General features: G+C 39.4%; 3 protein-coding genes across 4 annotated transcripts; 2 read left to right on the top strand and 1 right to left on the bottom strand.

Moving 5' to 3' along the window:
• Nucleotides 1-1,536: 1,536 nt before the first annotated feature.
• On the bottom strand, nucleotides 1,537-79,784 carry NCKAP1L (NCK associated protein 1 like). Its single transcript, XM_053455956.1, has 31 exons — nucleotides 79,541-79,784; nucleotides 71,811-71,921; nucleotides 71,139-71,231; nucleotides 70,165-70,221; nucleotides 69,906-70,048; nucleotides 68,895-68,985; nucleotides 68,443-68,580; nucleotides 67,457-67,505; nucleotides 66,507-66,663; nucleotides 65,728-65,784; nucleotides 65,394-65,490; nucleotides 64,794-64,903; nucleotides 64,502-64,634; nucleotides 64,304-64,385; nucleotides 63,958-64,016; nucleotides 57,443-57,588; nucleotides 56,382-56,514; nucleotides 54,711-54,830; nucleotides 49,746-49,885; nucleotides 48,791-48,922; nucleotides 44,723-44,941; nucleotides 44,117-44,253; nucleotides 37,920-38,017; nucleotides 35,783-35,876; nucleotides 35,357-35,439; nucleotides 33,396-33,476; nucleotides 25,105-25,198; nucleotides 22,744-22,860; nucleotides 21,941-22,050; nucleotides 13,608-13,697; nucleotides 1,537-1,759 (listed from the first exon to the last, which is right to left on the bottom strand). The coding sequence occupies exons 1-31, from the start codon at nucleotides 79,640-79,642 to the stop codon at nucleotides 1,640-1,642; spliced, it is 3,393 nt and encodes a 1,130-aa protein (XP_053311931.1). The 5' UTR covers nucleotides 79,643-79,784; the 3' UTR covers nucleotides 1,537-1,639.
• A 4,507-nt stretch (nucleotides 79,785-84,291) lies between these two features.
• On the top strand, nucleotides 84,292-89,791 carry LOC128475260 (protein D7-like). Of its 2 annotated transcripts, none has more exons than XM_053457732.1 (7): nucleotides 84,292-84,391; nucleotides 86,113-86,210; nucleotides 86,767-86,893; nucleotides 88,750-88,818; nucleotides 88,939-89,020; nucleotides 89,407-89,462; nucleotides 89,685-89,791. In XM_053457732.1, exons 2-6 carry the CDS (start codon nucleotides 86,118-86,120, stop codon nucleotides 89,453-89,455), a joined length of 420 nt encoding a protein of 139 aa, XP_053313707.1. In that variant the 5' UTR covers nucleotides 84,292-84,391; nucleotides 86,113-86,117; the 3' UTR covers nucleotides 89,456-89,462; nucleotides 89,685-89,791. The 2 variants fall into 2 exon arrangements, with proteins under 2 accessions (XP_053313707.1, XP_053313708.1); XM_053457733.1 differs by having other exon boundaries at nucleotides 89,410-89,462.
• A 4,256-nt stretch (nucleotides 89,792-94,047) lies between these two features.
• On the top strand, nucleotides 94,048-106,086 carry LOC128473816 (gametocyte-specific factor 1-like). Its single transcript, XM_053456045.1, has 9 exons — nucleotides 94,048-94,094; nucleotides 95,045-95,133; nucleotides 95,513-95,627; nucleotides 95,971-96,068; nucleotides 96,534-96,660; nucleotides 98,145-98,225; nucleotides 98,687-98,744; nucleotides 105,022-105,110; nucleotides 105,953-106,086. The coding sequence occupies exons 2-9, from the start codon at nucleotides 95,053-95,055 to the stop codon at nucleotides 105,967-105,969; spliced, it is 666 nt and encodes a 221-aa protein (XP_053312020.1). The 5' UTR covers nucleotides 94,048-94,094; nucleotides 95,045-95,052; the 3' UTR covers nucleotides 105,970-106,086.
• Nucleotides 106,087-144,179: the final 38,093 nt, after the last annotated feature.

A 144,179-nucleotide genomic window follows, 5' to 3' on the forward strand; every position in this document is an offset into this window, starting at 1 on the left:
GGACGCAGCCAGGACTGCCCACTGACATCAGCTTCCATATACTCATTTACAGATACCCAATCATTCTCAGATACTCATTCCCTCATTCAAAAATATTAATTCCCTCAATCATGCATACTTGTTCATACATTTTTTACATCTCAAACAAGGTGGATGCTGGCGTTTTGATCCTGGATTCTACAAACTCTCAAACTGAGACTGGTTGGGCTAGTAGTCACACGCAACAAAAACCCTTTTATAGAGCTTGCCTGACAGCAGATGGTACACTTAATTCTAAAGAGCCAGAAAAAACATAGTAACAGAGATTTGCTACAAAAATGTGGGAATGTATACCTCCTCAGCTATTAAATGTAACATGCAGCATTCTTCATATTTTATTAAAAGGTTATCTTGTATGTAAGGTAAGAAGCGTTGCGTAAATTGTTGGCGCTTTGGAGCATACACTTACATTTATATCAAGATTTCCTGTATGTTCTGTATGTGAATTCTTCATTTTCCTATGACACCTTACAGTGGTTTACTGTAAGAGCTGATAGAATAAACCTTCTGCTAATCTAGTGTATAAATGATACTTAATATACTATTTGGAATATGAAGAAAGCAGGAATATATTGTAAATTATCGTACCGTAACATGTGGAATTTTAAATAATGCACTGTAATCTATGCACAATCGAGGTATTAGAAGCTTGGATATCTTTAACAATTGAAAACCAAGTGTAGACATCCAGTACATGATGATGATTTTTTCAGTCACATTTTAAAGTATATTAACTGTTCAAACACAAAAACAAACACAGTAAAGTATGCTTTTTTTTATTTACGGGGTTTTGTAAACAAAAAAGATTGAAGGCAGGGTACTTTATGACGGTAGCATAATGGATTCTATCGTACAAGAAGTTTATGGTTGGAAGGGGAAAAAAACACACAAGACCGATGGCAGCAGGTGAAGCTTTACTGAACAAAACTTGGATACAGTTCCTTTTTTTTTGCAAAGGTGTAGTTTTAACATGTTAATATTAATAAAAACTGCTCAGGCTTACAGTATTGGTAAAATCACAAATGATTATAACGGAAATATAGTTTAATCCAAAAAAATTCAAATATATGTCAATATGCTGGACACCAGAGGTATAGAAAAAAACAGCTGGGTTTTGGGGCTTTTGTAAGCAGCGCAATATGTGACTTATTTTGGCTTCTGGCAGCAAATTCCTCTGTGTTCACACTGCATAGAGTACCTTGCTAATAAAAACGATAGCTACGAAAAGCATCCAGATTTTGACACTCTGAGAGTACAAAGAAATATCATAACGTTATTCTATATTGTTCAATGTGAATTCTGTCAAGTCTGTCTTGGTTTTGGAGAGTTCTGAAAAACAAAAACACCCATTTGTGTGCTGCAGAGAATGTAAAATATTGCCTCAAGGCAGAAACGGTCGCATTGACCCGAACTGAAACATCTGTGTGGATGGGCCGTGTTGGCTAAAGCTCCATGGCCACTGTTCCACTGGGTTTACATATTTTTTTTCTATCATTGTGAGTATATGATATTTTACAATATAACACAGAAAAGCAAAATGCCCAGTCCTCTAATGAGAATTACAGTACCTCTGTAACAGGAAAAGCACTGGGAGTTGGAATCAGGCTGTTGTCATGATTCCACGTGTACGGTGGACTTCGTGGTACGCGTTTCGCAGTAGTACATAAGGGAAGCAGGACTCAAGCATATCTATAGTGAGAAACGAAGACTCTTCCACAATCTGCAAAAATGGCACACAAAAAATTACTTAGATAATGCATGGTCAACTTAAAGCTTAAATAGGATTAATGAACACTGGGGTTGTGATTACAATAGCGATATTTGGTGGGTCTCTGTTATGATCTTTACCTTTTAAGATTTTTTATTCAGCAGTGATGGGATTATGAAAACACACTCAATTTAAATTCCAAAATAAGAGTAACCATTGGGTTGGAACCATTAGTAAGCCACTATAGTTAAATATTTGTGGTAGCCAATTAATTGATTAATATTTTATAATTAGAAAGCTATCTGGCTGCCAATTGATACCATGAGCCCATCCAACTTATTCCATGGCTACTCCTGCGCATCTTATATGTAATGCCTATTGAATTTAATATTACATTTATGTATATAGCTCCAGAAGATTCTGTAGCAATGTTACAATAGGGCATAATACAATATTTAACAAAGACAATAATACATTTAAAGCTCTCTATTTTGCTAACTCTTGGATTCAGAGCTGATTACCAGACCTCTGAGACAGGATATGATCTCTGTATGGGTGAGAAGAGTCTACCTCTGCCTGATCCCAGTCTCTCCTGAACTTGCCTGGTCAACCTCAACCTAGTCTCACTCTCAATTTTCATAAACCTGCCTCCTCCTAAAGTCCTATGTGGACCAAGGGAGGGAGGACTCCATCTGCCTAGTGGAAGTTCTCAGGTATACTGATATCTTGACATTCCTTAAAACATTTTAGTGTATGCTCTGTTTACAATTTACCTTTGTACCTTTGGTACGGGTGACAATGCCTTGATACATAAGTCATGCTGTGAGTTGATGAGAACTCGCTATATTTCCCTACAGACCACATTTATTCCTCAGTTAAGTAATAGGAATTATTATAGGCCTATGCAGATAGACAAATGAAGCACAGTTTGGTAAACATGTTTATTGATTCAGACAGCTCGGGTCATTTTCATCCCCACTGTGATAAAGTAGAACATCTCACAGAGAGACCCAAACTTCATTACCTCTGTCACAGACAGTGCACAGCAGAAGAAAAAAAATCCTCATGGAATTAACAGTCTAATTGACTTTCATCAACAAATCTAGCCACTCTAATAAAAAATATTTAATTTAGTTATATTTAATGAACATGAGTAAACATTCTCAACTTGTAATGGTGTGTGACATGCAAGTAAAGAGTTATGGCTTGGCAGACATGGTGTAATAATATACAGTATGAAATCTTAAGAATTATTACTTTACCCCCAACTGTCATCATTTATTTACTTCCCTCACAGATATAACTGTACCGTTGGACATTTTTCTAAACACTAATCTCACCATGCCTATGAGTGATACACTCATAGCATCCAAAAGTCCTGAGCTTTCGGGGATTGTTGGCACAGTGCCAGAATCGGCAGAGGTGCAAGGGGGTAGGGGATAATATTAAAATGGACAGAAGCTGCCCCGGACCCTTGTCTTTTTACATTCACTAATGAAAAAAATGTACCAAGCCTCCATGACAAACATTTTTATTTTTTAATATTGTTTTTAAAAAAATGAAAACATGAATAATATATTATTATTTTAAATGATGTTTGCTGTAAGCATAATCACCCTACAGGCAGTTCTTGGCCAAAGAACTGAATTGGTTTTCTTTTCAGTATTCTTGCAGGATTAATAGGTCTGTTTTGTGAACATACTCCCTAATTTGAGTGTGTAAAGAAATCCAAGTAAAGGAAATTAGTACACTGTTCCTATGGCTCTACCAGTCTAATTATAAACTGGACCTGGAGATCCCCACTCCCTTATTAAGTTAAATTAAACAAAATAGCAAGCATTGAAAATACATTTTCCAGTCCCTCGTATTTTTAAGTAGCCCGGGTAAGTGGGACAAGACTAATTCTGTTCACCATTGGTGCTGGGGTGCCATAGTAGAACACTCAGAAGGACAAGCTGAGCGCAGGGGCAGAGATAGCCCCAGTTAGTCTTTAGTTGGCGGGCAGTGGGAAGGAGTTCGCTGGGAGTACCCAAGGTCAAACACCTCTCTCTCCCCTAACTGACCCAGAGTACTGGGGAGGCAGGGCTTCACAAAGATATATAGGGTGGTAAACGGTGAAAATCATTGTCCACCACTCTGGCAACTAAAAGATGCTTCCTGTTAAGATAGTGGAGTAATACTGGCCATGGGTATGCAGTGGTCACTTTTCAATCCATTATGATTTGTTGTGGTTCATTATTTTACCCTTCTCTGTCATATTTATTTTCCCTTTCACGGGATAAAGATAAGAATTTATGAGCTTCAACTGATGTTGTAAAGGGAGAGTCGAGTTGAGTTGATACTGTGTATGTAGTCATTAGCATTAGTGTATATACCTTCTGGAACGTTTGGTCCTTGAATGTCCTGTGCATTAAATGTGTGGTATAGCGACCTCTGTAATCTACAAAGTGTTTTTAGCCCTTAATGCAATAAAATTATTCCCTAAATATATAGCCTAAGTTTTCAAGAACTGAATGAGCCGAGATGCATGAGTGTTCTGTGAATTATTATATTTGCTTTCCTAATTATAGTATATAATACTTTGCTTTTTATGAAATGTGCATTTTTTTTCTCCGTCGTCTGTACAGTACGTTTTTATTGCCGTCTCCTAGCAGCATCTCGGATACACAGAAAAATGTCAGAGTATTTCCATATATCCGATTAATTTGTGAAAATGATTAATTTTCTTTTTAACCTTCTCACAACTAGACGCGAAATCCTACTGTGATTATTAAACTTTTGATTTCTTCCTTCACAAACATTCTTGTTTGGAAAGGACCAACCAAAGGTTTAGTAAAGTTAATTTAGGGTCAATTTAAATCAAAATCCTTATTCCTGGGCCAACGGGCATGCTTTTATTTAAGGGTTCTGGATCACTACCTGAAACGTATATATATGTTTTACTTGCAATTCTAGATAAATCCACCATGTCTGCCAAATGTATCTAGGGCTGTTTTATTACAGGGCGACATCACCAGAACTCTCCTATTCTTCCCCTGATAATCCTGAATGACAAGGCAAACTATGTCTCTTTAAAGTGTGTTATTGATCTTTTTTCCATGTTGTGGAGGAGGCCTGTTACTAAGAGAAAGCTAGGCTGCTTTTTGCCATTCTGTACCTGTGAAATTCCAGAATACTCCAACCCCAGTTTAATTCGAGATTCCAGCTCAATCAAATTCAATTTAAAGATCTCAGTGAATAGATGCCATTCAATGCTTATAAGTTGCACTGAGATGTGTCACTCAGATTCCTTTCAAGTCTCAAGTATCAACTCAAGCTTCACCAAATCAGCTCCAACGTCTGAGCGCCTGACATTGAATTCAGATGTTAAACTGCTCTTCAATGACGGAAAAAAATGCAGTAAAATAATGGCAAAATAATCAAATTGTCAGGACTCGGGTGATCAGGTCGGGTAGGAGCCCATGCGCAGGGGATACTTGGGGTTCAGTATGTAACCCAGGGTGCATGATTATGCAAAGACACCACCAACAGAAATCCAGGTAATGCAGTGTATTTTATGTATATAACAGAACCAGCAAATATGGGTAATATAGTCTAAGCAAGTAACCGGACGTATGGCAAAATAAAATACAGGTAATAAGTCTTTTGGCAGGGAGCACGCTTGGAAGGGCACGACAGACTGAGAGCCCGCTTGGAAGGGCACAAAAGGCACACAGCCCGCTTGGAAGGGCACGAAAGGCACACAGCCCGCTTGGAAGGGTACGAAAGGCACACAGCCCGCTTGGAAGGGTACGAAAGGCACACAGCCCGCTTGGAAGGGTACGAAAGGCACACAGCCCGCTTGGAAGGGTACGAAAGGCACACAGCCCGCTTGGAAGGACACAATAGCAGGGAGTCCACTTGGAAGGACACAATAGCAGGGAGTCCACTTGGAAGGACACAAAAGCAGGGAGTCCACTTGGAAGGACACAAAAGCAGGAAACCAGGAACAGTACAGGTGCAGAGCCACAGCAGGAAGGTCCATAGACTTCAATACAAAGGCCCTGCCTGAAGGGCAGGGCAGGTTCATAAAGGCAGGGCAATCCAGGTAACAAGGCCCAGCTGGATGTATTCACTAGGGCTCAACCCAGGTAACAAGGCACACCTGAGTTCTGAGTCCTCCAGAGGGCAGAGGGTGGCCACTTGTGGTAGCAGATGTAAATGGCCCAGGTATGAAAAAGCCATGGTTCAGGCAGCGAAAAAGTGGTTCCTGACACAAATATTTAATTTCAAATAATGAGGAAATATTCAAGTAATTATGAAATATATTGTTTATGTGGTGACTGCAGGTTGCCTTCTACAGATATACCTGAATTGTTACCCTCTCCTAAAACGAATATTTATTTCTATCTTAAAAAATCAATACACCAGCTTTGGGAAAACCTTTCAAGACCATACATCTGAAATGGCAGTATTGAAAATGGGCTGGCATTACACCACGTACCTCTACCAACACCCTTGAATACAAAAGGGCAGATTTTGACACCTGAATGTTGAGGGATATGTTTAAGGCACAGGATCCATCATTTGCATTATGTAATGCATCATCATACCTGGGAGCTTTTAGGTTCTGGCTACCCGGAGCCCCCCTTGCGGGATGTGGCCAGGACTGCCCGCTAATGACCCGGAGAGTTCCCAAGCATATTCATCACTCATTGTTAGCACATTTGTTTTTCCTACATTCTAACCAGGAATAGGCAACTCTAGTTGTTATACACTATAAAACCCATTAATCCAATTGGCACAATTTACATTCAGTATAACGGTATCTGTGGTGCTCAAGGTTTGCTATACCTAGGGATAAGTTTCTGTTTTTTGCTTGCTTGCTTTGTTGAAATATCCATACCTTTAAAAATAATAACTCAAGCTAGCCATTTCAAACACTGCAGATGGTTTAGAGAAGACAAGCAGGTGGGGCTGTCATCTAATTAATAGGGATAATAATGTAACACAAATTACAAAAATAAATTCCAGTTGTCGATTATATTGCCAATGGGATGGTTTTCTATATTACAGAAATGGTTGAAATATGCATAGATATAAAGGGACCTGATAAGTCTTTACTCAGAAATCACATAATCGCCAAATGTATCTCTCAATTACCATCACAACTTGCTCTATGGCTCACTGATCAACATATCAAAGAACAACAGGTTTTATAGCTTTGGGATCAATGGCAGTTATTGACAAATCCATTCCTCTGACGGCAGGATAATACTGTAGTATTGAATGGAAATAGGTAGATGAATGACCTAAATGTTATTATCACTCCGTTTGAGTATGTATTATTCATGATGTAACCTCACAGGATGGAGTGGAAATCTACTTGAGAGAATGCCTTAAGGTTTGATACATGTTGTTTTTCAATGGTGCCAGCCAAGAAGACTGTAGTTTGGCACCCACCCTTTAGATGTATTTGTCTAAGTTGCAGTACTGATCCAATTGCTTACTATCTGAGGGACACAGACAGGAAAAAAAACAAGTTTTGAAGAGACATTTCACTACATACCTGATACGAACGAGGGGACTTTGATGTGCACTGTCACAAACTTTGTATTAGAGGTATAGAACAAATGATAAACTTACTGATAAACAGAAATGTCTCATATTTTTTTATTAAATACCCTAACAAGATCTAAAATTGTAATAATAAAAAAATGTATATATGCATAAGTGTATAGTGTTTAGAGAGGGTGCGTACGTGTGCATGTAAACATGTGTATGAAAGAATGGCTGTGTGTGTGTGTATGTGCAAGTAAATGGCATTGAAATGGCCATTTGTGTGTATATGTATAAGGTGTTGTATGGATGTATGTATATGTATGTATATGTAAGTGTAGAGCGGTACCTGACCATCATCACACATCATAATTTATATTATTATTATTTACAAGTCATACCCCCAAACCACCATATTCATATCTCCCATCATCATATTCCTCCCCAAAATCTTTTTCACTGCATATTCCATCAAATCCATCACCCTCCATCTATATACTCAATCATTTCTCCTTCATACCCTCCTCCATGCCCCGATTTATATTTTTGTATGCAAGTGTACCTCCTTGTGCCAGGCCTCAGAGTCTGTCAGTCTGCATGCAGGTCTGCAGTGTGGTCTTGCTCTGTGTGTCTGTCTATCAGCGGCATATGGACAGGCATGTGTGTGTGTGTAAGGGCAGTGTATATGTGTTTTTGGGCAGATGTGTGTAAAAGCAGTGTATAAAAGAGATCTGTGCCTCATTGACTGATGGAAAGACAAATATACATGTATAAAATGCATAACATTCTAGCAAAGGTTAAAATGCATAAAACACATAGCATTAGATCACCAGATCAACGTTGAACTTAGTAGAATTTGTGTATAATTGTGTTAAAAGCTCTACTGCTGCTGCTGGCAAAACAAATTGCACTTATCCTGGGCAATGCACTGCTTTCCCCTTAGGCAGTAACCAAGTGAATATTTTCCATTAAGTTGTATCTGATCAGCAATTGTTAATCCACTTCGTGTTGTAATAGCTATTTGGCAAACTATGTATCAGCCTCTGACTTTAATAACAGACTATATTGGCGGCCTCTTTTCCCACACTATTTGTAAACACCCTGGCAGGCAAGATTAAGGGCATTTCTGCCTCTTCCAAACCTCCTAAGCATGGCTGCAGGGCCTAACATATTAGCTCCTAACATGTATACCCTGCCACAGCGTAAGTGCTGTCCACTCTCATTAGTAGCCTCGGCCCTCTTGAGGTATTTGCATTTAAATTGCTTTTGCCTGTAAATCTGGGTACACCTCTCGAATATAAATCTGGTAAAAGAGGAGGTGTTAATGCAATAGGGCAAGAGGATAGATGGTGAGGAGAGCACAGAGAGAGAATATTTAAAAACCGAGAGTTTAAGAGAAAGGTAGACCAACAGTAACAGAATACACATGGAAATACAAACAGAAGGAACAAATACGTAGTCTGATTCGAGAGTTTACAAAGTAAAGAATGAAACAGGAGGAAAATAAACATTTAAAAAAGGACTTATCTCCTCATCTCCCTGGGCTGGAGCAAAATAGGACGTTAGGATCCACAAACAAAGCCCAACATGATTTTTATTTATAAAAAATCTACTTAATCTGAGGAACCATGCGCTACGAGAATAAAAAGTGCTGATGTGGTTAAAAAAGGAAAATCCAAATTGATGGCACAAGGTGACTTCAAGAGAGCCCTCGGGCAAGACTTAAGTTCTTTGACTCTTTGAGATGATTTTCAACAAGATGAAAAGATGAAGATGTATTGGAAAATATGACTCAGTCTGGCCACAAATACAATAACTTGTGCAAAGGCACTGGCAGATTTTAATAAAATTCCCACAATCCGTGACAAGCCATCAGTTACATTTAGTTATATTTAGAAGAAAATGTTCTACCTGTCATGAGTTTGCAATATTGCCCCCCCCCCCCATAAAACAGGACGTTTAGCTTTATCTATTAGGAGACTGCACCTAACTTGCAGAATGGGAACCTGCCACATTTTTGGAAAACAGTGCCACATAATTTAAAAAAATTACATAAGAGGTATAGCTATCTTAAAGGCTATACCCCAATAAATGAAGCCTTATAAGAAAGGAATGCCTTGTTTGATATCGGAGTAATCTGATTTCAGGATCTGTAATCAGACTTCAATACTGGTAACCATGGTGCATTGATTTTAGAATTTGATTAGGGCTTGGACATTCAGATTACAAAATTACGTCAGATACACTGCAAGAACGTTTTAATGAGGCTGTGCCGTTTGATTAAATAGTGATCAGTGAGAACAGCAGGCTTGTTATTCATGTTCACCCAACTGTTACAGGGAAATAAAAGGGTTTAGGTGAGAAAAACGTGTCCAGGGTACCTCGAAGTACCTTGAAGACCAAAGGCCAATGCAACTACATAGTCTGATGTTTTATATCTGAAAGACTTCATATAAGGGGCGTTACAGCAAGAACTCATTGGCATTAATTAAAACTGAAAATTAAAAGAGTTCTGTGCTTTAATGTGATTACGATGAAGGAATTGACAGATTGACTATGGATTATTAACATATTAGAAAACTCAATGTTTTATCTAAGTGAAACAGCATTTTTAAGTTGGAAGCTTTTATTCTTTGTCAAAAGTGTAATTATTTGGTAGATCCAGATATAGTTGGTGGATGTTTAGGCTTGTCCGTGTATACCAGCAAAGGTAACCAGAGAGGGCTCCAGCTGGGAGCTAAGATCTTCTTTAATGATTTTGTTTTAGGGATAGTTTGTGTTTTGTGGACCAGCAAATAAATCATGGTTTGTTGCAAATTGCATGTATATATATATATATATATATATATATATATATATATATAATTTTTTTATAACAAATAAATCACTTCTTATTTAAATATGTACACACAATGTGCTAGTGTGCTAGCTGGCAAAGAAAGTGTTAACGTAACACAGTGTCATTAATGCAATAGCTGTCATAGTGATAATCTGGCTCCCAGAAGGTGGTATCTCAGGCTTAAATAATAAATGCTGCTTTGGTCATTATCTGTATTAATCATCATTTAGCAGAATTAAGTTTGTCTGAATTATTTACATAATCACCATTAGAAGTGAGTTAAGAAACCGTCTTTACTCTTGGTCCACGGGGGTGGACTATATGGTATGTGCTGGTTGAGTCCACTTCATCCTATCACACACATTTAAAGAAAAGAGAGGGGAACACTAGAAAATTGAAATGTACTTCAAGACGTCTGTGCACATTTCTGTCCAGTGTATGCAATGAATTTTGACATTTTCACTATCCAGGTGCCTCAGGAGGCAGCGTTTAGCTGAACAGAGTAAAGAGTTCTGTATCTAGGAGATTCCCTCCATTCTTACACTTCATCCTTTCCCAATCTAAATATTTCTGATAGCCCTGTATAAAATTATTTAGTTACGGGGGTAAAGGAACGGTAGAGTTGGGATGGTCCTCTTGGTCATTAAAATACCAATAGTCTTTCTTCATTTAGCTATGGATGAGTTAAGGTACGTAAGCTTTATGAATGTCTTGTCCCAGGGAAGATGTTATTTCAGAAGCAGCCAACACGTTGCCTTGATGTGTATTGGGGAGAGGACATTACAAGTACCATTTTTGCATAAGTTTCCGCTGGGTTACGTCCATGAACATGCGGACAAAGATAGAAGATTGAGGATGGTGTATTGAAGATAGAAGAGAGAAGGGAAGGGAGAAGATGAAAAATGAAGATGCGGAAGAGAAAATGGAAGGCGGAAGTGATCGGCAGAGAAGGTAGGGAAGGAGTGTGAAAGTGAGCGTGAATGAGCGTGTGAGTGAATTTGAGCCCACATATTCCTGATGAAAATTCTTAGCTTTTTGCTTTGTTTTCGTGGCTTCGTATAAATTGCCGAATTTACCAAAATTCTGTAAATTTGCAATTCGTATAAATCCGAATGCACGTGTCTACTATGTAGTGTGATTTCTTATTTTATAACTGGTAGGAAAATTAGGGGCCACAAAGTCTTTGTGTGTGCTGCATTCCACAAATCCAGCAAGAATGATGAGTTCAGTGGAGGGTAAGTTGAAACATAATATTAAAAATATGTCAAACAGCTAAAAAAATTACACAACCTACTTGTGACAGTGTTCATGCTCTATTGATTATTATTTTTTCTTTTTTTGCTTGACAGATTCATTTTAAATTAAAAGAGTTTTTAAAGGCTTTGAAGATGTCAGACACACTATTTTTGATTTAACTATAAGCACCATGTATATCTGCAGCCACTAAAAGAGCAATTCTGTAATCAGCAAACACATTTGTAATAATAAAATCTACTGAATTTAAAATAAAAACCCTGATTTACTAAAATATTGCTGGTTTTACTTTTTCAGAATCCTCTGAATCCGGGTTATTATGCCAAGATTAAATATTATGCAATAGGAACTTATTTATAGTATTAACATTTACCTGTCCATGAAAAAGCTTTAACTGCAACTTTAGAACATTAAAACCATATTTTCTGTTAAAAACTCTTTTAAATTGTTCAGCAGTTTTTAATATGCAATAACGGTTCAGTTCTTATCTGGTAATACCGTATTTGCTCGATTATAAGACGACCCTGATTATAAGACGACCCCCCAAAATCTGAATATTAACTTAGGAAAAAAAGAAAAAGCCTGAATATAAGACGACCCTAAAGGAAAAAAGTTTTACCAGTAAATGTTAATTCATGTAAACTATTTTTTTTAATAAAAGCTATGATTGAGAAAAATATTTTTTTTTTGTTTTTATTTCTTGTATTTTCCAACCTGTCCCCCAGTTACGCACATCTGCCCCCAGGCTTGCCACACCAATATGGCACTGTGGCCCATGATATGCCTTTTAACCCTCTATATGCCACTGTGCCCCATGGTATGCCTTTTGACCCCCTATGTGCCACTCTGCCTCCAGAAATGCCTTATACCCCTATATCCCATTCTGGCATTTAGGGGGTTAAAATGCATATTATGGGGCAGAGTGGCATATAGGGAGGTATAAGGCATTCCAGGAGGCAGAGTGGCATTAAGGGAGTTAAAAGGCATTGTATAGAGCACTCTGCCTCCAGAAATGCCTTATACCCCTATATGCCACTCTGGCATTTAGGGGGTTAAAAGGCATATTATGGGGCACTATTAAATGCCCCCTTAACGCCACTCTGCCTCCTGAAATGCCTTATACCTCCCTATATGCCACTCTGACCCATAATATGCCTTTTAACCCCCTAAGTGCCAGAGTGGCATATAGGGGTATAAGGCATTCCAGAAATGCCCTACACACACACACACACACACACACACACACTTACCGGTGCTTCCAATTTCCTGCTGTATTGCCGGGGCAGCGGGTTGACGTCTCATTCCGCGGCAGCCGGAAGGAGGTGGAGTTGGCAGCGGGGGTTTGTATGCGTCCGTCGCAAATACCTTCCCCGGCTGTCAGAGATCAAAGTTCCCCGCACCGGTGCGGGGAACTCTGATCTCTGACAGTCGGGGAAGGTATTTGCGACGGACGCATACAAACCCCCGCTGCTAACTTCACCTCCGGAAGCACCGGTAAGTGTGTGTGGGGGGGGGGCGACGACAGGAGGATCCAGGTCCCCTGCAGCGGTGCGGGGGATCTGGATCTTAGTCTCATAATCAGACCTCTATTTGAGGTCTGATTAGAAGACGACCCCGATTATAAGACGAGGGGTATTTTTCAGAGCATTTGCTCTGAAAAAAACCTCGTCTTATAATCGAGCAAATACGGTACTTCCATTTTATGTAGTTGTTCCAATCTCGTTTCATTCATCAGGATTGGAACATCTCTAACCCATGTAGGTAAATCACAGAAGATCACTAAGCTATAATACATTTACAGAAAAGTCAGTTATTTTAAAAGTTTACTAGCTCTTTCATCCATAGGTGTTTCGGTAGCCAAGAAGATGGTGAATTTGAAAACAATACATCACTATAGTTAGTATTCCAAACCAAATATTACATTTTTTTGCGTAATTTCCCTGTAACTTGCAAGATAATTCTACTGGTGCTCTGAAAGCTCTGATTCTCAGCAAATCTGCTTAATTTTGTTGTATTGCCCTAAAGGTACAGTGTTCTCCTTTGGGAATGTTATCTTGTGAATGTGTATAACATAGTGTAATCTCTTCTTCAGTGGCTAAAAGATGGTAAACAAGCTCCCGGAGTGTCTTACTGCAGAGGCAGTTGCTCGGAGAGCCTTTGAGCAGGATGACAGCGCAGACTAAAAACACTTTCTACCATCAAGGTTAGGGTGAACCCTATGCTACTTACAAGCTGCAGCAGAAGCAAGACGGACTCTCTGTTCCTGGCTTTTACTTTTTCTGACTCTTCCCCAAGATGCAGAAGACTCCCCGATGAGATCTGTGAAAACAACAACATTCAGGGAAATCTAGACATACACTCCAATAACCTAGCGTTCCTCTACACGTACCTTTTGGTGTTTTTCTTAACCCCTTAAGACAAAGCCCGTACATGTACGGGCTCAAAATGCATTGTTTTCAATGGGTTTAGGGACCGCCCATTGTCCTTAAGGGGTTAAATATCTTCATTGTAGTATATAATGAAACAAATGTAAATGTATTCCTTTCCTTCACATTTAATTTATTCCGTCTATTTTGTTACAATGAATCTTAATAAATCTCTAAGCTTAGATCATGAGTATCAAGCCGGATTATATGTGTGCATTTATACATTCACAAACGGATAGACAGATAAAGAGATAGACGTTATATGAACTAAAAGGCAGAATACATAAATAGTCCACCAAGAACAAAATATACATTATACAAAAATCTTCTATTCAAATCTATTTAATCCATCAATAAGGGGAGCATACTGTTGAGCAATAGGACTTTATGAAACAGGACAAAAAATGTATCTGAGCTGCAATGTATTATCTGGAAATTTAATATAACTATTATGGTTCTGCCATTGTAATCATTTCTAGCAGGAGATTAGAAAAAGATAAAATTGAATCTTAGCTGAGAGTATATTATCTTCATCCTGAATTACTGTGACAACACTTTTTTATGAACTATAAACGGTGTATTTGGCTTGATATATTAACTGGGATTGATGGTGCATCACCCTTCTTCCTGTGATTCAGAGAATCCGCTACAGACAAACTTCAGTGTCAAATGCTGAACTTTAAAGAGACAGCCTTTCTAAAAGAAGAGCGCATATTAATGTATTCTGTAAGTACTTTAATAAGCATCCTTCAACGACAAAAAAAAACACAAAAAACCCTACTTACGGTACCTTATGTAGCAACTGCAGCCCTACAGCTGCAGTCACCGCCCTCCTTCATGATCTGACGCCTGAAGCAGCCAATCAGGAAAGCCCTCCGTTTGAAATCAATGGGAGCACTTTCCACGCATGCGCACAGTGGTCTGGAGTTAATTATAATCATGTGCACTGAGATTTGTCTTCTGCATAGAAAATAGCTGGGGAATGTGTCTGTGGGGGGGGGCAAACGCATATGGGGTTTTATGAAGTACCCCCTGATGCTTTTCCAAGGGGAACTCCATGAAAATTGAAAGGAACCTTGTAGCTATTATATGCATTAAAGTGCATATGGTGGCAGGAGTGTCCGTTTAAAGAGCTAGCAGCCCAAAATAGCACTTGGATTTTGTAATGGGTCCTTATTTATATTTTTCTTGCAAATTCTTGTGTATTGCATAAGGGTGTTATAGGTGTCTGTTAAAGGTACAGTATCATGTCCCATATATCCAAACTAATGAGGATTGCATATGAAGGTACTTACCTCTCAGTGGTACCGTTTTCATGCCAAATTTGGCTTAAAATCAATGAGAGCATTTTGTGCCCACACACGTGGGGACCGCTAGGCAGAGAGTATAGTGCACATGGCACGCCTAGGAGCTGGAGGAATGGAGGCTCCTAACCCTTATAGCTAAAACTCAGTAAATTGGGACTTACATTGCTCACAAGTTTAATAATTAGTCTACTTACTGAACAGCAGCCATAAATCGTCAACATTAACTTTAATGGGTACTCAACTATAAATGTAGGAAAAGAGCCCGTATTCAGACACCGATATCTATAATAATAATCATGGAGATTTTTAATGTCTATGAAGTGCTTACCATATTTCTGTCTACCCTGAAACTCATTGGTGGTATTTAATGGCACGTTATGAATTATTCGGCAACTTCAGCAGATGTCAACATATTTCTCTCTGGTCCTCGCAGATCAACTTCTAATTAAGGCATTAACTAAAGGTTTGAATGATGTAGCACTGAAAGCCCAGGGAGACCTGATCAACACTGTGTTTTAGTCCCAATATATGTCATTCTAAGTCTGTTGATAGAGTTTGACCTTGGATGTGATATTTGTATATACCGCAAAATGCATGCAATTTGTGAAATTTTAAATGATATTGGTAGGGTACTTATGATGCTTTGTTGCCTGGCTCAATTCAATCTGCCTTCAACACATTTGTTTAGGTAAAATTACATAAATCAGTATTTTTGCTTATGCCAAACTCCCTGTAGCATAGGACACATGATCACAGCTAGAATGACGCTAGCGCATCCTAGTGGTGGAAAGAGATGACTGAAAAAGGACAAGGTTAGGTCAGATAACATCTGTATCCCAGACAGGGCTGTAAAACACATTAGCACACATACCCATGACGAGTAGTATATTTTATGAGTCCCTACTAAAACTCTGCTAGAATTATTTGCAACTCTGCTTCGGCAAACGTTATATGAGTTTTGTCTTCTGCATTGCTACGCAAACTGCAAGCCTAATTAACACGACCAGTGCGGTTTGACTAAAATGAGTCTACAGCTGTATTCAGAAACCTTGTGGCCATTACATAAAGAAAAAAAACAACATTTCAATATATTTAAATACATCTGTTAAATTGTGCATTCAATCAGGAACATTTTATTAGCTTAACAATTAGACCGTGGCCCAAGTTAATTTTCCATTCGTGGAGACAAGTGGAGTTTGAATGATACCTTTATTGGCTAACTGAGTAAATATAGATTGCAAGCTTTGAAGACCTCTCAGGTCTCTTCATCAGGCATGTTATACGACAATGTGAAAGAACTCTCTTTAAGTATCAGTCAAATAACATGGTAAAGAATGAGAAGCAGATAACATCAAAACATCTAAGGCAAGGTTCTTTGATCAGTCAATAGTGTTAAAATCAGAGGTGGATTGGAGTCATAAAACGAGGTGTCAGGAGGTATTCACAACTCTAATAGGGTCAGGTTGTGTGCCTGTCTGGTTTGTTAATCTACAAAGTGATAATGAGATACAATTCCCTATCCCGGTTGAGGCCAGCATTTAAAAGAGTTAAATTTAAGTATTAATTTAACCTCCCATATTTTTCTCTCCCTCTGAGTTTTGAACAGTCCCATTAATACTGATGCTATGTCCATTTTGGCAAAAATGTTCTCCCACTGGTGTCTCTGCTCTCTTGTTGTTGATGTTGAATCTGTGTGAATTAAACCTTTTATGCAATGGCTGGCCTGTTTCACCCGCAGAGGGCTGTTGGACACTTTGCACACATAATAAGGTAAACCACATTAGAAGATTTGCAGGAGAAGGCACCATTGGTCTCATGGAGTGTATTTGAATTTGGTATAGGCACCATGTCCACAGTGTGGATGTGTGTGCATGTTTTACACCTTCCTTGTAGGCAGGGGAAAGTGCCATTTTTTGTGGACTTGTTCAGGGCAGTCCTGGTTATCAGTTGTTTAAGATTGGGGGGCTGTCTGAAGGAAAGTAGGGGAGGCTGTGGAAACATTTCCCTGAGTCAGTCATCGGTGTGTAGTGTTGCTTGAAGTTCTTTAGATACTTTGCACAGAGCTTCTACTTGGGGGTGGTAAGGGACAACCAGAGGCACACGGGTTCCAGTACGATGTTCTTTGTACTTTAGTAATTTTTGTCTGGGAATGTTGGTGGCTTTCTGTATCTGGTTGTCAGTTATCCTGGCATTGTAGCCCTGGTTCATAAAGTCTCCCCTTAGTTTCTGGAGCTGTTTGTCACGATCTGCTGTATCAGAACAGATGCGGCTGTATCTTATGGCCTGGCTGTATATGATAGATTTTTTTGTATGTTTATTTCTGTAAGTCTTAATTGTTATGTGTGTTTGTCATGTCATGTGTACCCATTGCGGAATATGATGGAGCGATATAAATCAATAAATAATAATAATAGTTGGGTAGGGATTTTGGAAGCCAACAATGCAAGGAAGAAAAAACAATGGGACTACTTCTCAAACAAGCTAACAATCGATGAAGAGAATGGGAGCATGTCCACTCCCCACTAACTTCTCCTCTTACTATAGTCTGCAGATAATTAAGCAGGGCCCTCCTCACCTGTTGTCTCTTAGTTAATTTCTTATGTTACATGCTACTTGTTATGTCCTGTCTACCCATTGTACAGCACTATGGAATTTGATGGCGCTATATAAAACAATATATAATAATAATAATAATTCTGCCCCACAGAGGGCTAGCCACACAAACACTCCAATCCCTAGAAGGAGAGCTCTTGGTAGCCAGCCCTGGGATGTTTCCAGGTATGCAGATAAGCGTTTAAAGTAGCATTTGATCTTCTTTAAAAAACAATCGTCAGACAATCAGAAACAGTCTGAAGCCATCTGACATGTTTCATATGTGAGTACTATGTCAAAGTAACGAAGGCTGTACAGGCAGCAGGACAGACACAGTGAGAAGCCACAATTCACCTGAAGTTGCATGTGACTGCCCCTTTAAATATTAAATAACATCCGTGAATGTATAACAAACTATGGATGATCCGTGGTAAATACGGAGTGCATGGAAAAGAGATGTTAAATCTATAAATGTAAAAATATTGCAGTTTACAATTTGTTATACAAATAATGCCAACGTATTTGCTCTTAAGAATGAAATGTGGGAGCCTGCAGCAGAGAATGCATTTCATTTTATTCCTCTGCCTTCCTTTGTACCTGTTTAGTCTAGTTCTCTTCCACCAGCATCTTAAATGTTTATAGCTTATGCCATGTAATATATTGGGTATGGGTAATTATACAGCTCGGAGATTTTTTGACAGATGTATTCAAATAGGGCATGAGCTTTAGCACAGTCGTTAGGACCATTCTTGCTCCCGAAGGCCTGAAAACTGTAATTTTTCATAAAAAGCCTGAAATGTACCTTATCATCTGTCTATATTCATTTTTACCAATCATGTCAACACCAGCCACTTCTTATCTTAATTCCATATTCCGTGTATATCCTCTCAGTGTTAATGCGTACTGCCGTATCTGGAATGAAGGCTATTGTTAGCTTTTTCCACGATAATTTATTTTCTTTAATAAAATGATTACGCTTTGATGTATGTGATGTGAGCTGTGTAATAGTGTCTTCATTTGCAGGTCTATGTTATTCCAGCTCATTTAGTCTGCCTGTTTGTGCAATAATGTCTTAGTAAATTGTGTCGACACAGGCTTGAAACTCGTTGAGCTTTTTAATTTAACATCCCTCACGTAATCTCATCTATACTTTTCCCATCCATTGTTTGAGAAGATTGGCTTGAAGCATTGATGTCTTATCTAGATGAGACCACGGGTTGCCATTTTAAATCCTGCTTACCAGACTAGATACGACATGAAGAAAAACTGTTTTTGTAACTCCATTTGTTTTACTGTTGTGATGTTTGCGTTGTTACAAATAAAAAATATTCTGGTGTTAATTTTGGAATGTTGTCTTATCACCATAGCAAAAAAAGAAACAGGAATATTCTGTTGGTGTCATCGATGACCTTTTTTGCACCAGGATTCCTTTTATACATAAGCTCTATCCAGGGCCGGCCTTAGGGGTGTGCGACCTGTGCGGCCGCACAGGGCACCATGGCAGCAGGGGCACCTGCCCGGGACTTAAATTAAAACATCGGGTTTTTTTTATTTAAAACTTTATTTAACATCAATCATGTTAAATAAAGTTGTTTTTTTTTAAAAACCCCGATGCTTTCATTTAAGTCCCGGGCAGGGGCGCCGTGCGGTTGCTCGTGAAGTTTTCAGCAACCGATCGGCGCCCCTCACTCTCCGTGACTCCGTCGCGGTGCCAGCATCTCATGTTGAGTGCCGGACTATTCTGGCGCTCAACATGAAATGCAGGCACCACGGCAGAGCGAGAAGACGGATGCCTCCCGCTCCCACCGCAGGACTCCGGCAACAAGGTAAGTGAGGCCCCTGAAGGGGCAGGGGGGTAGTTTGAAGGGGCAGAGGGGGGGTAGTTTGAAGGGGCAGAGGGGGGGTAGTTTGAAGGGGCAGGGGGGGTAGTGAGAAGGGGGCGCCAGAGGAGTAGTCCGCACAGGGCGCCAGAACACTTAAGGCCGGCTCTGGCTTTATCATATTAATTGCTCATAACAGGGAACTCTCAAGGTACTGGTAGTTTACTGGCTGCTGCTATGTAGGCTGTCACCGCCGATGTGATATGACGTCACATCCCAGCACCCCACCTTTGGAGACCATGCCAACTCGGTTAGTGGGTTGGTTGGGGAGATAAATGACCTCCCTTGAACTCATTGAACAGTGGTGCTACAGGGAGCCTGAGCACTCAAGTCCCTCTACGTCTGTTTTGGTAGGGGCTGCTTCCGCTCTGGACCTGCCCTGGACCTTTTGCCTATGGCCAGAATATGCCACTGCCTATGTAGCTGTCACGCGACCAACACACTCCATTTATCAGAAAGGAGATGGGATATTCATTTTATCTAGCACTACTAATCCTGAGAAAGAAAATGCAATTCAAATATCAACTCACACCAAAATAACATAAGAATCTTCAGAACATCAAATCTCTAATGCCTAACAATTTAATTTATTCCAATGCATTTTCACAGTGGCGCTTAAAATGGTTCATTAAAAGGTATACATTTACCAGAACACTTTTAGCACCATGCCATTAGTTCCAGAACATTATTTTTTTCTAAAATATTTTTTTATGTTAGTATTTATTTTGTCCAAAGAGTTATGTTGTTGTAGTTTTTAATATAAGAGGGCCCATCTACATCCATGGAGTCACTACACACAAAACGGACAATGAGCATCATTTGTGATGCTGGAAACATAATGTGTTGAAGGTTTGTAGAGTGGTATACATAATAGTTACAAAAAGAATGGTTATTATTACTCATCTTAAGTATGAATTAGCTATAGGTATTGGCAAACCTGGGAGCTTTCCATTTTCTGACTCCATGGATGTAGATGGGCCCTCTTATATTAAAAACTACAACAACATAACGCTTTGGACAAAATAAGTACTAACATAAAAAAAAATATTTTAGAAACAAATAATGTTCTGGAACTAATGGCATGGCGCTAAAAGTGTTCTGGTAAATGTATATCTTTTAATGAACCATTTTGTGGGATGTGGGTAGGAGGTCCCACTGACATTGGTGGGCGGTCCAACTGATGCCAATGGGCGGGCCCACTGACGTTGCATGACACACACTATTGTTAATGGGGAATTGGGCGGGGAGAGGGGCGTGCTGCACTGCCGCCAGCCCCCCCCGACTTGAACCTTCTCTGAACTGACACAGAGATATGTCCAAGTTTATGGACGTTCTGTCCTACCAGAAAAGTATCTCCCAGATACCTTTACAGTTATGGTGAAGGGGGATTCCTTTTTTTACAAGCATCAGTCAACAGTCTAAATTAAACTGGAGAATTAAATACATCCAGCATCTACTAATGTATTAATTATAGAACCAAACTTCATTAAAGGGACACTCTAGTCATCTTATGCACTTTAATGTATATGATAGCCAAGTGTCTTCTTTGACTTAACATGCTTTTTTCCATGCAAATGCATGGAGGGACTTAATTGAATTTCCAATACGCATTTGATCTCTTTCATTTGATAACACGGTACTTTAATATGCGTTCTTTGTTGGTGGAGCTGAATGAGACATTTAACTGTCCCTTTAAAACACATATAGACACAGCCAACACCTGTAAATTCAAAGTAGAAATATACCATGTGGACAAAAGTATTGGGACACCTGACCATTACACCAACAGGGACCTTCATGATATTGCATTCTAAATACATAGACATTAATGTATAGTTGGTCCCTCCTTTGCAGCTATAACAGCTTCCACTCTTATTGGAATGCTTTCCACAGGATTTTGCACTGTTTCTGTGGAAATTGTTGCCCATTCATCCAGTAGAGCATTTGTGAGGTCAGGCACTGATGTTGGACGGGAAGTCCTGGCTCACAATCTCCATTCCAGTTCATCCCAAAGGTGTTCATTGGGGTTGAGGTCTGGGCTATGTGCATCCAGTCAGGTTTTACCACACCAAACTCATCCAACTATGTTTTTATGGACCTTGCTTTGTGCACTGGGGCACAGTTATATTGGAACAGAGAAGCAACCGAGAACGGTTCCCACGAAGTCCCCTTCAAAATACCAAGACATTTTGGACAATGCTATGTAAGGGTGTATAGAATACAATGTCATAAAAGTCCACGTTGGAGTAATGGTCATTTAGTGTATGTTATTAGACATGGTGGTCTGTTCAGTCTACTTAGGTTTAGACACTTTATAGCTTAAGTGGTAGTAATTCATTAATTGATTAATATCATACCAGCAAAAATTCCTTGAGGTGTGTCTCTATGTTCTTACTGTAAATAGTGAACAAGGCAGCCGATACTTGAATTATGGCTTTTGCTAGGCAGTGGATATTGTTATTATAACCTGTAAAAAAAGAAAGAAAAATCAATTAGGCACAAAAAACTGTATAGCTTAGTGGCTCAGTTAGACTCACTGACTCAATTAAAACAAAACACTAAACTATCACAACTGTTTAAGGGGATGTGCTACATGTGAGGTAAAGTATTAAGTGTGTATATTTAAAATATATATCATTTTGTGTGTGTGTAAATCAGCTGTTCTGACCTTTCTTTTGTTTATGACATTACCATGGTAGCTGTCAGCTACACTAGGATGCCATATTTTTTCTTGTACTTACAACCTAGAGACCAGCAGTATTGTACTGTGCACTGTGAATACGTAGTATTTTTATGAGGGGAGAGACTCAATTGGACAGAACACAATAAATTAGACTGTCCTGGTACATTCGGGACTGTTGGTAGGTATAATGCCATTTTTTTATTAATACTGAAATGTAAGGGGAAAACATTATTGCTACAGAATATGTTGCATAAAGCTGTATGATTTATAATCTAGGTTAATCTGCCTGACATTCCTATTAACAACTAGTACCGAAAGGAGGACACCAAAGATAATGTTGCAGGAAAGTAACATTACATCTTTGTAAAGTTTCTTTGGTCAGGCCCCCTAAAGCCCCACAGCCATCTTTGTTTGTTTTATTAAATGCATAGCATACCACTCAGATACTTCAGAGACTAATTTCAGCATCTTGCTTACCATCATTTTCAATGTTGTAAAAGGACAAGGGATCAGATGCCAACAATGGAAAGGAAACAGCCAGAAACACCTGAAGCAGACAGGCTACCTTGTACTCTTCCTCTAGAGATGAGCAGTCTGTCAAAGAATGAGAGATGATTAAAGACCGGGGCAAGGTATGTCACTGATCTTGTGTGCTGGGACCAGAGAGAATTGGATAAAGAGGTCTTTCATTTGAGTTTGTAGGGACCTGGAACATATTGCAGAGCCAATAAACTAAGTGGTGACCAATTTAACCTGAGCTGGGTTCATCGATATCCCATCCTACATTAAGGTGCACCTACCATTTCAAATTGAAATACACAGTGTACACATTTTAACAATTGTATGAATATTTAGAACAAACAAGTATGTTTTTGCTTCTCTATTGTTAAAAGTGGGAGCTCGTTATCTATATTTAGAATGTTATAATGTAATGTTAAAATATGGTTATGAGAAGTCATAAAAATTATATGATTCATATTATTTGGCTGTTTTACGACAAACTAATTTAAGATATAGCATATTAATAACACTGGTTTACCAAGCACTGATTTACAATACTGCTTCAGGGAGTTTGTATGCATTCCTTCATACTTAGGTATTATATAGAATATAATAGATTAACCACAGCTACAGTACGCTTCGGAGTTTGAAGACCTATAAGCGTAATCCATTTTAGTTAGCAGCAACAGCATCCAGTTCTTGTGTACGTATGTATGTTGCTTTTCTTCTTTCTTTATCAGCCCTACCTATCTCTCACTCTCTTGGCAACCTTCAACCTTTCATTCATCAGTCCACTCACAGCTAGCCCAATAGTTGTAGCAACCCCTGAGAGTATGTGAGTGCCACTCACATAAGTTATATATCCAACAGCACAGGCTGACAGCCTTCACTCTGTGTCATATGGTGTATCGCACCATAACCCGAAGTATATGACTTCACAGATGTAAGTGCTTTTTTGAATACATCAACTCCGCTGACCAAAACTACGACAAACCCTTCCACCTTAACCATATGCTTTACATCCAACGCTATAACACTGTTAGCATTATCACTGGGTGTCCATCTCTCCATGAGAATTGTCACACTGACTATAGTCTGTGTAAATAATGTACAGTGATTATATATTTCTTAAGTTGAGACACCTAATGATGAAGGTGCTTACTAAACCTGTCTCTTTCCCTATTCTACTTGGACCTACCACAATCCAAAACTTTGGTGCCGACAAACCTTTGATGGGAACATAATATCCACTCAATTACTCTCACTCTTTTTATCCGACTAACTACAACTAGTAACCAGTTCTACCAAACAAGAACGCCAGTAATAACCCTAATAACAGTAATAATAAAAACTGAAATAAAGAATATGCTCGAATAACCCCAGAACCTTTCAGAAGTACTGAAAAGGGTTACATGTACCTTAGGTTTAAAAACTAGAAGGAATGTAGTTTAGTTTAGTTCATGTTACCTAAACAAATCATGTTCCTCATGTCCATTCCATAATCTCTGCAATTCCTGTCTTCACACAGAAGAGCTGAAAGTTATACCTAAGCTTTGCTTTCAGTGAATCACTGATGTTAGATTTACATCTTTTGTGATTTATTTGTATACGCTGTATTATTTCTCGAATTTGGATTATACCATTTTGGCTAACTCAAGTATAATTGCAAGCTTTCAAGGCTATGTTTATCTATTCTTCACCCATATTATACGGAGTTGAGCTGACCTGATATTGTTCATACATTCATATAGTGACACAAAGACAGTCACAGCTTGTGATACAGAAATTGTTGACAATAATCCTAAACCTCTAGCTGGCTTGTGGGCCTTGAGAACAGACTTGGAGCTGGGCAACCAATATTTAAAGGGAAATATGGAACAGCCAAGACATGTTTCATAAGGAATCACTACAATGTGTGTTTAAGATGATTCCTAGGGCTTCTTAAAAAGTGGCTGATCATCAGCATTAGGGCTGGACTGGGAAATAAAAATCAGCTGCAGGAGCAGCACTAAAGGTAAGTTACCGGTGCCATATGGTACTGGACCACTGGGCATTTACTCAGTTTGCAAGATGGCAAGCCCAGGCATGATAATGAGCATCTGTAAACAGGTTGGTTGTCATGCAGTATATGTCACTCTCAATGTTGGAAAATCCAGTAGTGAACTTAAAGTTGGGAAGCAGCAAGAAAGAAGTTTTGAAAACAGGATGGGGAAACGTTGTACAAGATGAATGGAATATGTAAATTACGGAATGGGGGGGACTCAAAGGGGTGGTTGTTCCTAACCCCATGTAAGTGTTGGATGGATCTGAATACAATGAAAAAGTGTTCCCAGTTACCTGTTTTCATGTTTGATAGAGCAGCCACCAGGCTGGGGTCAACATCACATGGCATGCCTGCTGAGGCTGCCAACTCAAAGATACTAAGAGTCACCTAGAAAATGGAAAACAAGATTATTAACTCAACTGTGATACTTCTTTCTGGCATCATCAATTCTTCTTGACCTTTTTTTTTTATAAAGTTAAAAGCACTAAAATAAAACATCTAATAAACACAATAAACAAATGGCAAACTATGTGTGTTCCCATGTGGTCTCAAGAAAAATCTAATTGCTTATACAGGCTGCAAAGGATGGAAAATTCAAACTGCGCTGCTGTTCTTGCTCTAATATGCAATGGGCTGGAATGACATCACATTCACTGAAACAGGTGAAATTTAATACGCGGCACTGGGCAATTTCAATTTTCCTCTTGCCTAGTGGAAAATGAGTTTATTGCTATTAACAGCCAGTACATGTCCAATTACCTGTTCATTTGTTTACACTGCATATTCATGTTTCAGCTGTTACCACCAACAGAAAAATGTTGCTGTGGATCTTGTGTTAAACAGGAGCGAAAATAGAACGTTTGATGCATAAACCAGGACTGTATAGCCTTTTGTCTGGCAGTATGTGTCGGATTTATAGCAAAGGGAGCTGTAGTAAAACGACTGGGGAGAAAAGGGGACAGCAGATACTTAACCCTGTTTAAAGCTGTAGCCTGAAAAGAAAATATGGTGATCTGAAAATAGTTGTGTTAGAAAAAGACCCAATGTCAAGGCTGTCACACAGCTTCACAACAGTATTTACACAATCATGCAGAAGGAATGTGGATTTATGTTCATTCAGTCCAATAATCTGTAAGCAAAATTCCTCTGGCCGAAAATGGAAAGCTTCCTGTATAAATGTCAGACGTGGTTTGTGCTTTGTTTGCATGGTCGTCTGTTTCAATCAGTCTGGTATATAAATGAGATATATAATGTTTTTAGAGGTAAAACAACAGTACTAGTCATGACGGCGTACATTCGAATAATTTGGTGGAATATCCCACCGTATAAAGTAAGGCTAAATGTTTCCTATTTAGAAAACACAAACTTTAAATTTGATTTTTCTTATCCTCTAAGGACAGCAAGGTCGCCATATTCTTTCCATCACAAATTACTGTTTTTTTACTGGATATACTGTATCCACAACCCTCTTAAAAAGGTGCTGTTCCACTTATACAAAGCTTTAATTGCACCATCTAATACGCTAAACAAACAAACCATAGAACATTTATAATTCTATTCTATCATCTAAAGGTTTAAACACACAGAAACATTTTCAGTTTCTATGGCAACAATCTATCAGTGACATGCCTTTTTGTATTAACCATTCATCATTCAGTGAAAAATATTTCTTATATTTTGACATTAGAATTAGAATGTATGGATAAGTGTGTTAACATGAATGTGCAAGTGTATGTGACCATAAATGTGTATGTGTAAGGTTTGTGTGTGTGCATTGATATGTAAGTGTTTGTGTGTTAGCATGGATGTGTCTGTGCAAGTGTTTGTGTGTTAGCATGGATGTGTATGTGCAAGTGGTATGAGTGTGTACATATGCGTATGTTGGGGACCCAGTGCGTATGTTGGGGGCGAGGGGCTGATGGGGCCACTTGTCTTTACAGAACTGTATGTCAGGTCTGATGAGTATGCATTTATAGTTTTCTAGGTAAGCCACTCAAACAACCTTTACTCCAGGAGGGAATTTGGATTTTCTTCATATATTTAGGCTTTTTTAAGCATTATGTTAAGATACAATTTATTTTATGCTATTATTCAAACAAATCTGTTTTTCATTGACTCGGGCCCAAACTGAGTTTATTCCTTTTTATGCTTGGTCCATCTGTTCTGTTTATTTTTATCAGGCAAACTCTTTATGCTGCCTGGGGGACTAGAGATGGTCCACATATATTTCCATTAATGTATTTAAAGTCTTGTGATGCGGTGCTCTCAAGAAGCATGTACAATAAAACATCTAACCCTACTGGGTGCCAGAAGGATAAGTAGCAGATTGCTTCAGGCTTTCTAAGGTTTAATAGCATTGTTAGCACCTTAGGGATATACTTATATGTATTTTTATGTGTGCTAGGGACAGCTTCCATGTGACATGGATTATTCACCTTTCACTAATTGTTTACATGCAGTCGCGCTTGTACTGCAACTTCACCAAGCAGACCTCTTATTTGGCCCCATTCCTTTTTCTTGTTGTGATTTTGTCTGCATATGACTGCTCTAAATTCCCATCAGATGCATCAAAGATATAGTTGTAGAATATGATGCAAGTAACAAAAGGCTTGTACATGCACTTACTCTTTATAAAACAGGCATTGCTGTCAATGAATTAACCACATAGGGTGTGTAGTACACTATACACCACTGTGTCATTTTAGGGGTTAAAGTTTAGCTCACCTCTGACAAGGGAAGTCTCTTCTAAGAAACTAAGCATAAGGCAAAGCAAGCTATTTGGTATTCCCACAAACGCTAGTGCTTGACAAGCCATCTCTGATCTCTCATAGTCACGTCAAATTCTTTTTTTTTTTTAAATGGAACGCATCACCAGGCAGCTCACACCATGATTGCATTGCCACAGATGGCAAGCACCACAGACACAATGATTTTACTGTCAAAGGGGTGAGGAACTGGGCAGAGGGATTTGGTGCTTTGTTGAGTGTAACCTTGAACAAGACCATCATTTGTCACACGTACCGATGATAATTAGGGAATGACACATATTTTGCACTTATAATAATGGCATGTAATGTCCTAATTATGCATCACATATGATGTGGTATATGCAGGTCCATAATGTCCATGGGCAAACATGACAAGCTGCCTGGCAGGAAGGCCCCTGCACCTCCCTCAGCTTCCCTAAGTTGATAGAGTGTCAGAGCAGGGACCACAGTCTTCCCCAGGTGGCAAAAGCCCGTGTTATGACTCTGGGTATATCACACATATACTCCATATATATTATTTTTCCGCAAAGGTATTTGGTCTGGAAAAATTGATAACAATTCAAAAAAGATCGGGTTCTATGATCAGGTGAAACCAAAATAGAGCTTTCGTCACACACAGAGAAGTAGCCATATGGAAAAGTACCTCATGCCCACAGTTAAATATGGCGGTGGCTCTTTAATGTTTTGGGGCTGTTTTTCTGCCAGACGACCGGCACATTTTGTTAGGATACATAGTATTATGAGTTCTATCAAATATCAACAGATATTAAATGAACATCTGACTGCCTCTGTCAGAAAGCTTAAAATGGGCTGTGAATGTTGAATCTTTCAGCAGGACAACGATCCAAGACATACATAAAAATCAACACAAAAATGGGTTACTAACCATAAAATCAAGGTCCTACCATGGCCAGAAAACATGTGGGGAGAACTGAAAAGGAGAGTCCACCAGCGTCAACCTCATAATTTGAAAGATCTGGAGAGATTCTTTATGGAGGAATCCCTCAGATTCCTTGCCACGTATTCTCCAACCTCATCAGGCATTATAAGAGAAGACTCAGAGCTGTTATCTTGCGAAAGGAGGTAGCACAAAGACACACATAAATAAATGCCACACATTTAACATTTTTTCTTATTTTGGATAAACCGGTGTTGTGTGTGGAATTGTTTGATATCCATGAGAGCAGAGTATTTTTGTGTATTTTTTTTTAAGAAACAATAAAGACAGAATTTTTCACAGCTTGCTTTGCTCATATTTACTAAGGGTACCAATATTAAGTCGAAACCTTATAGAAAGTGCATTTAACTGTATAATTTAATGGAGCAGTCTTTATCTGATGTTACATATTCACACATTCTACAGAACAGCTGGCAGGACATGTAAGGCACTACCAGCCGCTCATTAAATCACCAATGGATGGAGAAGAAACTGATATTTGAAACCAGATACGTGAAGGCAGATGTCATAGAGAAAGGGAACAAGAGATGGAAATAACTGAGACTGCAACTTGCATGGGAAGGAATATCGACACAGAAAAGTTAAATGAGGATTATAAGGATTATGTTGAAAAACTATATTTTTTAAATATCCTCCTTTACGGCTTGGACTACTTATGTTTTGATAAGCCTCCTCATGAGCCTAGCTACCATCCATACAAGGAACGTGCATATGATGACATTGTCAGAAATAATTCTTGAAATCAGTGCAGAAAATCTTCCTACTCAATACAGTGATCTTCCCCCACAGCTTAGCTACCATCCATTCAAGGATGTGAAATGACAACCCTGCCTGAAATTAGTGTGGAAATGAGCTCCCACTCTAACAAGCGTCCCACTAAAATGACAAGAAAGGAAAAAATAGCCAACTTATTAGAAGACCCTGCAAGCAGAGGAAATGCAGGGCTGAAGTTGCATTTCCTCAAAATGTGTCATTGCCGCATTGAAAATAATTCTCATGAACAGAGAAGCTGAACCTGGGAGAAGCTGAACCTCCTAGTTCCCTTGATTCTCCCCTGTGTTTTCCCATCGGCTTCTCGTCTGTTCCCCTGCCCTGTTTTCTCTCTCTCTCTATATATATATATATATATATACTGTATAGAAAGATCACTTATGTGTGTTATTAGAGAACTTCATAAAAGGAAATAGTCAGTTCTTAGCTATTGTCAATACATGGAGCAAAAAGAAAAGCCATCATTTAACGCTTTGGGGGAGAGGGTCTGTAAGTGATAGATCCAGAAACACTCTCTTTGGTGTAACTTCCTGGGGTATTGCTTTACTTTTCCAATGGCGACAAAGCTTAGACACAAGGCTCTGCTATTATGTTCAAACTGCTCATGGAGAGATGGTGTGCTTCTTGTTAAATATGGGATTGAATTGACACGTTCGACAACTCCTTCCTGGAATTCTCTATAGGTCTTTCCCACATATATATTGCCACAAAAGCACTCAATCAGATAAAAAAACACCTGTGCTACGGCAATTCATAAAAGTGCGTAAATGTAATGTATTCAGACCTGAGGCATCTCTAAGTTTGTGAGTTGGCGTTTTGTATCGGGGTGATTTACATCTTCCACATTGATCCCTACCTTCTGGTCCATTACCTAGACACATCAATGATACCCTGCCAGGAGTTGGTTTACAACAATGCACAAGCATGTCCTTCAGATTCTTGGACCCCCTGGTAGTAATAGCAAGGTATGGTATTAGTACCTTGGATATGTATGGATCAAGCTAAAGTATGGGTCGGTAGGTTTTAAAATATCAGACCATGCAGAATCGTGGGTCCCGATGCATCTGATAATATTAGGAGCAACCCGATCAAACTTGTTGGACAAAAGTACTGTGCGATCAGTCTGTAGTGCTCTCATGTACACCCTCTTTAGGGGTATATGTGGATAACCTCTTTCCTGGAAACAAATGCGTAGCTAATTAGATTGTTTATTCCATTGTCTTACAGTTTTGTCTTATTCTGAAACCCACAGGACTATCCCAAGGACGTAAACAGTTGGTTGCAGCGCGTTTCCTAAACGTTGTTGTAGACAGGGTGCAGGCACTGGTTCTACTACCTCTAATGTCCTCTAATTGATAGTGTCTGATTGGAAATTAAATGTAAATCTCAAATTCTAAGATCTACATGTGAAAGGAGTGGGACTTCTAAAGATTTATATGCTATGTTATTTCAAGTCAAGTATCTGGAAAAACAAAACAATTAGTTTCAAATGGTCATCTGGTTTTGATTTCATGGAGGTATAGTGGCGCCAGCAATAGAGACTTATACATCACCATTTTATTCCTCACTCATGCCATCCATACAAGAAAAAAATATATATTGAATTAAAAAGCACGTTTTTAGAATGCCGACATGTAAATCACTGATTTATTATTCGATAACGTCTCGGTAACAATAACATAGTATTATTAAAAGCATAAATATTTATTCACACCCTGACCAGCTAAATAGGCTGACTCTCAGACATACTTAGCATGTTAATTTGCAGCTTGCCCTAATTCTCAAACACTTGGTCTAGCATGTGATTGGATGTAATTATGCAACATCAGATGTGATCAGAGGAAAATCCAGCCATCATTTATATCGACATAATAAAATGTTATTTGAAAATAATGCAGTATTCTTCCGAAGTAACATGATGTTAAGCATATAAAATAGGCTCAATTATAGCTGTTATTTTACCGTATAATTACATAAGTGAATACGGAAACCACATAATGATGGTTCTTGTTTTACATTACATTAATGATCTTAATTGGGCTTGATGAATAAGGACCTAAGTGGGCTGAAGTTCCAGCATACTTAGACTAACAGTGTATGAAAAAAAGTCTATGAGTGCGGCTCCCTCTAGTGGCCAAAGTGTGTTAGTTGCAATAAATGGATTGCGTCTGACCAAGTCATTTATACCGATTTTGTTTTTAACAGCATTACCTAAAATAACTTGACGCGTTTGTCAAATGGCACTTCTCAGTCAGCATGAAAAAAGTAATGCGATATTAATTAGTAATTTAAATTTACTATTACAACATAGGAAAAAAAGATCTGAGCCAATTACTGAATACAACTCAGAACAAGTAGACATAGTACACAGATCTTGACATCTTGAGATGCTATATAGTTATCCAGTCGACATCTTATAAAATGTAAAATAGAAGCTGACCTTATATGAATGTGAATCTGTTTAGACACAGATCAAAGGCCAATCCTCAACAGACAAGACACAAGTCTTCCATACCAGTATTTCAAGACATATAATCATGCAAACATGTAGTTCTAAATTGCCCTTCAGGTTATGAACATTTTATTACATCAGAGGATTCATTTTGGTAGTAAAAATGATGTTTTGTTTTTTTTTTATAGGAGAAGTGAGGCAAACCACTTTGACATCAACTAGACCTCCATTCCACAGCCATGGGGACATGGCCAATGTACATAAGGTTGATGAAGAGGGGGAGTACTCGCCCTACGCTGGTTAATTACTTCACCAACACATGTGAAGTAGGGAGGAAAGGGGTTTATATGCCAGCTGCCTTCTGGTTAAGAGGGGTTTTGGTAAAGTTGTGTGTATTGTCATGGTGAGTGCAAATAGCAATGTTTAAAAGCAGTGAGCTATTAAACTCTTGCAACTCAGTGGCATTTTATCAGGTAAGCACAAGTTGCATTCTGAGTATAACTTGCCTTTTGAGCATTGCATGATGATTTAAAGAGTAGTCACCCAACCACTAGGTGCCACACAAGCTGTAAAAATAACTGAATATCAGGTCGTCAAGACCTTTTATGAAATTATGAACCTCGGGGGTTAACTTTGGTCAACTAAGGTTATGGTGAAACCATTCATTATTAGAATCCTCCATGTAGCTGTGTTAATCAGGCTGCTTCCAGGGACCCTTGGAAGTTCCTTAAAATATCCTTGCTAGTCTACAAACACAGATTACACACAACAGATACAACTATATAACAAATAATTTAAATGTTCAATGAGGCTATATCTACAATGCCACAACTGCCACTCCATGGGGTAATATGTTTGTGCATAAACTGTAGTATTTCAGGTAACCCCACACACATAATCTTATCAGCCCAGGGGCATGCATTTCTAAATTGTAGCAAAATAACACAACCGTTTTGTAACCCATATTTTAAGAACCTGTTCATATTTTCACATTGATAATTCTACAGGCATTTATCATCTATGACTTCAAACAGTGGATACAATTTTAGAACGAGAGATGCAATACTGAAATGATTTAGCTATATGGGTCTGTTTCATTACGAATGAGCAACGTTCCACATTACGACTATATTACTTAACCTACTGACATTCCAAAAAAATAAACAGAAACTGATGCATGGCACATGCCGTCTCCTTCGGTTCCCAATTATTCGTTACCCACCAGATATCATTTTGAACGTCATTATTCATTGGCTAATTTCTCTTCATATAAAGAGTGCCGTCTCAAAAACCGCAGGGATTTCTAGATAAGCTTCCTGAATCTAGGGCATCCAAAAAAGTGTCTTCTATGAGTGTATCTATATATATAAAAAATTTAAAAAAGGTCTCATCCATAAAACCATGCCTTTCGTCTTAATGAGACAGGACTGGAAGACAGTAAATGATGGGACAATTACCAAAACGACAGGAAATCAGGAATAGGAGTAGCACTATTACCATATTTTTTCCCATTTTTTCTTCTATTTTTGTGCCTACCAATGTTTTAGGTGCATTGCTTTTCCAACAGGCATTTAAATATAGGCTTTAGCAAGAAAAAAATGTATAATATTACACATTATATAAGTGTACACATACCTGGATATCGATGTCAGGAGTAACCAAATCCTTCAGGAATTCGATGGATCCCATCATATAAGGGCAATGATTACTGAATACCTGATATAACAGAATACATTAAAAAAACAGAAATTAACAGTAAACCACATGAGAGCAATTAAATGTGAGCTAAATACTACAATCAGGTACACTGGTAAGGTAAACATCTCAGGCTTGACTTGGCTACAAGCATCAACAATGCTTTTATCAATTCTCACCATATAAATGCTTGCTGTACACATTCATGCACAACAACTGCATTTAAATATTGGTTGATTCCACTCCATTTTTTGCTGAAGCAAGTACAATATATGTATCACTAGAGCAGAAGCTGATATTATTATTGATTGTTTTATATAGCGCCATCATACGCTGTAGCGCTGCACAGTGGGTAGGCAGGACATAACAAGTAGTATATAGCATAACAATTTGATTTACAGAAACAACAGGTGAGGAGGGCCTTGTTCAAAGGAGCTTACAATCTAGAGATATCTGAGGAAAAAAAGCAAAAAATACTTTCTTTTGAGTTTTTTGTAAAAAAAAACAACAAAAAAAAAACATTACACTGGGAAGTTTGGCATATCATTTGGGATCCAGATGTCACTCCTGAAGAGCACTTTTGTTTTCATGTAGGTTCGTGCAAGCTACGAATGAAATCAGCAGCAATGTTTCTGTCTTTAATGTACTGGAAGTATAATACACTGGGGGTTCGCTGTAGCATTTGTGATTGAAGAATCACCCCGAACAGCAGTTTCTGCTTGAATGTTTAGTTTCAGAAAGAAGATTCAACTTCTTTGTAATAAAAACTTGTCACAAGGATATGAAACCAGCAATTACGTATTGTTATTAAAAATGTAAATGTGTGTTCTGTTTGTTCTGCATGGGCCACTGTAGAAAGTGTGGTGTCGCTAAGGGGTCTATCTTGCGTATTTGCTAGCTTGTTCCGGAGCAATACCAGGACCAGTTTTATATTTCCAGGAATTTAGCCAGCAGACGCAAGACTAACTTCTATTATTAGCTATTATCTATTATTATTGTAAAGTATCGACGGTAAATCTTACAATACAGTAACATGATGAGATGCATCTTTGATCCACGTAAAACATGCATAACATTTCCACAGAAAGCCATGTAGATCCGAGATAAATAAAACACAGTAAAAGTTTCACGAAACAGAGAATTTCTAGGAAACTAAATAAAAAGACTACAGCAGAATCCTAGATATTCAAAGAAGACTCCTCATCTAGCAAAATATTTCCAGTATTCAATGACGCTTTACAAAAAAAAACTGCCCAAATATTTAGAGTCCTCCAGAAAGTTATTTATGATAATACAATTCTGCTATCCTATATGTTATGTTTTTATGTATTCTTGTGATATTTATGACTCCGTAAAGTAAAGGATAACCTTTCGCTTTATTCTGCCCCAATTCAACAATAAGCACAACCAACCTGGAAGAGGATTTTAAGGTGCATGCAGGAAACATAAAACTAATGGCATCATCTGGTACCTTATATTTTAGGAATTAAGGGTGATGTTCCACTTGGACAGCACTTAACTACATGCTTTAGCAAAGCAAATAAACCATAGTTGACTCTGCCAAATATTATTCTTTCTGCTGCAGGTTTTATCGCATGAAAATAACACAAACGCTTTAAGAAACATTTCCTGTTTCTATGGTAACTGCATTTGTGAAATATGAGAGGCATTCCCCTTAAAAATATTTATGAGGGAAATTAAAGATGTATTTCTGAGAGGAGTATGGGCATTATGCAGTAAAAAAATATATATTTCTAATGCATTAGTTACACACATTGAATTCAGCATAGTAGGTGGGACAGCAGCTTTAACAGAACCTTTTTCTTTGTTGATCAGGTGTATTGTGTTTAAGAAGCTTCCCGCAATGACTAGTTACAAACATATATATGCTTTGTTCTCACCTCTCTGAGACCTTCCTGGACCAAAGAACGGAAAGATAAGATTACCCCAATAATAGTCATCCTCTTCAACAGATTATCTGCAGCTAAATAAAGAAGTATTGTGAATGCCAACATGGGACAAAACATTAAGCAAATGTACTTTATCCAGACCAGTAATATGACAAAACTTAACACAGATCCCCCCCTTTATATCTGCTCTTATATCTCCAAGTACTTTCTGCCTGCCTCACTCTTCTCATTTGATATCAAACTGGCAAGAGTGAAGCAGGCAGTTAGGAAATTATTTGGAGATAAGAGCAGAGATGTAAGGGGTCTGTGTTAAGGTCTCTGTTGATGAGGATCAAAAGCTAAAACCCTTTAACATTCTGAAGCCCATATAGTTCTGTAACGTATGATGATTGTTGAATGAGCCTCTCTTATGCTTACATGTCAGCTTGGCGAGGAGAGATGGCATGAGATCCATGTTATTGAAGTTGGATCGGATTTGAACCAAAACATCCATATTTTCCATCACCAGTTTCTAGGACAAGAATAAAACATCAGTCACAATCCTAAGTAAACTGGGCAGATAATAACAAATATTATATCAAATACAGTAATTGTTTAAAAGTCTTATATATATATATATATATATATATATATATATATATATATATATATTTTTATTTACTATTTTCACACCAAACCAATATATCAGATGTTTATGAAGATGAGCAACTGAAAGAACAAAACACTTCTATTCGCTGAATATTTCAGTATAACAAATAAACATTTGTAATTGTAAAACAAAAAATTGGGATGTCATCCATTTTAAATATTGGACCAGTAATAAGTATGAGAACTTCTCATGGCATACAGAATGCATGGATTTTTGATACACATACATTGTCTATTTTAATTTGTAAACATCATTCTACAGGTTTCATAAAGTTTGGAATCATAAAGATGTCAGATCCACTATAATGTTGTATATATATATACAGTGTATGGAATTAGGTAGAGTTATTATAGCACATGAGCTTGTTCTCAGTTCCCTCAGCTCCCTCACACAGCTCTCCTGATACAGCGCACCCGGACTCCTGTCACTCAGTACAGCGAGGGCCCTGCTGCGACTCCAAACTAATATATGTGGTCTTAGCTGCAAACCCATAATTTGGTGGTTAAACCCCTTAGTGCAGGTCATACAAACAGAAGTAAACTCTAAATTCAAAAGAAAGACACTGACTGTGTCAGTGTACAGTGTTAGCCTGTGTGTGTCAGCATATAGTGTGTGTGAGGGGAGAGTCAGTGCTACATTGAGTGCATGTGTGTTATTGTATAATGCTAGACTGTGTGGAGTGTTAGAATGAGTGTGTGTGTGGGGAATCAGTGTTCATACGTCTTGCTTCCTTCTTCGGGTATTCAAGAGGTCAATCTCAGTAGAAGTTTATTGGCACTAAATGCATCATGTCCAAAGCAACAATGCTAATTGCAATTTGTGGGCCTTAATAATTGTTCATTTTACTTTTATATATATATATTATATAAATATAAATTTTTTGTGAGCTAATGTCTTTTCTATGGTGTAGACACAGCTCTCTGACTTTCTATCTACACAAGAACTTACTATATTTGTACTTATACTGATTCCCTGACCCACCTAAAGGCCATAAAATTCACCTGCCTGGGCTCTGTATGTGATCTCTATGCTACTGTATCCGCCCACTGCGCTGGGATTTTTGTCTGCCTGTACTTTGTGGCGTGATATGCATTGTACCCCCCTCCCCTGTTCCCTTCCCCTGTCGCTCTTTGTTTTCTTGTTTGCCAAAAAAGAAAAAAATCAATAAAACATATTTACAAAAAAATTCACCTGTGGATGTATCTACAGCAAACCAAGGATATACAGTAGTGTTTGTGGGAACTTTGTGGTGGAGCTAATGTATGCCAATGATGGGGGTTGAGCAGAATGGGTACAGTATGTACAGTAATTAATAGCTGTGCTGCAAAGTGTACCTGGAAATGCTTTTCAAATGTTACATAATTCATAAGGTTGAAAAAAGACCTAAGTCCATCAAGTTCAACCCTTCTACCTAACCTTCCTATTCTTGATTCAAAAGAAGGCAAAAAAAACCCTAATTAAGCTACTTCAAATTCTGCCATCAGGGGAAAAAATCCTTCTTGACTCCAAGAGGCAATCAGACTTCTCCTTGGATCGAGAAGCTCTAAAATATTAATTCTAATTATATCCCTGTATATCGTGCCTTTCTAAGAAAATATCGAGGCCCCTTTTGAAAGCATCTAGTGTATTTGATAACACCACCTCCCTTGGAAGGTAATTCCATACCTTTATTGTCCTCACGTCCCTTCCTTTGTCGTCTCTTTATAGCTCTTTATATTGGCCCTGCTTATATTTATATAATGTTATCATATCCCCTCTGAGACGCCGTTTTTCCAGTGTATATAATTTTAACTTTTTTAGTCTCTCTTCATGTTGGCTACTCTGGTGTAGCAATGATTCAGAGCACCCCAAAAATGTATTTTCATTTCACAGAAAGCTTAAGTAATGCAATGGTGCGTACATTACCTTCACCTCGACGACTTGTGAGGTTACGTGCCACATGAGGTTCTCACTCAGAAACTTTATCCCATACGGCCCAATCAACTCTGCCAAAGCTTTCATCTCTACAAAGATAAAACGTGAAGTCAAAAAGCAGAAGATTGCTGATCACACAGTTATATTGTTTACTTTTTTCTTGATTTCTTTATCCATTATAATTTACCATTTCAATATCACCCTTACCACTAAGATGCCAATGCCCTGGGAGGCCTCTGGTAACGAAATGTATCATTTTGGTAAAAAGGGTGAACACCATAATGCCCAGGTACAGAAATGTTTTTGAACAAAGTGAACCAGAATATTGAAATATGTGTAAGCAAAACTAATCTACATGGCTCAGGTAAAAAAAATGTGGCTGTTCAAATTAAGTTCTTAGAAATGTCTAAATGATGCACTGGTACTAGGATTGTTTTTCTTAACAAACATCATCAATTAGCCTGATAGATAACAAGGCTATTTGTCCTTTCTGTGACATGAACATCATCACACCAGCAATGGATTAAAAGTCTTCAGCTAGTACTAGTAGGGATGCTGCAGGGAGTGAGTCGATAATAGCAAGAGTTTGCAAGAATAAAGTATTCAAGGAAGTGAAAGTATCATCCCCTTTTTTAAAGAGCTTGTCTTTATAATTGCTGGTGGAGCTTAAAGATTAAAGCCAAGCCTCTGGAAAGTAAAAGCAGCAACAAACATTTGTTTAGCAAATTATCCTATTCTCTCAGAATGCACACATTTATTGCAGGATAATTATACATGGAAAACCCAAATGCATTATTTTAGCTTGAGTGAAAAAAATATATCTTATTAAGTATAGAAACAACCATATGAACACACTCGTGGGCCTGCATATAAGGTCATACTTTCATGCCACTTTTGGTACAGTTTTATCATGTAAGCAAAATAGAGCCTAGTGTCCAGAACAAATGGAAGCATGCAATGTTGTTTGTCATCAAAATGGGAAAAAGAGAGGTAACCATACACTCACAATTACAATGGATAGTTTATATCCAATTTGAAGTATTGCTGAAGTATTTATTCTTATGTCAGTACCATGCAATTAAAAGTTTGTGCTAAAATTTGCATAATATTACAATTATGAAGCATTTGGCTATGATTTAAGACTCTGAATTGACCTCATGGTCAACCAATGTGTCAGTTGTTCCCTGACTGAAACGGATGCCTGAGGCTGTGTTCCAGTATGTTACTGCAGCTTCGAACAGGTCTGGGGCTAAGAGTCTTCAGTTATGTTCATGTCCAAGACTACAAAGTCTAAACCACTGTGTTTTGAAGAGAAACAATTGCAGCCATAGGGTCTACATCCAAAAGGGTACAGTGAGAACTCTCACTTAAACCTGAGATCTGCCTATAAAAAATATTGAAGACTCTTATCAGATATGGATGTATACCTACATGTACATTAACTTACACTTACATATACATTCTTGCTAACACACAAACACTTACACACTCATGCTAACACATACTCCCTCTCACAAAAACTTAAAAAACACACTTATATAAGGGTGTTCGAGCACTATATGACTCCCCGATGGTGACAATAGCACTTATGGGACACGAATCACCACCTTTTCAGGTGTTAAATGGTACCAGGCAGGGGTCACCCGATCTCACCCAGATGTGAGGGGAGTGGAGGTGCATGACAAGCAATACAAACTTAGTCTGTTCGCGGATGATATCTTACTTACTGTGACGAACCCTCTCATTTCGCTCCCGAATTTGTATTCGACCCTACAAATATTCTCCAGTATCTCAGGCTATAAAGTCAATGACTCCAAATGCGAAGCCTTGAACATCAACTTGGGAGACCCAGAGCTACAATCTATAGCGGCTACCTTTAAATTTTCCTGGAAATCCTCTTCTCTCACCTATTTAGGTATCAATATCACCAACTCACCTGCGACGATGTTTCAGGCAAACTACACGCCGCTACTGAGCTCCTTACGTGCGGAAATTATGGTCAAACTACTCCATCTCTTGGTTTGGGCACATTGCCGCAATCAAAATGAACACTCTACCCAAGCTGCTATATCTATTTCGAGCTTTACCTACTCACATTCGTGAACCCGACCTGGAGGCCTTTCAATCATTTATATTCCTGTTTATATGGAATTTAAAAAGGGCCAGGATCAATAGAGACACGTTATACATGCCAACACGCAAAGGCGGTCTTAATGTGCCAAACCTCTACCTCTACTATCTGACGGCTAGAGTGTCGCAGTTGGAATCTTGGTCCCTCCCGGAAGGTACCCTTCCATGGGTAGACATTGAATGGTCCTTTGTACCACACCGTCAACTTCACCACCTTGTTTGGACGGACGTCTCAGTGCTACCTCTCGTCACTCCTTTATCGTCGATGAAGGCCTCCATCTCCATTTGGAAGTCATGCCGTTCTGCTCTGAACCTAGCCGGGGCTACATCCCCCTTGACTCCCGTGTTCTATAACCCGGCGTTCCCAGTGGGATTGGCACCGAGGTGCTTCCAGTGGTGGCTGGAGAGAGATCTCGTGTACTTGGGCCAGATGATTAATCGGAATACAGTCATTTCATTCCGGTCACTACGGGAGACGCGGAATATCCCTTCTACGGAAATGTTTCAGTACCTCCAGATGAGGCACTTTTTGCTTTCATTGCTGTCGAGACACCCAATAGACGAAGCGACTCTGTTCGAGAAACGCTTTCTCACGCAGAAGCGCCTGAAACATGCTATCTCTACCTACTACGATCACTTTCTAGCGCGTCAATACAACGTCCCACCTCCGTACAGACGTCGTTGGCATTCGGACCTGAATAGTGAATTTCCAACTGAGGTATGGGAGAAGGCGGCACTCTACACACATAAACTTACCGTATGCACAGTTGTGAAAGAACGGCTTTACAAAGTCATAGCACGCTGGTACCTCTCTCCGACTCGTTTATCCCATATTTTTCAATCGACCCATTCGTCATGCTTAAGGGGGTGTGAGCTGCCCGGTATTTACCTACATGCATGGTGGAGTTGCACCCTAATCCAGCCGGTTTGGAAGAACTCCTTCCACAAGCTCTCCCAAGCTCTGGGCCTTACAATTCGCGGAGGTGGCTCTGTTAGTGATGGACGCCGCAGCCAAGGCTCTCTGCCCATAACCACAAACTCGTTCACCCCATCTGTGCGGAGATGGAAGGGGTCTCCGCCTTTCGAAGCCGAAATTCAGACCGCTATATGGAACCTCATAGTCTCCAAGCTGTACTTTCATCGACGGTCGCCATCTCCTACCCCCCTCCTCTTCTCTCCCTGCTTTCAGATTCTTCTTCTTTACTTCTTTCTTTGATTTATCTTTCCTACCTAACACAAAAACCCTCCTGTGCAGCTTGATACTCAGCACTACCTGTACAAATTGCTATGTTCTTTGCAACAGTCATGTCATTCGTTGCCTCTGTATTCGCTACATTGTACTGATTTATCATTTACATGGCTGTATTTTTGTACAATGTGTTGCTCTGCTTAAATGATGCGATTTTCATTTGACTCTTGATAGTGTTTATGTGCATGCTCTGTTCTTGCTCCACAGAGGACAATAAAAATTGATTTAAAAAAAAAAAAAGACACACTTATGCTAACACTCACACACACTCATGCTCCCTCTCACAGACTTACACAAACGCATTCAGGTTAACAAACACCTTACACATATACACCCACGATAACACACTTACACATACACACTTACACATACAGTCTAACTCTGAAGTATATACTCCCTCCTTCCCATACCCTCTATTTCTATTTTCAGCCTTGCTTTTAACAAAAGATCATATAACATCATGCTACATGACCTTGCTCATGAGCCACCTCTACATGCTGCATTGTCCACATTGGAAGGGAACAATTTTGGACCACCCTTGTTTGTCACTAAGTCAAAATGCAGCATTGCAAGTGGAGGTGAATAGATGGAGGTTTACTTTTGTTTTTAAGGTGCCTGCTTAGATATTGCAGCTGTATTTAGGAAATAAAAGGAGTTCTCCCAAACCAATTAACAGTGTTGCTACAAAGCACTAATCCTACACTGTTTTGCATTTTTGGCTGTAGGTTTTCAAATTACAAGACCGATACATTGCCATTGTCAGTAGGTAGTAGTTATCTATATTAAATGATCCTCGAAATATAACTGAACTACAGTAGATCAGCAAAAATGCTGCTCTCCTAGCATCGTATGTAAGAGTATAATAAGAAGAATTAAAACTCAGTGAAGATGGAAGTGATTGCTATGGCAACATGCTCAGAGGGGATGTTACACATATTCACATACTGCAGCATCCTGCCTAGGAGCTCAATGCTGTCTCTGTCATGAGAGGGGGTGGGTAAGTGACTCATGATATTTTGTTATCATCAAGAATAATGTGTTCCATTTCTCTATAGATGCACGAGAGTTAGCAATGCAGATGGTCCAAAATACCTACTACTCATTTCTCTTAACCTCATATACATATTTATTTAGCTACCAGCCACATAAACAAAACGATGAGACAACTAAGGATCTAAAGCATTAGGTAAATATATATGTATACAGTGTAGGGTTGCCAACTTTTCCTCAAAAAAATACCGGCCATAGTTGTAGGTCGGTGAGGGTGGGGTTGCAAATGGGCGGGGTCACAAAGGGTGGAGCCTTAATGCAATTTGCTAGAAATAGTGAAGGTTTACGTGGAAGACCGGAGCACTGTCTGACTGCCTGTGACACTGACACTTCTGGGGATGGAGGCAGAACACAGTGCACAGTGCGCCATCCAAATATGCATATTCGGCCAGTTTGCTGCTCCCCGGTGCTCAGATGACTCCCCCACACTCAGTGCCAGCAGCCATATTCATCTCTTTTTTGGTGGCAAAGATGGCTCAGACAAGCCCTTTCAATGCAAATATGGAGCAGACAAGCTGTTTGGGGGCACAGACATCATAGAGGCATTGCGGGAGACTAGCAACGCCTCTACCAGTGATGGTTAAGTAACCACATTTTATTTCTGCCATTCAGAAACAGTATGGAACTGATAAGATTACAAACCCAGGCGTATATTAGACTTGTGCACAGGGCTCAAAGTCATTTTGACCTAAGTTTTGGTTGGTTTTATGCTCATTTGTTTTCATGCAAAAATCTGTTTCCTAAGCTCTGGGAAATGGGATTTTTTTATTTTTTTTTAAATGAAAATCATTGTCCAAAATATGCTTCTCTCTGTGCCCCCTGTCTTGTATCTGACTCCCACCTGCTCGCTTAACTTCTCCAGCCATTTTCTCGTCTCCTCTGATCTCTCTTTGCAGAAGCAGAGACCATGCTGACATGAGAAGTGGGAGAAGGGAGTAAGGAGAGGGGTGCAGGGGTCAGTATGTAAGATAGTGTCCTGCTGCAAAGAAAAACAACCAATGGAAGGGAAGGGAGTGTAGTGTACTCAGTGCCTGCAATATAAGCTGCCCTAAATTATAATATGGCACTTGCTTGTCTGTAGAGGTAAATTCTTACAGGCACGGAAATCGTAAGTTGTCATTTGCATATTAATTATGCTTCCTGAGATTTTTACATTCTACTTAATGTAAGGATGACTTACTTTACTGAGGGGAGATGGATATGTAAAACCACCTCCCAGCAGACGAAGTTTTAGGTCCACAAAACCCCAGAGATTTGTACTTTTATTTAATGTAAAAAAGTATTTGAATTTGTTAATATTTAATAAGCAGCACCTGTTACATTTATTGGACCCACTTTGACCCACGTTAACCACATTTTCTGGGAATGTTGCCAAAAATGCTTATCACAGCTTGTTTAAGCCTTCCAGACTATCTTGGCAACCATCCCAGAAAATGTGTGAGAGTCCACACTGCACAAAAAAGTACCAGCTTTTGCATTGCCAGTATTTCACTGATGCCAGCACTGACTTCAGTAGCATTGATTTCCGGCGTTGCCGTTAAAATACAGGCCATGCCAACCCTAAGTATGTCTATATGTACAGGCTAAGAGTCAAGAGTCAATGCAAAGGAAAAAAAACATAACCTGTCAACATTAAGGACCTGATGGTCCTTGCTGCCTATTTTATTTAAGTTCACCTCATAACTTGTAAAGGGTATATCAGGTCCCTGAGACAGCCTAAAAGAAAAAGATGCCTCTTTCATTAAGATCTCAACCACACCTGAAAAATCTGAATATTCCTCAGCATTGAGTCCTTGTTCTCCCGTCATTTCTCTAGGCAGGTCCACAAAGGATTTCATTGTTGGTGAATACACAATTAACCCAGTGCTTGCTTGGCGAAGGAGACATTCCAAGTACCTAAACATTAATACCATTCAGAATTTATAATTTACTTAATAAAAAATCAACTATAGTAAGTGGTTTGCAGATGTTAAAGTGTGTTAAGACTGGAGGATCGGGAGAGGACATTACCGAAAGTCTCGCTGTATTGCCCTCAGTCAGCACTTTCGGGAACATCCTTTTAAATTGGGGAGGACGTCACCTCGGTGCTGCCATTTTGGTGGAAGCTGACAGGTTATGTCCACAGAGATGTGGATGAAGAAATAAGATACCAGATTACGGATTGAAGATACAATAGCAAACAGAAACGAGAAGATGAAGAAGTGGTCGGCAGAAGCAGAAGCAGAAGCAGAAGTCGTTGGCAAAGAAAGTAGGGAAACATTTAGAGAGTGTGAGAGAGTGAATGAGAGTGTGAGTGACAGTGTGAGAGAGTGAGTGAAAGTGAATGTGGGCACCAAATTCAAAATACCCCCCCAATATTCCTTACCAGTTGGTGTATAGTGATGTCATGGTTTGTTCCCCACCAGCATCATTTGGTTGTGTTTGCTGCAATAAAGTACTACGTATTGTCCGGGTCACATCTATGTTTATCAAGTGTCCAATGGACTGCAGACATGAGAGGTAAGAACGCATTCCCTGCAGAACTTCAGATGGGCGATGAATCTCTTTTGTAGTTGGATTCCAGTTCACCATCCAGACCAAGGCCCTGAAATAGATTTTTATATGTTTCTTTTGAATAAAAGATGACCTGCTTCTGGGTAAAATTGACAGTAATGGCGAACACTTTAAAGTAATTTAAGGCCATCAAAACTTTGCCTTTCACATGAGTGTCTTACTTATTCCTGTTTTACCACTTGACATGCAAGCTAGCACTCTTAACATTTACGCTTAGGAAACTACTTTAGTGTTATTAATCCCCAAGTAATGCACACTTTGGTCCTTGTGCATTAGGGAGAGAGAACCCTCTTCTGTTCATTGAGTTCTTCTCAGAACTATATTAGTCTAAATGTTCTAACTTGAAAAAAAAGATTTCAAGGAAACCTCTGTATCATCAACGTGCACTGTATATTTTTAATGAATGTACTTAAATATCTATATAAATGTTTTCATATTAATTGCATTAAATTGTATTTTTATCAATTTATCAATTTATTTGTAGGTATGCAGTGAGGTCTCATGGTATTAAAGGGTTTTGGCGTGCATAAAACAAGGTATTGATTCACGGGAGGAGGATATCATCTTGCCTCTTTATAGGTCAATGGTAAGACCTCACCTTGAATATGCGGTACAATTCTGGGCATCGGTCCTAAAAAAGGAGATCATCCAACCGAATGATCTCTACACGCTCCATGCCACTAGCTGTGGGCATTACCTTCACCTAGCGGCTTAAAAGGGCGGGCAATTTGTCAAAGGTCGCTCAGGCTCCTTAGAGCAGCAGGCCTGGTTGCAGTTGAGACCCCTGTTACCATGATTGTTACGCCCCCGTGTGAGATGTGAGAAATGTATTCAACACCTACTTTAGTAAATTAACCCCATAGTTGCCTTATATATTTTAATATTCCCCCGTTTTCTGCCACCTAAAACTTTAGAATGTGATGAACATTCTGAAACGTTGTCTCCCTTGAACACCTGACTCAAGTATTATCATACCTCTCACCTGTATATACTTGCACCTTTATAGAATGATACTCAACTATACAGTATGTCTACACTGATTTCAGGATACCCACATTAATTACCAATTATTGTGAAATCAGCTGAATTCATATTATTTACATTGATTTTGCAAGTTTGTTCATGGCACACCAAATACCTGGTACGACCATTACAATATCACAAAACACTGGAGGATCTGTTTGATCCCATATACACTTCATCTAGTTGTTATCTATGATATATATTTTTTTCAGTTTAACTATAATAATAATAATTTATTTTACGAATAAAATAAATGCAGTTCTCATATTAATTTATTCCCAAGAATTGCATCAAATGAATTTGTACCAGAAGGGATGAGAAAACAAGCTGAAAAATACTGGTGTTGCAAAAAGGATTATATACAGCTAAATGTAAGAAGCTCAGGTTAATTTTCACATGACAGCATGCTTTTATTGATGTGGTTTAGAAGGCAAATTAGATATCTTAACACAAGGTTTTTAGGAGCATGCTCAATTAATTAATATGCTCATTATCTTCTTCTTCTGCCTACGCTTAGCCCTTTGCCAACTAAACTACTGTGATTTGCATTGTACCTGACACCTCTACAGAGAAAAAAACCATGCAGCTTAGCTCATCTAAGGTTCTTAAAGCTGCTTGGAGTGCTGAACTGCTAGGAGGACCACTGAGAGGTTCTTTCATATGTTGGCAACTAAATCTATTGTAGGGGTGGTCACTGTATATTACCTAGGACTGGCTAATCCATTGTTAGGGTTTGAATGACTGTGTTCTATCTCCATGTTGTTTATTATACTCTAAGATCTCAAGAGGGAGGGAATTATAAAGGAACAAAAATAGCCACAATCCTCAAGGGGTTCATGATGGCCCTTCTCCCATGGAACCCTTAACATCTTGAAGGTCTAGAGACGCTCCTAGTCTGCCTAATGAAGAGTCCAGCCCTGTATCCAGGGGTTGTTTGTGAGACGTGAAGTGAAGTCACATCCCATGTACAAGGATTGTAAGTATTCTTCCTACAAACACAGCTAAACAGAGCAACTGCTAACTGCACAGCATTAAAGTTACTAGTAAGCATTACTGACAGTAAACTGTTGGTTAACAAAACAGAGACAGTAACCTAAATTAAACATAACAAGGTGTGTGTAATATTAAAATTATAGTATTTTGTACATGTATTTTCATTTGTGAAATCAATTTGTATTAGGAGAGGAAGTTGAGTTTGGGACAGAATAGTAACTTTTTCCTACAAGGCAAAAAAACTAGGGGGATAGGAAAGAGAAACAATGTACCGTATTGGCTCGAATATAGGCCGCACTTTTTTCCCCCACTTTAAGTTTTTAAAGTGGGGGTGCGGCCTATATTCGGGCTCTAGCGCCCGACGCCCGGGACATGCAGTCCCGGGCGCCGGGCAGGCAGCGGGGTTAAGATACAGATCCCCCGCAGCGGTGCAGGGGACCTGCATCCTTCTCCCCGATACGCTCAGACAGCCTCCCCTGCCAGCACTTCCCACGGGGGGGGGTGCCGGCACGGGAGGTTATCTAAGCGTTTTACCTCTGCCCACCCCCGACTTACCGGAGCAGACTCCCGGGTGTCTTGCGGGGCCGGCGGGAGACATTTACGCAATACGCGCATGCAACTTCCGGTACCGGAAGTTGCATACGCGTATTGCGTAGATGTCCCTCGCCGGCCCCGCAAGACACCCGGGAGTCTGCTCCGGTAAGTCGAGGAGGGGGGCAGAGGAGGACAGCGGCAGCGGATCGCGGGGAGGGAGGACAGCGGCAGCGGATCGCGGGGAGGGAGGACAGCGGCAGCGGATCGCGAGGAGGGAGGACAGCGGCAGCGGATCTCGGGGAGGGAGGACAGCGGCAGCGGATCTCGGGGAGGGAGGACAGCGGCAGCGGATCTCGGGGAGGGAGGACAGCGGCAGCGGATCGCGAGGAGGGAGGACAGCGGCAGCGTATCTCGGGGAGGGAGGACAGTGGCAGCGGATCTCGGGGAGGGAGGACAGTGGTAGCATATCTCGGGGGGGAGGAGGACAGTGGCAGCATATCTCGGGGGGGGGACAGAGTGGCAGCATGTTTTTTTTGGTGCTTTTTTAAAGAAAAAAAACTTTTTCTTTAAAAAAGCACCAAACTTTTAGGGTGCGGCCTATATACGGGGGCGGCCTATATCCGAGCCAATACGGTATTTCATGAGATCATTCTGCTTAATCCCTCTATAGCTTTGCATGCAGTAAGGATAACACATACAGTGACATTCAGATATCATATATCATATATATCATATATCATTTATAAAGTGCAAATTATGGATAGACCATAACATTTCATGATATTGTTTCAATTTGAAATAGTTTTACATGAAAATGTTTGGCCAGTGTGTTCAGAAAGTTTGTTTCTAACAGAATAAAAAAAAAAGTATTAACAATATAGATGCAAAGTTAAATGAGAAAATGTACAACATAGAAAATGTGTAAATAAATAATCTTTATAGCTATTAAATTACAAAACAATGTAACAATAATTAGGAATGTATATATAATTTGCTATTATTATTTCATATGAATTCAGTTTTATTTTTAATTTGCAAATTTCTGTGATGAATTTTGCATTGTAAACATCAAGTAAACATATTACCTTAGTACGACTTTTGTAACTATATACAAAAGACGCCTGGTAGAAGCTCATTTTGAAGGTATCGGCACTGGGTAATTTCATTTTTTTTATATACTACAAAATATGTTTCATTTCAGATATTAAGGGCCATTTTCTAACGATAAATGCAAAATGTATGTTCCTTGCAAGTGATATAGGCATTATTGAAAATGATAAAGAAACAGAGGAGTGTTAACAAGATCTTGTTTGTTTGTTATCACACGTACCGGCTGAATTTGGTCTCCAGGTGGGAGCTCAGGTATTCGGCAGGAGTAACCACATGTTGGAAAACTGTGATGCTCTTTACGTGGTTCAAAGCCCTGGAGAGCTCACAGAGTGTCAGGTGTAGCTTGTCCATGCTGTACAATATTAAAATATGTGTTATAAAAACAAAACTATGAAAGTAAAAACATGTGCATCCATTGCATGCATTATTCTAACGAATAATCCATTCGAAATTTAAACGTTGTTCACTTTGTAACCAGAAAAATTCTGGCATGGCTAAAAATGTGAAAAAATAGCTTTTTGACAAATAACAATATTCACTGAAATATAATTTGTTTTATTTAGATATATATTATTATTTAAATGTTTAATGGATGTGCAACCAGGTGGACTGCCCAGCATGAGTAAACCAAATGACAAATTATGAAGGTAAAATAAAAGAGAGCAGAGAAACTATAAGAATGGGGAAGATGATAGAGAAGACATGAATAAAACATTCAAAAATGTTTAGGGATTATTAAGTAAAGTTCAAGAAGGAATATTTTTATATAAAAAGAGGGGAGACAGAACTCGAGGACATGATTTAACATTAAAGGGTGAGAGACTGAGGGGTAATGCATTCAAAATTTTACTTTACAGAAAGGGTAGATAGTTACCCGGAGTAATCTTCCAGTGGATGTAGTACAAGTAAGGGGAATCATGTAAGCGCAGAATGTACATAAAGCTATCCGAAAGTTAAAACTTCAAAAAAGTATAAGTACCTATCTATCTATGTTAATGTTGATAAATGAAAACCAGTGCACTTATAAACAAAAAGGAGAATTTAATATCAATGGTTTAATAAAACCATACAACAGAGTAAAGTGGATTTATGAGTCATCATTATTGATGACCTAATGGGCAGATTAGGTAGGCTGAATGCTCCTTGTCTGCCGCAGGTTTTATTGGTTCACTTACTTTGTGGTCACAGTGCGATCTTTTCTCAGGCTCTCTGCACCAGGCTTTTCCTTTTCAAGTTCGCCTTTCTTAGATGGAGGTTTTTTCAGCTTCTTTTTTCTGGCTTTGCTAATTGTGGCAGCACAATGCTTTGGAAGTAGCTGGAAGACACAGATATCATCACTAGACCTTGTAAAATGCACACTTGACAGATGGCATTAGGTATTACATCACATGCATTTCATACATATAACTGTATTACAGGATTATAATTTTACTTGTATTATCCTGCACCTGACTGATACTATTAGGAGACCATTGTATTACTGTATCACTCATCACCAGGAGGTACCAACAGGTTATTTCTGGATTATTCTGACTTTGAGAGATAGTGTATGTTATATAACTGTATTATGGTATTTCCAGTACCTGGAAGGGAATAATGGGGTAAGTGTGCGCCATAGTGGAGTGGTGTGTATCCATTTAAGACATACCAGGGGTGTATACATTTCTATGTACACTATATGGACAAAAGTCAGGTGTTTCAATCAGACGCATTGATAGACAGGTGTATATAATCAAGCACCTAGCCATGAAGTGTACATTTATAAACATTTGTAAACATAAAATGGGTTATTCTGAAGAGCTCAGTTAATTCAAGCATGGTACTGTGACAGGATGCAATAAGTCTTTGCAATAAGTCAGTTTGTGGTATGATTGGAAAGTGGAAGCGTAAAAGTCGCCACTCAACTGATTCCATAGCTGAAGAGTTCCAAACTTCCATTGGCATTAATATCAGAACAAAAACTGTGCAGCTGGAGCTTCATGCAATGGGTTTCCATGGCCGAGTATCTGCATGCAAGCCTCATAACACCAAGAACAATGCCAAGAGTATTCAGGTGCAGTGGAAATGTGTTCTGTGGAGTGACAAATCACGCTCGCTGATTGGCAGTCTGATTAGCGAGTCTGGGTTTGGGGAATGCCAGGAGAACGTTACCTGCCTGACTCCATTGTGCCATCTGTAAAGTTTGATGGAAGAGGGATAATGGTTTAGGGCTATTTTTCAGGGGTTGGGCACCTTACTTCCAGTGAAGGGAAATCTTAATGCTTCAGCATACCAAGGACAGTGCTATGCATTCACCTTTGTGGGGAAGGCCCTTTTCTATTCCAGCATGACTGTGCCCCAGTGCACAAATCAACGTCCACAAAGATGTGGTTGGATGAACTTGGGTGGAAGAGCTTGCGTGGCCCGCTCACAGCCCTCAACCCCATTGAACCCCTTTGGGTTGAACTCGAATGGAGACTGTAAGCCGGGCTTCCTCATCCAACATCAGTGTCTGATTTTTACAAATGCTCTACTGGGTGAATGGGCAAACATTCTCACAGAAACACTCTAAAATCTGGGAGAGTGAGTGAAAGCTGTTATAACTGCAAATAACTTCATATTATGGTCTATGTATTTAGAATGCAATTCATAAAAGTCCCTGTAATGGTCAGGTGTCAATACTTTTTTCCATATAGTATATGACTGAATGTTTTTGTATAATGTGTATAACCACATCCATCACTACTTTAGAGCTTTAGAGCTCTGAACTATCACAGATGTCATAATACTTGTGATTATCACACAAAGATTTAGGTAATCAGAAAGCAATTATAATCTGAAAATTTCTCACTAACTGTGAAATTAAACTAATTTGCATTTAATTAACGATACAAAAAACAATGCATGACTTTACTCTGTAAGTAGAGGTAAAATTGGTGTGTTCTACAAGTATGACTTGTGTTAATAAAAAGGCTTCCGTTCTTATATCAAAAACATGGAAAAACAGTAAACACGCTTTGTAAGTCATACTTGCCTGTATAATGGAGTGTTGCAAATGCAATGACCACTGTGCTGTGGAGGTGAAGATCATAAGACATTGGACATCATCAGGCCCGGACTGGGACAAAAAATAGGCCCGGGCATTTAAGCCTGAGCAGCCCATATTTATTTATTTATTTATTGTTAAAGCCCACCCGTACCATCTTTGCATTTAATCATTCACACAAATCATTAACACATTCATTAATGCAGTCTCACAAATCATTCAAGCAATTCATCCTCACATGAATTCATTAATTGTCATACGCATTCACACAATTCATCCACACATTTATTCATTCATTCTCATACGCATTCACACTACCCCTCTCTTCATCTTATCTGCCCCTTCTCACTATGTTCCCCCTTTTCACTATGTAACCCCCTTCCCCACTTCTCAATATGTACCGCCTCTATCTATCCCCTCTCCCCCTTTCTCACTATCTAACCCCCCTCTGCCCCTTCTCACTGCACCCCCCTCCCTCACCCTACTTACCTTGTTGCCGGAGCAAGCAGCAACTGCGACCGCGCCTGTGCCAGGGCAGGATTGACTTAGGGGCTGATGGAGCTGCAGCTCCAGGCCCCCACCTTAAAATAGGTCCAGTCAGGACTGGACTGACTGGTCCTATATGGCCGCATTAACGCAGAGCCCCTTAAGCCTGCCGCAACTACCCCCTCCTAACTATCTACCCTCTCCCTCTTTAAAGTTCACTTACCTTTCAGGAGTCCTGTGGTGGGGGTGCAAGGCCTCTGCCTCCCAGCTCTGCCACTGTATGGAACAGTATAGAGTGATGGGAGTTATGATGTACTTTTAGAGCATAATTAGATCATGAAAAAGACATTGGAAATGGTACAGCATAACACCCATCACTCTCCAATCCACACATACCAATCCACACATATACCAATCCACACATACCAATCCACACATATATCAATCCACACATATACCAATCCACACACATACCAATCCACACACATACCAATCCACATGTATACCAATCCACACATACTAATCCACACGTATACCAATCCACACGTATACCAATCCACACACATACACCAATCCACACATACACCAATCCACACATACACCAATCCACACGTATACCAATCCACACACATACCAATCCACACACATACCAATCCACACACATACACCAATCCACACATACACCAATCCACACACACACCAATCCACACACACACCAATCCACACGTACACCAATCCACACGTACACCAATCCACACGTACACCAATCCACACGTACACCAATCCACACGTATACCAATCCACACGTATACCAATCCACACATATATACCAATCCACACATATATACCAATCAACACATATATACCAATCCACACATATATACTAATCAACACATATATACTAATCCACACATATATACCAAACCACACATATATACCAAACCACACATATATACCAAACCACACATATATACCAAACCACACATATATACACCAATCCACACATATATACACCAATCCACACATATATACACCAATCCACACATATATACACCAATCCACACATATATATACAAATCCACACATATATACCAATCCACACATATACCAATCCACACATATATACCAATCCACACATATATACCAATCCACACATATATACCAATCCACACACATACACCAATCCACACACATACACCAATCCACACACACATATACACCAATCCACACATATACACCAATCCACTCTCACTGAATGTTTTCCTACCTTTCCTCTTTTCTCCTTACAGCTCCTTTTCCTCCTCTTCGCTCCTCTTCTTTCCTCTTCTTCAGTTCTTCTGTCTTCTCTGTCTTCTTCCGGGTCACCGGGTCGGTGGGCGCGGCTTCAGTGTTGTGCGCCGGGATCTGACAGCAAACCCCGGCGCACAACAGCTGTTGCCGCGCAGATCACAAGGGACCGGCTATCGGAGGTCTTTAACAGACCTCCGGCTCCCTTGAGTGATTTTAAGCCGGGTTGAACCCGGCTTAAAATCACTCAAGGGAACCGGAGGTCTGTTAAAGACCTCCGATACCGCTCCCTTGCGAGCCTGCTCCTCCAGCGGCGGACATTACTGTCCGTCTCTGGAGGAGTGCCGGGTGCCGCAAGTTGGCAGCCCCTGATGAGCGGCACCCGGTGCGGACCGCCCCCCGTCGCGCCCCCCGGAGTGTGGCGCCCTGCTCTAAGAGGCCGGGAAGCCCCCACCAGGGCCGGCCTTAGGGGTCTGCGGCCGCACAGGGTTTAAATTAAAACATCGGGGGGGTTTTTTTCAACTTTATTTAACATCCTCCATGTTAAATAAAGTTAAAAAAAACTTTATTTAACATGGAGGATGTTAAATAAAGTTAAAAAAACCCCCGATGTTTAAATTTAAACCCTGTGCGGCCGCAGACCCGTAAGGCCGGCCTTGGTGGGGACTTCCCGGCCCCTTAGAGTGGCGGACCCGGTCGCAGTTGCGGCGGGCTTAAGGGGCAGGAGCCCCTTATGCCCTGCATTACTGCGGCCGTAGGTAGGTTAGGGGCCTGGAGCTGGCAGCTCCATCAGCCCCTAAAGTCAATGCGGCCCTGCCGTGGCCCGGCCCACCGGGCAAATGCCCGGTGTGCCCGATGGCCAGTCCGGGCCTGGACATCATAGTCAAGGTGAATTCCCATGAGTCACACAAGACACAATGGTATGGAAATTGTAGTCCGGGGATCACTGTGGATCCCAGGACTCTTCAATATGGTTGTCAAAATGATTCAAGGAATAAGGACAGGACACGTTCTCAAAAATGTGAGTATATCCATTAGAAAATTACAAGTATGGAGGAACAATTTTATGTATTGGTTAGGCTTTGTGTTATATTTATATAATTACAAATAAAACAGAGATTTTTAAAAGTGTTCCCCAATGAGAGAGTACTGTTACCTGGGCCCAAGTGGGTGACAATACATTGGTAATGCCAACCCAATGAGCCAAAAAAGTCATACTGATATTCTATTGTGCAGAATGTATGTGTAATATGAAACATGAATGGTTGCTTAGATTCCCACCATGTATGTACTTCCCTTTGTATAGCTGCTAACCTCAGCTATACCTCATTGTCTGTAATACCTTCTCGTTGAGGTTGTACTGCTCTGCACATATGTCCATCACACAGTTACTGACTTGCTTGCTGATCTCGTTCAAGAGTTTTTCGCACAATACCAGGCTGCAGTTCTTCAGATGTGGGTACTGAAAACAAAGTTTTTTTTGTGAATTGTTGCAATCCAGTGTCACTATGTACTATGTTACTATCCTCAATTCTTCTTATTCGAGATGTAGAGCTTGGGCCCACAGGCCTTACACATGCCATACACACCAAGTATCCCTCCCGCAGACACAATACCTGTCCCTGATCCTCCAAAATCCACCTATGTCTCCTTAAAATCATATTATAGTGTTTTCACTACCCTTTATGTTTTTTCCAAATATTTCTGATCTCCCAGACTTGGTAGTCTCTTTATGGGGGATTCATCTTTCTTAGCAAGCCATTGGCTAACATATAAATCAGGTTTGGGTAATCTGCATATTGCTAGCTGTTATAGTCAAAATAGCAATAAAGAAGCCATTTCCTCAAACTTAATTAGGCTATTGTTGAAAATGTTTCCACCTGTCAATCACAAAATGAAACATATTGGATTAAAAAGGTCTATAAATTAAACAAATTGCCAGATTTAGCACTCCACCTGCGTTGTGTTTTAATGCAAAGTGAGGAGAGCAGTGTTAAGGAACGTGGTCCTGTGTTTCATTCATTGGTTTCTATCTGACTCTTTTTTTAAATGTCTTGCAGAGGCAACTTTAAGTTTTTGAGATAAAAGATTCAGTATATTGTACAATATACTGAACAAGTACATTGGTCATCATCTTGGCCTATGTCTTGGACCTCTCTCAGTGAAACATGACAATGACTTAAAAGAGGTGGGAACTGGGCAATCCTTGTCTTGCGTATTCAAACTTTGTGAAGAGCATGGTTATTGGTTTTTCTCTTCATTTTCTAACCTGTGCTCGGATTAATGAGCATAATTATGTCTTGATTTTGTGTTATTGTTTAAAAATGCAAAATAAAAATAAAATAAGCAAAGATTTAGGGGCCCATCTATAATGCAAGGTGAAAAAGTTAAGCATTCTTTAAAAAAGGAACAATATAGTGATTTATTTTTTTGATTATATAACTTCATGAGAAATCTGTGTCTCATCTGTCCCAACCCCTCTGAGGGGAGCATATAGAGCTACATAATCTTCTTATATGGTTGTGTCCACTCTTCTTTCTTACTACATGAGAATGTGAAAACCCCTTCTACGCAAGCTAGTCCAGCACAGTAGTGACTAAGGAAGCCAGGATATGATGCTGTCCTCAGCACAATAAGCCACCAATGCAGTGCAGCTCATGGTAAAATTACTCCATGTTTCAGCCTTGGCTTTGTGGGCATTGCCAGTGTTTATTCACTCTGTTGTGTTGGTGGATGTGAGGCATTTCACATTTGCACCTGAGGAACTGCTGGGAGACTTTCGTCCGCTATGGGGAGACTACACTGATTGCCTGTGGACTGAGCTGGCATATGTTCGTGGGAAGTTAAGCCTTGATTACATAAGAGGCAGAGGCACATCGTGGAAAATAAACAGTATGGAGATCTCAGGTTGACAGGCAAGGGTCAGCACTCAGCTATATCAGCTGGGAACCGATCAGAGAACAGAAAACAAAACAACGCATAAGCAAAAAGGGAATTTTTCTAAAATACTCACCTCCTCTGGACACATTTCATGAATGCAGCTGGAGAAATGAGAACAGACCATTGGAAATGCAATTGAATAACGCAACGCTGAAGGCTCCTCTATTGTCGATGAAAACATCTTCTCAAATATCCGTACATGAAAACTATAACACAACGATTACATAAAAAAAGCTTAAGACAAAAAAAGTTCTTATCAATATGTCACACAATTAGGGTCTGAGTGTCACTGATTAAGGTCTGAGCTTCTATGTCTGGAAAAATGGGTAGATTAGATGAGTCAAATGGTTCTTATCTGCTATTAAATTGTGTGTTTCTATTTTTCTGTCTATTACATAATTGGACCATCTTGTGATTATCTATGAAATGGAGGTATAATGTAACTCTTGTTGTAACGAAAATGAGATTAACATAGCACATGTAATATTGTTATTATCATTATTTAGTGTATTTCATAAAATCCATATACAAGTAGAGGGAGATCATAATAAATATAAATATATATATATATATATATATATATATATATATAAACGTAGAATAAATACAATATTGAGGTGTTAGGGTTTTTAAATAAGTTAGGTGGGATTCCATAAATATAAGAAATAGTCCAGGAGTCCTGGAGTCAGGACATGGATTTCACAGTCAAGCCAGGGATAACACACTTACTCTTAAAAACAAAATGCATACAACAGGCTAAAATCACTTTATTAACTATTATTTTAATGTTCTAAAACTTAGTTATATAAATCAGTTTCTTAAATGCGGTTAGATTATGTAGGAAATAGATACCCTTCATGCTGTAATGGTAGTCAGTAAGAAAAATACACATTAGAGGCTTGAATGATTATTATTACTACTTTGAAAGCTCTGTATTAGGGATATATAACGTTTCAAATGCTTATATACGTTAAGGAGCACATAAATACAGCACAGCAAGCTATAACTATTAGTCCACACCTTTAAAAGAGTTCAAAATATGTATTAAGCTGCATGCGCAACTGCAAGTACAATTAATCTGTATGGATCAAAGATCACAAATCATCCTCATGATAACAGACATACAATACCAACCAGAAAATGGAGAGGTCAGAGGTCTCTTCTATAAGCTCCTCTATGGAATCCAGCATCAAGCTGTGAAACGTGATCAGATTCATCACTTTCCCTAGATCAGGGTTATCCCGCAGAGACAGGGGTGCTTTAGATACACTGGTATACGCCTAAAAAAGAGGTGACAGGTTTGTAGGAAGGACAGGTCAAGCAAAACCATTTAGCCCAGCTAAATAATGTTCTAAAATGTGACTCACAGCCTACCCTGAAGCCCATGGGGGCCAGAATGGACTAGAGTGGGCCCTGACAGAGTGCTGATTAGGTCTAGGCTAAGGCATTTTAGGGGAGGAGTTTTGTGGAATTTAGGGGTGGAGTTTTGGTTTGGGAATATTTTAGTTTGGTGATCACAGGGGTAAAGATCCATTTTGTTTAACCTTAACTGGTGTTGTTTGTCCTACCCTCCCTCCCCTTATGTGGTTGAGTTTGTGGAGCGGTGTTGCTTCATTAGTCGCAGTCGTGGGCGGTAGCTTGCCAGGTATCCAAGGGGTTAATGTGGTGGTATGATCATTGGTGGTCATAACTGGTGGGAGGTTCCTTGCAGGTAGTGGTGCTTGGAACCTCAGGTCCGGGTTGGGGCATCCTGGTATGTCCCCTCCCAAAATTGGTGTGTGGTATGGGACATGGATAACTTGGCAAGCTAGGCTGGTTTTGGTTACGTCATTGTCTGTTAACGCATCTAGGTTTATTATTTCAGGTTTTATGGGACAATGACTGTTAAATAAAACGGCTGTGGCCTTTTCAAACCCATATTGTGTGTTGGTGTTCTATTTAATTGAGTAACTGAGCTGAGCCTGGCCCGTGGGTCGAAGCTACATCTGTCATGTTACATTCAATACACACTAGCCTGCTTAAAAAACTTGGCTACAAGAAACTTTAGGTTTTGCTCGATCTTGGCTTATTACAAAGATCAGTTACCTTCATAAATTGAATACAATTGTAATTGATACATATACATTAAAAAAAATAGTTATCTTATTGGGTAGTAATATGTTGGGTTGCCCTTAAAAGTAACGGGACCCCTTGCCAAGCTTCTGCTTTATCCCTCTCCTCTTCAAGCTATAAACTCACAGGTAGTCTGTTTCTATGTTTCATTGTAAAACATTCGCTTTAGGTATGTAGTAAATGTTGCACAGTAAAATTACACTTTTTCATAGACATAGATGGCATAAAAGGGCAAGCCAAAGAATCTGTATGTTTCAGCTACAACCAATTGGCATACATGCGGGTGACTATTAGGGAGTTGACAGTAGCCTGCTATCCAGGCAAGAAATGTTTTTTGATCCATACACTCCACCTTCACCTGATTCACTTCTGATTCAATTGTGACATGCATTGGAGAATAAAAAGTAAATACCACGCTTGCGCTGACATCTGGTGGTCTAAATAATTATGACACCAAGGATATGATGTAACAACTTTATAAATGATAAAACGGGACTTCTTCACTAAAAGGCACAGTTTACAGGGCCGAATCCTCACTTCACTATAATATATATATGTATGTATATATATATATATATATATATATATATATATACATATTATGAAGATCCAACTACAGTGAGCTTCTACATACTTAAATCAGCAAGATTTTTTTTCAAAAAATAGGGTTTGTTCACTTAATGGTGAGTAATCAGAAGACGTTGCAGGAGAGTTGTGTTTCAGCTCCCTCATTTCACTAAGATCATCACGAAGAGCCAATTACTGACATGTTTTACAACAAGAAGGGCTAAGCTGACCCTGTATAATGCATAATTTAGTCATTTCGGCATTATTAAAGTCTATTAAAGGAATGACAAATAGCAAACTACTATGTACATACAGTATACTTAGATTTTTCACATGGAGTCCTAGCTTTTTTTTACCCCACCATGTTGACCTTGGAAATAATGAGTATGACAGAAATATGTCAAAGAAAGAGATTTTAAAATGTAAATTGCTGTAAAGCGGCAAAGCAGAAATAAATTATTTGCAACGGAGACTTGCAGCTTTTTGTATGGGGCCAACCTTGCTACTTTTTTTTGTACCACAAGTATTTTTTTTTGTTAAAATAACATTAAAATAATATTACAATAAAAAAGATAAAATAACTAAAAAGTATGCGTAAAAACAAATCTCCCACCCAATACTGCATATTTTAAGTGTCTGGAATCTGAACACTCTTGGCAGATGATCTGGGGTGAGGTTGTGCCAGAATTGTTACAAGGAAATTAGTTAATGGGCTAAACCGTGATTTGAGTTGAGCTGCGATGTACGTTCTCAAACTCTGCAACCACCCAAGGGATCTTGGTGCGTGAGGCAGGGTCCTGCGCTGACGTCACATACGTTTCTGAAAACAGAAGGTGGTGCAGGTGCAATGATGTTGGTGGTTAAAGTGTGCCGGTCCGCTTGTGGCAACAGGGGCAGTTGCCTCTCTTGCCTACTGGAAGATAGAGCCCTACACCAACCCAGAGAGCGCCTCCTACAGGAATAGATGAGTTGGCCCAGGATAATGCAGTTATTACACAGAGAAGCTATGTATTATCTAACCATGTACCCTACATGTCACTTAAATATAATCCTCCATAGACGTACAGGGATTTCTAATGTTCTTACATATAGTATTCATCATTGGAGGTCCTGCGTTATTTCCCCTTATGTGTTCTGAAGATATAGATTCATGATATATCCCCGCCACCTGCTGTGTTTGGGGAATGCATCAGGTCAACGTTTTCACAAAGTTTTTCTAGTTTTTGACTAGTCTTCTGGACTTTCAGTTCTACAAGTTGGTTTGTCTCATAAAGCCAGCACAAGATTGTTTTTCTAGCCTTAATAGGTTTGTCTATTATACGCAAAATTATAGCCAGAATTATTTTTTTTATCTGCAATCTGTTCGCAAACAGTAAGTTATATCATGGAGATGAACACTGAGCTAATTAACATGAAACCAATTTTTTTTGTACTATAAAATGTTACGATAGTACTTAGGGGAGCAGTAACTTGATGCATTTAATGATATTCGGAAGATTGCTTTCAATATACAAGCAAAAGCTATTATTACTTCCCCCGGATCTCATGTACAACCAGGGAGAGTGATATTTCATATCTATTTAATTTTCAAGGACAGGAGTTACTTTCCTAAACTATATCACATTTTGTATGGATGGATATTTGAGAGAAACAAAGCAGGGCCTAATAGAACTAAAAGAATCAACGGTCTTAGATGTGTTAGCATTCTGGAAAATGCCACTCATTCATTCTATTCATTCATTCTAGATAAAATATTTAGCAACAATATACAATGAGAGTTAGTGACAATTTAGGGAAGTTAGGGAAAATAATTATTAATAGTATTATTATGTAAAAAAGAAGTACTAACTCAGTCACGTCAATTCTGAGTGTCATTTATTATTATTATTATTATCTTTTATTTATATAGTGCCCAAAATGTATGCATTGTCAGACAGTGGCGACTCTAGAAACAATATATAGGGGGGGCACACAAGATACCACAGTCAAACTGGGGGGGCATTAATAATTTCCACCATTAAATCATACCACTGAAAAAGCACACACACATATATATATATATATATATATATATATATATATATATATATATTGCCAAAAGTAATGTGCTATGGAATGATACTTTTGTTATTGGACAATACAATACTTGATCATTCAACATGGGAAGCCTGAAGCCACAATTTAGTAAGACTAATCCTTGAAATCCTTTAAACAACACAATACCTTAACTTTTGCACTAAATGATTTCAGGGCCTAATATTAGATCCTGCTGCTGATATATATATATTAGCCCCTGCTGGCAACTGCCCCAGTTGCCAATATATATATATTAATATTAGTCCCTGCTGCCGATTATATATATAAATATATATATAAATATTAGACCCTGCTGCCGACAGCATGTATAGATCAACACATTAACACACAAACCCAGCTTTGCATGTATAGATCAATTGAAATTCACTTGTGATCTCAGCACTGAATGTATATATCAAATAAACAGAATCAGACATACAAATCCTGTATTTGCAGGTATACAATAATAATATATGAAATGTAGCATTGCAGGTATAGATCAAATAAATACATGGAAACCGCATTGCAGGTATTAATCAACTGAACCAGACATACGAACCCTGTATTTGCAGGTATACATAAATAATGTATGGAAACATAGCATTGCAGATATGGATCTACAGAAGAACACACAAACCCAGCTTTGCCGGTATAGATCAATTGGAATTCACATAAAAACACGGCATTAAAGGTATATTTAAAACCCCCTAAATTACAGGGATAGATCACAGGTTGCACACGCAGATAACACACATAAGATTTGCCATCTTTGTCCCATATACACCCTGCCTGTGCCATCTTGGTCCCCAAGGCTCAAACATCCTGCTAGTGCCATCTTTGCCCTTCCACAATTATACATCTATGATACACACAATCACATTAACTCATGCTCTCCCTCATTCAGACAAATAATCCACATATTAACTCATGCTCTCCCTCATTCAGACAATTCATCCACATATTAACTCATGCTCTCCCTCATTCAGACAATTCATCCACATATTAACTCATGCTCTCCCTCATTCAGACAATTCATCCATTTTAAGAAACTACACCCCTTGGAGCTTCAAATGAGGGGCTACATGTATTTCTAGGACAAAAGTTGAGTGCACAAATAATGATGGAATATGTCACTTTGGCTTGAAAATATGTTTTTTCTAACCATAGCGACATGTTCATTTGTGTCTTGCGCACTCCAGGTTTGTACTAGAAACACATGCAGCCCCTCATTTGATGCGCCAAGGGATGTCGTTTTTGCAAATGTGTACTTTTTGTGCCATAATTTAACTTCCTACGTGAGCAGTAATGCCACGTCAAGGCTTCAACCCTAATTACTGACCATTCACACGCCTTTCATATCTCTATTCACTCGCAGAAGCACACACCATACTTTAAATACATTTACTCACAGAAGCACACACCATTCTTTCCCCTTACAATCCCAAAGAAATGATGGTAAAGGGAGAAAATTTTTTACTGCAAAAATAAGTTTTGCAGTAAAAATGCAAGGCGCTCCAGGGATGATATGGTAACTCACGTACCGCACAGGCTAAATGGCTGATTTTAATAATATTTGCAGTTCATCAGGATTTCTAAAATTGCCTCCCTCTACCGTTGGCTAAATTTAATCCCATGATCAAAGGGATCATAGGATTAAAAATTAGTATCGGCCATTTTTAAAAAGGGAATGTGACTTTTTATAGCTATATGATCGCTGTGGTAACGTTGGCTACCACAGTGATCATTTAGCTAGAATACTTAAACTTTTTTTTTTTTAAAGTTAAACTACTTTATGTTTAAATAATTTAATTTGGGGGTCTCTAGGCAATTTTGATCTTTTTTTTATCTGCCTTTAGAGACCCCCAAATCATTTTTTTTTACATTTTTATTTTTTTAACTTAATATTTGTTATTATTATTTTACATACTATATACCATTGGAAAGGTGAGGCGATTACCTTTCCAACGGTATATGTTGGGGGTCTGTAGCTGCTTAGATGCCTGAGATACAGGCATCTAAGCAGCAAGCCCCCATACCTCTTTAACTGACAATTGTCAGTTGTTAATAAAGTTGCGCGTCATTGCGCGAGACGTCACCGGGCAGATCGGGTGGCCCCGGTGATGCCCTTCAGTTTGAGGGGCAGATAGCCGGGGTAGGTGGTGATGGAGGTCCACAGACCTCCATCAAGGTAAGGTAGTGCTAGTGACGGCATGGTGCCGTCGTTAGCACCTGACTGGGACTGCTAGCGGCGGCACCATGCCGTCGCTAGCAGTCAAGGGGTTAAAGTTCCATTGCGGGATTCGGCGGGGGGGCAACAGGGGGGGCAAGCAATTACCTAGGGGGGGCAATTGCCCCCCCTTGCCCCCCTGTAGCGACGCCACTGTTGTCAGACTAAGACAAAGCGATCCATTAGGGCCCTGCATGCAAGCTGGCAATCTAGCCTGTTCTTAAATAAGACATTATGGAACTAAATAAGTGCTGAGGAGGGCTACAAAATGAATAAAACTCCTCATTATGAGAGGTTAGAAAAAATGAAATAAAATGGTCAGACCAACATATTTTCATGCCATAAATATTAACGGTTTATATTATTTATTCATATATGTAGTTTAATAATGTTATAAACTACATATGAATTAATAATATGTATTTTCTTAATACTTTTAGATAATTTCATGTAACATGAATGTGCATGTCTTACAGCTCTCAAACATCTGAAGTCTATCGTAAGGGGGGGGTCTTACGTTAAGCAAGTTTGACCACCCCTGCTATATAGACTAGCTAGACATGCAAAGTATAGTTACAGCAGCTCTCACTGCAGTTCTTCGCATGCTCTCCATCATTCCATTTACATTGAATTGCAGTCGCTACCGATTCATTATCTGTTTTATTACCTGTAACCGGAACCAATCAAGTCTCAGAGCTCGAAAATTAAACGTCTCCTTATTTTCAACTGCAACAGAGAACATTATTATTACTGGGAACAATGAAATGATTTATTAGCCGGTATTACCTATGTTACTACTAGCTCCATGCCTCAATCTAAAAAAGATTGCTTGTAAAAAAATAAAAAAAATTATTTGTGGCATATGAACAATTAAGGCCTAGAATAGAACGTTCTCCAAACCATCCATGGGTTAACCATGGATAATTACATTTTCAGACGATAACCTGTGATATATTTAAAATCACAGAAGTGGAATATGTAGAAGACGAAGAAGGTAATGAATAACAAAGTACCTTGTTTTACATTAAGGCCAGACAAGGTGCTCACAAATGAAGACATAACCACAGACTCTTCTTCGGGACAGACGGTCAGATTCTGAAAGTAATAAAAAATGTTTTTTTGAGGCTCGTTATTCAAGAGGAATTTGGCAATAAATCTTAACTGCATTTACTGGTTTAAACAGACATGAAAGGCAACAGCTGTCTCTGTACCTGAATGACATCACTTAGAACCAAAGCATCAAATTTGGCAAGATATTGGATGTGGTATTTCTGTATGATGGGCACATGTTTTCTCAGGGCAGCTCGTATCTCCTCCATGTAGAAAATCAGTTCTGCAATATGCCTGATTAAATTGTTAAAAAAAAGATTAAAAGGAGGCACTGGAAAAGACTAGGTATTCAAAATAACAGTTACTACCACTGGTATTTGGATACATTCAACAAATGTATATATTGGTCATTTCAATCTTTATTGGATCAAAAAGTAATTAGTACTCTCTTACACATCCACGTAGTCTTCAGGGGTCTTTGTTTTGGTGATGTTTTCCGAATGTCTCACTAGCCAGTTAATTTCATCTCGGCCAAAAGATAAAGCCATAAATGCAAAGAGAGCCTGGAAGACAAATCATTATATTAATGTATTGAAATGAAATACGCTTTCGGGTATGGAATTGCCACATAAAATTGTAGCAATAAACCACTGTTTAGGAAGACTACACTAAAGCAAATTTGGGGGCCTTTTGTTAATGTTACCTTCACCATGTTAAAATGTATTCCTTGGGATCTCCAAGTTTCAATTGAACTTACCACTAGGAATGAGTGGTATAAAAAAATTGTCAAGAATATATGAATAAACGTCAGCATTTGGGCATATGATGGATGGAGCTGCGGCATACAACTAGTTGAAGTGTAGGAGATGATGTATAATAACAGGGTTTGGTCATAGGGGGAATGTTCACTCGCAAAGCAAAATGCTGTTCCATACTTCACCGAATCTCACATTCTCTTCATTAAAAATATTCTAGGCATTCTGTAATCTTCAATAAATATGTATAGTCCGACACAAAGACATTATTCTCCTTGGAACCTAGAAGGGTCGTTACCTTGGGACCTAGAAGTCCAGGCTCATCCGACAAAATGGCCTCCAACTCTTTGATTGCACTTCTAAGAAATGAGCGCCTTGCACGATGAAATTGTCCACTATAAAAAATGTTATCATCGAATTAATCTTACAAAAAAGAAGTATTGATACCTATAAATAAAGTATTTCTGCTAGGAGCATAGGATGTTTTTTTACAATCAGAGTACACTTGAACAATAATCTGCACACCGCTTACTCAGCAACTTTCATAATAACTTTTTAATTAGCAGCAGGTTATCAGTCTGATATAACTAATATCACATACACTACAACATCGATAACACAAAGGGACTGACCTGTGTGTCATAAAGTGTTCCTTACACTCCTTCACATCAGCCACGCGTTTTCCGTATCTAATAAAGGACATTTTCAAGTAGTCAAAAGGCATAATAGCATTTGTAGTGAGACTGTAATCATGTGTTGTGAATACGTCTATGTGTCGGTAAAATGATTCCGACTGAGATCTGCATTAAAAATTATGTTTTTTAATTGTTTAAAAAATCAATTAATTGAAAGTTTAACAACCTATTCAAGTTAGACAGTGCCAACATCTGTCTTTTACATGAAATACTCTCTTTAGTGCACCTACCAAAGAAAAACAAGATGTACTTGAGATAGTGATTTAAACTACATGTGTAGTCTAGTATGTATGAGAAAAGTGATTGGCAAATGTGAAGATCAAATCATATCCTTGGCTAAAGGTTTTCTTGTCCTTGGCTAAAGTTCTTCTTGTTCATGCAGAATGTACACTACTCAATGCATGAATTTATTTTGAGATTATGGGAGCTTGCACATACAGTATGTGACCTTCTCACTCTCCAGCATAACTATAAATTGGCAAACATCAGATTTAAGCATATGCACACAAAATAATGTATCAATTAATAGATATATTTGCGTGTCTTTAGAGTGAGAGTTGCCATGACAGGGACTAAATGTAACACAATTTTATTTAAAAATTTAAAAAGAAACAATGTAAAACGTTCATAAGATAATTAAGTAGATTTTAGAGGATAATAAAGATGTAGTTTGAATGTTTCGGTGATGTGATGGCAAGCAGTAGATACCAGCTCACCCTTTCAAGCTACCAAAGAAATCTTCTGTAACGCGATGAACGAGCAGAATATCATCACGGATTAGGGTGATACAATAGGTACCCTGAAGGGCCACTTTCCACAATTCCAAACTGGAGGGAACTGTGTTCAGCACACTGTGTGACAACAGGAAACCAACTGGAATACAAAAAAAACAGGCAAAGACTCATTTTACAGTGTGGTCCAACAATAAGTGTCCTTGAATTGTGATTACCCAAGGGCAAACTACCCAGAGCTCTCCTTCTTTTGGAGGGAGACTTCATAAGTCTCTGTACATAGGGCCAGGACTAGCCAAAAATAGTCTAGATTAGGAGGTGGAGTGGGCATGGCAGAGAGAGGTAGCCCGAAAAAACAAAAAGCGGAAGGTCACCCAGAGACTCCAGCTAAAACCCGCTGAGTTCCCAGGTATGATAAACATTAATTTGTTTCCCTTATAACAATGCCACACCTCATTGTAAACGATTGTAGACATTTTTCTATTGTTTATTGCCAATTAAGATAATTACACTGGCCAGCTCCATCCTGATACCCAATGAAGCCACGATTAAAAAAAAGAATCAAGTCGCATAGCATTCTATACTGTTCAGACCATACTTGGGTGTCTGCAATGGGCATAAGGTTGAATTGCTTATTACTATCTCCTGGAATTTTCTCCACAACAGTCATGGCCGCACAGGGCCATGTGGAGAAACTTGGAGCAGTCTGGTGTCACATAACTACATTACATCCCATTACAAAAAAAAAAAACAGAACAAGACCGGCACTTGCTTCCAAATATGCATATCCCCCTCAAATGCACAAATTTTCTAGTTCGAGCCTGGCCATAAATATTATTCAGGTGCCTAAACATGTACAGTTGTATTCATTTTAATAAAGCTTAATACTAGAATTATCTGGTTACCAAAATTATTCACTCAAAAGATTTACTTACTCAAAATCCATTTTTCCATGGTCTCAACAGAAAGATATTCACACGTCATCTAAAGAAAAAACAGGAATGCATTTGTCACGTTACGCAGTGGTATATTAATAACGAACTGCCGCATCTGAAATTGCATCTAACACACCATTTTAACTTTAGGTTACCATCATTAACTTTTTTTACATTACTCAAATTAATACCGGTATTATCTCTGGCAGCAAGATGATGGCTCCTACATACAGCACAACATAATATAACAGTTTATCGTTCCTTAAGACAATACAGAAAAGAACAATTTAAAATGTTGCATATACATCTATGAATTAGGAATAATCTCAAATATTAGTTTAATTTGTTCCAAAATAAATTTCTTGTAAAAGGTCATGATAAAAAAAATAATTCCAATTTAATTTATATTTTCCCATTCCATCAATATGGATGTAGTTTATGAAGAATGGGCAACAGATTTCAGAGCGTACTTGCATCAGCAGGTTAGGCACCTAACATATAGGTTACCAAAATGGCTACATAGAACAGTTAGCTGGTGGCTTGATAAGGCACCTTAAGATTGTCTAAGGCACAAGGAATCCTAGGTTGGGCTCTCTGTATTAGGCATGCACATTCTAAAATATTACATTTAAATATGAAACTAGCTTATACAATCAAAAGAAAATAAGAAAGTTACATAGGTTGAAGTCCTTTAAGATGAGTCCTAAACTGATTTTAAAATACACAGCACAGTATATCTCCAGAATCTAGTACAACTTCAAATTACCACTTTATCAATAAGTACCTGCCATTAACCTGGTTCCCTATCACATTACATTACCAGCTGAATCTAAAGGTCTAGAACTACCTCAGGAATGATAACTTAAGAATATGAGAGATGTCAGTAATTTGCCTAGGGGCAATTTCTGAGTTTTGTACCATAAATAATAAAAGTTGTTTTCCTAGCATGATTTGATTACGGTTGAAAAATGTGATTTGATTCTTACCGTGTCAGAACTAGACGGGGTTATCATAGCTGCAGGGTTGCTGAGGAGGCTTAGTAACTGAGCACCCCTCCATTGATCAGCAGGCTGCGTTCTCCGGCAGAACAGAAAGTGCAGGGACATCAGAGCGTCATTAACTGTCTGAAAGAACAATTAACCTTTTATCGCAAATAGCAGGCTGAAGCCTGAAGGGTACCTTCAGCTAAGGAAATGGATTGCAATAGCCTTAGGACATCATTCTCCATATAAGTCGCTAGAACAACATGTATAGAATACGATGAGCAGCCACTTGGGCTTTCTAGACTGCAGAGGTTGCTTCTTCAAAGGTCTTGAAAATCTATGTGACTCTAGATCTTACTCTGACAGTGGAGCCGACATATTTATTTGATATTGGGAAATTGGGTATTTTGTTGTGTTTTCCCTACTGGTTAAACGTTGGATTGCTTTGATCTCACCTTGGTATGTGGGCCAAATTCTTCGCTTAGCTTTTTCAATGGATTGTCATATTCCAGTAGCATCTGCGCCAGACGTGCATAGGCTGGATCACTGCAGAGCAAATGTTTTAACAGAACAAAACTTGTGTGAGCGATATTTAATGTTATTTGAATAACACATATTACTCACTGTACTAACCAGCAGTAAATATGGAGGTTTGTAAATGAAATGGTGGACTTCCACAGCCTACTTTGGTCAACTGGGGCCCACACCTCCAGTAGGTAATCTTGGCTTGGCCATATTGGGATTGTTTAGAGGCCTTTGGTTAGAGTTCTCTTGATGCCTTTTTTAAATTCCCACATGTACTCTAGTCTAGCATTTCTAATGCAATGTGTATTCTCACTCTCAAAGCACAACAGGTCCATTGTTTCCACACATCAAAACTGACAGATACCCTGAGTTTGAGTGATTGAAGAAGGCAGTGATACAATCACTATCGGGGCAGTGCCAGGGGCTACTAAAAAATAACCTGCTAAAAAATATGCATTGACCTCCCCACCTATTACATTTTGTCAATGTGAAAGGGATTCTCCTGCCATCATATGCACTTTAATGCTTCAGGCAGCAAATCAGTGTTGAGAATAGCAGGAGCACGGAAGAGGGGGGCTGCAGCTCTGTAGTTGCGGCTTCTCCCTTAGGCACGTTTTTTTAATTTTTGTTGGCAAAACATTTTCAATTATGCATCCTAAAGTCAGAAAGTATTTTGACATACATTATTTTTTCGAATACCTCCTTGGGAAATTATACCGCCCCCCTTAAGAAATAATTACCTACAAATTGCAAATGTAATAGAATTCTTTTTTACTATTTTTTTTTTCATTTGCTTTGACGTGTGAATAAGGAAAATGGATTTAGCGTTATTGGTCCAAAAGAAGATGAGGTTTTCAGTCAATCCCTGAATGACCTCAGAGCGCATTTCTGCAGACGGAATAAAAACCTGAAGAAGAGACCTCTGATGTCCGTGAACATACCTCTGACCTTGCAGCATTTCATAAGCACAATTATGGAGCGCTATGAGTGTCTTTCTGTCTTCAATACGGGACATTAACAAAATGACAGAGAAATATGTAACAATGAGATCCAGGTAGTTCTTTGTAAAGTTGTAGTTGATATTCTGAAATACAGTCAGTAGACATCCATCATTTTACATACTAAAATACCTCAATACTCCATTTTATACAAAAGTTCAGTAACACTTTTCAAACATTATAGTTTTGCACTTTTACTTACAATGTGGAAGTAGCATTGACAGGCATCAATCGTATTCAGCAACTCATACACATGGTCCTAACAAAAAAGGAAGCCAGAATTTAGCATATTAAAGGGAATGCCAGCTCACGTTGGTTTCTCTTGAGATATACCTTGATCTAGATTATAAAATATTAATGAAGCTTGGTCTTTGAGTATAATTATGCCTGAAATATAATAAGTACCTATTCGTTAACTTTTTGACTGACCCACATTCACCCTAAAACAAAAAACCTTTAAATTAAACCAGAATTGCATATAAGGTAAGCATCTTCTTCAGCACAAAATATATATACACTGATGTAACTAGCCTAGTAGGTCAACTTCAACAACCAAGCTTGGACTAAGCAGAATGACTAGTATTCATCAAAACGTGAGTTGAACATTTAACTCAATTACTTTGCTGAGCATTATGGAGGAATACAAAGGTGAGCTTCTTCTGCAACAAGTGTTGGCCCTATGTACTGTAAATCACAGTCAAATCAGAGAAATGACTTCCTAGAAACATCCACATCTAAGCAGACCTCCACATAGTAACTACTCCAGCTGAGATCTCTGATGTCCCCATCCGGCCACATAGAGCAGCTGTGCACCAGGAATCCTGATGGCCCAACGGGATTATTTGCCCAGCAGTCCCTGCTCCCCTGTGCTTGGCACCCTAGAATAAGGCATTCCCCATGGAAATAGTAGACCACTCCAGTTAGTTTACATAATACAGGGATTAAATGTTGCTATAGGCATCTGTACCGCAGTCCTTAACGAGGTACTTTAGTATTCAAATGAATACCTGGTATTGGTGACAGCAACAATTGCCTTGAAACTAAACCAGCCCACGTCTGGATGGAGTGTGATGACTTGCAATGATTAAAAAACATATATACCGGTAATTATATTATACAATAATAATAATAACAAAATAATACATGTGACGAAAACAATGGCAGCAATTCATTTACCCGAAATTCCATCACATCCACAAATGATAGATAGTAGCTGCTTAGAAATTTTACAATTTCTGTCTTCTCTTTGTGCACTGGGCCCAGGTGTTGCTGTATTTGGAAAAATATACAGATTTAACTTTATCTCTCACATTATATTGGTTATTAATGATAATTAGAGAAAGTATAGAAACATTTAGCTCTTTTTTTCTTATTTATGAATTTCAAATACATTTTAGACAAAAAATGTTAAAAGTATTGTCGAGTTTAGGCATATTTACTCATATTCAAATGAAATATAATAAAAAATAGTCCCACAGTCATCTCGTTCTCTATACCTTGTGTCTCTCTATCCCCTCATTCAAGATTGCAAGCTTGTGAGAAGGGCCCTCTTTACCTAAAGTATTAGTTTGTCAATTCCAGTCTTGTCATGCCATTTGAATGCATGTATTGTAAGAAGGGCTGTGTAAGTTGTTTGTGTTATATAAATAAAAGATAATATTCTGATTCGAGAGCATGAGGCTTTATTAGCAGTCCCAGTAAAATGGTAAAATGAGATTTATCCATCCTTGGCACAACACATTTATTTCATGGCACATAAACTAGACTGGTACTTATTTGGGGGGCTATATGGTTTTGGGGTGAGGTCCTTGTTTTGTGTTTACAGTGACAGGTTCTTGTGTGTCTTACCGTGCTACTTCGCACATCAATGTTTGGAAACTTCTTGTTAATATACTTGATTGATGATTCCATTGTCTTTTCTGTGAAAAAGGGGGGCTTTGTCTTGACATCTGAACATGTCTGTGAAAAGCATGAGAAGGAAGAAACTAGTGATTAATTCTTATCTTTTGACATGATTGGAGTAGATATATCACCATAAATGTACTGCACAATTTAGAAGTATATTCCCAATCTGAGTGCACATAAAATATAGTGGTTGTGGGTGCAAAACGGGCTATGTATTATTCACTCAATCATAACCCTGTTGTGATGCCTACATGAAAAAAGGACATTTGTGGAGATGAGGAGGCATTTAGCCTGGACAATGTGTAGTTGATTGAAGACAAATAAATGGCTGAAGTGGACATGTGGGACCCACTAATGAAAAGTTGAAAAGCGTCTGTAAAGGACCTCTGTCAGTCCTTTACTGTCAGTTATTTTAGGCTGCAAAGCATTAAAATTGCACTCACACAAATACAAAATGGAATCAGAGTCATCTTGCTTGCTTTAAATCATATAAAGTATTTTTCTATATATATTGAGAGCAAAGAAGCTTTGATGAAAATCAAGGTCAAGGGTAAACACTAGATTTTTTTAAAAAAATTTCCTTAGACCGGAGCGTCTCTAAACTGTGAATAATGGAAATAAATACTGTGCAAATATGCTATGAAGTTTATAATTACAATGAATAATATCCATACTTCTGATTGGAGGATTTTAATCAATAGGTGGAGATTATGGTAATTAGCACAGTCTTTAAACGTTTATGCTTAGACAAAGCTGTAGCCGTGGAAAAAATAATTGATTCTGGGCTTCTGAGATTCTGGACCATATTTTTACTCTCATAATTATTATATGTTTTCCCTAAAAAAAATGCATAACTTTGCATTTGTCAATATTAATTTCAATTTACACTTGACTGCCCAATCATTCCTGTTGAGACTATATCACCTTCACCTTACCTAACTTGGTGTCATCTGGAAACTTTGATGCATGGCTTTCAATGACCGCTGCAAGATCATTAATAAAGATCATTAATAAAGACATTAAATAGTAGGGGGCCTAGGACAGAACCCAGAGGAACTCCACTTACCACTTGTGTCCAGTTAGAGAATATACCGTATTGGCTCGGATATAGGCCGCCCCCGTATATAGGCCGCACCCTAAAAGTTTGGTGCTTTTTTAAAGAAAAAGTTTTTTTTTTTCTTTAAAAAAGCACCAAAAAAAACATGCTGCCACTCTGTCCCCCCCCCCCCGAGATACGCTGCCGCTGTCCTCCCTCCCCGCTATACGCTGCCGCTGTCCTCCCTCCCCGAGATACGCTGCCGCTGTCCTCCCTCCCCGAGTTACGCTGCCGCTGTCCTCCCTCCCCGCGATACGCTGCCGCTGTCCTCCCTCCCCGAGATACGCTGCCGCTGTCCTCCTCTGCCCCCCCTCCTCGACTTACCGGAGCAGACTCCCGGGTGTCTTGCGGGGCCGGCGAGGGACATCTACGCAATACGCGTATTGCGTAGATGTCTCCCGCCGGCCCCGCAAGACACCCGGGAGTCTGCTCCGGTAAGTCGGGGGTGGGCAGAGGTAAAACGCTTAGATAACCTCCCGTGCCGGCACCCCCCCCGTGGGAAGTGCTGGCAGGGGAGGCTGTCTGAGCGTATCGGGGAGTAGGATGCAGGTCCCCTGCACCGCTGCGGGGGATCTGTATCTTAACCCCGCTGCCTGCCCGGCGCCCGGGACATGCAGTCCCGGGCTAGACCCCGAATATAGGCCGCACCCCCACTTTAAAAACTTAAAGTGGGGGAAAAAAGTGCGGCCTATATTCGAGCCAATACGGTACATTAATAACAACTCCCTGAACTTTATCTTTAAGCCAGTTCAGGTGGAAGCAGTATTGCCTAAGATAGCACACCTATCTGTAGGTTGTCTGTATATGGATTAATGGAGGTTGCTATTGGAATCGCTATTAATCAATCGTTTAATTGATTAAATGATTTTATTTAATTATTATTATTTAATAATGATTTATGAAATTCTCATACACTTCTGTATTTTATGAATCCCATCTATGTAGTGATAGTATTAATGGGCTTTGTGCTAGTGCAAAAGGGCCAGTAAAAATCTAAAACACTTTAAATAAATAAGTAATATGGTTACATATGGCAAAATTATACCATAAAATACAATCTAGACAATAAAATACATATTTCCACAATTATGACACTCTTGTACCTCTAGTGCATCAGATTTTGTAGGTTTCAGCTTTGATACCGCTCATCATCTTAACTGAGAGTCATGGGAACTGTAGGCCACAAACAATCCTACATACTATATATACTATATTATCTGTACGTACAGTCTAATGGAATTGTATAGAATTGTAAAATCTAATATTTAGATAAACTTTAGAGGCATTATTGAGCGGAAGAGAGGAGTGAGATCTGGGTTGAGAGAAGGCACCTTTACTAGTTGTTTGTTTACTCCTGAAATTGAATATGTCTGAATTTGAATAACTGAGTTGCATTAATAAATATATTATTTTGAATGATTCCCTTGAAAATGAAATGAGCATGACTTTGGATTATAAAGCACAGCTGGGATTTGGTTGTTGTCTGTTAAATAGCTCAGGAACTATTCAATGATCCACAGGGGAGATCTTCAGATGTTACATTAGGAAGCAGAGTTCTGGAGATCTTTATTATTTTCAAGTGTACTAAAGACAGAAAATGCATATAAAGAAGCCACTTTCGGTTCAAATGGACCGTACGATGTAACAAACAACCCGTTAAAGTGTTGTTTATGGCAATTTGTAACAACATGTGAGACTGAATAAAAACTTTTAATGCTGTCATGATCAAGAGTTTTCCCACCCAAGTAAGAAAGCTTTTTGACATTTTTACTACATTGCTGTGAAAAAGTATTTGCCCCCCCTTCCAGATTTCTTCTTTTTTTGCATATTTGTCACACAGATTTTTCAGATTGTCAAATTAATTTTAATATTAGGCAAAGAGTAAACCTGAGTAAACACAAAATGCAGTTTCTAAATGATGATTTCATGTTTAGAAGGAAAAAAGCTATCCATCCATACCTGGAAAAAGCAATTGCCCCCTTAGTAACTAAATCAACCAATTAACCAAATTTAATTGGGTTTAATTTCAGCACACACATCCTGGCATGATTACTGCCAGCACTGTTGAATCTAAACATCAATTTAGTGGAATCTGTCCGACACCTATCCGCTGGTCTGCCGCTAGGGTCGGCCTCCTGTCGATGTCATGAGGTTGACCTCCATCCTGTGTCCCATGCCGTCTGGTGGATCCCCCCACAGCAGCATCCTCCAACATGTCACACTCCTTTTGTGCTCCGGATCCTGCTCTCTCCACCTATAGTGGCCAGCTGTGGCCTCGCCTGCAGCCACACAACACACAAGATTCCTGAACGGAAGACCCAAAGAGGGGCACAACCATTTATTAGGCTTAGGGGCAATTACTTTTTCACATGGGTGATACAGGTTTTGAATACCTTTTTACCTTCAATAAATAAAATGATCATTTAAATGCTGCATTTTGTGTTTACTCACGTTGTCTTAATTAGATGATCCTAAACATTTAAATGTGACAAACAAGCAAACATAGAAGAAACCAGGAAGGGGGAAATACTTTTTCACAGCACTGCATAGGTTTGTTTAATCTCTACTCCCCTTGTTATTTCTAGTGTACCCACACAATTTATACTCTTTCCTCAAGGGCAAATAGATCTTTTGATACATGTAAAGTCAATGATTTAATATGAGTAATATGAGTGATAGGGAGTAAGAGTTGAGTGAAGTGTTCTGTGTAATAGGTGTGATGGGTGTTATTTGTGTGATAGGTGTGATGGGTGTGATAGGTCCCTTTAAACTAGAATACCTTAAAGGTAATGCCCTTTGTGTGATGTCAGAGATGGGCAGACTAAGCAGTGAAGACAGACAGGATTAAAAGTCCCAACTGAAATGTTTTTAACAATAAAATGCAGCAATACAGCAGTATGTTATTTAAAAAAAGAGAAAATTAAAAAATAAAAATCTTATTTAAGTTGCATATCATAGTGGTACACAATAATATAAAAATCTGAGAAAGTTGAGGGGAAAATAGTGTGTAATAGTAATTTAAAAGTTAAAAAATGAGTAGCAGGAATTTGATCAGCTTTTGCGAGTATCACGACTCACTTTTGTAGACAGTACTAGTATGATGTTATAGTGACATGAAGTCTAAAGCAATACTATAAATAATCCAAAGTCAAATGTAAGGCAATGTATGAGAAAGTATCAGGAAAGAAATAGACTGATAAGATACGGGTCACAGTACTCTAAAGGTGACAATAAATTCATTAGCTTAGTGCGAGAAGAATGTGGGAGGAAAGGAGAGGGTGACAGATAAATAGCATAGTTACCAGGAAAGAAAACGTATGTTCAGAATTAAATGTAGGAAATCATTATGGTTTTGCCAAATGTTTTTTCCCATTGGGTTGAAATTGCTAATCATCTTGACTTAAACTGTCTGACTTTGGATGTCTGAAATTTCTGTTGAGTTTTAATGTTGTGGATAACAAATTTTTCTGTCTGAAATGATAGCCAACTGGAAAAAGATTTTTTGTTGCGTTTCACATTTGAGCACATTTATAAATTCAGCTTTCAGTTTAGTTTATGTAACATTCTGTTTCACAATCAGATCATTGTATTATATGCACATTTGCAAATGTATGTATTGTGTATTCCTGCTTTACACAGTTCACAGAGAGGCCGGTTCAGTGACTGTTTTTTATTTACAATAAGCCACTAACTATGCTATTTATCTATGACCCCCTCCTGCTACCACATTTCTTCTCACACTTCCCTAATAAATTGAAAGCCACCTAAGATTACCATGACCTGTATTTATTAGTCTGTTCCTCATCACTGCCACTAGTGTCTGAGCTCTTCTGAATTAATCTGTTTAGTATTGATAAAACATGTTGATATGATCAAAAGGTTTGTACCTTGTTAGCCTTGGAAAAACAGGAGAAAAGTATAGTTAAGATGATACCATTTATTGCCTAATTTAGAGCTTAATTGCAAGCTTTCAAGACCAAGTTGTTAGGTTCCTTCCTCAATAATGAAGCTAAAACAGAATTTCCTAAACACAAAAGCACAATTCACACATTAACAAAAAGGTAAAATAAACACAGAAGTATTGGGGGAATTTCCTCAGCAGTAAATTAGCTGGACTAACAGAGATCTCATAGATAGACACAGATAAGTCAGAGCATCTTAGATTAGTTTACTCCCTGGTTAGAGAGGCCATAAAACCATTTGATGCAAGCCAGATCTATGAAAGTGTCAAATGTTAGAAGGAATACATAGTTACATAGGCTGAAAAAGGACATGGGTCCATCAAGTTCAGCCTACATGTTTGTGAGAGGATTTTTAATTTGTAAGGTTGTATCGGGAAATGAATTCTCTGTCTCTATTGAGGCCAGTGAGTGGGGCATTAAACCGTTATGTCAGTTTGGGTGAGGAGAGGTGGACAACTTCAGGACAGGAAATTGATCAGATAATGCTAGCTCTGCCACATGCTGCCACTGATTTCAGCGATAACTATGATAAAGTTCATTTTATACAAACTATCTCAATCTCAACAGTTACTCTGATTGACATACAAAAAGTATAAGCTACAGATGATTTACAAGAAACAAAAACTGTCTGCGCTTCTTACCCTAATAAAGTTGGCAACAAATATATAAACATAATATAAATGAGAGGTTTTGGTTATATGAATTGGCCAAAGCATAATTAAGCTCACCCGCCACGTCAAGGCACACTCTCAATAGGGTGAGAACCTACTCTCACCTCCTACATAGTGGGCACACAAAGCAGTTTATACTGCTACCAAAACCTTATTAATGTGTTGGGGGAGGTGCAATTACCTCTCATTTATATTATGTTTATATATTTGTTGCCAACTTTATTAGGGTAAGAAGCGCAGACAGTTTTTGTTTCTTGTATACATTGTACAGCCAATACACTGTTTCTTGCAGCATGTTTACACCTGTTTGGTAGGCCTCGTATTACACATTTGTATTATTTGAGCCTGAGACTAGCTTAGCGCACCGACACTTTTTCTTTTCCCTGTTTACAGATGATTTACGTTTACTAAAGGCTCTGACAGAAAAAGTTTTACTTTAAGCCTACACACATAACTGTATCCCTTGCAGTTTGCAGATAGCTCTAACATGTTTTCTCTAATCTTAACCAAACAGGACTCAGGGCTTCCTCTTAAAATTAGAAATCAACTGACAGGAAGTTTGTTTTTTGCAACAAGGAGACACCCATTTTTTGTGAAAGAAACACCAAAGATACGAATAACTAATGTTCAGCTTCATAGACATAGAGGAACTTAAAACAAACCAATGTGATCACTATATAATCAGAATCAGTATATTATTGAGGAACTGAAATATCTTGCTAAGCAACATTGTCTTCTTTCTTTTCCATACCATAAAACAGATTGGTTTATGTACAGCTTTCAAATGCATGACATGTATTGTGAAGTCCCTGGTATAGGCATAAAGCTAACCAAGATTAAGATGAGACCGAGGATTAAGACCTGAGTTTTACATCATGAAAAACGGGCAGACTGCATGGTCTGTATGTGCCTTGAATTCCTTAAATTGAAATTTCAAGAAAATGTTTTTTGGTAACCAGAAGCAAATGTTTGTACACCAGTATATGGGCGGTATACATAAGATGAAAATACATATTATTTAACATTTAATTACAGAACTACAGTATCTACACAAGGGCAGTAATTCAAACTCATCCAATCAATTGTGACCACATACAGAATATGTACCAAGTAAGAGTGAGGACAGGTAGACTCACTTGTAGCCAAGGTGATGACCATGACAGGACACCCTGCCTCAACAAGCTATCTGTGATGCCATCTGCAACACTTTAAAAAGTATGAAAAGTGATACTTTTCAGAACCCCTTATGAAAAAATGCACTTTGTGTACATGGATTTAAGAATCATATATACGGTAATATAACCATAACAATTCTTTAAACCAAAGATACAAGATTACATCTAACTTCCCCATCACATATGTGTGTGTATACATATATATATATATATATATATATATATATATATATTGTATTTACATAATAAATATGCACTACATAGGCAGGAGGACATAAAGGCCATCAGCAAAATTAATCTAATCTGATATGGAGGTCTGGCTTAACATAAAAAGATTAGCAAATAAGCTTGGCAATAAATGGGGAACAACATTAATATTGTTGGAGGATATGCATCATTTTGTAGCATTTCATTATTTTTTTAAAATTATGCTAGTAGTTAAACTTATGTAAAGCAGTTATTTGAAGAGTGTTTGAGATATTCAAAAACTATTCCTGCAAGGCGATCCCTGTTGTAGCCTATACCTCTTTAATGCTATGGCTTACATTTCCACAGCCTTTAGACCAACTTTTAATGGGGCCACATAAGGCAAGGCCCAAGACTAATATGTGTGCGTAAATGTGTAGAGACATAATGGCACATTTATTATGATACAGACTGCAAGATACACATACACACAGACCAACATACAATATATGTGTGCACAGTTTAGGTACATTTAATGTCGGTTAAAGTGAACAAATTCATGGATATCTGACAAGGACCTTACCTTTTTGATATTGTAAATACGGATCAGAACTCCTTTGCCTCTTTCATTTAGTATCGTGAGCTTTTCTGCCAGTTTATGTTGGTATGGTGATCCAAGAGCCATCTTGTTCCCTTGAAAAGTCTACTCCACAGTACATACACCTCAGTATCTAATGTCTACTGGTGCCACTAAACTCAGCTGAGTGGGAGAAGAAGCGGTGTTGCAGTGCAGTCAAGCCTCAACCTAGTATTCTGCCAATGGTCACTAGTGATTTGACATTGTGGAACTTAGTGAAACATCTGCTTCCTTTATAAAATACTCTTTTCGTGAGACATAGGCTTCCTCATTACCATAGAAACGCCCACAGAAGCATTTTCAAACGTACAGAGAAGAACAAAATATACATTTATAATGAAACACCACTTCCTCTTTCTGTCATGGGGAGTGCGGTTTCATTACGCACACACATAAAATGTCTAGGGGGGCTGATTTTAATTTAAACCTTTAAAGAAATGCTGTCACACAACATAGTATTTTCTTCTGTAAACATACCCTTTAAGGTCTGATCGATACCAGTGCCAGTTTGAATTTAAAGTTACCTTGACTTCTATGCAAAATGCTTGTATGACAGCACCCATTTCTCATAAAACATTTCTGTAGCTATTCTCACTGCTATGCTGTCAACAATGCAGTTGTTGGGTCTATCCATTAACCACCCCATGAAAACAATATGCATATTAAACTACATCCCCTGAAAGGAAAATAGCTGGGGGTGGGCAAATGCGTATTCTGCAGAATCCCTCCATTCAAATGCAATTGCAAGTAAGACATCACAGAAATGTAAAGGGACCACATAGATATCACATACATCAAAGTGCCGGGCCCAGAGGTTGGATGTCTGTTTGCGAGTGTAAGCCCAGGCAGCTGCATGCTATGGATTCTGTATCTGTGTTTATTGTTGCAGTAGAGGGATAAATGAAATGAAATCAGCCTTCTTGTGTAATATTTGATAATATCCTAAATCGGATTATACTGTAATAAAATTAATCAATTAGTATAGATTATTTTTGACAAAAATTTGTTTTAATTACCTTAATACTTTTCCCTTGTTTTGTAAGTTATATATCCATACACACATACGTTTGTGTATACACCGATCAGCCATAACATTATGACCACTGACAGGTGAACCGAATAACATTGACATCAAGGCGCTTGTCAGAGGGTGGGATATATTAGGCAGCAAGTGAACATATCGTCCTCAAAGTTGATGTGTTAGAAGCAGGAAAAATGGGCAAGCGTAAGGATCTGACAAGGGCCAAATTGTGATGGTGGACGACTGGGTCAGAGCATCACCAACAATGCAGCTCTTGTGGGGTGCTCCCGGTCTGCAGTGGTCAGCACCAAATATGAGTACCAGTATCAAAAGTGGTCCAAAGAAGGAAAACTGGTGAACCGGCGACAGGGTCCTGGGCGGCAAGGGCTCATTTATTCACATGGTGACAGAAGGCTGGCCCATGTGGTCAAATGCAACAGATGAGCTACTGTACCTCAATTTCCTGAAAAAGTTAATGCTGGTTCTGATAGAACGTTGTCAGAACACACTGTGCATCGCAGTTTGTTGCGTATGGAAATGCCTTTTAATATAAACAAGCACTTTTACAATGAATCTACCAGTGAGGCACTGCTATGATAGCTCGTACTGACAGAGGAGAGACCACGCTGTCAGCAGACAGGCTCCTCTAATGAAGTGCTCCTCTAGCACCTGTCTAGGACCAGACCTGCAGGGATGAAAGACAAAAAAGTATCATTCAAATGGGCTTAGTCATCTTTATTATGCTGAATTACAGCAGCACTGGATATAGCATACACAAATAATACAAATCTTTTTGCTTCCACTGCCAGGTTCCCTGGGTTTCTGAAACAGTCCTGTGGCAAACCCTGGCCCACCTTGATATCAATCCAACCATTTCTCTTGCACTCACTGGATGCTGCTGGGTTCCTGCTTGTAATCTGGTGCACTCCAAACCTGCCTTTCTTGGACTTGCTGGGTTCTGCATTTCATGGGATCCTTCCTTCTGCTCCAACTTTTGCAGCAGTTTCTTTATAACTGCCACTGCATGTGTTTGCTACTACAGCAGATGAAGGTTTTAACACCTGATATGCCAAATCATATAAAATAATGTAAATGGTTATTTCGTACACTCATGGGTACACACCAGCGGTTGACAAAAACCAGCGTATATCATTATTGGCTGTGGCTTACCTGTTATGCTCCCGTGGTAATGTATGGCACATGACAAGCTGGTGGTCAGAATCCTAACACAGCAGCCAAATGTCAGTTGACTCATCAGCTATACAGCCAACTGGCAACAATGTTACATTAATGTAAAGAAGTGGTTACAAAACCTCCTGCATCTGGTAAGTGTAATTAAAAATAACAACTCCAACAGAACTACAGTAAAGGTACCTTTTGAAAATTGTCTACAGCCACCAGTGTGAGTGTGTGCAGCTGCATGAACCTAACCAGTGACTGTTACATGGTCACCGTAACAGGCTGGGTACCCCTGCTGGAGGGCTGAGGAATCAGCAGTCAATACCCTCATACGGATAGCTCCTGCTATCCACGGATCAGTCAGACCACAATTCATGCAGTGAAACAAGAACCAGCTTTATTACAAACACACAGAACTTATATAGAGCCGTAATGCTATCAACATTTCTCTACGAGACGTTGTCAATGTACACAGAACCCAACCCCAAATCCCATCAGCTCGGGGAGTACACAGGCAATGGATAAGGTGAGGGGATACAATGGTTTTTCCCCCGCCTGTGTTATCCCCCCTGTAGTGCGGGTGCCGTCTGGGCAAACAGGGCTGTGCTGGCCGATTAAGAGCTCCAGCCAGGTTACATGATTGTCCCTTTAAAGGGCTGGAGCTGCAGCCACATTCAGTCCGGCTATAACTTAAAAACTTCCTATAAAATATTACAGGCCATGGGATCAGAAACAGGACACAGACATGCTCAATGAGCCGGCTAAACCGCACACGAATCCCCAACAAAGACCTCCAAAACACCCTCACACAACGAAACACTGTGCAAACTGTCCCCAGACAAACTGACCCAGAGTTCCACGAAAATGTTTGTGTCTGCCCGGGGACAGGAGGTCCGGGGCAACTCCAGTTAACCTGGCCCTGTCTCAGTGACACAGGGAGATCTTTAGGGAGAGGATATTCATTGTTCTTATAGAAGTGGTAGTGAGGAAACCTTCTACAAGGATTACCATGGGGTCTACTTAAGATCAGAGCACCGCGCACATATTTTACACTCATTTGATCAAACTTTTTGCTTCCAAAGTGTGATATTACCATTATTATGGAAATTTACGACTTTACTTCTTTTATTTCTTAAATTCTCAACAATAGTTCAAAGTCCTGACAGCTCTGGGATCTACCCACTGAAGTGAGTGAGTTGCATGAGAGAGCATTTCAATATTCACTAAGGTTAACCTAACTGCCAACCCTCTGTTACAGCTTAGATGCTGTAGAGGGTCTAATGCAGGTTGGAACATTGTTCCAGTTTTTTGGGTTGGGGTTTTTGGTTTTTTTGGTTATTATTTTTCTCTCTCTCTGGTATTATGAGGTTTAATATTTTGATGTTTTTGATTTTTGTCCCAAAAAGCTTATGTGACATCATATACATCAGTGGTAGGCACCAACATTGCTCATGGTGGACATTTACTTCACAAACTTTGCCACAGCCCATCTGTGATCTTTTTTCTATGTTGGCCTAATGAATTGTATCATATTTGACTAAAGGCTATTTTCAAGTAGAAAGGGTATTTTTTATTAAAAATACCCTTAACGTACCCCTACCCAATTTAAGGCTTGCCACCAAATATACCTCCTCTTTGTGTGCAGTACAGCAGGGAACTCAACAATACTTTACCCCAATCAGGGCAAACCTGAAAACAAGGGACCTAAGAGGCTTCACTAACAATACCTGCTTCATACTAAACCTAATGAAACGGACATCTTCGAAAAAATTTAGTAAAGAAAGACGAGGGCAACGTAGCCAGGCCCATGTACAATGTATTGCACAGAAACTTTTTGTTGGGGCCATTTTGTGACCAGCTGTAGTATTGTACACACGCATCCATATTTCCTCATCTTAACACCATGTCACCCAACCATGCCTGCTTGGCTTCCAAATCCTTTTTTCACCATTTTTTTTTTTTTTTTTTTTTTACAAATTTGAAATTTAGATTTTCCAATTAAAGATTTTACCACTCTATACCAAATCCATTAACCACTAGCTCACTCAAAGTACTGCAATGATACAATTCAAATGGTCTTCTAAATCATATGTGTGAAGGTGCGACCTCTGTAAACTTTGCTTATCCTTGATATGGGTATAAGTTAATTTCTATGCACTACTTCTCCATGAAGGTTTAGAATACCGTAATACTAATTTCAAGCTTTCGGTCTCAGCAGTACTCTTAACCCTTTGTGTGACATGAGCCTACACAACAACCACAGTACAAAATTAACCCCATACAATATGAACGTGTATCCAGTTCCTCTCCACGCAGATACACAAATGAGTATATTTGCAAGACTCACCCGAACATTGTCTCTCATCCATTATTTCTGAGTCTATACGGAACAGCTGAATACACCACTACTATAGGAAAACTATGGACGGGTAGGTTTAATCAGTGGTTTACGGTAAAACAAAAAAAAAAAAAGTTTCCGGACCAATGAAAGGGTTCGCAGCGGCGCACATGACAGCTATTTAAATACCCCTTATGGCGCGGTGGGAGAAAAGTTTTCTTCCCGTGATCAGGATTTTATCGTGCGTCCACCATTGAAGGTAAGCAGACGACCCCCCTCCCTCGTAATTCCGTATATGGGTAGAATGTATAAAGGATCACGGGTTTGCCGGTATCACGTGGTTCTGATCAGGAATGGGTTGCTTATGGCTGATGTGACTTCACGTGGAAGTTTTGTTGTGTGTATGAAGGATACGCTGTTACAAAGCGGTCCGGTCCTGGGATCCACAGTGTTACCATAGTCTACGAACCTGCATACAGAACGTGTCTGTCCCAACCGAGGTTAATGTAGCCCGATGTTCTGGCCGTGCCCACCAAACCGGAGCGCGGACCTCCTGCTTAGGCGGGCGGCGTGTTTTGGTCACGTCTGGGAAGATGTAAGAACGTCGGTATTAAGATCCGCTGCCTTTAGGGCAGAAAGAGAACTGCTATCATTAAAAGGATCTAACGGGAGTGCATTGCTGATGCTCTTATTTATAAAACTTAATGGTTTACTACTTGGTCCCGCTATATTCCCATAAAACAAATCCTGTCCGTGATACAGAGTAATCGTTTGGTGGGCATCATATATATATATATATATACCGTAATTACTTCACTCTGGGATGCTTTGTAATCATTTTATTTATTAAGGGAATTAATACTGCTTTTGCATCCAGCAAACCCCCAGATCAGTGTAAGCGGTGTATGGGAAGCAGGATCTTTCTCAAAACATATTTGTCCCTAATTAGGGATGAATAACGCCACTGAGGAGATCTTATTCAAATAGGCTACATGTTAAACTCCTATAAATTCACATGAAAGTATTAATGCATTTTGGCTGTTTCATGCATTCGTACCAATTTCTGATAAGGAGTGCCCCGATGAAACAAAACATCAAACTTTGTAAGGATTTCTGGGAATGCTTGACAGTTAATTAGAAGATATGTTTTCTTGGAGCTTAACAAAATGTGACTGGTGGTTTGACAATGTTACCAGAAAATGGTAAAGTGGAGACGGGTACTGCATTTTAACCACAAATTATCGCTTACTGCTAATTCTGCCTTCGTGTCCTGTTTGGAACGTTGTTGAAGCCGGTCAATGCAGTTTACCCCATCAGGGTTTTTTTTTCTTTTTTTCTCTCTAGACACCCCAGAGTATTTCAAACGCTATTATTGTAACTCTTTGCATGCGCTAATTCTACCACCAGTCTGTCAGACGCACACACACAAGGTATGAGTTTATAGCTCCTGGTATGTTAAAACGTCCCAATGTGCTCAGAAACATCACCTGAGCATAGTGATACCACCCATGCATGGGGTTGTTTGGGATGGTGATAGGCCAGTACCTGTATTCAACCTACAGGGGCAGCCCAGAGTTCTCTGGGGGGTCAGGAGAGACCCTGTTGGAAGCTTGTTCAGTTTTTTTTTTTGTTTTTTTTTTTTGTTTCCGGGCATTTCAGTCACACAGATTAAGCGCTTTTAAATCTGGTGTCTGTTGCCATGCAATATATGGTTGATGTCTGTGGAGGGGCCACACTGGGCTCCTGCTGTTGATCTTGCACAGACATAACAGGCTAGAGAAGGGGGGGGGTATTAAATATAACTCGTAGATAGGGCTAGGGGTAAGGACAGGTTGCACAAAGACCTAGGGGGAGAGTGCAGGGGGCACACAATTTATATATATAAAAAAAAAACTCTTGAAATGTTACCTAAACAAAACTGATGTGCAAAAGTGTACATGAAACTATCCATACATATCACTGAAAATCTGTTTGTCGCAGTTTCTATGGATTCAGAAGGCCTTCTCCAGTGTCCTTATGACAAGAATCACATGATTCGGCCCTGCAGGTTCCCTTATCACCTTGTGAAATGCAGAGAGGTGAGTGCATTTTTTCATTTGCAACTTAGAGTGTTTTTTTTAGGTTTGTTAAAATCGTTTTACAAAGGCTCCAGGAAAACAGTCTTTGGGGGCAATATATCAAGGTAAAGTGACAAGTGTTTTACCTAGTTACAGAATATGGGCTACCAGAACACTAAGATAATAGCCAAATTGTGACTGATAATGAGAATGTCATGCTGTTCAGCCAGGCATAGGCACAGCCTAATGCCATTAGGATGCTGGGTAAGCATTTTGTAACTCTTTGCCCACCATCCATAACATCACTCAAACACCATATACCAACCCTCACTCTACCACCTCAGGCACCCTCAAACATCACACACTCTCCTTCTGCAGAGCCTGCTCACTGTGAGCTGCTGTTCTACTACCATGGGACCCAGCTTGGCACCTCTTTTACAAGGGTGGCTGGGTGCTGTGCAGCCACCCCAGTGGGTATCATTGATGTTGTAGCTCAATTGGAGTGCTATCTGCTGGCTTACTTTGCTCTAAAATGTTAGTTCTACACTTAAATTTTTGTCTTCTCCCAACCCTTTAGAATAATCCTTCAGTGGCCAAGGTGACTGCAACCTGCCCATACAATGCCCGTCACAGAGTACCTAAAAGGGAGCTTCAGCTGCATATGTCAACTTGTGAAAACAGAGTTTCCCTGGACAATCTTCCTGGTACAGTATCTAACAATCATGGGTTACAATACAACATTGTAGGCATCATCTCCAAAGTAAGCTGAAGGCAGCTGCTGCTTCTGGGCATGGTGTGTGAACCTCCATTAGTAAATCAATGGTGCCCATTTCCTTTTGGTCTCCATTTTCTGGCACTCTTGCAGGTTGGTACAAACTAGGCATCATTATGTGGTACCTGTGAGTTACCATTCTTTATATACACCCCAGATATATAAACTTCTCAAAGCATGGAGAATGCGCACATGTTTAGTAAAGTTGCGTGGCTTCATAGCAACTCCTCCCCACAGCAATCCTACAAAGCAAGTCTTTGGATTAAAGCAGGCTATATATCGAACCATTTCTGAACTAAATTTATCTTTGTGCTATCAGTATCTGCAGGCCTTATGGAGAGGGCATTTAAGCAGATGTGTAGGTGGTGGTGCTTACCTTCAATTTTGGATGTGGTTCTAGAGACCTTGCTGTCACGGTCAGGACTACTTGCCAAGCTGTGACTGTGTGGAGGGTGTGGGCATGAAGGGATTAATAGCACCAGGCCTCTGGATTTACTAACTTGACCCCTTAACAAGGCATAAATTACACCAAATTAACCCCCAAATCCTGCCTGTATCCCCCCAGGTAGTCTGCCACCACTCACGATTTTGATACCGGATTCGTGAGAAATCCGAATTAGAACGTCTATCTCTATATATCTATATATAATCGATCTCCTGTAGAACTCAATAACAACATGGTAACGTGTTATCCTCTTCGGGTTTGTGGATATCGTTACTAGAGCCCAAAGACAGACTTGGATTATGAATATTTTAATAACAAAAAGACAAAGATTACACAGTGCCAGAATTACAAAAAACAAGACATACAAAAGAAAAATAAAACAGCAAACAGTTCTTAAAAACAAAAGGGACTTAAACACAGGACCCTCACTCATGAGTTTCTCCAATAAGTAGGCCTGTGGGAACTCCTTAAGTCCAGATGGTTTCTTATGATGTTGTTCTGATCACAGAATATCGTGGAGTTCTGCTTTTCGGTCGCTGCACTGTCCCTAAATAAGACTCTGTTTCAAGAAAACACCCCTCTGACCACATGTCCAATTCTAAAAAGGTTTTGTACCGTGTTAGCCGTTGCGAAACAGGAGAAAAGTATAGTTAAAATGATACCATTTATTGGCTAACTGAGTTTAATTGCGAGCTTTCGAGACCAAGTTGTTAGGTCTCTTCCTCAGGCATTAATCGATTGTCCAATTATGACACCTTTTCCAAGAACTGGTTCCCATCTTTGATGTGCCAAAAAGTTATGGTGGGGTAAAGGTGATGGAAACCCCTCAACTTAAAATAGGAATGGAATTCCTATAACTCGGGGTCCTTATCTGTTAGGCCATGAATCACCACAGGGGTCCTTTGGGAAGATGACGCCTCTTGCCAGAACAGATACAGAGGGCATGCACAAAGAAGCACATTAACATCAACCTCAGATTAATTCATTGAATGCTTAAACAAATAAACTAACCACCTCTGCTGGGTTACCCTTCCATGCATCCACTACATTATGAGTTAATCATGACACTTGCTACTTTAAGGGACATCTGGTTGCTTCAACAGCCCCCCCTCCTTTCTGGATCAACATTAGATATGTTTGAAGCTGTCTTCTCCACAACAATTATACTGATAACAAACAAAGCTGTGATAACAGTTGTTTCTCTCAATACCCCAATGGTGAGAATAAAAATAATGCTACTGGATTATCCTGCTTTTGTATTTGCTAATACCCTTTAGCATTGACTGAACCCATCACGGAGGCTTGCCAAATGAGAGGTTCACTTATCTTTCTCTCCCCATTAGCAATGATGCAGCCTGAGGATGCAAGCTCGGCATGGCAGAGTCCTCCCTGTGAGGAAAACTGGGAAGAAGGTAAGAAACTGTTTCAATTACTGTTTAACTATATAAGTTCTTATTAAAATTAGATCTGACATGGCTTATTGGGTGTGGGATAAGGTAAACAAATTCATGTGTTGTCTCTGCCCTTTACAGAGGAGTCTTCTGAAGCTAAGACACCTTTTGTCTTAAATGGGTTTGGGAATGTCCAGCCTTATGACAAGTCTGAAAATAACAGGTAAGATTTCTTTTAGAAAGGTTCAGATTGTGGTTTCTACTCTTTGTAACGATTAATATCTTGGCCTATAGCGGTGAGCCTTGTTTTGGCCTCTGCCCGTTTCAGTTAATGGTATGCTGTAAGTTTAGGTGCAGTCTATGTACTAAGTGCATTTTTAAGAGCTGGGAGAAGGTGTTCTTGGAAAGTATAGTGTTGCAGATGTGTCTTTTTTGGTTTGTTTTTTTGTTTTATGGGGGGGGGGGGTCTGGGGATCTACACACTTGTACTTAACTTGTAGCCGGCTACACTGTTATGACGCAGACTGTGGATGGTGTCCCAATGTTTTTGGAAGGCTATCTTCTGTCAAGCCTCAGTACTATGTTGTAATTTTTATTGTATTTTTGCAGTAGACCTGAAGGTGTCCGGTCTTACAAGCCTCAACGACGTTTCAAGTAAACATGAGGTGAGTGTGAGTGAATGAGGGAGAATGCTGTGTGGATGATAGGTTGGCTATGGGGCAAGACTGACATAATCATGTGACTCTGCTATTAATATATACTTTAGACAAGTGCAATAAACTAACTGTAAATGGCTGCATCTCTGGAACAAAAATGTTGCAGTTGCTAAGCAATTTACGGGAATGTTTCAGTCTTTAAAACCAATAATGACTTTCTCTTATTCCTAGGATGTCGAAGCTCATCTGGAGCCTTATGTGGTGGACACAAACTGTTTTTAATAATATTTTAACATCATTTTTGAAAATCTTTTATAACTGATCCACTTCACCTGGAAGGTTTTAAAGTGTTTTGTTGTTTTTTATATAAACTATTAAAATTGAATTTTGCATATAAGACGTGTGGGGGTTTTTTTTTTTTTTTTTTTTTTTTTTTTTTTTTTTTTTTTTTTTTTTCCTTCTTCACATGAACATATTTAGAGTGAGAACACCTGTGTTTTGTTGAATGGAGTAAACCTTATCACTCTACCAATCAAGGGAATAATTCTACTGATGTACTTTTTGGATTAGAATTGCTTTTTAAATATCCCCCTTTGTATCCACCTGACTGGTTCAGACTACAGAAATTTACTTATTTGAGCTGGAGCAATGGTAGTGATAAACCAATGCCTGCTAATTCTCAGAGCCTTTTTATAAATGGCATGAAAGTACCATAATAGCACAGATGACTAGGTGGCCCTGGCCAGTGGATGCCAAATGCAGTATATGTGGTTATGTTACAGATTATATAGGTGTAAAGGCAAAGTTGTGAGTAACCGCTATATCAGTAACCGGTTAAAACCAGTCATCTACCATTAAGGGGAAGGATTTTAAGTGGCCGCTCCGAAAGCATTGTGTGTGTGTGTGGGTCACCAAGAGAGCATCCTTAATTGCTGTTGAATGTTATGTTTTATGTACTGGGTGGGGGTTGGGCAGGTTTAGTAAGTTCTCTAAACAGGAGATAGGTTTGTGCTGGGTTAAAGGGCCTGTATTTCACAAACAAAGACAAGCTCTAACACCATGTCTGAAACCTGTATGGGAATAAATACGACACACAGCCTAAAGTACACCCATTATGCTTACTATTAACCCAGTAAATTACCACACTGAGGCACCAAACATCACAGACTGTCAGCTGGGTACATGTGGGCGTATGGAACATTTTCAAAGTTTACGTACATACACAATGCCTCAATAGAAGAAAACCTTTGTCCATGATGGTAAAAGTTCCCCTTTCACCCATTAAGGACCTGGCTTTTTTGTCTTAAAATCTTTGTAACCTTTGACTGATTGTATTCAGTTACAAATTTTCTTCTCTCATTTACTGTACCCGGAAAGATGCAGTGCCAATTTTAGGCACTTTTTTTTTTTTTTTAAACAAGCTGCCTCCTGTATGCAATTACCTTATCTGACCACTTGTGAGGCAGCCCTATAAATTCCCAGGCCTCACTTGGAAATCTAGCTGCGGTGGCCTCTTCCCCAGTGCCCTCCTCAAACGTGGCTATTTAAGAGTTACACTGGAGTTAAACAGGAGGGAAACATACCAGGTACCACTGCAGAAAGCGGCTACAACACCATCCAAGCAGTCCTCTCCTATTGTCTCGCTTCCCCCTCAATCACTGACTAGATTGTAAGCTCGCAGGAGCAGGACCCTCTTCTCCTTTTGTACCAGTTTGTTATTGTATGTGTTTTTGTATGTCTACTGACTGTAACAGCGCTGCAGAATCTGCCGGCACTTTATAAATAAATGTAATGTTTGACCTGGAGATGGCCGGGTGAAGCACCTCTTCTCCAGGTCAAGAACCACCCGTTTTCCCTTGAATTAGAGGTGTTTCCCGCCGACGTCAGTGGGCGGTCCTGGCCGCGTCCCGCAACGCTCCGGCAACATTTTTGTTGCTGAATGCAGGGCTGGACTGGCCCACCGGGATACAGGGAAAGTTCCTGGTGGGCTGGTCGGTGGCAGACCAACCTTCACACACACCGGCCCCTTTAACTTCATGAATGCCGGCCTCCACCTGCTGCCCTCACCAGAAGCAGTGGTAAGTCGGGGGGGTTATATGGGGCTTAAGGCTTTTCTGGAGCCAGAGTGGCATATAGGGGTATAAGGCATGTCATGGGACAGAGTGGCATGAAGGAGGTTAAAAGGCATATCACAGGGCACAGTGGCATATAGGAGAGTATAAGGCATATGAGGGAGGCAGAGTGGCATATAGGGGGGTATAAGGCATTTCCGAGGGCAGAGTGTCAAGTCTGGGGGCAGATGTGCATAACTGGGGGGGCAGGTTGGCAAATAAAAGGAAGTAAAAAAAAAATATATATATTTTTCTCAATAACAGCTTTTACATAGTTTACATGAATTAACAAAGAAATAAAAGTTTCTTACAAGAATATCGTGAAGAATAATGTGATCGCTGCTTTGTTCCACTGAGTAAAATGGAACTTTTTCATCTAAAAATGTTTGCAGTAGCAGATGTTTTGATTCCATTATGTCTAATGTATTTATTTATACATTTATTAGGGCCTTTTTGCTTTTTGGCATTTTAATACAAATGTTATTTAATATAAAAGTTATTTGTATGGCAAGTAGTGTGACTCGTGTATGTATTAGGGGTGCGTATGGGTACAAGAGCTCGACTGCGAGAGAAACTATATGGGGCTGCTCTCCAAATGTTTCCAGGGCTGCTTTTCATTCCCAGTCCGGCCCTGGCTGAATGCCTCAATATTGAGGTACTGCAGCAACACTGAGCGAAGAAAGCCAAAGCCATAATTGGTCCTTAAATGTGTATTTTTCTGTGATGTGCCTGGCAAATCATTGGTTGTTAAGGGGTTAAAAATACAGTCCATGGGACCCGATGGCATACACCCAAAGTTACTAAAAGAGCTTCGGAGTGTGTTTGCAAAACCATTGCAGACTTATATAACCAGTCACTATAGGCAGGTGTGGTACCACTTCACAAAAAAGTAGCAGGGAAGATCAGCCAACTACAAACTAGTAAACCTTATGCTGGTTGTTGGAAAATTAGTGGAAACCATGCTAGTTGTAGTTAATGGTGTATCTTCAGAAGGAGGACTTGTCACTAGTGGGGCACCTCAGCGATCTGTATTGGGAGTTGGGACCCATACTTTTTAATAATTATGTTAGCGATATTACAAATGGTCTTAATGGTAAGGTATTTATTGTTGCAAAGGTCTACAACAGGGTAGACATTCCTGGTGAAACAAGCCAAATGACACGTGATTTAAGCATATTAGAAGATTGGCAGCTGTAGTTTAATGTTGATAAAATCTCGTGGTGCCGCAACCACAAGGGATTCTGGGTAGATGCATGCAAATAAGGTTAACAATTATCACCTTTGCCTCTATATGCAATTTATACATGGATCCCTTGAAAGTAATTGCCCGCTGTACAAGACAGCCTTTAGACAAAACTCGGGAACCCACATCACACGCATCTATTGTACAGCACCTGTATACAGGGCCGGCCCTACCATGGAGCAGAGTGGGGCAATTGCCATTTTAAACTTAGCCCCGGGCAGCATTATGTCTTGGGCCGGCCCTGGCGCTACAGAATATGATGGCGCTATATAAAACAATAATAATCTACATTTAGGACCTTTGTAGGCTCAGGAGGAGGCTCTTCCCTTGCGATCCAGCAGCTGGTGACCGGTCCGTTATGCTCTCTCCCAGTCTTCGCACGCTCGGTCTCGGTATATAGCAGGCAAAGAGGGCAGACAGCACCAACAACGAAGCCTCCTTATTGCACGAGCAGCACTCCACCAAATCCCCACAAATGGTTAAACAAATTCAATAGACACTCAGCAATAGAATAAATGAGTGCAGTTTAATTCCAAACATTAGGTCTCGGTATATGACATAATTGGGACTGAGGGAACATTCACGGAAGGGGCTTTGCTGGCGGGCCCTGCTCCCCACTACGTTTTTGCCCTGGAATTAGGTATAATATGCACCCATTTTTCTCGGGACACAGGGTAAATTGTGTGTCTTATACCCAGAATTGACTCCAAATTGTAATATTATTATATGCATTATAGATAACCCATGTTTTGAGAAATGTTCTGTGAAGCTGCAATAAGATTTCTATCCATAACTTTACTTCTGACCCAAACATTTACCACGCATGGGTTTGAACAAGAAGTGAATCTAGTGCAGTTTAAGACGTGGTCAAGTAGCTGGTTGCTATGGTGATAATACTCTATTTCAAACGTTGCATCAAACTTTTATTCATATCCATACACAACTTCTGCATATTACCTGACAAACCGCGGGCCTACAGCCAAACCACAGCGCACATAGCAGTAAAAGCGGGGCTACGGTAGCTAAACGTTTAAAACCAGTGAAAATTTATATTTTATAAGCCAATAATGCTAAATGAATATATTAGTTTAATGTTTTGCTGGGTAATAAAACAAATAACCCCATGTCTCCCACTGTACATTTGCAGTGGTATGACCCAGGGGACTGCCTTATCCTGAAGCCCCGCCTCCTTGTAGTTTAGCTAGTCACAGCGAGGAGCAGTCTGCAGAGGAGCGGCGACGCGGGACTTTGGCGGGGCCATTGCTAGTTTACGGTGGAAACAGGCGGGTATGTGGGGGCCGATTGGCTCGTGGTTACTGATAGGGGCTCTTACATAGGGAAGCATTACTGTGAGAGAGAAAGCCATTTGTTTTGGCTCGGTGTTCCATTTTAACGTGTCATGTATACGGGTGGAAAGTACGTGACGCCCGCACCTGACAGCGTGTCGTAGAGGCCTCGTAATCCCACGTTTAAGTGTGTGTGTGTGGGGTTATACACCATGTATATGTATGACGCAGGAAAGGCACAGTCGGTGCTTTATTAGAAGGATAGGAAGCCGCGTGAAACGAAGTGTTCAGGTTTGGCGGGAGACATGAAGGGAGTGACCACACGGGGCCCTTTAATTAGGGGCCCACCATATAATCCGATGTATTAGGAACTCGGTTTATAAACCGTATTTACAGTTAGCTTCCTCCACATTTTTCTTGTATGAGATTAAAAGTATTAGAAATACATTAAAAAAAGTTTTTTCCCCCAGGCATTATGCCCCAGTCTACAAAACAAACCTCCCTGACTCCTTGTCATACTGCATCTTAAATGGCTCCATATTAAATTATCCTCCCAGACGCAGACTAATTAAAGCATATGTAAGAAGGGGCATAATTAGCAAACTTTCATGTGATTCACAAATAACAGATTTTTGTGGGGGATAGAAAGAAGTAAATCCACCGCTAGTACCCAATGGGTTACCCAACACCCGTTTTCTTTAATGGATTAGGGCCGGGATTCTTAACTTGTGGAGTACGAGGCGCTCTCCTGAGGAGTGACTCCAGGGGAGGTGTGCATTGACTCAACTATAAACTATTTTGTGCGAACTCATCCTGTCTAAGCCTAAACTTTGGGTGCCACCAAAAAGTTAGAACTGCCGGAGTCGGGTACCACATTTCCTATCTGCCTTTCTGATTCCTTGCTGTGTAATATAGATGGAAAAAGATAATTCTATAACGTTTACTTTTCAGATTTAGCTATGGATCACGTCATTTGCCCGTTTAATGCCGAGCACAAGATTCGAGGCACTGAATTGAGAATGCACATTATGATGTGCCAGGTACTGTTCTGCTTAACCCATTCGTACAAGTTTGTGTGTGTGTGTGTATATATTGTTGGATTTGTTTTGCGTTAGAGGCCACATACAGTTATGCTGTAGTTTTCTGTAATGTATTGCAAAATGTATTTTCCGTCAGTTATGCGTAAGGAAGAGTCATTTAACTGTGGCCAATATGTTATACAAATATTTTGTAATTAAATTGGAGCCTTATTTCTCATTTTATTTTTACATAATTCAGCACCAATATTCTTACCTGTATGAAATATATATATATATATATATATATATATATATATATATATATATATATATCTTTTATTTGTTGGTACATATCCATATATTTGTACGAGTTAGAGGAACAATTTGTGTTTTAAACTAGGACAAATGCTTCAAGGATATGCAGAAGCAAGTTGATCTGCCCCTCAGAAAGAAGACAAATTGGAAGCATTTTCCCATCTGTGCAAAGCGGGAAGAGCCAGACATTAAAGTTTTTGGTATGGATTTTTTTCTGTACTAGTGGAAATATGATTAACAGTGTGTATATACAGTACAGTAGGCAATAGCATAGATGAATGTATAATTTAGAAAATGACTTATGCTGAATAAAGACATACAAGTGCCCGTTTATAAGTTTAAAAAAAACATCAGCATTTTGTTTCACTCTAGTACATTTCTGTTTCTGCCGTTGGAGTTGGGATAACGTTTTCTGTCTTGCTTTGCTCACCTGTCTTGTCTATACTCAAAGCAGGGAAGCATATATGTGTTTGTAGCACTCCCATTGCAGTTAATGTTAGTAGTCTTTTTTTTCTTCTTTTCTTCGTCTTTCTCCCCCTGCAGATCCGCAAGATCCAGAAAGGCCTCTACAGTGCCCATATGATTCCAACCACCAGATAAGGGCTTGTCGCTTTCCTTATCACTTGATAAAGTGTAGGAAGGTTAGTTTTTGTGTGTAAGAAGTACATTAGTGTGTTTTACTAATGGTATTCAGTAATTTTGTGGGCAGTCCAGTCTGCACACTCTTTAAGTACCAAATATTCGGGTGATGTGGAATATTTCCCGCAATAGGAAAAATTGTGAGCTTAGGTGAAACTGCACTTTTGAAAACTACAGATTAGAATAGGATATTTGGGATGCTTGACAGTGACCAGTAACCAGTGTACAATGATGCCAAAAACTCTGCGATGCAGTCTGCAGCTTCATGCGCGTAAATATAATCTTAACTGTATTACATTTATTTTATATTAGATCTGACTATTCATTATGAATTTGCTTTGTACAAAAGGTAGATTCAGCTCTTATTAGTCATTTTTCTATTGTCTTGTACATTAGAAGGCTCCATTACGGAGAATAGCTAGCTTTAGATCCAAGGGTGTTTGAATCTGTTTGTACTTGCGTTGCAGAGTCACCCTGATGTTGCCATGCAGCTTGCCACCTGCCCTTTCAACGCTCGCCACATGGTACCGCGAGCGGAGCTTGGCCACCATATCTCAAACTGCGATGACAAGAGCTGCATTGAACAGGATATTGGTAGGATATCTAAAGAAGGGACATCAACAGTTCCTTTAATTTGCTCTGTTCCATGAAATGGCAATCAGTGAAGCAACGTGAACTCTACTTGTTCTCTACTGGTTGTTGCGAACTGATGCTGTAGCAGCTGAGTTGAAGAATTATCACGGCCATGATCTGCCCATGCCTTTGGGTGATGCTGACACCCAACACGCCACTATGTCAAAGTCACTTACTGAGTGAGATTTGGTGCTGAACCTAGTCGTAAGAGAGGTGATTTATTCCATGATCACGTGTGTGTTAGTGCATGCTCTTCCAGTGCCTTTCCTAGTGGATGTGCTGATGTCCTGTACTGCTCCAGTTCATTTTACTATTCAAATTCAAAGCCCTCCACAACTGCACCCAATGCATGCAAAAACTCCCTCTTGGTTCCTTCAATGACATGCGTCTCTGTTTGACCATTGCTTCTTCCCTCTTCTGTGAAATTCCCCATCATGTTCCATAATTTCTTCCTTATTTTCACTTTGTAGTTCATTTAAAAAAAAAAACACCCATTCCAATAAGCACACAACCTTCCCTCTAACACTTTCAACCAGCATGCCAAACAGTTCTCTGGATAGCCCTTGCTACAGTCAACTCCTCGCTCGAGCCGTCCTGTCTCTACTCCACCTAAATCACCAAGTAGATTGTAAGCTTGCTAGAGCAAGGCCCTCTTCGCCTTCTGTACCAGTGTGTTTAATGTCTGTCAGTGATATTTAAATTGACCTTCTTACCTTCACTGTTCTCTATTATAATAGCCCTGCGGAATCTGCTGGCACTATATAAAGAAATGCAATGTCATATATGTGATTTTGGTTTAAATTTCCCTTAACTATATTCCTACCTTGGTTTTGTCACAAAAAGTAGGCTGCTTTATTTTGTTTGCTATAGTTTTAAAGCCTTTCAAAATAATAATGAAGTAGGTAAATTAGTAGGGCTTTTGGAAATCTAGGTAAAGGAAAGTGGGCACGCCATTTGTGTAGGCTAAATGTTTTCAATTGGCAAATATTGCTTCTTAGGTCATTGTGTATAATGTGGAATCTTTTGCCACAACTCGGTACAAGGAAGAAAATGTAAGTTCTTGGGTAGTTAGTGTGAAGATGCCTGCACTTGGTTTTTGATCCTTGTGGAGGTATTGACTTCTATAGTGGGAGAAAATTTGTTGTGTTCATTCTGCATACCCAATATGTATAAAGACTTATATAACATTTGTAGTAGTAAGAGCAGCTGTGTAGCTTTTGAAGGGAAAAATGGATTTTCTGAAAGATTCAGGAAAGTCTTGGGTTGTAAAATTGTTTGAATTCAAACAAACTGTGACAGTAATGCATGGAGGGGGTAAAGCAAATGCAATGTGAATGAAGGCAAATGGCCAATATTATGCTTTCCAGTCACTTGTCTTCATTCTGAGTGCTTAAAAATTAATTCAGGCTCATTTGTTAATCTAACCATGCCTATGCTTTTTTAAGTTGATGAGAAAACCATTTACAAAAAAGATGTGACCCCCAGTTTGTGGAATTCACCACCATGTAATGAGGATTGGGACAATGGTAAGTGCCTTAACTTATGCTTTTAAACATTGCTTTTTTAACCCCTTAATGACAAAGCCCGTACATGTACGGGCTCAAAATGCATTGTTTTCAATGGGTTTAGGGACCGCCCATTGTCCTTAAGGGGTTAAATCTACACAAAAGTAGTTTTGTGAAGTACTTATAATCAATTACTATCTTTAATATTATCTGCAAACATATCGGTCATTTTACCCACTATATTAAATCGTGCAATCATAAACTGCATATGTCGATAACAGCTGTTGTGTCATGAAGAGCGTTCCTAACAGCCATCATTTTAAAGTTAAGCACGTTCTGTCATTTCACACAAAACACCTGTATGTGTATCAGTCTGAAACTAGAATTTATATTGTCATACTTGCTCTATGCTTGAAGCTGCAGCTGAGGTTTCATCTGAAGTTAGATCCTTCACTCTCATTGTAGAATTCTTTTTCTTGCAGATTTGCAGACAGATGCATCAACATTTATGTGGGGAATTCCTTCATATCCTGTCCCTAGGTAAATGCAAAGTTAACTAACTAAATGGATATCAATTTGTTTTTTTCTCTAAACTCCTTTTGAAATATTGTTTTTAAATTTGTTTACTGCCTTTTGTGGTAAGAGATCCCTTAGCCTTGTAATAGTGCTTTCAGGCAAAATCAACCCATTTCCGTCCAGAATGATAGCTCAATGTTTTTGGGATAATCGATGGTAATGTGGAAAGTCCATGCATTTTAACCCCTTAAGGACCAGGATGTTTTTACCCTTTGTGATCAAGGCTGATCATTTTTGCTGTGCTCATGTTTAGCTGTGATTCCCTTCTCATCTAATGCACCCACATACGTTGTTTTGTTCTCAGGACAAGCATGGCTTTCTTCAGATTACCATTATGTTTAATCATATCTAATTTACTAGAACACATAGGAAAATTGATAAACTTTCTCACTTTTGTTCCAAAAATCATTTGCTTATAGTATAGTAGGTTGAGAAAAGACCCACTTCTAAAGTTGATCAAAAAGAAGGCAAAAAATCCCTACTTGGGGCAATTACCAATTATGCCACAACAGGGAAAAATTCCTTCTTGCATTGCGGCAATCAGATTACTCCCTGGATCTAATACTACTGTCCTTTTAACAGTTGTAGCCCTTTGTTATGCTTGACTAGAAAAGCATAATATCCACAGAGTTAGATAATACAACATCCTTAGGCAGAGAATTCCATATTCTTATTGTTCTTACTGTGAAGAACCCTTTCCTATGCTAATGCTGAAATCTCCTTTCCTCATGTCTCAACTGATGACCCCGTGTCTTTTGTAGACACCTCTTGGTGAATAGATCACCAGAGAGCGGTTTATACTGACCTTGTATGGATTTGTACAATGTGATCAGATCCCCTCTTATACGTCTTTTAAAGTGAAAACAAGTTCAGCTTTTCTTCATAACTTACCTTTGCACTCTGGAATGCACAGAATTCTGTCTGTAATAAACTAACAGCCTTGCATGACCACTTGTCATGTGTCTAGTTCCTAACATCTCCTCGCTCTAAGTGAAACCTGGTTATCCCCTTCTAATACTGCCTCTCCCGCTGCTCTCTCCTATGGTGGCCTCCACCTCACGCTCCCAGACTTAATGACAGGAAGGGTGGTGGAGTAGGCTTCCTACTCTGCCCTTCTTGTAATTTTCACCCTATTCCCTCTGCCCTCATTTGAAGTCAATGCTATCCGACTATTTCATCCCATCTCCATACTCATTGCTGTTATATATCGCCCCCTGGCCCGGCTTAACATCTTTCATGATCACTTCTCCTCATGGCTTCCTCTCCTCTGATGTACTACCCCTTCCACTAACCTTAACACAGCTGACTTTGCCACATTCTTCAATAACATCAGAGATGACATATCTGCACAGTCACCACCCTGCCCTCACCCTCCCTCTGACTATGCGCCCACTGACCTCTTCTCCCTTCGCTACATTAACTTATTTCTCTGCTGTCACTGAAGAGGATGTACATGCTCTTCTTCTTTCCTCTTGTCCAACCATATGCCCCCTTGACTCCATCTCACCCAGTCTTTCATCTAGCCTTGTCCCTACTCTAACTCATATCTTCAACCTCTCCCTCACTACTGGATCTGCCCCATCCTCCTTCAAGCATGCTACCATTACGCCTATCTTGAAAAAGTCTTCCCTCGACCCTACTGATCTCTCCAATTACCGTCCCATCTCTCTGCTTCCTTTCACCTCCAAGCTTCTTGAAGGAATTGTTTATACCCAATTAACTAAGTTTCTAGATTCCAACTTCCTGCTTGACCCTCTTTAATCTGGGTTTCGCCCTCAACGCTCTACTGAGACCGCCCTTACTAAAGTTACTAATAACTTACTCACTGCTAAATCTAAGGGCCGCTACCCCGTGCTAATCCTACTGGACCTTTCTGCTGCTTTTGACACTGTGGACCACCCTCTTCTCCTTCAAATACTTTATGATCTTGCCCTCCATGACACCGCTCTCTCCTGGCTCACTTCCTACCTCTCTGATCGTACCTTCAGCGTCTCCCTTGGCAAACTGATCTCATCCTTTGGCTTTCAATACCACCTGTACGCTGATGACACCCAGATCTATCTATCCTCCCCTGATCTCTCTCCCTGTCTTAGCTCATGTAACTAACTGCCTTGCATCTGTCTCTACCTGGATGTCTGAACGTTTCTTGAAACTCAACCTCTCCCAAACTGAACTCCTCATCTTCCCTGCCTCCAATGCTAAGATCCCCCCCATCAATCTCCCTCAATGTTAATGGTGCCATCATCTCCCCATCTACTCATGCACGCTGTCTTGGTGTCACCCTTGACTCTGACCTTTCCTTCACATCACATATTCAGTCTGTCTCTAAGTGTCGTCTTCATCTTAAAAACATGCCCGCATCCGCTCCTTCCTAACACAGCATGCCACTAAGGCTCTTGTTCATGCCCTGATTATCTCCCGTCTTGATTACTGTAACTCTGTCTTAGCTGGTCTTCCTCTTAACCGTCTTGCCCCTCTACAATCCACCATGAATGCTAACGTCTCTCCCCTCTGTCGGTCTCTTCACTGGCTGCCTGTGCGCTTCAGGATTCATCTCAAAATCCTCACTTACTTTCAAAGCCCTTCACAGCGGTCCCCCTCCCTACATCTCCTCACTCATCTCTAAATACACTCCTAACCGGTCTCTGCTCATCCAATGATCTCCTTCTATCCTCTGATTTCTAGCTCTCATGCACGCTTACAATGTTTCTCAAGGGCTGCCTATCCTCTGGAATGCTCTCCCCTGGCCTATCTGTCTTTCTCCGTGCCTTTATTCCTTACACTGGCACTTTTACCCTTTGCCTATTGTGTAATACACCCTAAATCCCTTTAGATTGTAAACTCGTTTGAGCAGAGCCCTCCTCACCTGTTGTCTCTGTTAGTCAACTTGTTATGTTACATGCTACTTGTTATGTCCTGTCTACCCATTGTACAGCGCTACGGAATTTGATGGCGCTATATAAAACAATAAATAACTAAAATTATCCATTCCTTTACTTGACTTTGTAGCCCACCTCTGTACTTTCTCCAGCTCTTTAACATCCTTCTTAAAAATGGGTGCCCAAAATTTCACTGCATATTTTAGGTGAGGCCTTACCATTGCTTTATAACGAGGTAAAATTATATTTTCATATCTTAATTTAATACTCCTCTTTATGCATGCCAATACCTTACTGGCTTTTGCAACCGCTGGCTGGCACCGCACTTTGTTGCTAAGTCTATGGTCTACAATTATATCCAAGTCCTTCTCCTTTTCTGCTTTTCCCAATGCCCTTAAGAGTGTAAGGTGCATACTTATTTTCCCTTACACTTATCTATATTGAATCTCATCTGCCACTTATTTGCCCAGTCCCCTAGTTTATCCAAATCATTCTGAAGAGACTACATCCTGGTGAGACTTTATAACCTTACCTAATTTTGTGTCTTCAGCAAACACAGACAAGTGACTGCCAATATCTATTTCAAGATAATAAATGAGTTAGAGAGAACTGGACCTGAGGCACCCCATTTACCACAGTGGCCCATCTTGAGAATTTACCATTAACAACTCTAGGGCTGCAACTAACGATTATTTTAATAATCGATTAGTTGGCCGATTATTTTTTCGATTAATCGATTAATCGGATAAAAAAAAATGAATGTAAATTTTTCATTTATTTAAAATAATTTACTAAACAAATGATGTTAAATACAAACAGCAGAATAAAAAAACTTTGATAATAAATTTCTTGTCTTTATTTCCCAACCAGCCCCCCAATATATGCACATTTGAGCCCAGGCTTGCTACGCTGCCTCCCAGACATGCCATGCTGCCCCCCCACATATGCCACGCTGCCTACCACAGCACTCCATGCTGCCTCCCACATATACCACGCCATGCTGCCTCCCACATATGCCACGCCATGCTGCCTCCCACATCTGCCACTCCACAATGCCTCCCACAAATGCCACGCTGCCTCCCACATCTGCCACTCCACGCTGCCTCCCACATCTGCCACTGTGCCTGATACACCTTATATCCCCTGATACCCCACTCCATCCTCCCCAGACATGCCACCCTGCCTCCCAGACATGCCACTTCTCTACCCCCAGATATGCCACTCTACCCCCAGATATGCCTTATACACCCTGATACACCACTCCGTCCTCCCCAGACATGCCACACTGCCCTCCCCACATATGCCTTATATACTGTATATGCCTTATACCCCCAGATATGTCACTTCACTGCCCCCAGGATTTAGATTCCCCTAAATTAACCCTTAACACCCCCTTAACCACAGCATCCCCTAAATTAACCCTAAAGACCCCATCAACCACAGCATCCCCTAAATTAACCCTAAACACACCATTAACCACAACTGCCTCAAATTAACCCCAAACACCCCATTAACCACAGCTGCTCCCAAATTAACCCTAAACACCCTATTAACATAACTGCCCCTAAATTAACCCTAAACACCCAATTAACCATAACTGCCCCTAAATTAACCCTAAACACCCCACTAACCATAACTGCCCCTAAATTAACCCCCACCTCCCCTAACTTTCAGTAGCCCAAATATATATATATATATATATATATATATATATTACATACATATATACATATATATATATATACACACACATACACATTATATATATATATATATACTTACAGTTAGAGGAGTGTCACAGCCATGTGGTTCTGGCCTGGAGAAGGAAGGGGCGGGGCCAGTTGTCACAGTGATTACAGGGAGGGGGAGTAAGTAGGAGCTGCTGCTGTGAGACGGTGAGTCAGACTAAACGGATTATATAATAATTTGCTCTGAAAAAACCCTCATTTTATAATCGATAATAATCGATTCAACTAATCGATAATGAAATTCGTTGCCAACGAATTTCATTATCGATTATTATCGATTTTATCGATTAGTTGTTGCAGCCCTAAACAACTCTTTGCACCCTGTCACTAAGCCAATTTCTAATCCGAACACAGGCATTTTCTCTGACCGATTTGTCCTAGCTAATACAATAACCGCTGGTGTGGAACAGTGTCAAATGCTTTTGCAAAATCTAAATAGACAACATCTACAGCAACACCCTAATAAACACATTTACTCACAACATCATAAAATGCAAGTAAAAGCTAATGAAAAAAAAAACCTGCTAAATAGACACTATTTGTCCTGATTTTAGAGATACCAGATGCTTTTTCCTATTACAAAACTTTTAGTTTTTTTTTTTTCCAAATCTGGTAACCCTGTCCCCATTTCCATTTGGGAGAACTTTGATGCCGGATAATTCAATTTACCCTGATCAAGCCATAAATTTTAGAAAATAGGTATTTCAAATGGTGGTATATAACTTTCTATGCGTTACGTCTACCACCTGCCTTTGTCAAAGTTTGTGGGAATCCATTTTTTGTTTAGTTTTTTTCCTTTACACACATTGTACTTTACACATGAATTTACAGTCCTTGTTAAATGTCACCGGCAAACACCCCAATATGTGTTCAGAAACATCTGAGTACAGTGATACCAACCATGCATAGGTTTGTTGGGTTGTTTGGGGGCCCTTCGGTTTGCGCTAATGTCCTGTTTGGGACATCAATTTACCCCATCAAACCATGAGACACCTCGTGGGTAGTATTTTAACTTTTCATGCAAGGATTTTTTGGAAGATACAGCGCTAATTTTAGCACTTGTTCTCTTGGCAACTTTTTTTTTTAAAAAAAACAAAGATGCTGCCATTTTGCAAGAGGCAAAATCCCTGGAGCCGTCAGTGTGTCCTGGGGAGGGTTTTCAGTGTAGCTGAGTGCCTTGCTATCGGTTGATTGTGTCCTATGCTCTAAATCAGTATATGGTGGATGTTGATGCCCTGGGGAGAGGCCACATGGGGCTCCTGCTGCAGATTTTGGTGTTGCTGAATGCCTCAACATTAAGGCACCGTTTAAGCAAAGAAAACAATCTTCGATAGCTTTCTAAGCTTATACAGTGACATCCCAGGCACGTCATTGGTCGTTGACTGTTTTCCATGACGTGGCTGGTACGTCATTGGTTATTACTGGGTTAAGTAAGCAACACAACTCTGCTCACACCTCTAAAGGCCTGTTTCCAGTGCGTATGTAGATCCACGCAAACCGCTTCCCCTTGTTACTTCACTGCTTTTATATAATAGATGTCTAGCTTTGTCAGGGGATTGAAAAAAAGTTTCCAGAATTTGTTTGAATAAAGTTCTTAATTTTTTTATCTTGCAGTTCTGGGACTTTAATGGATCCAAAATCTAGCCTGGGGTCTAATTTGCGAGCCCCCAAGTCTCTGCCATATGTGTTGCCTTGGAAAACGAGTAAGTAACAGCTACTATATACAGTGCAATGTGATAAGTGCGCTGTAGAGGGCGCCCTCAGCATATAAACGTCCTGTAACTCCTATACAGTTACAGGTTTCTGTTTTATAACTCAAAAAACATTACATGGCAGATTTTAAAAACTGCTTAAATATATGCTTATGTGAACAATAGGCAGGCTGTTTTGCTTTGTGCGTATATATTTTAAACCAGGGTGTTCTAATGATTGCTTACGATTGGCCTTGGCAGATTAAAACAAAGACTTATTTTGTCACTTGAGTAAGTATTTCTAATAGTGTTTCCTAATGTTTTGTCACTGCATGATTGATTGTGGGAACTTTTTTTTTCTGTTTTCACCCCCTTTCAAGCAGGGTTGAGTGCTTAATAGTAACTGATGCCATACCTTTTTATATTAATTGGTTATTGTCCAATGGTTGTAAGAAATGTGTATGTAATGGTCACAACTTCATCATTTATTTCTGTCATGTAAATTCACCCTTGAATGTAGTGCAATTTTGCAACAAGGAAATAGGCCACATTTTTAGTTGTGCAAGCCACGTATTGTCACAAAAATGGCCTAATGCACCTCCTTAAATACGGCTCCTCTGAGGTCAGCCCAGACTAGGGTGGGCTTATATATATTATTCAATGTGGGCATTCAACTGTAGTGAGCGCTGGATCTCCTGCCTGTAAATCGCAGTGCAAACAACGTGTGCTGTGGTTTTGAATCGGTTCCAAATTACCCAGAACATGCCACACTGTATTTCTCTGTGTAAAACTTATTTGTAACAATCCACTAATCTAATGTTTCATATTTTTTTTTATATTTGTTTTTCCTTCAGAGAAAAGCACTTCGTAAGAGCATGGAGCTGTTCGTGGAGGATATCTGCTCGTTCTTAAACTTTTATTTGGGTTTCTCAAGTTCGGACCGCCTGTTTTTGTTATGCGTCTTGTTAACAGCCACAAGTTTGTGTTGACCCCCCCCTTCCTTATCTCGAATCTGTTGAGTTTCAGACATAGGACATTGCGGTGTTATTGCGTTTAAAGAAATGTGAGATGATTGGGCTACTGTATGAGCTGGACATCAGCATGGTCGCATAGCTTAGTTTAAATCCCCCTTTTCTTTTTTTATTTGGTACAATATTGATTGCGACGTGCACAGCCAGATATCAGTCTGCCACAGTTGGCTTAATAACTTGAATAATTTTCATTACTTTTAGTGAACTTCTTTGATTTGTGCAGCATTAAAGATACAGCAGTTTAAGATGAGGTTTCCGTTTTACATCACAGTAATCGAATATTAAGGTGTTTAATTTTTCAATCTAAAACCATATTTTTAAGACATTATGCCCCCCCAACAGCCATCGTGGTTTAACCATTTAATTAGCTATGTTAAATTATCCCGCTTTTGTATCATATATTTAATCCTTACCTCCCTTCCATATTTTACCACAATCTTGAAAACTATGCCTGAAAATGAAAGGTAATTAAAATCCCATATCTTTGATTGCGTTCGTGAGATCACTGCAAGACGCTGATCCAATAGGGAACATTTTTTTTGTCAGTTCACATAAAAATTGAAACAAGCTCACGAATAATTTCATTTAATACCTTTGCAAGCTAAACCTTATTTTGAATAGCAAATGTCTAATATGAGGACAGTGCGGTTCATGTCATTAGAAAGTGACTTGCTATCAATTCTAGGTTCACAAATGTTTTGTTTGGGGTAGCAGCATGTAACGCTGTATGTTCCATATTGGTGTGTAGTCAAACAAAAAATAATGGCTATGTAGCATAGTAAAATTCATAGTTTCAGACACATTTCCTCTGCAGTTGTCACAGGCTGATGACATTTTTTTCTTCACAGCAGAGAGAGGTTGTAGGAATTAACCCTTGTCCTAGCTTTTACTTTTTAAGACAAAGCCGGAGGCTTCGCTCTCTTATCCTTCTGTTGTGCGAGTACTCAAGGCTGTAGAATGAACGATTTAGTTCAATAAATACTTTGTCCTTGCAAATCTGTTGAAATGTTATTGTAATAATGTTTGCAGTTAATAAAAAAAAAAAATCTTCAATTTTTGTGTGTTTGTGACATTTCTGCTGTAAAGTCTTCAAAAACTAGAGCATAAGATAGTGTCACGTGAGGTGTCTGTGTCTGATTAAATGTGGATATTGCTTAAGTGATTCTGGAGACCTTTTCAGATGTTCTGCCTATTCATCAAAGGCTTGTTTTAATTTGCTGGGGAAAACTTGTTTACTTAGTAAAGCATGATTTTGTAGGAGTTCTGTGGTTTTAGCTGCCTGAGCTCGTGCAGCATTAAGAAGCCAACCCTAGTGAACATCCCTGTGGAAGAAACGTGTTTTGTTTCACCTATTAACCCCTTTGCGCCCGTTGATGTACCAGGTACGTCATGGCCAAGGAGCGATTTTTACAGGCACAACCCATTCAACACGATACAGGCAGCTTCAGGGCAGGAGACTGTTGCTTGCTACAACATTTCCCTGATGCTTAATTGCTCCATAGTTAACCCCTTCAATGGCATTTTAGGGATTAATACCTGTTTTCTACAGATTCTGCATGGAAGAACAACAAAAAGAGCCCCCAGAAGCTCTTTGATCACTCCTGTAGGAATGGTCAGCGGCTTCTCCCTGGAGTCGCCAGTTTGGCAATTGTCTCAGCTGCTGGAGGCAGCTTCAGGGATGGGGTTAAGGTTTCTTCGGTCTCCACTTGTGTGGAGACCAGCACCAACCCTCCCGTGCTGCCCGATCATTTTTAGTAACTGCATGTACCCAGGAAAAGAAATTACTGAAATTTAGAGCAGACTGGCACTGAAATGGTTAAATCAGGTGTTAAAACACCTCTAGTAAAATACTTTGGGATGTCAACTCAAATATATACTTTTGTTTAGCAGTTTTTAAAAATCTCGTTTAGAAGCAGCGATGCACATACATATTTAACCCTGTAAGTGCCAAAATAAATGAAAATGCCAGACATATGAGTGGTTTCCAAAAACAGGATAAATACCTAAACACACTTGGAGGTTTTTTCCAATTTCCACTGGTTATACATAGTTTTTATAGGTGAAACTGAAAATATTTACTATTTTACCCACATTTTTAGATAGGTTTCATACTAAGTGATGGTGTATATATTTCACAAGAAGGTCCTACTTGTGCTGAAAAAAACAATATATAATGTGTGTGGGTGCACTAAACGATTTAGTGGGCAATCACAGCTGAATAAAGTCACAGCAAAAACTGCTCAGGTCGTTGAGTGCAAACATTGTAAAACAAAAAAACCTGGTCCTGTAGGGGTTAAACTATGCATTATAAAATGCCAGCTTGACCCTTTTTGAAAGAAAATCTTAACCCTTTCTTTACACGGCTTTATAGTTTTACTGTATGGATTTTGCCGCGTGTGGTTTTTATTTTGAAACCTTACAAACATGAGAAAACAACACGTGAGTGTATCAGGTTTCTTGTATCTGGTGTAGTTGAGAAATTAAGATCTTGTTCAGTTTATAGCCGCCTTAATCTCTGCTCAATAACCCTCTTGATTAATTGCAGGAACCTCTAGGTAATAAACCCTTTCTTGATTAAAACAGCCACTTAAGTGCTCCTTCTGTCCCCGAGTGCTCGTTGCTTCAGGGTAGGTCTAGGTTTGGTAGATGTTGAGAAATTAATGCCCCCCTTCGGACAGGCGCTCATGATATCGCTGAAACGCTATATGCAACAAAGCTATCCACCGAATCAGAGTAAAATGATCAGCGCAGCAGACTGGCTGGAAACGCATGAAAACCTTTTTTTATTAATGTGTCAATGCATGTGTTAGAGTATGTTCTTAAGCTACTTTAAGGAGGGATACCTTTTTTTTATTAAATAAGTTGGACTGTACAATAATACAGTAATAGTAGTTGTAATGGTTTCAAGGATGATGCTGAACGACCCTGTCCGTTGGGGCTTCGTAATAATTGGACATTGTTTGAATATATCCATATAAAAGGTAGGCCTTCTGTTATTAAAGGAAGATAACCTACACGTGTGCTCACTGTCTATATGTGTGAATTCCAGTTCTGTTGCGATTGATAATATAGAAGGGCCCTCTGTATCTAATGTATCGGTTTGTCTTAGTCTGTCAATTCCAGTCTTGTCAGACCCCTTGAATATATGTATTGTATCAAGCGCTGTGTAAACTGTTGGCACCATATAAATAAAAGATAATATAGAATGACAGCCAGGTTGAAAGTGTCAAAAAAAACAACTTATCAGCACCTGGAAGTCTATGTAATGCTGCAGGAAATCTTCATATACATGTATGTGTGTATCACGAGGAAGTCATTTACAGTAATAAGAAATCTAGTTGCATAGTTACTCAAATAATGATTGCAATTATATACATTCACTGGGTAAGAAGTCTGAGGTACAACAACCAGGTTTATCAGGGAAAATAAAGTGATTAACTTTCTCAAATGGAAGAACATTATTTAGCCAGACTTCTTGGGAAGAGGTTATTTGTATTATTGTTATATGCAGGCACACACTGGCAAGTTTCTGGTCTGTGTTTATTTTCCACTGATCTCAGTAAGAAGCCTCCTTTTCGACTCATTGTATGAACGTGGCTGAGCTTTGTAGTGCTTCTAAACAAAATACTGGGTTTGTGGGCTTCAATTCCCTTGGGTTTACAATGATTGCACACGTATATAAATTATATATGATAGGGGTTTTTCTATGACCAGTTTGTTATTTGTATAATCTATCATTTAGTATGAAAAATATATAAAAGAAAAAAAAATCTCACAGATTAGATGCTGGGGGGAAAACCCAATGTGTTCAGCATGAAGATGATTGGAGAGCCAAAATTCTCCTTTGCATGTTTTTTATTTTAACATTTTGGGGCAGCAAAGGGTTTCCCTATTTTCATTTTGTATTGGGAGGGATGGGAGGTGACTGGGCCCTCTGCATTGACGAGAGGTTTCGGTGGGGATTCCAGCCAAGGTTGAGTGGCGTTTTCACCGAGTGCAGTTCTGCTTGATGAGTAAATAGAAAGCCGGCAATGCTGGAGACTGCTGAGGGGGAGACTGCTGGTTGTCACTAGACATTTCTTCAATGCAAAGGCATTAAGATGTAATAGTATGCCCTAGTAGTTGTCTTCGCCGCTTCATTCAGGACGGGAAGGTTAGGTAGACGAGTTGAACTTGATGGACTTGGTTCTTTTTTCAACCTTATGTACTACATAAGGTTACATTCCAATGCCGGGGTTAATCTTAGTTTGATAGAATAACGTAAAATGTGGAGCCACCTGTGATACGGTATAAACAAGAGAAATACCTAGGTTAGTATTTTCACAATACAAATCTAACAGGTTAGTCGGACTTCTTACAATTTTTTTTACACAAAGTTTAACTATGCACGGAAATAGCAGCGGTTAACTAGTAATGCAAATTAACATACGATAATGAGAGTCAAAAGGACCTGTGGGATGTGGCCCAGCTATGGAACTACTACACTAGATCTTGATGACACTAAACTGGAAGATCTGTTTTCTGTAAGTCCTATTTGACCGGCTGCACGCTGGTTTGCCCGCTTACAATGGAATTTCCTAAATAGCCCATTATGTTTCAGTGTTTCCTCTACAAAATCTACTTAATGGTGAAAAATGATGCCTTTCACAACATTAGGCTTCTAATTTATTTTTAAATGCATGTGATTGTGATTAGTCTGTAACTAATGACCCCGTATGTGAATTATCATGCTTCTATTTTGACCCCTAAATCAAATTAGCGTTGTAGGTGCATGTGATCGTGTCCCTGAACGGGGAGCGTAACCCACATACGGTCACCGTCTGTTTCTCTGAACCCGTGTGTGGTTATAAACCCAAGTATTTCCCTTTTTCTTTTTGATAAATAAATGGGAAATAGATATGGCATATCCCTTAAGTAAAAGACAATTATCGATATGAAGAGGTTGGTGAAGAGTTTCAGTCTTATTTGTATGGGGCACACCGAGCATTCAGCTGTCTGAATGTATCAACAGTACAGTCGCCAAGTGAAAATAATTTTATGCAGTGGGAATGCTATAATATTAAGATGAATCAAAACAATCCTAGCTGGAATAGTAAAGGAGTATAGGGTGAGATAAGAAAAGGCAGAAGCAAAAGGAGTTTAAAATATAATAAAGGGGACGTGCAAACAGAATCTAAAATATGTCAAATGTCTCTTGGACCAATATTTCCAAAAAAGCATTAAGAGCAGATCTTAGGGCCACTCACAAGACATTTACCATTTGTTCTTGAGTCACTCCATTTTTGCTGTGCTTGCAGCATTCTCCTATATTTTGCTCTTCTGTTCTTGTTTTAGGTTTAACAAGATGCCTATGGCCTGCTGATGAGATTTATTCTTCCAGCACGATGCTACCACCCCTATACTTTACTGTAGGGATGGTATGTTTTGAGGCATGGGTAGTGTTGGCTTTGTACAACACGTAATGCTGTACGAGTTTTGGCCCAAAAGTTTAGTCTTTTATTTGCCTGCCTTACAAACAACTTTGTGGCCAACTTGTTCTTACTTAACTATTGGTGAATACATCCATACATCGTCCCCACTATTACTTGCTGAAATCCAGAAGCACAATCTTCCTGAAATTTTAAATTGAAAGATTTCTCCAATATAAACAAGTTAAAGTTTTCTAATACATGCCAACATATTAGAATAACATTAATATTTTAGACTTTCTTGATCCAAGGAGAAATCCGATTGGAGTCAAGAAGGAATTTTCCCCTGATGGCAGAATTTGAAGTAGCTTGATCGGGTTTTTGTGCCTTGTTTTGGATCAAGACTAGGAAGGTTAGGTAGAAGGGTTTTGTGTGTGTGTATGGCACCGATCAACTCAAATTGGCATGAGTAGTGACCATGTATATAGTTCATAAGGTTAAAAAAAGACCTAAGTCCATCAAGTCCTTGATGGACTTAGGTCTTTTTTTAACCTTATGAACTATATACATGGTCACTACTCATGCCAATTTGAGTTGATCGGTGCCATACACACACACAAAAAGTTTTGCTCTCAACTGTTGCACTAAAATCAACTGTGACTGGCACCACTAACCAGTTGTCTTAAAATGACAATGAGTCTATTAAGAGATTCTACATAGAGAAGAAGCATTGTGTAATTGGCATAATGTACTGTGTATTAATGGAAACATTCATCACAAATAAAAGATCTGCAGAACTTTTTCCACCTATTGGTATAAAATGTCAAAGTTAACATAGTATATGGAGAGCTGGTGTTTGTTGAAAAAATAAACATACCAATGCTAAACTACACCACATGTAGACCCTGGAAACTTTTATTGGACAAGAGGTCGTAGGATACAGTTTGGTCTCCGCAGCTTCCCTACCACAGATCTTTCCATAAAAGTATAATTGGGGTTGAAGGTCAATAAGGTCCCCACCAAGGAGAGAGAGAGAGCGATGGTATGATTGAGCATCGTATTTCTTCCTATGCAATGCGGCTGTAAAATGGGTTCTCTCAAAAGGGTTACACAGTTCTTGAAAATCATATCTTTGGGTTTTGGTACCTGTACAGACATGTTGCCATAGTGACAGAGCCCAAACACACTGATCATTAATGTTTTCCCCTTCCTATAGTGTGATAGGAAATGTGGGACTGCAGTCAGACTTGCATGGTCTGTCATGAAACTAAAATCAGATATAATTTTAGGCTGAGACAAGACAGTTTTGCTGAAATTCTAAGCTCTCTATTATCTTTGTTTAATGGCAGTTTTCTTACGTACAGAACACATTGAAGATGCGTCTCGATAAATTCCAATGTATCACATTACTGGTCTGTGGAAGAACTACTAAGGTTAGAGTTATTACAGCTCCAATCAGCAGTTAATGGAACTGAACCTGAAAGGGTAAAAGGACAAGGATGAAAAATAAAAACAGAATTTACCCTAAAATTTCTCTTAATCCAAAACAGCCTCTGCTGTAACTAGCCGGGTCAGGCCAGAGCACGTGTCAGGGATTGACAAATGTTTGTAGAATTTAGGAGCCAGACAGAGATACTTAAGAACCTGATCTGATTTTTAAGCACTTTCATGAGTTACACACTCATAAAAGTTACCAGCAGTCGTGTTTTTAGGAGCTGCAATTCCATGGTGAAGCCCTAGTCTGTGGGCTGTATTCACTAAGCGATGAGTTTGCAAACATATTGAACTCTCCGACTTTACAATGAATTAGCAAGGGGAACCGTGAAGAGATCCTCCGGCAAGAAGGGCTGATATGTCACTGAATGCATATGCTTAACAGGCAAGACATTTTGAATGTCATCGTTTTAACTACACGTTATGAAGAACCATCTCAGCCAGACAACTAGAACTGGTTTTTTTTTGAAAACCTATTTTTTTAATATGATACTAGTAATAACAAAATGGTTTGCATTTTAGGATAAGATGCTAATTACCGTATTTGCTCGATTATAAGACGACCCTGATTATAAGACGACCCCCCAAAATCTGAATATTAACTTAGGAAAAAAAGAAAAAGCCTGAATATAAGACGACCCTAAAGGAAAAAAGTTTTACCAGTAAATGTTAATTCATGTAAACTATTTTTTTTTAATAAAAGCTATGATTGAGAAAAATATTTTTTTTTTGTTTTTATTTCTTGTATTTTCCAACCTGTCCCCCAGTTACGCACATCTGCCCCCAGGCTTGCCACACCAATATGGCACTGTGGCCCATGATATGCCTTTTAACCCTCTATATGCCACTGTGCCCCATGGTATGCCTTTTGACCCCCTATGTGCCACTCTGCCTCCAGAAATGCCTTATACCCCTATATCCCATTCTGGCATTTAGGGGGTTAAAATGCATATTATGGGGCAGAGTGGCATATAGGGAGGTATAAGGCATTCCAGGAGGCAGAGTGGCATTAAGGGAGTTAAAAGGCATTATATAGAGCACTCTGCCTCCAGAAATGCCTTATACCCCTATATGCCACTCTGGCATTTAGGGGGTTAAAAGGCATATTATGGGGCAGAGTGGCATATAGGGAGGTATAAGGCATTTCAGGAGGCAGAGTGCACTATTAAATGCCCCCTTAACGCCACTCTGCCTCCTGAAATGCCTTATACCTCCCTATATGCCACTCTGCCCCATAATATGCCTTTTAACCCCCTAAGTGCCAGAGTGGCATATAGGGGTGTAAGGCATTCCAGAAATGCCCTACACACACACACACACACACACACACACACACACACACACACACACACACACACACACACACACACACACACACACACACACACACACACACACACACACACTTACTTACTTACTTACTTACCGGTGCTTCCAATTTCCTGCTGTATTGCCGGGGCAGCGGGTTGACGTCTCATTCCGCGGCAGCCGGAAGGAGGTGGAGTTGGCAGCGGGGGTTTGTATGCGTCCGTCGCAAATACCTTCCCCGGCTGTCAGAGATCTGGAACTCTGATCTCTGACAGTCGGGGAAGGTATTTGCGACGGACGCATACAAACCCCCGCTGCCAACTTCACCTCCGGAAGCACCGGTAAGTGTGTGGGGAGGGGGGGGGGGCGGCGACAGGAGGATCCAGGTCCCCTGCAGCGGTGCGGGGGATCTGGATCTTAGTCTCCTAATCAGACCTCTATTTGAGGTCTGATTAGAAGACGACCCCGATTATAAGACGAGGGGTATTTTTCAGAGCATTTGCTCTGAAAAAAACCTCGTCTTATAATCGAGCAAATACGGTAGTACCCCCACAATGTCTTACAAAACAATCTGCTGTTAATATGTTACGTGTTTTGGACTGTTTATGTACTGAACAAAAAAATGAAACAAGGTGAAAAAAAACCACATCATGCCTAATTAAAAATTCTTTATAAAGGGTCAGCTTGGGCCTTATTATTCTCATCAAAGCCCACTGCTATGAAGTGTGAGGTGCTCAACTCCAGTAATTATCAGATACAGAGGTGTACCTAGAGTATTTGGCACCCTGGGTGGATTTTGTTGTAAACTATGGAAAAAATATTTACTTATAAATAAATTAAATACGTTTAAATAACATTTAATGAACAGATATGGCAACAGCATAAGCCCCATCACTATACACTGAGCCATACATTGATGTGGTAGGCCTACCTGTGCCACCTCTGCCCCTGAAACAGCCTTCCTTGTGCCACCTCTGCACCTTTAGCAGACTGCCTGTCCAATTTCTGCCCCTAAACACACACCCATTCACTCTCCCGCACTCCCTTGCCTCTCTTGCAGATTTTACTGGTCTGTATATACACTTGTTTCTTCAAACTACAAAGTAAATGCGGCTAAATCACATGTGCCCACCTCAGCAATGTATTCTGGAGTAGGCCTAGGGCAGTAGGTCCTCTAGGGTGGCAAAAATCTCTTGGGCGATAAGGCCCCCTGTGGTGCTGCAATGGGACGAGTACAAGGACAACCTGCCCAACCAAGTTGGCACACCCTGCGTAGGATGCATTAAAAGGCACTGCATGCCAAGACACAGAGCACATGGATACTTTTTAATTAAATACTATTAATTCTCTGGTAATGCCAAAAACACAGAAAGGTAGGCATAACCAGACATAGTTTGTGTTGTACTTAAAAGATGGCAATTTTCTAGGCATGACTGAATGGGAATATTTACATGGGGAATGAGAAACAAAACATTGTGAAAGAAGCTAAGACTTTAAATATGATACTGGATACAAAACAGAGAGGATGGGATAGAAGTGACGGCATGCCAAACAAATACAGTAATAGTTGGAAGTAATCATCAAAAGTAGTAAAACACAGGATACATTCAAACCGGAAACATTAAAACTGCCAAAATGTCCATTACCTGGCTGAATAGTGGAGAATTTCATAGACATAAGTAGTTAAACACAGAGACACAGCATTTGAGGACAGATAACAACTGTTTTGCCTCTTTTTTTATGTTAAAACCTTCAAAGTCTGTATCTGGTCCTTGCTCCTGTCTTATATACAGTCTTATGCCTATCCCATACAATGATTTAATTCCCTCACTATATTCACCTCTACTACTTCTGCTGGAAGGCTGTTCCACTTATCTACCACCCCCTCAAAATTCTTTATGAAACAGCTAAGCCTCAAACTCGGTAGATTATAAAAAAAAGACTATAAAAATACAATTTAAGTGACTTTTCTGATAAAAAATGAATCTCAAAAACTGAATGTTGCAATCAATGACCTAATCGAAGCAAGACAAATAACGTCTGTCTATCAGCTTCTGCATTGATTCAATGCTGGAGACTTGGATTGGATTGTTTCTTTTTGTCAAAGCTGTCATCGTGGAATGAACTCTATTCCTTGACCTCGGTTACGCAATACTTCTTGAACAAGAAAGAAAACAAAAGAAAAGGCATCGCACGCATACAGTGTATGGCCCTTTTTTATATGAAGTCCTAGTTAAATTGCCATGCATAGCTATTATTGTTTACCCCCACCCCTGACCCTACTGATGTCCCTTTACTAATGGGGAAGGCATAGGGGTATGGGTAGATGGCATTGAGGGAAGGTGGTGTCTAAATCACAAGGCCTCATCTGGCCGAAGACCAGCACCGTCAGTATGTTAGATGAAAATCTTTCTCCAACAAATCTCTGGACAAATGACCTTGATCCTGAATGAGTACACTACATAATTGACAAGGAACATTCCTCAAATTCATGGGGGTATAATAAAAACCAGAGATGTCAAGCTTCAGTAGAACACAAACAATGACCATGAATGGTTAGTTCCACCAGGGGTAGTATGACCTTGGCAAGTCTAGACAGCCACATTATGACAGGGCAATGTAGGAGTTCAGACTCAATGGTGGGTATAGCGCCACCCTATCAATATACGATCATCATTGGTCATAAAAATATATGAAGGCAAGTATTTTCACCGTATGTCTGTTTTATCATACTTTTCCATTAAAGGGAACTGTATGAGGCTCATGTGACAGTAGGCAAAATTAGAATTCAGTACTAAATGGAGTGTTGGAAACATAGCTTATCCGCCCTGTTCCCTGGCACGACATTATTCTTAGGGTGAGTCAGCATGGTGGAAACTTGTAAAGAACAAATTGTACAATATCTTTCAACAGCTGTTTGTGATCAACACTATAATCTTATATTAAAGAATGTATATTCAAAAATGTTTTTCTATTTATCACATGGGCCAGTGTTGATCATATGATAGCTGCTTCATTTCTGGACATACTATAATCATATGACTAGTATGTTGCAAATAACAAAAAGAATGCTGTCCTGTAATGGGTGATTCATCCTAAAAGCCAATACATTCTATATCACTAATTCAGTTTATAATGACATCCAGTTATTTGTTTAATCATAATTGATTGCAAGCAATCTGCTGATGGGAGGTTATGGTGGTGTAGTAACAGCAGGAGGCTTGTGTTCATTTTGTTCCACGCAGTACTGTCCATTACACACGATAGCTCCATAAGGAAAACCCTTTGGGATTAGAGCAGGGAGGACATGTTGCTTAAAAGAAATCAGCATTTTTCTCCATAAGCTCACATGTAGCCAAATGTGAGAAAAAACAGGTGCTATTGACCCAAATAATTAAAATCGGGGAGCTATTACCCCCAAACTACTCCTGTCAGTCTATTTCAGAATTTTGTGTGTACATGGCGTCGAGTGTACAAAACATTGAGGCTCTTTTGCTAATGACCGTTTGAATGAGATTCAGGGGTAACCTTTACTTTTCTGCTTTACACAAGGAGAAGCCAGGAATTCCAAATCAAATCTAGACTGTTTCTAGGTTTGGGCCTCACTTGTCAACCTCACCTTTTCTATAAAGTAGTTACATGACTTGGAAAACATGATTTCATTCTCTCTCCCTTGGCCCAGATTTTGTAGCTTATTTTTTTTGGCCCTCGCACAAAGTGCACCTCTGCAATGGATATTTTTTTTCTTATATTACCGTATTTGCTCGATTATAAGACGACCCTGATTATAAGACGACCCCCCAAAATCTGAATATTAACTTAGGAAAAAAAGAAAAAGCCTGAATATAAGACGACCCTAAAGGAAAAAAGTTTTACCAGTAAATGTTAATTTATGTAAACTATTTTTTTAATAAAAGCTATGATTGAGAAAAATATTTTTTTTATTTTTATTTCCTTGTATTTTCCAACCTGTCCCCCAGTAACGCACATCTGCCCCCAGGCTTGCCACACCAATATGGCCATGATATGCCTTTTAACCCTCTATATGCCACTGTGCCCCATGGTATGCCTTTTGACCCCCTATGTGCCACTCTGCCTCCAGAAATGCCTTATACCCCTATATCCCATTCTGGCATTTAGGGGGTTAAAATGCATATTATGGGGCAGAGTGGCATATAGGGAGGTATAAGGCATTCCAGGAGGCAGAGTGGCATTAAGGGAGTTAAAAGGCATTTTTACCCCCCTTAGAAATGCCTTATACTCCTATATGCCACTCTGGCATTTAGGGGGATAAAAGGCATATTATGGGGCAGAGTGAAATAGGGAGGTGAAATGCGTTATACCTCCCTATATGCCACTCTGCCCCATAATATGCTTTTTAACCCCCTAAGTGCCAGAGTGGCAAATAGGGGTATAAGGCATTCCAGAAATGCCCTATGCCCCCATTTAACACACTAACACACACACACACACACACACACACTTACCGGTGCTTCCAATTTCATGCTGTTTTGCCGGGGCAGCGGGTTAACGTCTCCTTCTGCTGCAGCCGGAAGGAGGTGGAGTTGGCAGCGGGGGTTTGTCTGCGTCCGTCTCGAATACCTTCCCCGGCTGTCAGGGGAACTCTGATCTCTGACAGCCGGGGGAAGGTATACGCGACGGACGCAGACAAACCCCCGCTGCCAACTCCACCTCCTTCCGGCTGCGCGGATCGCTGCCCCGGCAATACAGCACGAAGCACCGGTAAGTGTGTGTGTGGGGGGGAGACAGGAGGATCCAGGTCCCCTGCAGCGGTGCGGGGGATCTGGATCTTAGTCTCCTAATCAGACCTCTATTTGAGGTCTGATTAGAAGACGACCCCGATTAGAAGACGAGGGGTATTTTTCAGAGCATTTGCTCTGAAAAAAACCTCGTCTTATAATCGAGCAAATACGGTATTTATTGTGTTGTTGCGATCCCATTCCTATTTGTTCATAACCTGCACAGCATAAAAATGGTAAACAATTAGTTTTAGCTATTTAGCAGAACATACGTTTTACACAAAATGCAGGAGGCTTCCCTTCATATGTTTACGCTATTAAGAGAATGTAGGATGGCCACCTTCTGGAATGGAAAAAAGAAATGGGAAGATAAAGATGGAAAAATGTGAGAGGTCAGAGATAAGAATCAGAATGAAATGAGAGGGGGGTCAGAAACAAAACGGGAATATATAAGCGAGGGCATGTATGTGTATGAATGAGTAGGCTGCGTTTCTTTGTGCAAACATTTATCTATATGTGTGGAGAAGCGGAGTTCCCTGGACTGTCCAATTTCATGCAACCATACCTGGGTTCCCTGGGCAGGCTATCTGGGCCAACGGCACATAGGGGTTAGCTAGCCCAGATAATATTGTGTAGGAGGGAAAGTGGGCAGGTAGTGGACACGGCTAAATGCTGCTCCCCTGTGCAGAGAGGTGAGAAGTGACCTGGAGACCCAGGGAAGCAGTGCTTTATCCAAAGACTTCAGGTCAAACCCAGAGAGTTTCTAAGCATGCAAACAATGAGTCTCTGGTGCCTTAGAAAAAGGGTGAATGCCGAATAGAAATGTTTCTAAACATTTGCTAAACAGAGGTAGGTGTATGACAAGGGTGTGTTAAAAAAAAGCAGGGACAACATCTGTATTCCAGCATTGGAGAAGCTGAATAAATCTTCCACTTCTACTGCTTCCACAATGCTCTCGTATACTTCTACCTGGTGCAATTGGCTAAAATTCACAGCCTCTGAGACGATGAAGGTCCTTCTGCGGTGCAACACTCCTTCCAGAGTCTGGTGCTATCCTCTCACTTTCCTTTTTCTACTCTTATTTCCAGCCCACAAAACCCATTAATTTTTTCTGTGCTTGCGGACAGCACTAACACTTGCTGGATGTGAACACCATATTAGTTGGCTCTGAGGCATGTCTTCTGCCCCTCCACATGAGCAGTCATTTTGACAATGCTTCACGCATGTTCTTGGTAGACTAAGCAACCACTTATCAGTTTAGGGTTCATGAGCCGTTGACTGGTACCTCCCCAACTATGTCAGCCATCCCCACTACAAGAAATGAAATGTGGTCTTCCAACCCCTTCCCTAATAAATCAAAAGATTGTAAGCTTGCAAGCAGGGCCCTCTCCACCTAATGTATCGGTTTGTCTTGGTTTGTCAATTCTTGTCTTGTCATACCCCTTGAATATATGTATTGTATTAAGCGCTGCGTATATAAATAAAAGATAATAATAATAAAAGAAACTCCTCAGGGCCCACCACACCGCAAGAACCTGTGTTAGTGTTACCCCCCTGCATTAACTATTAATTCCGTTAATGAGCTGAGATTCCGGCACCTTTTATGTCTGTGTGTGTCGCAAGAGCAGAGTTTCTATTCAAACTAAAATATAGCAATATAAATGTTTTGAAACCACAAGCAGTCAATTCGGAAAAGGAAGAGGGAATCAAAACTTTGGGCTGTAATATGGACAATTTATAGGTTTGGGCAAGTGCTTCTCCCCGTGGGAAGAAATGCCTTCCAATTCTGCTTTGCAATGCCTATTACATTTTTTTTAATGATTAACTAGGAATGATAGAAATATCCCCAGCATTGCCAAGATAGTTTGCAATCTGTAAGATTGTTTTTCGTTTATCCTTGTTTGGTTCAGGGGATTACTAAGTGTGGAAGTTACCAGTCACGGTGCCAAATTTGTCTTGACATTGCTAGGATATGTACAAACAACGACTGAGACACAGCAGATCATTTTCTGGATCAGTGATTTAAAAACAAACCCGTAGGTAGATGATCAGATAAAGAGCCATAGTCCTTCCATGTCATATATGGTATAAAAAGGAATTTCCTGTTTCCATGAGATCCATCGTAAACATCGCAAACAACATACCAACCTGCTGGTTCCATGGAGTCAAATATAAACTCCCCAGCCCGTGGATCTGTTATGTAGACAAGTTACAGGCTTCCTGCATTCATAGAGACGTACTGGGCTTGCTTTCATTGACGTCTGGATGCTGCAGTACTATTTTTCATGGAAATAGGACTTGGAACATATAAAAACGGTTATGGTTGTGTAAATCATCATCTTTTCTACTGTTCCCTAAATAAACATAGTGGTTTAACTAACTTTTGGAACAAGTAGTTGACAATAATCGACCTAGAAAATCTGTATTGGTAATAAAGTGGAAACGATACAGCTTATTCTGGAAATTGTTTGCATTGCTGTTTGAATTCAATGCTTTCTTATCAGGAAAACAGCAGTAGAAACAGCTTTATCTCGACCAGTATCTCAGTAAAAACAATTTTTGTAAATAATGACCCTGAATCTCCCCCCCCCTAAATTCAAAAAGCTCCGATAGGACCTTGCCTGTCTCTATGCCTCTACAAAACCTTCCATCAAGGACATTTATCAAGGTTTCAGAAAAAAACCATTCTATACTGTCAGTCTTCAAACAATTGTAATCCAAGCCAAGTACGCCAATAATATTTGATGTATATATGTGGTCTGGGGAGGTCTGGGTTCTGTGTTTCATCTCACAGACATGCTGTTCTTTGGTCGGGGACGCTGTCTATTTAAGGACAGATAATACTACAGTTTGGCTGGTTTCATTGCTGGAATGCTGAGTAAAACATTACATCATGATTCCCACATAAACAGAAGAGGTGACAAAGGAGGCCTATAATTCTAAGATCACTTCATCACAGGCCTTAATGCTAAAATGATGTCTATCTTCTCAGCAGGATAAAGTTAATGTATGTGACATTGTACGGAACTGTCCCAACCAGGAGGTCGTGACATGATGTTTTGCAGGTCTCTACCATTTCAGGACAATATCTCTGTGCTTTTTCTAGTCAGAAGGCAGATTAGTACATTGTGTTGTAATTAGGGTCACCAGGGTGTTCCTTTTAACACAGTTAAAATGAAAACTTATATGGAAATGCATTTTGGGGTATTCTTTGTTTTATATTAGGTGCTGTTTAAATTGGGTTAGGAATCAAAAACATAGAAAAGCAATGCACTGTTCAATTTTAATATTAACTGACAATATCTGAACGTGTCTTTATAAGTATGAGTGAGTTATTACGACTCGGCACAATGTAATATTAGTGGGACTTTTTGCACCTGACAAATCGTTTTTTAACAGATGTCATCTGAGGGATTTGCCAAGTGGCTGGAATTTGATCAACTTAACCCATTATTTTAAAGATTAAGTTGATAGTAGTTGACACTCTGGCTGGCTTTAATGAGAGGTCTCCAGCATTGCGGTCTCCTCATGGAGAGTCACAACGTACCAGTGCTGGTACATTGAAAAGAATACAGGGAGCAGACAGCCTCTGTTCTGCCAGCAGACAGATACAGTGTAACTGGCAAAATAGCTTTGTAACAACTTACCTCCGACAACGTCCCACTGCGCTGCGCCCCAGGGTCCTTGCAACGCTCCTGCTACCCCATGCAGCATACAGCGATCTGCCACATGCAGGAAACTCTCCAGGCTCCTCATATACCCCAGAATGACCCCGTGTGACCTGGAATTGCCTTGTTTTCAGGCTTAAGGCCTATATTAACTAAAGACCTGCACTATACCCATGGTTGGTGTAGCATCACTACATTGTTCCTGAGTGACAAAGCTTGCCTTGATCTCTGATCTACCGATTTGATTACCCCTGGTCTTGAACTGGCTACATTTGACACCACTTTACCTTCTGGCCACCTCCACCAGACTGTTACAAGCTTGCAGCGCAGTATGAAAATACTAACACAGGGCATCGGGGAAGCAGCTCTTTCCCTGGAGACATCTGATGATACCTGGCAAGGTCCCAGGTATGAAGACAAGGTCAAGGATCAAATAAGGTTTGATGTCTTTTAGCAGGGAGAAAAAACAGCCTATGCAATAAACAGACCAAATGACTGGGAATCAAGACTTTTCATTAGCACATACTGCAGTACTGATATATGAAAAAGTAATGGCTTGATGTGACTTTATTTTCTTATTTATTGGACTTCTAACATAAGGTGCAGATTTTTCACAGATCAAGATAACATTTGAAGTAGGCGGGTCACAAAATACTATCAATATTTAACCTGCAAGCCTAAGTTATTAGAGACTTGGAAAGTTCTGCAGACTCAACGGCAATAATTTGCCGTTCTGTTCACATCTGAAGGTTTTGTTAACGTGCCTGGTGTTTGATCTGCTGGAGCCTGCATGCTGTCCTATATAACAGTGCTCTCCATATTAGGAGGAATGTTCTGTGCTGCCCCGACACCTTATATGGTTCTTGCAAGGAAGACTCCTGCTAAACCATCAGTCGGCCCGTGGCTGACTCATAGCAATAATGCTTTGCCAAAACCTAGGCAAGCTCTGTACGCTGGATGACAAGACTCCTATTAAATCGTAATATAAACATTTCATATATCTTCATCTTCTTTCTACAGTTTATAAACCAATGCATATTTTGATTTTGTTGATATATGCCGGGGATCACTTGCACTTAAAATAGATTGGGCAAATGGCCTAAGTTCCCTTACATACCACTATACAGGGGACCTTACAGATAACCCTGTTGGCAATCAATGCGCCAGATTGCAAAAAGACCTTAAATATTCTCATTATGATGTGCACCTGAACTATTACCTATTAGAAACGTGGTGAGGTTTTCTCCGGCCATTCTAGGCTTTGTTTTTTTTTGTTTTCTTACATTTCCAGCAGACAGGACTGGTGTATAATAACATGTAAAAAACTGAATATAAGCTTATTTTAAGTTATATACGTTTATTACCATGAGTAAGCACAGTATGTGATGTCTTTTTTTAAATCTGACATTCTATAATAATCTGCTCATATTTTTATTTTTTATAGGTAAATTATGGAATAGCCTTTTATTTAATTCTGGCACATCCAACTATAAACGCAAACTCTTTTGAAGTTAAGAAAACCTGATTAGCTAACCGACCTCGATTACACTAGGCATTGCACCATTATGAGTAGGTACTGTAGTGTTTTCTCGCTTGCAGGGACTAATCTTGATATCCTGCACATATTATTGTTATGATTATTATGTTGTCAGCAAAATATTTATTCCCATTTCTTTTTATTTGTTGTGTACCATTTTTGTAATTCATATACTCTTTGTTATTAGTGTAAAAACATAAAAATGCATTTTCCTGCTTTGTTTTGTTTAGGGACAATTATTTAAATCCAGTTGCGAGAATCTTTAAACCATTTATAACAATAAAAAGTTACCCGTGTAATGACTTTCACCTCACTATATGTTACGAAGGACTAGTGAGCTGTAAGAAGCGGGCCCTGAGTAATGCATATTTAAATCAACGAGATAACATGAGTATTAATTCTTCATTATACACCAACTCAGGCCTTCTTACAGGATAAGCTCATAATCACCTCCATAACTCTCAGTGAAGTCAAGGAGTTGAAATGTTTATCTCTCCTGCAATCTCCTCGCTACCATAGATTTCTAGTAGTCATCAGCGTTCTACCTCTTTAAAAAGTGTGGTTTAACACATGATTCATGTCCTTGTTCATCAAAACCTCCTTTTTGACCTATTTCTTAGCCAGCCCACTCAGATATAACAGGTTTGTGCAATATTTTTGTTTACTTAAATAAATATTTAGCTGAAATATGTGAGTTTCAAAGCAACTTATATACAGTATATAAGCAATAGTAATTCACTGAGAACGCAGAACTACAAAATGCAAGGTCATTTGAGGTTTCACTCGGTCAACCCTGGTGTAAAATGTTCCATTACTTTACCTTGGGTAATTAGACCATGATTATACACGTCCCTTTGCTAAATGAACCCCAGCCGTTATCTTCTAGACAGTACATAGCTACATAGTTTGTATATTCAATCCTGCCTGTGATTTGGGTCTCTAGACTGCTTGGCATAATGACAAGAACATGATGTAATGACGTCAGGCTGAGTAATATATATAGCATTACATAGGAAACACCTAATGTGCCAAAAATCTAAATGCGCATTGCGCTGTAAACTTCATCTCAAAATATATTTTACACTAGAAGCACTACACTAATGTGCCAACAACTCTACACGTGTGTTGCTCTATGAACTCCATCTGGATTGTGAGTTCATATCACTCATAATTTACAATCCTAAAATGACACACCAAAACAAATGTTTGCCAGACAAGGAGATACGATCCCAGTATATGCAGGCATATACCCCACATTAACGTACACAATGGGGTACAGAACACATATGTAAAACCAAAAATGCCATTCCACCCACAAAATGGTCAAAAAGACGCTCGAAAGATGAACTGCTGTCATGTCTGTTCTTGTGAATGAGGCCTATGGTTGTGCTGCAACTATGTTCTTAGTTTACTCACGAGTGTCCTTAACAGGAATGTCCTTATATCAAGGTATGGCTGTATGTTTAAATGTTTATGGTGCACTATAATTGAGAGAGGTGGTTCAGTATAAAGTTCTGGGCCATATCCAGGCATAAAGTAGAATTTTTCACATGGGGTGGTTCTTTGGCCTACTACTTGCCCTACTTGTTGTATTCTTTCTATTTGGGACAGTAAATGACAGTGTTCCCACACTGTATTCCAATGGGGAGGTTCACTCATAAACCAAAACAAAGTTTATTTATGCACTAAGCTTTGGGTGCCAGGGTCATTTTGTAACATAAAAAATAGTATGAGGACAAAAAGTATAATTAACTCGTAATTCATAATTCTCTTTAAAGAAACCCATTAAACGTAAGATAAGTGTTATGGCCCCTGCTTTGCATGTAAGCAGCATAGGTATTACGCTTTATGATTAAATGGATTTGGCTTTTACCTGGCTATGGTGGCTGCCCTTCCTGGTGTCATCATTACTTTTATGTACCCATGAAGAGTTCTGCAACTGAAATCAAATATGGTTCAGCACTCCAGAAAGAGCCATAAATTATTGTCCTCTGACGTGCTCCTCTGACATTTTTACTAGATCATTGAAGGTTTTAATGCCAAAATCCTATCTGGATCTTGTAAACTTCCTATCAGCCAATAAGCTGACAATTTGCTTTACCCTAAGAATGTATATCTTGTTTGAGAGTATTATTGTTCTGTCATCAGTGAGTTTTATGGAGTCCAGCCAGAGACCAGTCTATGTTTTAATTAGTTGTCAACATTACTGATTTGAGTCATTATGAATGACTTTCCAACAATTAAAAGTCACTATCCCTACCAATCAGACAGGAGCTGCAGTGGAAAATGGTTCTTACCTGTATGGACATGGATACCAGACACTCTGACAGTCATCATATCTGTTTATGATGTATTTATAGCTTCAGGGAACTATATCACAGACAAGAAAGCATATGTCTTCTATTTATATGCTAGCGGCATCTCTGCAGTGGTAGAGTGGGTGAGATGACTGGATAGGATACTACTGGGGTCAGGAGTCATAATGAGGTTCTTAAGTGCTTCAAGTTGCCTTCCAAACAAGGGCTACTTCACTGGGCTAATCTGATTTGTGCAACTAAGGGGGTTAATAGGACTTGTAGGGTGTGACTCCCTAAAGCTTTGTAAACCACTACGTTAAGTATAACACACACATGGGGTTCTGTATAAAGAGCAGTTATGGCCTAGTTCAGGGGTAGGCAATCTTCGGCTCTCCAGATGTTGTGAACTACATTTCCCTTGATGCTTTGCCATCATTATGACTGTAAGAGCGTTATGAGAGATATAGTCCACAACATCAGGAGAGCCGAATATTGCCTACCCCTGGCCTAGTTTATCATAGTACCAATGACTTTTTAGCATATCACAGGCAAATCATAAGGCAAGATTCTGTATTTTATATTTTTATTAACCAAGCCATCAGAAGAACATATGCAACTTTGTTTCTTCATAGACCTCTACCGATACAAATATTAAAAGTCTCGTCTATTTTGTGGAAAACAATATAGGATAATTTAAGGGTATCAGGGGTATATGGAAAATAAGCTGCTGTTAAAGGCCACTGTGGTGCTTTGGGGGGATTCCATACTGTATGTCTGATACCCCAGACATTAAATAAACCATAAAGAATTGATTATTTGGCCAGGTAATGTGCTTCTTTAAACATCCACCTGAGAAACTAGACAAGCACACAGATCATGGCTGCTTTAAATAAATTTTGGCCTTCTAGAGCAGACAGCAGCCCGGAACAGGTCTGTTTATCTAGAATGTCTTGTATATAAACGGATCTACATCTGTTCTGGCTCTGTGTGTGCGGGTCTCTTTGGCCCTGTTCAAACTGACATCTGTTACACTACATTAACCGAGTTACAACATTCCTTGAAAGCCGTGACCACCTGCAAGTTAGGCATCAACTGGGTTCCTTTTATTTTCTGCCTGCCTGCATAAGGGAACTTAAAAGCAGCTTTTAAATTAAAGTTCTTTATTAAGGCACTGGAAATTCTGTTGAAATCTTTGATCAATGTATGCTAGGTACAAATATTGGAAAAAATGGCTACCAAAGATAATATTTAGTTCAATGCTGCTGTATTTATTTTTCCACCAGTTTTAAAGTCTTTATCTTCTGTATTAGATTGACTCTGGTCATCTGGGTTTTTATACATAAGAATAAGAACCTCCAGGTCCCCTAGTTAGGCAAGGTGCCTGTCTTCCGGCTATGGTAGTCTACATAGTGCAGCTACTGCTATTCGATCAACGATAGTGACAATAATTAGTTGATAAATGTATCCCAAAACCAGCATTAGATACATTTATATGCTCCATAATATTGGAAAATATAGTATTCAAATGTTTTTGGCCAAATGTAGCAAGATACCCACTTTCAGCAAATGCAAGTTTGTGAACATATATTTTTACTTTTGGGGTGCACAATTTTGTTTTGCATAACATTGTTTTAGAAATGGGGAGATTAATTTAAAATAACTTCATTTTATCTGAGAAGTACCTGTGCACATATTTTCTGCAATCTGATTGCATGCATGCTAAATATTACAGGAATTATACAGTGATGTAGTTAACCCCTTAAGGACAATGGGCGGTCCCTAAACCCATTGAAAACAATGCATTTTGAGCCTGTACATGTACAGGCTTTGTCATTAAGGGGTTAATACATGTGGCTAATACACAGTATAAATTGCGATGGTAGGACTCATTACTCTAGCAAAAAAACCACTCCTGGGAATATTTAATACACAGGAATTAGCATCATACTCACATCCTCTGTAAAAGGCACATTGTTGTAGGAAACCTTTTCAGTGCTATGTTTTGTACAAACAGTTTAATTTCTAGGGATTATGTCCATTTTCATCTGTTCTTTACACATGGCTAAAAAATTACATTATACTGACAACAACTCTTTATTTAATTTCTTGGCCCACATGACATTAGATAAGCTTGATCAAGCTCAAAAAGGTATAGAGCTTCACCATGTTAGCCATAGAAAGAGAGAAAGCAAACTTGGTAAAGACAAGACCTTTATTATCGAACTGACATATACAGGTAATATTATATAGGTATAATATGTCTGATTAAGAGACCAAATAGTCTCAAAAGCTTGTAATCCATTGTATGTCAGCCAATAAAGTTATCATCTTTACCAAATGTGATTTTTCTCTTGAGCTAGATAGCTTTCTTTAACATCGGTCGTCAATGTTATTTAATTTCCATCTTTGGAAGTTGATATGTTGGCTCCCAGTATTCCTGACTCGCTCTCCCACTTATTCCCTGTTTTTTGTTCATGACAGACAGTACCTTGTAAACAGCCAAGGAACATTTTACCATAACACAACGTTTCTTGGCTCAAGGGAATTACCTATTATGTACAAGAGTCTCTAGAGCTCCAGCAGTAGGTTACTTATGAAGTATCGAGGTAGCCTTTATTCGAAGCTTGGCAGATGGGCCTTCTCCATATTAATCATGCCAGTGTTTGTGCAGATGACTATCGCTTTGATGAAGTATTAACTAGAGTCTCTGTGTAATCCAGCTTACTTAATCATTGAAGTATTCTTTCACCCTCCTCTGCAAACTTCTCTCTTAGAAACATAGAAACATAAACTTGACAGCAGATAAGAGCCATTCTGCCTCTTTAATCTGCCTATTTTTTCTGATGTAAAGACTCAAATTTTAATCAGTCTGTGGCCTTGTCTAACATGTTTAGATTCCATCACTGAACCCTCTTCCACTTCTGTTGGGAGGCTGTTCCATTTATCTACAACCCTCTAAGTAAAGTAAAACGGCCATACATAAACTGACAACCTGGTATTCAAGAAATAGTTTCAAAAGGTTATCCAGTTCTTCTTAGCCTTGTGACTGAAAGGAGCAGGTGGGTAGGTAAGTAGGTATATAAAAGATAAAGTAAATATGAATATGTTTCAATCTTTTAAAATGTAGCACATCTGTTTTTTTTTCTTATTGCCTATTCGGGATTCTTATTTAGAAGATGTTTAAAGTTTCAGCATCACTTCAGGGGAAATGTAATGAATAATATTTGTGTTTTGTACCTACTAATGACCGCGTATTTTAATAGAATAAACATAGGTTCCCCGAAGCACATAATTCTGAGAATGTTAATGCCAAAAAATGTTGTATTCAATTACTTTCCTGAATATTTTTAGAATTAATACGAAAACACATTGTTATTCCATACACAACTAAACCAAAAACCAATGCTTTACCATAAGCAACTTTAAGCAAAATGTTGCTGGGAAGCTGGGGGTTAATTTCTAACACAAGAGTTTTATGTAAAGAGAATTCGACACATGTATTCCTACAAATTTCTATAATGATGTTTACATATTACAATGTGCACCTTACATGTATGAGAAATATGCTTTGCGTGTATGCCACGGGAGCAGCCGTCTTAACTCAGCGTTCATAGGAATATGCCACCTACTTGGAGCTGAGCCTTAGAAAGAGGGTTGAGTAAAGAAAAGGGAATTCAGGATTATGGAAGAAAATCGGTATATAGCCATTTGCTACTGATTGTTATCTACCTGGGCATTCTAAATATGTTATATTTGTGTACCTGGGAACCTGCCAGGTTTCACCTGGAATCTCTGGATGAAGTACTGCTTCCCCAGGGTTTATATTCCTGGGTAGCAATGTTTGGTGGTGCTCACTCACCACTCAGTTTCTACCCACTCCTGTCGACTGTCTGCCCACTACCCACTCCCTAACTGGGCTAGACTCACCTCCAACCCTGCATCCTTATCAATGCCACACTTCCATGGTGGGCAACACTGGAAAGCTCCAAGTCACACCCAGACTGGCCATCTGGCACACTGGGCAAATGTCAGACAGGCTGCTGGCCAACAGAGCCACAGATTTACGTGAGGATAAAAACGTAGTGTAAGAACATGCATATCCAGCCGTCGGCCGCACCTACGTCATCAGGTGTGTAACAACTGAATAGGTCTTCCTTCCCAATTATATGTTATCAGCTATCAGCGTGGCCTTTACAATCTGCTCAGGCTGCCTATAAGATAGCAGAACCTCTGAACTGTTGCATCAATACCTGTTTTTACAAAGTTACGTGTCTGTTTTCTTTGGATCTCTACTTTTGTTCTTAATCCTGACCTCTGAGTAACATCTATAAATCTCTCATGATGACCCCTGAACTCATACCTAATAAACCTGTGCTATGTATAACCCATTTCCTGGACACCGCAGAGCAGTTCTCCATGTTATTTCCTGTTCCTCTAATCCTGCCTGTATTCATTTATACCTACACACTAATTGCATTTTAACGCAAAGAAACTTCACTTCCTGTTTTTGGAGCTACTGACTTCTCTCGTGTCACATCAACCTTTTTGTTTCATTAGTTCTGTTAATTCTTCTAAAGCGATGCCATCTAAACATCAAATTGCATTTGTAATACTTTTAGACAGACTGTAACATCTAATATGTAATAATTAATTAAGCAGACTTCTGCATACATACAAAATAATACTTTCATGTAATATTACTGACTTAAATATTAAATGTATCCCATTGTGTCATTATGAATTAGATTGTATCTTGTTTATATTATTTTGGTTACTTGATCTCAAAGGAAATACCATAATCAGTTGTTGCTTTATGAAACATGATTTTAACTTACACATAGCTCTTCACCTGATGAAGCCTAAACTATGATGAGGAAACATATGTCAGGTCATTTTAATGTAGCCTGGCTCTTTCCTGTGGAGCGACAAAGAGATTGCCAAGTATCAATGAAGTATTAGGGTAGTAGGACAGCAGCTTCTCAGATACCTCTGTGAGGAAAGTTTGAGTTTAGGTCCTTTCCTTACTAATCTCTCCGCCATCTAACAAGCTGCTGATACATATGAGTTTCAAATATATGAGTTTTCCAAGTATCAACTTCTAGGACTTCCCAGGAGATATATTGTTTTTTAGAAAACAAGAATAAAGGTTATGTTTTCAAATATATGTTCATTTAGGTGTTTTTTCGGATATTAGATCCCTCTCTGTGTTAGTCCTGCTAGTGATCAGGCTTAGGCATAATGTTGTTTGCATTGCTACCTCTTACAAAGATAGAGTTTAATATCAGATAAGAACTATTTGGCCCCTCTGGTCAGTCCTTGGTCTTGTCTTAGATTCAGGATAGTTTTATGCCTATCCCATATTGTTTAAATTCCTTTGCTGTTTTAGCCTCTACTACTTCTGATAGGAGGCATTTACCTACCACCATTGCAGTAAAGTAAAACGACTTTATCCCCATGTCATGTTAAATGGATAGATTTAAAAAGTTATTTTCTTTTACATTTAGACACTTTGATCTTTCTGCTCTGGCCTCCTCAGCAGGCTTAAATGTATTTAATAAATCTTATACAAATTTCAACAGCCGGGATGCCGTGAGACAGCAGTGTGCATTCCTATGATTAAGCACCTGGGGATTCTCTCCTTTGAATTTAGGGCTGATATTCATACATCCCAGACAGTACTATAAAAGGCAGCGAATGGGGCCGGCGGTGGGTGCAGACTTCTTCCTATGACGCAGAAAGAATCAACTCTATCTCGTAGAATTTTGTGCACCATAATTAGAATTCAAACGGTTTTAAATGATAATACTTTTGGAGTAGCTGGCACATCAACGAATGGGGAGCAGATATTTCAAACCGTTACCCTTGGCTTGCTGCCTAGGAGGTGAAAACAGCAGGGGGGCTACACCACTTTAAAATACAGTTTATCTCCTAGGGAGATGAAGAATGTTTTGTTCTTTTCATCTGTTCTTCAAATGCGCACCTCTGAAAGGCCTTAAAACAATATATTACGTAATATGGTTAGATCATTTTGACATGGCACTAGTAAAAAAAAATCTGTTTAAGAATGTTCCATCAACTGAAATAATTTTACTGCTATATTAACTGCTTTTTAATAGTAGCTTTTAGACATGTGCAAATGGGCCAAAAACTATTTGGACAGATTTTGCAGTTTGTCCTTGGCCCATTTGTTTTTGAGCAAAGATTTTCGTTCCCTGCCCATTCAATTTGGGTACAAAATTTGCCCATATTCGCTCTCACACGCTCTGTAAATGTTTCCCTACCCTCTCTGCCGTCCAATTCTGCTCCAGCACCTTCTTCAATCTTCTATAGTCTCCCTTCACTTCTCGTTCAATCCTTACCGTACTTTCTTTGGTCGCATCTCCGCAGACATAACCCAGCAACTTCCGCTAAAATGGTGAGCTGAGCACAATATGGCGGCTGTTGCAGTGACGTCCTCTGCCCCAATTGGAGGATCAGGAGAGGGAGTCACTTCAAGCATTAGGGAGTTAGGGAAGGAGTATGTATGTATGTTACTATGTATGTGTGTAAGTGTGTGTGTTAGCATGAGTGTGTATATGTGTTAGATGAAGTATGTGTGTGTGTTATAGTGTGCATTAGTGTGAGAGTGAGTATATGTAAGTGTAAGAATGTGTGTAAATACGTGTTCCAGTGTTTATGTTAATTACTGGAAGAACAAGGGGGCCATTTGGCTTTGCCCACCCAACCAGGCACCCTCCACCCAGGATTGGAAGGTGCCAAAGCTCCTCTGGTAGTAACTCTTCAATGTGTAAACAAACTTACTCTGTTCTAATGGAAACCTTGACTTCTCATTATCTAAAGATACACTTAATTGAGTCACCTGTATTCAACCAGGGACGTCAACCACGAGATTCTGCCCATTCACCCTGAAGATGGGGCAAAATATCCGGGTGAGGAAACTCAGGGTTAAACCTATAGAGTTCCAATGTACAGACATAACAATTTGGATTTACAGAGATGGATGTGGTATAGACGTGCGCCGATATGGAAAAAATTAGAGAGAGAGAGAAAAAAGGCATAAACAGCAGCTATGATCACCAGAGGGAGTTGTTCCCATTACACTCAAGAGAAATGCAGGAATGGAGTACTACTAGTGAAAGCACTTAAAAGGGAGAGAAGGTGATACTGCTATACAATGGAGTTAGGTAGGTGCAATATAAGGGTGATTTAATCTAATAATAAATATACAATATACAAGTGTTAAAATCTAGGGAGCCCTAGTGCGACCCAGGAACCCTGATGCGTTTCACCATCAGGCTTCCTCAGAGGGTCCCAGCTCGCAGAGTACAATATTGGTGTGTGAAGGTTAGTAATGGTAAAGAGAGAGCATATGTGCCAAAAAAACAATGTATGTGCTGAATTTTGTGGACGGGCTTCCTGTATAGGACTGAGCGTGTCTGGATGCCAACGCAAATGTGCCAAACTTGGGGAGAGGAGTGTAGACAGCTGTATTGAACAGAGCTTCTTCAGTGGATTTACAGAAACAAAGAGTAAGAAGGGCTCTGTTCAAAGGCACACAACTACTTTAAATTATTACGTTTCTTATAAAGTGTAAAAACCTCTAGTTTACCAGACAATCACAAATAAGAGCTCTTTAGGATGTTTAATAAATTACTAATACCCACTGCAGCATGTATGAGATAATGTCATTTTTTTAAGTTGATGCCATTGGTGACTTGATATACCCCCCTCTTGTCCTGGCAATTGTCACCAACGCACCCTTCACTATGGGTGGAACCATTCTGTAAATTATTGTATGCCCAGTCACTCGAACTCGTAGAAATACATCGAGAGCGTGTGTATCGGTGTCAGTGCAAAGGCCAGCTGGCATGAACCTGTTAAAGGGTTTTGAAACTTGAGAAAGAAAATCGACAAGAATTCAGAGAAGCCAAGGGTACAAGCACAACTATTACAAGACTTGTACTTCTTTGGAGCTAAAGATGTAAATAGATACTCTATACCTATCCTGTTGTGCCAACAATATATATATATATATATATATCAGGATGATCTATGGAGGAGGCAACATGACAAAGGCCTTCCCTCTTTCAAGACTCCAACAAGCAGAACAAATGGGCCTGCAACGCACAATTGTCCTCCCAACATGGCCTGTTGTCATCATGCCTACATAAAATGACACTAAGGGTAATGGGTTCTAGCTACCTATCAGCTACGCCTAGAGATTTCTACTGCAAAACTAATTCTGTCCCTTTAAAAGTAAACCAGACAGTCTCTTGGAACCTGCAGCTCATTAGAGCCTTGAGTCGTCCCATATTTTTCTTAACTGTATATTATGTGTAGAATCATCAAAGTAAAGAATATCTCTCAGAACTACCTCCTGGTTTGGCACAATCTGTGTTCTACGGTAAGCTTGTTATTACATGCTTGTTAAATGCGTGCTATAAATCTAAATGCTTGTTGATATATCTATGTGGATGACCTTAGTTCCAACATCTCTTTGCTATATCTCAACAGAATGAGTACAAGGTCACACACCTCTCTCTCACTTGAATATTAGCTTACGTATAGTTTTTATGTCTATGCCGTAACATGCTGCTGCTAACAATTGTACCTAATTCGGTGTCAATGTTTATCTTTGTTATGTTAGTAGGCAGAATTCCTGCTCCAGAAGCCCTGCTGATACGCTTACATTTCCAGATGACCTGCACCGTGACCTGATTTACCTCCTTCATAAACAGAGTTTTTAAAAAAGTGAGCAAATCAAACTTTTGCTATGTTTCCAGAAACAATACATTTCCCTGCTTTTTCCTAGAGGGTATTTTTAATAACATAAAATATCAATGACCTATAAAGTATTTATTACAAAATGTCTGCTAGTTATGAACAACCCAACAGTTCCAGACAACTGTTTTAGAAATATTAAACTCCTACCATCGTATGCATTTTATTTGCCCCCCTCCCCAGCTTTTTCATGTGATACACTTATTACCATGCAGAAGGTGCCCCGTTGATTTCAGTGGGAGTGCTTTCCTGCCATTGACTGGCTGGTTCAAGCACCTATGGATTTACATGACTTACAATTAGAAAAATTAAATCTGATATTTACACAATAAGTTTATGAATACATTTCCTGCTGTTTCTATACATATTACTGTGACTTTTAGGGCTGTAGAACACTAATTCCCAGCAAACATTCTGAGCTCCTAGAAAACAATAGGCACCGGTTGAGGAAAGAATGACAGTGGGATTGAGATCCCAAAGAGGGACTGTCTATCCTATATATAAATTTGCATCACAGGAGTCCAATGTGTTTTGCTCAATCCTCATTGTGAACTTATTGGGTGGGCAATCAACTGAGAGTGATTTTTTGGAAGATAGCAGCATGGTTTCGTCTGAGTATTAGCTATGCTAAACACTAAGGTTAGACCGCAAAGGTTATTTAAATGGAAAGGGCGTCTTCATACTATACACTTTGGTAAAAAATAGTAACATTACTGTCAATGAAGAATTTAATGGAAATGTATATAAAACCGCAGAAGAATCTACAAATAGATAGCAAAACTGAGCATGCACCTAGGAGAGCTGGTTCGATTACTGAGTTCACATAGAACAGAAATAACTACTTGGAATGTCTTCCTGTTTTATGTAATATAATCTATTGTGATGGTTTTCGGGGGATGGGTCATTAGTAAATGTGATAAAAATGAATGTATACAATTTCTCATTCTTATTCTTTCTCATTCACATAAAAGGCATCAGTAAATATTTATAGTGCAAGGCATTGCAACAGAAAACACAAAAAATAGTAAAACCTGCATTTGTGAAATTATGTATTCTAGCACAGGGTGTTATTCACGATGCGAGAACTGCGGCGAGCTACGATATTTCATCTTACTAACTTACCTATGCATTATGAGCATATCTAGGAACTTCCCAGGTTAGGTGAGTGGCTTCACAAGGGAGCAGATCTAGCCACGTGTGTACGTGGGCCTGCTGCATGTAGCCTCAGACAGATCTTAAGTGGACAGGGAGTAGAATGGAAGTGGTCAGGAATGTGCCTGGCCAAACACTGCTCCCCTTTATGAAGAAAAAGGAAACTGGGCCAGATAACTAGGAAAGCATCTCTTATTATGAAGGTGCAAACTCAGTCAGTGGCATATTCATTGTGGACACTGTCCTAGACCTTACTCAGGGCAGAGGAACCAGCCCCACAGCCTGTAGGCCTTCATCGTTACCGCTGAGCATCAGAATAGCCAGCTGCACCCAAGGAATTCCCAGCTATGCCCATGATGTCACTAGATTGGTGTCCTTTCCCCTTTGCATTTTGTGCAGGCAGTCCAATAAGTTTCATACTCTGAGATAGGCCAGGACTTTGGAATTTGTGTCGGATATAAACACTAGGTAGATGTAATAAGGAACAATGCCTTTACTTTAGGAGATATGTTGACCAGAAAATTCTGTAGAAAGTACCAAGTTCCAGCAGCAGTCACACTTCTAGAAACATTGGCACCTGGTGTTTGTATGGGACATATAAACCACTACAATCATAGCTGGGCTTAAATGAAATATATATGAACAAGAACGCACCAGGACTTAAAACTGGTGCAAAATATTATCAGAACACAGTAGATCGGTTTTATCTTAATACAACACATTTTATATATTCTAACAACATTTGGTGCTATGCTATATTATATATTGTCTATCAGTTATTAAAAGAAAGGTACTCAGGGCCCAGGTGAGTAATAGAACCAAAACCTGCTCTCTCTTCTAAGAAAAAAGCAATGTTCTTTGATATTCAACAGAACATCAATATGATCCTAATTGCTTTACACCACATCTGAGAACCCATCATGTAAGACCTCATGTTTCAAACTCATTACATTAAGGTGGTTCATATAGGAAGGTAATTACAGGATGAAAGCAATGCTTTATGTTCATTACATCCCACTATAATTATAGGCTGCATGTACAAAGGTACTGTTTACCACGTGTATGCCAGTTATCCACTGTTAAAGAGGATTATTGAGTGCCCTCTTTATCATCAGCAATTAAAGAGTATCTAAAGGGTGGATGGCCTCAATCTACCCTCTCCTCTGTAATTATTAGTACATTATAATTTCAATGGCCTTGCGTGTGGCTTTTCCCCCTGTGATCCAAATCAGTGGCCATTCAGGAGGTAATTACCATGTTAGTCATAGGTTAAAAGTTCCTTAGCTTTAATACATCTACAGTACCTTAATATTTCTATCCAGTCCAGCATAGGCAGAGCCAAGAGAGTGCTACATTTTATCATGGGCTTTCATTTTATTTAATGAAGTTATAAGGCTTAAAGGGACAGTTTACTCTGTAGTAGAAGCTGCAGCTGCACTCCTCCTGTGTAGTTTGAAAAACTGAAATAAATTGGAGGGCTTTCTGCACGCGAGCAAAGACCCCCATCCACAGAGTTCATCAAGCCAGGGCTGGAGCTGGCTGGCAGTAAGCATATCAAGTTCAGGGATAGGCAAAGTGTTCGTACAAAGACACCAGAGTCCATGGCAAGGTTTGTCAAGGTCCATAGAACATCATTAAGTTGTCCATCACAGATCAATGTTGTTGCCTTTCCCTGATCATATGTGTTCACCCAGTGGTGGGTAAAGGGCCCAATACATATGAAATTTAAAGGGGAATGTAATGTTACATTACATACGGTATATCATTACCATAGCATGACCTAACACAAGGTGACTGTCAAAGATACAGAAGTACATAAAAATACAAAATCAAGTAATATCAAAATCAATAAGAAGTGTGGTATGTATTTTTGTTCAAGTGTATAGACAGAACTTTGTAGGCTTTAGAAAGTATATATTTGTTATATATATGGTTTTGCCTGAGAATCTCTTAATGTCAAATGTTAAAGAGAAGTGTGTTATTGTAGATTTTCCTTTTTGACTCAACTCTTGGGTGACACAACTATGATTCATGCAAATGATGCTTCATTTCAAGAAGACATATTTTCCAGAAGTTCCCTGTATAAGCGGATTGGTTGAAATCAAGAGGTGCTAACCAAGTGTTAATGGGATTTCCAATGATCTATTCCTGGAATCTGCTACAGAACTAACGTGTCAAGTTCCTCTTCTTTGAATTTGCCCTCTGTCTTTCCTCTGTTTTGAATATATTAACTGTTTTTTGACAGTAGCGGTTGTGTATATAATTGATGTGTATATTAAATAATCTGAGAAATGATAATATATAAAATATGACTCTTTGAAAGAATACAGCTTTGTTTGAGATCATTAGGTCAACCAAAACTTAATTTCAAAATGCCACACTCAATGCTCTCAGTGTTTCTAGGAACCCATCACCCTTAGTTGTAGCAAAAATATGCTTAAATGAATATCCTCATAATTATGGTTGACTATATAAGAGCATTTACCAGTAGAATTAACAGTTCTACTTCTTTAAAGTTACCATAGCATGTTTCTTACTAAAATTTTTGTCATTTCTCCACACCCGCAGGGAATTTAAACCAACAAAGCCTCCACACTGTCTGGTTTTACATAAACGTACATACCCCTGCTTATAACTGCCCAGTGCCTCAAAAAAAGAAACGCGATTCATAAAGTAAAGGAAATAATACGGTTAAGGAATGGGATTGGGGAGAAAGGTGAGAGAAATTGAGGGAACACTTGAACTGAATCAGTATAAAAGGTGGGAAGAGACAAATACGCATCCAGCACATGAAAAAAGTTGGGGTAAGCATGCTGTGACAGCTTCATGTGGGGGGGGGAGCTGGGAGAAAGATCAAATTACTTTACACATCCAGTCATCTTGAGACGTATGTAAGCACATACATTGAATTATATCATATTGATGCCCACTGCTTCAATGCAAGATAGCCACATGAGTGCTGGATTTGAGTTCTGTACTCCAAAAACACAGCTATTCATAATTCTTTCCCAGGGTAACATTGAGGCATCTTTACAGGGCAGTGCCCAAAAATAGGGACTGCTTAAAACTGGATACCTGGGCATTAAAGGCATGAGAAATAGAGAGAAAAGGGGCAGGGAGAAAAATATAGGAATTCTGCACTCCAAGCAAGGATTGTAAATAGCTTGACTTTAACCGGAAGGTTTTCGCTGTACCCCTAGAAATATGCCCCTTCACCTACCTGGAGCTACTGCCCTATAAATACCTGAGTGGGGCCATGCAGTCCCAAAGTCACCACATTAATACCTGACTAATTGCTGGGTAGCTTCTAAATTTCCATTCTAAATAATAAAAACACCCAGTCAGTTACCCTGGTTATACTAAACCATAATGCATTTAAAAGCTAGCTCTTTTCTGCCAGAGACCAAGCATGCATGGTGTATAAGGGGGCCTGGGGTAATATCCAGAGCTAGCGGGATAGAGAGTGTAGAGATCATCTGATCAGACGATCACTCACACTCTCTCCCTGCACGCTATGTCTGACTGATCCAGCATGCAGGAAGTGACATCACATCCACTTCCCACATGCTGGATGTGTCTACCCACAGCACAGAGGAAGAGAGACACATCACTGCAGGTTAGTGATGTGGGCAAGGGCACAGGTAGGCTGTCTGGGGGTGAAGATGGCACAGGCAGGCTGTTTGGTGCCACTGACGAGCATTTTGGTGGCAAAGGTTAAAACAAAGCCTTTCCAAGAGATTATTGCTCTGAGCAGTGCCTTTGCAGCTTTTGCCTAAGTTTCCAGAGCAGAACCCCGTCCTACCTCTACTCTTTTTATCTTAATTACTTGATGTCCTAACCTACATCACATTTGATCTACACATATAAACATGTAGATGTCCATGCTTAAATTGTACTGCTGATAACACAACAGTTTGAGATACATGTATATGTCTTTTGTACTGTGCTTGTACGGTTCAGACTGGTAGCCCGGGTGAAATTCCAACGACAGGCGTCTATTCAAAATGTATAAAGGTCTGGAAGATAGTGTTCAGATGAATTTATGTGATGGAATGTTCCATTTCAGAAATGTGTTGCCAAGTAATTGTGATTTGCTATAATTAAACCTAAAAAAGAACAGACATTTGTGGGAATTTAGAAAAAAATGATTATTTGGAAAAATGCAGTAGAAAAACCAAGCAAGCAGATGGCTTCTTCATTAAAAAAATATTTATATGTTCAGTCATTATGAAGGCATTCGTGGGACCCTTGTTATACTTTTACAGTAGGGGACAAATACAATGGATTAACAAACAATTTTTAACCCCTTAAGGACAACGGGCGGTCCCTAAACCCATTGAAAACAATGCATTTTGAGCCCGTACATGCACGGGCTTTGTCATTAAGGGGTTAAATAACATTAGCACATGTTAAAACATACTGGTACAGAAGGGGAAAAGGGCTTGATGGTCATCAGACATTGCAGCGATGATAGTTTATTAGCTACTACTGATGATCTGGATATGAGCTGAACATCATTTTTAATTTGAGCATAAAAGGTCTCATAAACTAGAAGGCCCACAGACTAAATGTAAAGCATTGCTAAATGTATCCCGAGTAATAGAAGACAGTCCCAATATGTGTCAGAGGCTTAGTGATTCATCAGCTCCTTCTGCATTGTTGTTGTGCAATGTCTCCTCAGCTGTAGAAGAGTTAAATAGGTAACACTGATTCATTCAGTCAGCTGTCTGCTTCCCCGGCCACACTTTCTCTCCCTAACCTTTACCCCTTCGCTTTGGAATGTCATGTTTGGTTTCTGAGGGATAATTTCCAAATACGGGGAGAAGTAAAACATTATAAGCTTGAGAAACTTGTTTAGATTTCGGTTGAACCGAATATACGAGCGCGAATGAGTCGCTGAAAGCCCATTACGCACAAATTGTGCATACAAGACGTCAAACAGAAACCCGGGCAATTAGAGAAAGACATATTATAAGATTTTTGTTAAATTATGTTTTTTTTCCCTAAGAATAATAAATAAATTCAGTATTAGGTGGCTGAGGGGGCTTTAGTCGATATTATTAAATAATGATAATGATAATTTTGATTTATTGGCTTAACATGCAGGGGGAATGAAAGAATTTTCAAAACAGTGACTATAGCATGTCAGGAAGGAGTTACAGCTTTATTTCACTATCCAGCAGGGTATTCTGGGGAAATGTCCCACACTCCAGCTGTGTGGGTTGGATCCAGCAGCTGGCCCTAAATCTTCGCTTTCTGTTCCAACCTGATGGATGGAGAAAGGATGCATATTTTTCCCATTAGGCCAAAGGTCTTTCTGGTTTGAGACAATAACCTCACTCATTTTTGAGTTTCAATGAAATGGGATAGTGACAAAAATCCATAATGTCACTTCATTTTATGGCTTTGGTGGACTTCAGGAATTTGACCTTTTGAGATAAAGTCACTCTAGGGGTTACACCTGGGGCACACAACCACTAAAAACAAACAAAATGCATTTATTTTCATTGGGAACATGCATCATGGGAAACAGAGAGCTTCAAAAGCATATATGTATGTGTTACAAAGCATTTGTCCAATAAAGCAGGACTATTTAGGTGCACAAATAAAACGTACACAATATACAAATATATACTGGAACAGATAAAACTTTTAACAGCAGCAGAATAATAAAAAATAATGTTTGTATAATAAGAATATCTCTCTCTTAAACTTATGTTTACCCGCATATATATAGGCAACTCTAAAAGGCTAGACTGTCATTTCATGTCCGCAGCAGCTTGACTCCTATAGATAAGCAGCTCAGCATGTTTGCCAAAACCACATACGCAATTGACAATCCACACTATATTTATTTTGTGAGAATCCTTTTGGTATTTGTGTAATCTGAATTTCCTAACATTTGTAATTGTAATCCACCCTTTACTTCAAAACAGCATCAATTCTTCTAGGCCCACTTGCACAAAGTCAGGGATTTTGTAGGTATAAAGTTAGGTGTATGATTTAAACAATTATACCAAACAGGTGCTAATGATCATCAATTTAATAAGTAGGTTTAAACAAAATTACCTTAAACAGTAACAGGTATGTAGAAGGAATAAAACTGGGTGAGGAACAGCCAAACTTACTAACAAGGTGAGGTTGTTGAACACAGTTTAATGTCAAAAGTCATCCACCTTGGCAAGACTGAGCGCAGCAACAAGACACAAGGTAGTTATACTGCATCAACACGGTCTCTCCCTGTCAGATATTTCAAGGCAGACAGGGGTTTCCAGATGTTCTGTCCAAGGTCTTCTGAAGAAGCACAAAGAAATGGGCAATGACGAGGACCATAGACACAGTGGTCGGCCAAGGAAAGTTGAAAGATATATCATGCTTACTTCCATTTGCCATGTACCCTGTATTCTAAAACAGCTGTCCTGATTGGCAATACCCACTTCTCTTAAAAACTACTGAGAAATTATTTAGGTAAAAAGAGATGAGACAGTGTGAATAAAATTACTGATCATTTGCAAAGCCATTAGACAATCACAGAAGCAAGCAGGGTGTTGGGGCAAATGGCATCACATCCCAACACTTAGCTGAGTGGGATAGAGTGGAGGCTAGAGACGCAGGTCTTTGGCAGCACGGAAGGTAAATACGTCATTGAAGTGATCGATAACAAGAAGCAGGAAAATGTTTGCATGCATCTGTAATGATTAATCTTGAGTAAACATGTGGTGAAGCTGCTTGTTTCAGTACTCTCTGGTGTGTAATGCAAGTGCTTTATAGCACAGGGGCATGGTCAGCGGTAGTTTGTTAATGGTGAAATTAGCAGATGCCCTAGGGTGCCTCCATGAGGCATATGACTGTCACACAATACTCATAAGTGGAGGCTGGAAGTGGCCATTTTGTGTTGAAAAGCAGCCAATCTAGGCTGTGCTGTCAAAAGACCCAACAAACCGAAATAAAAATAAAACAGACATTTATTAGTAATTATGTCATGTTAATATTCCATCTATTTTGTCAACGTTGTTTAATTAATCTTAGATTCCCAGTAAATATTCAGTAAACACAAAAACAAACACAGAAGCTTAGACATAATTATATAAATAGTCTCCTTCTATATCCTCTGCATGCTTATTACCAGTCCCCTGTAACCATCTGTTTTCATTCCCACATAACTCAATTAATAACCAGCGCTGGTTCTAGGGACCTTATCACTGATCTGCAGGCCACACACAGTGATTTTCCATTGTTCCTGTTAGCAGTTGTTGAACAACCTGTTTGTGGTTTCTGAAGGGTATTTGTATATAATAGTTGGTCTTGTAGAGTTGTCACAAACCTTACTTTTTGCCATTAAGTACATTAGATAAACCTAGACAAATAGCCATAGATTGACCATTGAGAACACGGGGTGAATGTTCAGTGGGCTGATGTGCCACGGCACCTCGCACCTACCTTTATTGTATGTAACCACGCTGTGCGCCCACACACACTTGTGATTGATAATTTTACTGCTCCAGTCTGGTTTTGCATACAAACCTATAATGGCGTTTACAAATTAAAGTAGCAGTGTCTTATCTACTTGTCTCAGAGGTACGCACCAACATTGCTCATGGTGGACGTTTACTGTGGTCTGTGATGGACAACTTAATGATATTCA

The sequence above is a fragment of the Spea bombifrons genome, chromosome 2 (assembly GCF_027358695.1).
Source record: "Spea bombifrons isolate aSpeBom1 chromosome 2, aSpeBom1.2.pri, whole genome shotgun sequence".
NCBI classification, from domain to species: Eukaryota; Metazoa; Chordata; class Amphibia; order Anura; family Pelobatidae; genus Spea; species Spea bombifrons.

What these genes read in the sequence shown, in the direction of transcription:
- LOC128475260 (XM_053457732.1), top strand. Translation starts at nt 86,118, where the DNA reads ATGGATTCAGAAGGCCTTCTCCAGTGTCCTTATGACAAGAATCACATG. An exon ending in ACCTTGTGAAATGCAGAGAG is followed by an intron (nt 86,211 to 86,766) that starts GTGAGTGCATTT and finishes CCAACCCTTTAG; the next exon opens with AATAATCCTTCAGTGGCCAA. An exon ending in TTCCCTGGACAATCTTCCTG is followed by an intron (nt 86,894 to 88,749) that starts GTACAGTATCTA and finishes TCTCCCCATTAG; the next exon opens with CAATGATGCAGCCTGAGGAT.
- LOC128473816 (XM_053456045.1), top strand. Translation starts at nt 95,053, where the DNA reads ATGGATCACGTCATTTGCCCGTTTAATGCCGAGCACAAGATTCGAGGC. An exon ending in TGCACATTATGATGTGCCAG is followed by an intron (nt 95,134 to 95,512) that starts GTACTGTTCTGC and finishes GTTTTAAACTAG; the next exon opens with GACAAATGCTTCAAGGATAT. An exon ending in CCTTCATATCCTGTCCCTAG is followed by an intron (nt 98,745 to 105,021) that starts GTAAATGCAAAG and finishes TTTATCTTGCAG; the next exon opens with TTCTGGGACTTTAATGGATC.
- NCKAP1L (XM_053455956.1), bottom strand. Translation starts at nt 79,642, where the DNA reads ATGGCTCTTGGATCACCATACCAACATAAACTGGCAGAAAAGCTCACG. An exon ending in TTGATGTGCGAAGTAGCACG is followed by an intron (nt 71,232 to 71,810) that starts GTAAGACACACA and finishes TTCCAAATACAG; the next exon opens with CAACACCTGGGCCCAGTGCA. An exon ending in GATCGCACTGTGACCACAAA is followed by an intron (nt 48,923 to 49,745) that starts GTAAGTGAACCA and finishes AATATTGTACAG; the next exon opens with CATGGACAAGCTACACCTGA.